This window comes from Aulostomus chinensis, chromosome 11, assembly GCF_037954235.1.
Source record: "Aulostomus chinensis isolate RoL2024-O1b breed Wild chromosome 11, RoL_Achi_v1.0, whole genome shotgun sequence".
In the NCBI taxonomy this organism is placed as follows: Eukaryota; Metazoa; Chordata; class Actinopteri; order Syngnathiformes; family Aulostomidae; genus Aulostomus; species Aulostomus chinensis.
In genome coordinates this window covers 12,948,909-13,086,663 of record NC_141330.1, presented here as the reverse complement: position 1 = coordinate 13,086,663, position 137,755 = coordinate 12,948,909, and the positions used below count along the sequence as shown (strand labels likewise).

The following is a 137,755-nucleotide window of genomic DNA, read 5'->3' as shown; positions in this document are numbered from 1 at the left end:
TCCTGCTACAGGTAGAATTAAATTTTTATCTGTGATCTATTAATGAAGTTTGAATGGTTTTCTTTTAGGTATCCGAGGATGACTCATACATCAGCGACATTAGCGACAACATTTCTATGGACAACTTTAGCAATGAGACAGAAAGTGAGAGGCCAAACTCAGGTAAACGCCAGGAAACAGTTTACTGACATATTTACCAGCTGTTGCTTGAAATATATCTCATATAATCTACTCTCAGGCTCTGTGGAAGAGGGAGTTGTCCTTCATCAGCGTCGATCCTGTCTGTCCTCACCCAGCCCAAGCAACAGCACCGTCAGCCTGTGGAACATCCTCAGGAACAACATAGGCAAAGACCTGTCCAAGGTGGCCATGCCGGTGCAGTTAAATGAGCCTCTCAACACGCTGCAGAGACTGTGTGAGGAGCTGGAGTACAGCGAGCTGCTGGACAGGGCTGCCAACACACAGGACCCGTTCCAGCGTATGGTGAGAGGACAAGTTCACAGCTGTCCATGATCCTGAGAGTGTGTGGGTGAGACTCTCCGGGTCCATCTCCGTAGGCCTGCCCTTGTCACACCTCTACAGATGTTTTGCTATTTGCTAAGTCATGTGCCATAGCTGTGACAGAGTTGTTTTTTTCAGCTAGAAATTAGAAATAAAGAGAACAAACTCCTCTCTTTCTCAATTTTTAGTCAGTTCAGTCTGAGAAGGACACTAAACTGATTTTGGGGCTATAAAGAATTCCCGAATGAAGCCCATTTGTACGGGCACACACTGGCAGCGCTGTAGTGTTACTCACTGCAAGAGCCAAAAAAAAATGATGTGTTTGCATATTTCAGTGGAAAAATGTCACCACTCTCCAGATTCCCCTTTTACTTTGACTGACTTTAGAGCGATGCAGTTTGTCGGCTGAAGTTTGAGGGAAGGAGGCGTAGAGATACAGCCTGTCAAGTCACCTGGATTTAAATGACTATAAAGGTGCAGCATACAATATTACAATAAATGTGAAAGTAGTTGGCTCTGGCCTGTCATTATACCCTGGAAGCTCAGTAATTATTAATGTCTATTTGGCTCAATGTGAGTACTGAAGATGTATTTAGGCAGAAAGTGACTCGGTTCATTTTAGTCGAATGGGAGGGCAATAAGAACTAATGAGAATGAAAATGGGATTTGACACTAACATGAACCAATAATGTCTGATACTCAGAATGTCTGCCAGATAGTTCAAAGATAAGAGAAAGTAATCTCAAGGATTTCTTGTGGATGTTCTTGAGATTGTCACGATCTATGACCTCCTATTTCTCCACCGTAATTATGGTGACGTGAAACTTTTTGTCTTGGAAAAACTGGTTTCTCTCTGTGTAGGTGTACATTGCTACATTTGTAGTATCAGGTTATGCATCCAGCTACTACAGAACTGGAGGAAAACCTTTCAACCCCATCCTGGGAGAGACATATGAGTGTGAGCGGCCAGATAAAGGCTTTCGATTTGTTGCAGAGCAGGTATGAATAAATCCCAGTTCACGTGCTATGAGTGAGTCACTATTCCCACTATAATCTGTCATTGCTGTTTATATTTTCAGGTCAGTCATCACCCGCCAATCTCAGCTTGCCATGCAGAGTCTAAAAACTTCATTTTCTGGCAAGGTAGCGTACCTGGAATAAAAAAATACGCCGTATGCATCCTCTCTGATTCTAACATCTTCCATCGCTTTCCTGGATTGATTCTGTAGACGTGAGATGTAAGAACAAGTTCTGGGGGAAGTCGATGGAGATTGTTCCTGTCGGCACCACACACGTAATTCTGCCAGGGTGAGCCTCTTTAGCTTCAAAGCTAATGTCCACAGGTGTCACATGAAACCGAATGTTTTAATATTTCTCTGCAGGTTTGGAGATCACTACGAGTGGAACAAGGTTACGTCATGCATCCACAACATCCTCAGTGGTCAACGCTGGATAGAGCACTACGGGGAGATCACCATCAGAAACACAAGCAGTGACGTCTGCCTGTGCAAGATCACTTTTGTAAAGGTGAGACGACCAGTACCAAATATTCAAAATAAACAAGTCATTTGTCTTTAAAAGTGAACATTATCTCAACTGGAATGGGACTTTTCACCTGATGCTGCATAAAGCACCTCATCATGAGTTTCAGCTCATGGGTTAGTTAAGATCACTGTTACAGTTCGCTCTCATAGGGAGCTTCTTTTTTCTTTTTCTTTTTCTTTTTTTCACAAAATGTTCTTCAAATACATTGCACACCACGTGTTTGGCACCCAGGCATGCACACCTCATCACCGAAGGAGCCAGCAACCCTCAGATTACTCGACAACCTCTCCACCTGATCCAATTAAAACCATGTTGATTTCTCCGTCAACACACACTGCCGACACATGCGCGTGCGCACACACACACACACACACACACACACACACACGCACAGAAAACCTCCTGTATGCAGCTCAAGTAGCCCACTCTCAGTTGCATTTCTGAAAAGCCCATTAATACAACAACCACTCAACACGCACGCAAGCACGCGCGCACACTCACTCACACACACACACACACACACACACACACACAGAGCTTTCATCCAGTTACAGGAATACGGTGGACCGCATATTCATCTTGTAAAATACTGCAGAAACAGAAAGTGTATTACTCTACTTAAGTCCTTCATTACTCTGTAACCTTTGCACACAGATGGAACCCTCCTGTCAGTAAGAAAACCCTTGATGTTCTCAGGGTTTGATGTAGGGGAGCCTTTACTCTGAGGAGAAGGTTAATTGCTTTACCTGTGCCCATTTTAAAGACCTGAAGCTGTGCAGGAGAGCAAGTCAAAACATGTCAGAACTCATTATGCACCATCCATTAAATGCAGCAGCCAAGATGGAGGCTGATGATGGTTAATGCAACAGCAACATCTGCTGACTGCAAGGTGACATCATCGCATGTCATTTTAAACACGCTCACAAAGTGGGTCTTCCTCACAGGCCAAATACTGGAACTCAAGTGTGAACGAGGTGGAGGGAACGATCACGGATCAGAAAGGAAAAGTCGTCCACAGACTCTTTGGAAAGTGGCATGAGGCAGTTTTCTGCGGAGACCCGCCGTCAGCCACTTGCATCTGGAGAGCAAGTAGGATGACCTGCACTGAAGGAGCATTCTAACGCTCATATGTCAGACAATCTGATGCAGCGGATCTTTTTCATTGTGTGATGTAGATGCGATGCCGCTAAACCATGAGCAGTACTACGGTTTCACCAAGTTTGCTATTGAGCTGAATGAGCTGGACCCGTCCCTGAAACTGCTGCTACCCCCCATCGACACCAGACTACGAATGGACCAAAGGTAAAAGATAAACGTAGTGTTGTTTGAAGTCATTTGGAATACAAAATTCATATAAAAGTCATTTCTAAATAAGGGTGGAAGCATGAGAGAAGCATAGAAAACTATTGCATGTTTCAAACACAGCCCTTCCCAGTGAACACTTTTCAAAATCTGACATCAGGTACTTCAATCATGTGCTCTCGACACCACAACTCCCTCTAGTTGATCAAAATAGCTTAAAAGTAGACACATCATGTTAAAAATAGCAGGTTGAAAGGCTTGACAGCAGGAAGGTGCCACCGAGTAAGAACACAGCTTTAAGCTATTTTTATCTCTCTGTCATTAAGTTTTCTAAATTAAGAAAACACAAAAATACCACGGGTAAAATAAGCATTGAACACGTCACCGTTTTTGTCAGTAAATATATTTTCTGAAGGTGCTATTGTCGTGAAATTTTCACCAGATGTTGTTAACAACCCATGCAACCCACACATGCAAAGAAATCAAACCCTAGACGTCCATAAATCAAGTTATGTGTAATAAAATGGAATGACAGAGGGAAAAAGCATTGAACACGTTTACTTAAATTTACTGAATACTTCGTAAGGTTTGATTTTTTTGTGCAGGACAAAGATGAGTGCTGTTTGAAGAAAGACAGAAAGAAGTCATACCAGTAATGCTAATACCTAATACTTTATTTGCAATTCAACCTACATGTGGTCTTCTTCACGTGACTAAGCAGGTGTAACAGATAGGAGGGGTCATATACAGATAAAAGGTCAATGACATCACTGTTAATCAACCAGTTGGCCTCAATCACATCATAAAATAACATCAGTATCAAACAATTTGGGTCCAGCACCATTTTGAACCAATTACAATGAAAAATAAAACATTTTAAACAAAAAACAAGCAACATTTCATGTTTCGTAATAAGAATATGCAAACAAGGTGTGTCAACAAATAAGAAAAAGAAGAGGGAGAGACCTTAAAGAACAGAGGTCAGTATTTTCAAAATGAAGTAGACAAGAAGCAGAGGGAAAACACAACAGAACTTCAGGGAGCTAGATGAGTAATGAGATGAGGTAATATCACTTAGATAACAGTTAAAATCCACAAAGTGAAGATTGAATGTAGACATTTCTGTGTTTGCATAATGAATACGTCGGGGCTTCTCTGGCAGGCTGCTGGAGGAAGGGAACTTGGAGGCTGCCGAGGAGCAGAAACAGAGGATAGAAGAGCTGCAGCGAGAGAGACGACGAATCCTCCAGGAGAACGGCATGACACATCAACCTAAATTTTTCAGGTAGTTTTATATAAATCATTTTTTTGGGAGTTAAGTATGTCGCTACACGCAGCTTGACTGTCTTATGTTTCCGCTGCCTCGGCAGGAAGTCGAAGGATGACAACTGGGCGAGCAACAACACATACTGGGAGTTGAGGAAGGAGCCTGGCTTTGCCGCCATAGATTTCCCGATGCTGTGGTGACCTGAGGTGCAGCTTAGACGGCTGCTCTCCCTCTACTGTGACCTGCTGATGCCTGTATTCCCGTCTCAACGTTCACATTCACGGCTGCTCTTCTTCATTGTACTTCATCAAAGTTGTTGCCTTAATCGTAAGTGCTTATCTAAGTTGTGTAGACATGTTTATGCAAGAATATCATGAATGTTTTGACCCATCGTTTCACCTCTTCTGCTCTACTGAGAAAGGATAACTGGTGTATACTGGTTTTACTAGTATTGACTAACTGGTCACTTCAGCAGTTGTCTTATCATGGACAGTCTCTACCTCTGAGATGAACTAGCCTTCAGATGCCAGTGATCACGAGTACACATCCTATATTTATTCTGCACATGCCTGATGCCTTATCATTGGTTCTACTCATAGTATTGATTTTATTTTTGTTGCATTTCGATGTTTTAAAAAAGGTATGTTTTATTTTTTTAAAATGATCCTCACTGAACATGATTTTTGTCCAACACTGCTTTTTTGCTATGACCGTGGGAATGATTGTGCAACTACAGTATGAGCAGCAGTAGCAACTCTTCAATTCAGATCATTTTTTCACTCTGTCTGATGCACCTTTGTCTACCTGGATCGTGGGAGTGTAGAGTTGAAACGCTCCGTGAGCTGAAATAAAAACTCTGAGGCTTCCTGCTTGTGCGGTTATTTCTCACCATATGGTCTAAACACGAAATATTCTGTCATTTTCATCCTAGATGCTGACTTATCAGTGTGTTTTTGTTTGTGTGTGTGTGTGGGTGTGTGTGTGTGCGCGCGCGTGTGTGTGCGCGCGTGTGTGTGACAGCGAGAGAGAACAAAATGATCAGTTTCAGATTTTACATGTCAGCGGTGGTGGTTGCTCCGTGCCATCAGAAGTACCGTAGCTCATGTCAATCCAAAAGAAAAAGAAAAGAATTGTTTTTTGGAGCATCTGGTAAAATCTAAGTGATGTTTTGCTCCTGTAACTGTGGAGGCGTTTCAAGATGTGGGACTCGGATGGTTTTGAAAACCACAAATACAGAATGTTGAATAGTCTTTACGCTATCATTATCCGAATTCTCATATTGTAATATTCTAACATAGTAGGCGGTGGCATCTCTCCATAACTCTGATAACAGACTCTGCCAAAAGTAAACAATCTGCTGGAAAGCCGTCACATTTAAAGATTAATTTCTCAGAGAGCACTATTAGTAGTAGCAGTAGTGTGGTGAGTGATTCTGTCACATGCAAATCTGTTAGTGAGTTAATGGCATTACATGTCTTGAAATATTTTTCTTGAAAAATTGATGAAAATGTCAAAACACGCCTTGTGTCACAATGATAAAGAAGATTCTAACAATAATCCTTGTCCCATTCTTCACCGTGCCACTGGGGCTCATGTTTGCATAATCCTGCTGACAGACTGACAGCAGCAAAGCCACACCATAAATCTGTCGCTGTCCGGCTCACATGTACAAAATTTATTCCAGCTGTGTCACGCATGAGTATATTTTACTGTCTTGTGTCATAAATGGAGACACACACAGAATGGATAGTTTTATTCTTGTAGTTTTGCTGACTTCTTATCAGTAGAACTGTATGTTTTAGTGAACTGCCTGGTAATTTACCCAAAGTCCAAAGATAATGGAGCTAATATATAAGGAGTGCAATGATGGCAGGCTAATATTGGTGACTCTGAATGTCAAGTTCATTCAGCATATCCACAGAGAAATGAACCAAATTTGAATTAAAGGATTCTCACTACCAATCAATGGGGGAAATGCGCTGTAACATTCACACAAACCTAACATGTAGTCAAACTTTTACGTTCCGAACCAACGCCCACTGGTGGTTCCATTTCTGTGCTGAGGCTCATCGCAGGGACTCATCAGATGTCAGCTCTCTCCAAAGGCTTTCGCTGTCATGCGCGCTGCGGCGCCCAGGACTATTTGCCGGCCAATCAAAACAGGCCATCTTTTCTTTGCAGCCTTTCCCATGTAGTACTGGGTGCTGCTCTGTGACACCCCAGATCCTCACTCCTACGATTCTCATGCCATGTAACACATCTTCCTTTATAACCCTGTGAATAACACCAACGAGAAGCAGCAAAACATCAATAGTGGAGGTAGTTCATGAAGTTTTCTACTTTGTTTCGTCAGGTCATAGAACTTTAAACCAGAAAGATTGGGGCTGTTGTCAGTCCTCCTTGGCCTTCACCCGTGTGGCTCTACCATCACTGGGCTCATTCATGAAATGTTCTGATGCACAAATTTGTTCTTCCATTCACCACATGACTTAAACCTTCAGTTTAGTCTTACAGACGGGAAGCAAAGCCTGATGGCCATTGTACCCCCCCCCCCCCCACACACTCCTGACATCTACTGTGAGCCTCTTGTAACTTTCAACCACCCAAGTTATCAGAGATTAAACATTTCTTAGAATCGTTAAGAAGAAAAATTTAGTAGGCAGCAGGGTGGTGCAGTGGTCAGCACTGTCACCTCACAGCAAGAACGTTCTGGGTTCGAGCCCCGGCTCAGGTACAGGATCTTTCTGTGTGAGTCTCCATGTTCTCCCCGTGCCTGCGTGGGTTCTCTCTGGTACTCCAGCTTCCTCCCACAGTCCAAAGACATCAAAAGGGGAGAAAATGGATGGATGGAAACACTGAGTAGAAGAAAATTTCATGTTTTCTTGGATAAATTATTTTAATTTAAACATTTTTAGGAGGGGCAGGGGGGGCTTCCCCTTTTACTCTCAACATATACCAGCGGTTTGTTTGGTCTATTGCATGGAGTGTAAACATACATTCATTTTGTTTTACTATTTGGACCTGCATTGATCCAAGATAACAAACTTCTAATCAAAGAAGGTGTGTATGGGAGAGAATCATCAATATGACGAGTTTACTGGTCTTTTCACGTAATTCAGTTTTAAATGAAGGCATGCGTCAGGTCAATATTACAGCAATACAAAAACTGGCAACATGTCACTGTAAAACACAGGGGAAGTGTCTGTAACAGCTGGAGGATTCAACTGCGCTGGGGACATGGACACGCCCACAGCTGGATCTGGGCGGGGCCTCTGTCTATTGTTGATTTCGTCAGTCGAGGAGGGGTCGCTCCGGTGTGTTTTGAAGAGCGACCGCCAAAGAAAGTTACCGAGCTGCTTCTTTACTGAAACTACAACTTCAAGAACCGGTAACGTAATGCATCCTCAGCATTTAATCAGCATTCATCGCTATAACCGTGTGACAAGAAGTTAATTTTAGATAGATGCTACTAGCATGCAGCTACTCTGTTAGCATGTAGATCTTGACGATAAATCAGTTCTTGAAACTGCTACACAAGTGCAGCAAGAGTTAAAGAATATATGAGATGAGCTTTAGAGCTAAGTTGTCTGGAGTCGAGCCAGAGGAGCGCGATCTTTGACTTGACATGGGTTCGATCCTGCAGAGATGTTCGCCACGGCTACCAGGAACTTCGTGGAGGAGGTGGATCGCGGAGGGTCGTTGGTCCCAGTGTCCAGCCTCAACGACACCATCGCTCTCCTGTCAGTGGTGGTGAAACGAAGACCTCAGTGGTTCTGGCAGAAGCCCAAACATCTGCCCACTGATTTCACTCTGAACGACCTCCTGACAGGAGACCCACCCATAACACCAGGTCACGTCACGTCGACCTGGATACACATGTACGCTGATTATTGGGTTTTAAAATAACTACAGTGTTGCAACTTAGACTTAATTCTGTATCCACAGTTTCTGTAGAGACAGACTTCATCAAATACAATGGCATATACGGTGACAACATTCAAGGCTCCATGGAGGCAAGCTTGATCCATTCCAATCTGAACGTGGAGGGTAAAGACTCCTCCAAGCTCCAGTCGTCCTTCGGTAGTCTGAGGAAACAGGAGGTGGATGTGAAGAAGCTGCTGCAGGAGTCCAAAAACAGGTCAGTTCTCCAGCGGTCCTGTCTCAGAGAGAATACTAATAGTGTCCATAATCATTTTTAAAACATAAACGTCATTCTTATTTCATTTTCAGTCTGTTAAAGGTTATCAATCCACAGAGGTGTTCTTTGTCCAGCCATAAATGTGAATACAAATCATAACACTCAGTTGAATATAAACATTCACAAGAAAGTTTTGGGATGTTTGCATGTTAATTTAAAAGTTTACCAGAGACCCTCAGGCCTCCACCCTTCGCTAAGTGCAAACCTGCCCCCGCCAGCACCAGGCATGTGTGGAAGTATAGCACATTTATACAGCAACTAGACTTTAATCAGGACCCAATCGAAACCATCCTGTTCGTTAACAGACTTGATTAGGATTCATTGTTTAATGCATTTGATTTATGCAGCACTTTTCTAAGCTCAATTACAACACGCTTTAAAATTATGACAACAAAACACGTAGTAATAATAATCCTTGCACTTATATCACTTATGCCGGACGGGGGCGGAGGTCAGGGACGGTAGGCAGATCACCTGATTAAAATACAACGTTTGAGGGTTAATTAATTCACTTAGATATATTTAACAATTAAATATTAAGCAAGAAGTTGAGAATGAAAGGAATCTAAGTAGAATTTATCCATAAGGAATAACGGAGTAGATCCCAAACTCAGCAGGTTCTCCTTTGCTTCCACCTCCACTAAGATTCACAAAAATAATCCTGGTAGTTTTGGTTTAATTTTGCTGATGAATTTACTAATTGCAATATAAATGGGACGTCCCCGGTAGAGATCATGAGTCACAGGAACGTCTATTAAACACCTGTCGTGTACTTTGCAGAATCTTCATCTGACTGACTGGAATCAAGTTTACATGTTTGTTGTTTAAAATTGAAATGTTCCAGGGTCCTGGACATGTCGCACTCTCTGATCCAGCAGACCAAGGAGAAGAACAGGAAGGTGTTTGGGATCGTGAAGGAGCGTATCGTGACGAGTCAGCCGTGCTCCGTCATCGAGGAGGTGCAGCAGGGTGGACAGTGGGAGGGAGTCTTGAGTATGTGTGGGCCCAAGAACCCAAAGGTACCACCATTTTTTTAATTGAAGTGAAAGAACTGCATTCTCAGAATATTTTAAATATAAAATGATGTAATTTATGTTTGCTATTTCTAAGTCAGTTTGTGGTACCCTTCTTTTCCCACAAATAGATTCACTTCCTCTCTTGCTCTTATAAGAAGAGAAATTTAACAACGGTCACATGCGCAGTGCTGTCCCTCTGTCTTCAGATTTCGCTGAAAGAGAACGGGAGCCTGAGCAAAGACAGTAATGTTACCATGGAGATTCCCACTCACACCACCCTTGCCTACGCCCTCATCGAGCTGGAGGTCAAGCATGATGGACACTACAGTGAGAATCATTCTTAAGATTAACAGGAGAAACTCTTCCTGGGTGTCCGAACTTGTTTTTCTCCCCAGACCTGTGCCTGATGTCAGACACCACCGGGGGGTTTGAAGTTGACGGACCTGCTGAGAAAAGACTGTTCGGTGTCTCTGGAGGTCCAGCGCATGCTTCTGAAAACAGCTGCCTGACAAAAGGTAAATTATTGTTTCTGCAGTTGTAAAACATGTAACTGCACTGCTGTCTTTACAGCCGATGACATCTGCAGAAAACGTGTCCAAGTCATTAAAGGCCGCTGGAGATTGGAGATGACATCTTATCAGAATAGTCTGATAACCGTTTGTAAACATGCCCTTTGACCTGAATTGAAAGGTCTCGCTACCCAAAAATCACTGCAGTCCCTTCACATTATTCAGCTGCAGTTTGGCGACTGTGTACAAATTCTACTCATCTAACGACAGTTGACATGAGCTTTCTTTTTACTCCATTGTTTTTCGTTCTTTTGTTGTATCCTGTTTGGAGTACAGCAACCAAAGATCTCAGTGTACTCAACGGATATTTGTCTTTTCTTTCAACATTTCTCTCGGTTTTGTTCCCTGAAGTGGGAAAGACCAAAAAAGAAAATGTCATGATGTGCTCCATTTCCTTTTGTAAGCTTGGCCTGTAATAATTCAGTTCCAATCCATTAAGTTCCATCAACATCTCAACCCTTGTCCATATTTGCTTTAATCAGGAAAAATAGAAACAACAACGAGAAGTGGGAAGCCGCACTTTCATGTGCCTCCATATTTGTCTTTACCCGCGATGACATCCACCTACTATCTTTTGGGTTTCTTTATTTATTGGATTTTAATCCTGTTATGTAATTATTCCTGGCAGTGAGGATATATGATGTCTAATAACAGCTATAATTTTAAACCTACTGTTGGCATATTTTTGTCTCTGAGGCTGAGTGATGATGCGTCTTTTTCTCTCTACATCTGTAGAACTGGACCAACTCAAAGCTCATTTCCAGCTGCTTTCATCACTTCCTGCTTCCACAAAGTCCTCTCTGCTGCAGCCAGTCACTAAAGTTATGGAGGACCAAACGGCGCTGAGTGCACTTCAGAATGTGGTGAGTGAGAGCAGACATCGGCGCTCTGTTAGCATTATTAGATAAGCTTAAAAAGTCTGAGCCTCTTCCTCTGTCTCAGCTGGACCAGATGTGCCTGGGTAACAGTCCTGCCCTGGGGGACGTCACCATGGCAGACGCCCAAAAAGAAAACATCCAGACCATCCTGGATCTCTTGGAGGAGTCTGGTGAACGGGGGTCGGCTCAGACAGAGCAGTCCACCTCAGTCCTCCGCTCCCTTCACCTTATTACCAGTGCCTTGGATGGTGAGGCAGAATCGGTTACTTCCCCACCAAAATGACAGAATGATTCGTTCAGGCTGGATCTCGTGATAAATGATGAATGTCAAGGGTTTCTTAAGTAAGACAGAGAGTTGCCCCGTATGCTTGGTCCTGCTGTTTCATAGTTGTCAGCTTCAAGTTGAACAATTCCAATCATTTTGGTCCTCGTGATTCATTATCACCCAGAAAGCATTTGTCATTACAATCATCACTTCTCTTCATTTCAAGTCTGTAGAGACGTTGATGCATTATAAGGGCAGTAGAACCTTGTTTGCTGAATATTCTTAACCTCCATCCTTCTGCTTCACTTTCAGAAATGCCCAGCGATTGTCTGGCTGCGTTCAGAATGTGCTGCAGCCCTGCTGAGTTAGACATCCTGCTGCTACTGGTTAGCCAAATATCTCTCCCCCCTTTTTTTTCTTCTTCTTTTTTAACCCTAACAACATAACAGGTCATGATGTGTTACAGTGCTGTGCTCTCTCTCTCCCTCTCTCTCTCCCTCCCAGGTACAGTGTGTCTCAGGTAGCAGGGAGCTGCCCGCGTGCAACCTGCAGGCCTTTACAGATGATGTGTATGTAAAGGCTGAACATCTGTTTGCGTCCTCTAATGTGTCCCTGAAGAGAGACGGAGACACAGTGAGGACCGAAATCAACCGCCAGCCGGGGAACCTTCCTCTCATCACGTGCATCGCTGTCACTGGCCTTGCCTCACTGGCCCAATGAGTCTGAACTGAAGACGCCTTTATATCACCAGATACTTGAATGACTTTTTACTCTATTTCTTGTGCTGACCTTTAAAACACTCTTTGCATTTTGATGTTGAGTTATAGTGTCAACGTGTGTGTTTAGGGTTTGTCAAATCGATTGGGTGGTTTGACAAAAAAAAGCATTTTAATGTCACTTTAGGGTTATAAACAATGAACTAATTGAACTTGAAACGATTTCATGTTAATGGTTTATTGCAACCCTGTAGCCTGCTGCCTCCCGTATTAATATACATACTCCATTTTCCTGTTAGTCTAAAAACCAAAAGGAATGAAGTGGGCTCATGGACAAACCCCCCTAAGAAGAACCATAAGCCAGCGTTCTAAGCTGTTTATCTGCTGATGGATGTTGTATAGCCATCCAGTCGCTACCCAATACTTCTGAAATAAGCTCACATCTTATTATACGGAGCTCACTATCACTCACCATCAGCAGTCAAAGTGCTTTTACAGTCGCCCTTCAGCTCACCGCCTCGCCACAATGAATCTGGAAAATCTTGAGTGAACCGTGAAACTGTTGCACTATCATCCAAAATATTTCTCTTTTCACTTTTTATGCTCCTCCTCACGGTGAGGCAGTTGAGAAAATTGTTTTCTGAAATGTCTCAGGTTGTATTTATCAAGTGTTTCATACATTTGCTTGTCAGGCAGGACCCTAATGACAAAAGAGTTCTGCTACTTTTTACCCTCGGTCTTTTTGGAAAATAAAACTCTCCACAGATATAAGCGGTTCTTGTCTTTTGTCTCTCCAGTTGGTGAGGCATCCTCTCGTACAGAGCCCCGTCGCTGCCACAGAGAATAAATCGTTATGCAGCTGCAATGATGACACATTGATGAATTCCTGTCGGGAGTTACTGGGCCAGCACGGACAGATGCATGCAAGAGTCTCCGGGGGTGGGGGGAGGTTCATGCACTGGAAACCACTTCTGTCACGGCTGCAAAAATGTTGGATTATTTTTGTCAATGGCCCCAAGCTCACCAAATAATTGTCGAAAGAGAGAGAGAGAGAGAAAAAAAAACACCACCACAAAACCAAACTAGTTAATTAAAAAAACATGTTATTTATTTGACATCTGAAAATACATCTTTTCTGAAATACTGCAAAATATACTTTTTCTTATAAGTAAATATGAACTTTATTTAAAACAGTTAAGTCTTAAGTAATATCACATCAAGAGGGATGGTTCAGTGAGATGCAGCACTCCCGTTCAAGAGTCCTGTGGAAAGTTTTTCTGTCTTCCGAGCACAGCACCATAGTAACTGGTCTAACAGTCGGACACATGATCCAAATGACAACGTAGTTAAGAGTAATGTCTCTTGTGCTTTAGTGTCAGAAAATAATGGGTTAAAACTACAGTATTACTTCCTGTACAACATCAAACTCATCCGTGGTTCCAGGTTTGAGGTTGAGACTCGCGGGACAGAAATGCAGCTGTGAGGACCGAACGTGACACCGTAGGAGAATGAACTCGTTTGTAGTTAGAACACGAGATGATGGACTTGAGGCAAATACACTGTAAACCGAAACACTGAGGTATCATCCTTATCAATGAGCAAGCCCTCAATACCTTTGCAGAATAAATACCTAACTTACATACTGATGTAATATTACAATGATGGGACATGGCAAAATCGGTCTCGCTTTAGCTAAAACCTCCTGACACGAATGCCAGTTAACACTTCCAATCTATTTGACTGGAAATCATTATTTTTAAAAAGTTTGCCAATAAATAAGTACACTTCCTGTGTGTTGCATAGTGCGCTAAAGGGCATCTGACAATTCAGTTCTTGCAGCTTTGTGCAAAACCAAAGTTCCCACCGAGCAGATGTCCAACACTTTGTCTGTGTGTGCAGTGCAGTGTTGAATCCTCTGTCCCTTCAGGTGTCCCCTTTCATCCCAGTCCTAGCAGCTCGGACAGCCCCGTCTGTCCAGTTGAAGGGGGCGGAGTCTCAGTAGACCCAGCTGACCGGGACCCACTGTGGCTCAATGAACAACCGCTCGACGGCCTCCTGCAGCGTGTCAAAGGCCTTGTCCAGATTATTGTTGACAATGGTCAGGTCAAAGTAATGGCTGTACGCTCGACGGATCCTGGCGCTCTCGTCCACAGTCTTCTTCAGATCATTCTCCTGTCAGAGAGAGAGACGTTTCAGATGGACTTCAGGAGGGAACCTGCATTCATAAAAACCTTGACTTCTCACTGAACTTACGGTGAGGAGTTTGGTCGTGAGCCCAGCATCTACTACAGCTTTGTGCATCGCTCTTAACGTGTCCAGCTCAGGAGCAGCAATAAACACCACAAATGGCATGAACTCAGCAGTCTTCAACACTTTCAGAGCCTGGCCAGAAAACACACATCAAACATCGTCAAACATCACCAAAGGCTCTCAAAAACTCTTTGAGACTTGGAGAGTTTGCCTTAAAGCAACCTGAGGGTTGACGTCTAGGATGCACGTGCGGCCTGCGTCCACCACCTCGTGGATGGAGTCGATCTTGGTGCCGTAAAGGTTGCCGTCATACTCGCCGTGCTCCAGGTAGCGGCTCTCCTTGATGTCCTTCTCCATCTGCGTCCGTGTCACAAAACAGTAGTTCTGGCCGTCTCTTTCCTCTTCTCTGGGGCTGCGTGACGTGACTGGAGGAAAGAGGTTGTTAAAGGTGACCTTCCAGTTCAAACACGGATCTCCTCAGCCGTCTATCATGAACACTCACAGGGTACAGTGGTTCCATATCGCAGAGGATTCATGACGATGAGTCTGTTCTTCAGACTTCGCCTCCCAACGCCCTGCGCTCCAATCAGAACGAGAGTTTTCCTCTGAAACGGCGGCATCTTGGCTACCTCCTCATAGATCTGCAGCTCGTAGCGGTCGAATTCTGTTTTCGAGGTGATTCACACGCTGGATGAGTATCACGATGTCATGAATCAACACTTTCCTAACATCTATACACACCTGCATTCTTTGCAGTGAGGTACATCATCTTTTTCTTTTTTTTCTTTGCAGTGAGGTTTCCACAGAGCATTCCTGAGTCATATAGAGAGTGTTAGTCCTCCACAAGGTGGCGCTATAAAACTGATTATCATGCGGACTTAATAAGAGAACATAAATAGCACTGACCTTTACCAGATGCATCCCAGTCTTTCCTTACAAATGCTTTCCTCTTCTCCTCCAAGAACTGACTTGGGATCAGACCAGTGGCTCCACCAACAACCTTACGTGCCTGCAAGTGGATTACTTAAGTCAATATTTTCACCTTGAACTCAATCAGCTGAACAGCTCTTGTCAAAACAGCACCACATTTGACTGCAGCAGAGAAAATTGTGTCAGCTCACTTGCCACCAGTTGGGGTCCTCCTTGTTCACTAAATGAAGGATGTCTCCCTTGGAGAAGGCCAGACCTGCCTCCTTACAGGGGATCAAGTTGTCTGTGGATGGGTCGTAGTTGAAGTGTGGCTTCAGATAAACCTAAGAGAGGTGAACATGACATCTGACTGCTAAATTATTCAGAGCAAAGACAGCAGGAGAGAAAATCTATCAACTCTTAATGTGTCTGACAGCTCACAATGTTACATAACTGGGATGAGTGCACGTGCAGTGTCCCCACCCCCACCACACTGGAAAATACCTCAAATTCAAAACTTCAAAAACTATCTGCTGCCTGTATCTGACAGTTCTACCTTTACTCTCATTTTTGATTCAGAGACAGTTTTTTTCGGTCAGTTTTTATTTTTGACACACGCTTCAACAGTGGGGGTGCAGGCAAGCCTGCGGCTGGCTTGGTTTTGGGTCACTTTTTTGATTTGAATTTTTTCATACATAAAAGTAGAAGAAAAACATATGACACTCTCCCACTGAGCGGAAATGTATAAAAAGTATAATGAACAGATATTTGCTGCTGCTTTTTGTTGTCATTTGTAGTCAATACTGGAGCAGTGCTTGTACACATTCTCAGGGAGGGGGCAGCTAACAAGCCAGCTGTGTGTCTGCACATGCGTGCGTGCGCCTCTGTGCACACGTAACAGACACCTATAACCTAAAATAACCATTTCCTTACGGAACTAAAAAATGTTCATTGAACCTTTGGTCGTAAGCGTTGTGAACAGTTCTGTTTTTCATGGCTGTCACCTCCACATTTCTCACAGGGAACCAGCTTCAGCAGACAGGACCTCTACTACATCTCTTCATAATGACACACGGAAAACAAAAACTAGTCAAATGTCACTTAAATACAACTCGATGACAGTTAGTGAAGTTTCAGCACCTCAGCCGAGTTAAATCCACACACAGAAAACCAAAAAGGAGAATTCGATCATCCAATCCTCCTAAAGCACAAAGGTCAGCGTCTGACATAACCCTACATATTGCACTGCCGCGTCAGCTGTCATGTGTCCCTCTTACAGTATGGAGACAGGGTGCTCCAGTGAATAAGACGTGTGTGTGTGTTCCAGATCGTGTGTGTTGAGTGTTATTAATAGAGCCACCCTGGGCTCAATTTTCAGAAGCCTGGCATTCTAAGATCATGCAGTTCAAGCAACGCTCACCCAGTCCGCTACAGGTACAGTGCTGCTTCCAAACACTCAATACACAACCGTCATCCCTTCACGTCCTCCTTTTGGGAACTCAGACGAGAAAAGCTGAATCGTCCAGTGAGGCAGATTTTCCTCACAAGCGACACTCCTCTATTAAGAAGCCACTGTCTTGTTCTCACCTGTGGAGGTGCTGGTGTCTCTCTGTAGCTGGGCAGAACCTTGAGCGTGATGCTTCCACTACAGTCCTTCAACAACTCCTGGAGCTCATGGGGGTTGCTACCGACCTCGTGACCATTCACTTCACGGATTATATCCCCTGTGTGCAGCATGCCTTGCCTGTCAATGGAGCTGTCGTGCAGGATTCGCGCAATGACCAGCTCGCCCCGCTCCACGCGGAACGTCACCCCCTGAAAGACGGTACGAGGCACTTAGTTCTGTACATCTGCACCTCATAAATCATACAGAGGGTCTCTTTCGTGGAAATCATCTCCGACAAAAGTGGGCCATCCAGCTCACACAACAAAACAGGGGTGTGGAAAGACCTCACAGCCTTTAAGGAGCGACGCCTCTGCGGCTGGTAAAAACACCTGACTGAACTTACCAGCGGTTCCCCAGCCTTCTTCTGGATGCCGATCATCCTGACGGCATCAGCAGGCATGAGAGAACTCGTCAACAAAGCGTTGCTGTTCATGGCAGCGTGAGGCATTTCATAGCACTTGGCAGCCACTTTGTCATGAGCCTCTATCAAAGACTGTAGCAGGAATAAAGAGAACAGTGATTAATACAAACACAAATAAAGACTCAAAATCTGTAACCGTCAGGAAAAACAAACCCTTGCACTGTACAGCATGAAATACAAGTATATTTAAGACACCAATAACTATGCATTCCTTTCACAAGGACCTTCAGAAGACGGCGCCTCCCTAGATTGATCGAAGACAAACTAGACAACAAGAGAAGATAAATCAGACGTCTTCTTACCCCAGCAGCCATGACACTGAGTTCGCATTGGTCAGACTACAAACTGCATCAGCGAATCTTTAGATTTACTGAAACTGTAGGTGACAGAGTGTTCACCCTCTCACTATACCCACATAACTGAGGCTGCCATTGGCCAAAGGAATTACACCCCACCCCCACGCCCCCCTGCCAGAGCTTGTGAGACTATAAGGAGGGTGAGGTGCCTAACGGGCATGGCATTTCAGCAGAAATCAGCCAATAGTTTGTTTAAAGAGCTCTGTCATAATCCGAACCTGACAGGGAGGGAAGCTCGCTCTTCAAGTCTACTCGCTCATGAAACCCAGTGAACACCACAAGAGTAGAGGAGAGAAAAGGCTAGGACTACCTGAAAATGAGGCTCCTGGAGGATTTTGGTGAGCTCGGCAGTGGCAGCGTTTTTCTCTGGCAGGTTGTCAAGGGAATCCAGGATTTCTGTGATGAGCTGAACATTGTTGTCTCGTACGGCTTGTAATTTTACTTCCTCAAGACGCTCATGAGCCTGCGAACACCAAAAACAATCACATCACATCAGATAATTTACTACCTCGCCGATTGTCACAAAACTTGGAGAAACACATTCAATTTTGAGGCAGATCAATTTAACCAAAGCAAAAAAGTGTTAGCATTCCCTATTTTGTTAATTTCAATAGTCATACATAATGCTGTCCTATGTTTTGGAGTCTTAAAACGTTTCACTGCATAAACATATACTACAGTGAAAATACAGAGAACAAGACTTCCTGCCCGCCCATAACAAGTAAGTGGAATTCAGGGAATAGCAAGGGTTTATGTCATGTAAATTCTGTGTGTTTATGGGTGCTGCTATGATATAATGAGATATGTTGATTGTGTGAAATGTCTCAGGCTTTCTTGGGCTAACAAGACGTTTCATGAACTACTGCAATAATCCGGTGTCTAATAATCACACGAAGACAAAATGATTCTATGAAAGATACCTTGTGAAAACATCAAATTTTCTCTTAATCGACAAAAAAACATACAGAACAAATATTTCTTCCATGGTGGCAGCTGCTGCGAGATGATTAATCCTAATGCCCTAATGACAAACATTACTTTTTTAAGCACAGTCGAACTAAATACTTTGACTTTCTCCTACCTTGGGCACCCCATGCACATTCTTAAAATCTATTATCAATATTACACATATGTACTTGCCTATCCAATGTTTAGTAGGTGCACATACACACACTCTTGGCTGTTCATGCAGAATTTACACAAACTGGTATGTTCCACACACACTCTCCCCTCAGAATATTGAGCATGTTTCATCATGCCGTGCATCGTAGTATTTTCCCATGAGAACAAAACAAGCTATTTACCAACCGCCCACTACAGCCAGACAGCAAATGAATCTATTAAACTCTCCTCTGCACTGTGTTGAACTTGAGCGACCATCACTGATGCTGCCAACTCCAAAGGGCAGACTAGTAGGATGGTTATACAGCCTGGACCTCTGATGGTGCGGGTGGGTGATATAATCGAAACATTCTACCACAGATACACGTCATTTTACAGCAATGCACCGATAGTGAAATCCTGGGCCGATACTGGTGTTCAAGTTAACAACTAGGCTGATATGCATTGCACACACCGACGGCTGGTGTGTGTATTTTATCTTTTGTTGTTTGTAATTCCCTTATTTGCCATCGAAACACTGAAATCTTCACAATTTGAAACATTCAACAGAACTGTTTAATGCCTTTCAGCTTCATCACACTTCATTTGAATGAGTGCCATTTCTATTTGAACGAGTCAAACAACTTTACACCTTCTGTCGCATCAACAGACAAACCTCAGCCATTGCTGATAGATCAATGACAGCCAACAAACACACACACATTTATATTGGCAAGAGCATTCAATTATAACAAGTATGTGCGTTATCAAAGCCACATCCCTGTATAGAACAGTGAAATGCTTGTTAGAGGGAGTGAATGGCCCATTGTAATCATAGTTTTATCACAGAGAGGAAAAAAAGAGGAGGACATTTTCCCTCAAATACTTCATGTCAAACAGAGTAAGTGTTGAAGATGTCTTTAAACATGCGTGCAACGTGAAGAGGTAAAACAACTTGCAAGAGTTTGTGTTTTCGAAGAAACATTAAAACCATCCAGCAGGGACAGAATGTAACATCTAAGGCGAGCAGCGCTTTCTTAAAATGAGGACAAGAGCTCGCCTTTGTGGCAGGATTTTTGTCGTTCTATTAATAGACGTGGTAGCTGAACGTGATGACCTCAATCTGCACTGGAGAATTTTTTTTTTCCGGAATATAGTTATGTAAGAACTTTGCTCATCATGCTGTCAGCCTCTTTTAAGCAATGTTTTCTTTCTGCTTGTGCATCATCTTCAACATGTGGGGATGATGAGGATTTTAATTGTTTTGCTGTGAGAAGAGAACGAGTTCTTGCGCCAATCTGATGCTCCTTTTCTCTCTGATGACAAGCAGAGTCAAGGGAGCATTATCAGCATGTAATGTGAATACTGGAGCACTGGGCACATCCCTTGTTCAAAAATCCTGTTGTTTTGTTTTTATGTCCCATTGGTTTTTCCTCTCAGGCCCACACAAAACACATCTCAACCCCTTGATCTGACTGGTGGACTTCAAGGGGACCTATTATAATATGATATTCTGTCTTATATATGTGATCTTTCAACACCAGACGCTTATCTACAATGGGGCGAAGGTTTAAAAAAAAAAAAAAAAAAAAAGGTTAAAGTAACCCTGTAAGCAAACCGGCAATTTCCACTGTTTTCTTTCAGCCACCTGCTATCGACGGTTTAGACAAACACAAGTAGAGGGACGCTGCCCCTCGATAGGCTTCACACACAGGCTAGTTGGAAGAAAGTGGGCTTTTTTTGTGAAGGATGGACTGTTGGAATTACCTTGGCAAGGGAGCGGACAATGGGGCTCTCCATGATCCCTCTGAGGAAGATGAGGTCAATATCTTTGGCTCCTGTGCCTGGCGGCAGGTCTTTCAGGTTGTCCAGTACCTGCTGCATGGCTGAAAGGGACAATAAACACACAGATGAAGCCCTGGGCTGATCAGCTCTCCTCGAACACAGATTAAGAATACAGGCAGAAATGTCTCTACCAAACAAAGTTCACTCCTAGTTGTATAAGGAAATACAATTCTTAACCAATAAAAACAGATAACAAAACAATGTGGCGCCAGTAGGCCCATACAAGGCAAGAAGGAGAAGTGGGGCAGTCAATCAATGGACCAATTCACAAATACTGCCCCTCATTTCCTTTGCAGCAGCAGCGAGCACGCAGGGTCACAAAGAAATTGTTCTGCTAACAGATCTGCCTTGTAGCCTGGGGCTGAGAGCAAACAATAACAAACCCAGACAGAAACCACTGCATGAAAAGCCTGCATGTCCACCTAGTAGGTTGAATGATCAGGCAACATCGCAAGTCAAATCAATCGTTTATTGTCATATTCCTCTATCTTCAACAGTATTTGTAACAATCATGCATTTTAACTTTTAGGAAGAGAATTTAAACAAATGCACCACATCACTTAGTTTTGTAGTAATAAGAACTGGTTTCTTCCAGACTGTTCAAACACTTAAGTGGCCAACAGAAGGAATGCAGTCATTAGGGAGATGTTGCTGCTGCATGAACATAGATTTTAGAATTTTCTGTTTTGTATGCTTATCGTGTTGGAATGAAACAGTAGAACAGCTGACAGCTTACCTGAGCCAGACTTTGCATTCGCCACAGTCATGTTATTTGTTTTCTTCAGTTAAGGATGGTGAAACCCTGTAAACACCGTTAAAAAAGCCACCCAACTGCCCACCTAGAGAAACCAGAGCAACTGGAAGGCTGGGGGGAGAAGGTGGGAAACACGCTTAAGTCATACAATGAATCAATGCTGAATTATTTACTATCATGTGTTGCTGTGCAACTGGAAGTATAACAGAAACAAAAGGCAACATTTGTTAGTCTGGGGTGTTTTATGTGCATGTTGGAACTGGAGAACACTTGAATGAAGGGGATGATAAAGAGAGCCATTGAATGACTAACGATGAGTCTTGACTGGCTAAAGGTTGTACCAGCCACACACACACACACACACACACACACACGCACACACACGCACACACGCACACACACAGCCCTGACGACAAACTCTCCAGAGTAGGGCAAAAGCAGTTCAGTTATATAGGTGAACAAATATTAGCATGGACTTTTTAAGAATAAACAGGTCCTTTTGTGACTTTAACATCCATCTACATGCTGTCAACAACAACAACAAAAGTCAGAGCCAAAAGGATTCTTAAATAGAACTCACCTACACTGAATTCAAATCATCCATGCAGCACTTGGACAAGGAGCCACTTTTTCTCTTTCTTTTTTTTTTTACATTCCTCTGCAACTCCTGGAGTAGAGATAAAAAAAACACATTCCTATTGTAATGGGGTGACAGAGTTCCCGGTATTTAAACACATATAAGACTGAAACCTTTCCTGGGTGCTGACGAAAGCAGCTCGTAGAAAAATATGAACCAACTATGACCCAGGACGGCCCTCGCTGCCCAAAGTTCTTCTGTTCATTCAAAAGTATTTTAAAACATTCTAGAGCACAATTATGGAGAAATACCTATGTGTATGTTATACAAAATTATAGAGAACATTTTCTAAACACTAGAACTCACACCAACGACAATCAAAAGAGACAAAAATGACAGGCACAGCATGAACTGTGAAGACATAATCAGTTAGTGGTAATTCATCTGACTCAAATATATTATACTGGTTGTGTTTACCCCTGAAAATAAATCTAAGAACCTGATTTTTTGGGGGGGGGCATGTATCTGACAGTTATGTGGCAGAGGGGAAAAGACAAGGCTTTACAGTCCAGATGTCAAATTTGTATGAAAGGTCATAGACCATAGAGAACTGTCTATCTGAACTACTCAATTATATCATTTCAGATGATTCACACGCTCATGAATTCAGAGGCAGTCTTATCGAGCGGGACCTCCAGCACAAACTAGTTGTTGAGGTTCCTCCACATCAACATGACGAGCGGCCAGCTGGACGTGAACGCTACTGTCCGTAGTGGCAGAAGACATCATAAATGTGGTGTATTTGGTCATGTGAGCTGTAAATACTCTGAAATCAGCCTCTACAAAAGAAAACACGTTGTATTCTGAGCTGGGTAAATTTTGCAGTACACGCGCATTGGGCACGTGTGACCATCCCCAATGTAAGCTAATTTAGCTGAAGCAACAGCTAGCCACTGGTCGCTAATTAGCGACAGAAAAGGGCCATTTCACCTCTACCCCACAACACCAGGGTGTCATTAAAAACTGTACATACGATAAGCCTTCATTGGCGTTCATTTCAAACAATTGCTATCCTATTCCAGGGGCTAAGTAAGCTCACATATTAGCAATTACCAGCGTGCGCTTCCACGTTGTGTGAAAGTGTATCTTTCTTCATGACAACATCTTGAGAACAGCCCAGTTATGTCAGATAAGCTTAATATGCGTATTCCTTCCAAATAAAATATCAGTGGTAACGGTAAGCACCAGCCGCATCGCGTCCTACATTAGCAAACTTATTAGCTAACATGGCTCGCGCGAGACTGCTAGCTGCTAGCTAGGTTAACAATTAGCTAGTGGTGCGGCCAGTGCCGAGAATCTGAGCAGGTCTCCTCATAGACCGTTGCCGAGGTGTTTGATTAAAAAAGTTACCCAACGCTGTCAGTGCGATCCCGTCAGCCTTTCATGCCTGCTTTCAATACTTGGCAAATTTCTTGTCAGTGCATGTCCAGTGCGTGTTCCTGTCTGCGCCAGTCTGTCCCCAGTTCCTCCTCCAGCCAGACGGTGCTGTGCTGCTGCTGCTGCTGCTGACATCCACTACCGTGTGAGTCCAATGTGGATCATCATAGCTGCATCGTGCCAAATTTGTTATTAGGTTCTTCCCCATTAAATTCAATGTAACTGTCATCTCTTAATGGGAGATGTAAACACACTTCACAGCCTTGAAATAATCTGGTAATTGTACAGTAGCTGATTTGAACTGAGGTGAAATTCACAATCAGTGCCAATTCAGTCATATTTGATATAGGCAGCTTTTTCTGCATTAAAAAAGGAAACAGTGCTTTGAGAGGAAACAGTCGCCTCTGGAGGAAGATGAACTCCATCGTTATTACTGCTACTACCAGTCACCTTTAACTGATAAGGAGAAGTTCTGGTAGAGCCCATCTTGCTATTACTCACACTTATTCCTCTTGACTTTTCCTCTTTCTAATGTCGTCAGAGCCACAGTGGACATTTCCCAAACATAATTTCTTCACACAGCACTTGGAAAAAAGTTCTTCTTGGGCTCAAAAACTTGCTTTATTCAGTCACTGGCTCACACATCGTTTTTTTAAACTTTTTTTTTTTTTGGTTTGTTTTCCGTGACAGGAGGTACCAGGACAAACCAGCAGCTCTCAGCTTGACCCCCGTGTTATTTTTCTGCAGGAGTTTCAGCAGACAAACAAACAAAAAGCCCTTCTTGTTTTAGAAAAGGTCACGCTATCGCCATTTCCATCACAAACAACTATGAAAGGTATCACCACATCCTCCAGGTCTTGACACACTTCACAACCGAAGCGAACAGATAGGAGAAACGTCTATGATAGGAAGAGACCTGTTCCACAGCTTGTCACCCTTTGTATGTGACACTTAACTGCTCACACATTCTGCATCTTTGATCATTGAAATTGCAAGGAAAGTGTATGGAGTCATCACCGTGGCAACCGAACAGACGTCACCCATTAGCCACATCAGAGCTTAAATGGTTGAGATTGGGGCTGGTTTGTCCTTTTCTCCTGTCACTTTTTTTTTTTTATCCGAAATGTTTCTTTGGAAAACTTGCCTTGCTCACTTCTAATTTAAAAAAAACAAACAAACTACACAACGTGCGAAACCCAACAACTTTTAAAAAGGAAACAATTCCTCTTTACTTCTTAAACTTGATACAACGCAGCTGAAGCAAGACTTCAACATCAGTATCGCATCTTATCTCTTGAGTCTAATTGACCTAAAAAAAATGATAAAGTTGTGGGTCATCACACACCAAATGTTCAATTTCAAGTATTTATGTCGTACAACTGAGACATGGATGGTGAGAAAGTCGTGTCCTCTTATTCCTCAGGCATTGTGGTTTCTGGACGAAGGTCCTGCTGCACTGAGCTTCTTTTCGTCAGTCTTGATGTCCAAATCTTGAGCTTGAAACATGGCCCCTCGGGGGGGTCAGTGGCTGGCATGTGTTTTGGGTTTCCTGGGCCCATCTTTGCACTCCCTGGATCTGGCCCTGATCCACATACAATGGCTTTGGCACCCCTCGGCTTCAGTAACTGTGCAGATTGACGGGTCTCTGGCATTTGACAGCACATTGACAAATCCAGGGTTCAGTGTGTGAGTTTTCTGGATTTTCTCTTTTTGCCAGGAGAACTTTTTTTTGCATTTAACAGTGTCTCTGTTCCTCTGACTAATGCAGCTGATGGCCGGGATGTTCTTGTTCCTCTGTTCATCGAGCTCTTTAGTCTTCTCCCTGAGCTCCTTCAGCTCATCCTGGATCATTTGAATTTCCTTGCCAGCCACACACTCCTCTGCCATGGCTGTATTTGTCATTAATTGCAGTTTCTTCTTAGCATAACTTACTGGTGCGTGTAGGAGCTTCTCCCTGTCCTTGATGATGTTCTATGTATCTTCCTCAGTTAAAATGAATTTCAGGGCTTCTTCAGTGGCCTTCTCCTTTTTCTTAATACCTGCTGAGTTTAGACCTGCGTCCCCACCACCATCTGCCTTTTCCCGTTCCTTGAACTCAGTGTGTGTGAACTGCTGATATGTTCTAGCCTGACAGCCTGTGTTTCAACGCCATGCCTCAGTTTCAAAGCTTTATATGTTCTGGTTGAGCCAACTTGGTCAACTTTTTGCTTCTTGACCACACCTGCTACTGCAGTAACCGCTTCACAACTGCTGTTCTTGAGAGTCTCCCTCACAAACCACACCTCGGGTCAAGCTTTTTTCTGGACGGACATATCCTTTTTAAGGTCAGCCGGTAGCATAATTTGGGTGGAGATGTGTCATCATGGGAGCACATTTTGCTCATCTTCACTTTCTTCTGTTCATGTTCAGGTCTACTTTGTCATGGGCCTGGGATCTTTTAAGTTTTTTTATGCGTGGGGCGTCAGTTGGCCCTCTAGTTTATACAAGAGGCACAGACACACGAGGACGCTTCTTAATTGGAGAGCGAGACCAGGAGGAGTTTGTCACGCTGCAGGGAGAGGGCTTCCTCTTTCTCCCACATGTGGTGAATGTCACTGGTCTGGTGTTTTCTGTGAAATGCACAGTAGAGCGCACCTTCTTCCTGATGTCGGCGAACTGAGTTACATCCCCCTCGGTGAACTCCAAATGTCAGTTTTCAATAAAGTTGGGATAGAGAGATGTGATAGGGTAGGAAGCAAATTCTAGCGTATCCAGCTTACCGATTCAGATTCATCTGTTTATGTGTTTCCAGACAGAGTGCAGGTTCATATCAGGTGACTTGATATAACAGGATGAATTAATGTGGATGTGGTTTACTTACTTTTACTCTTCCCCAGTCAGCAAAGAACACATACTGAATTCTAGTACTTGACTTGAGACATCAACATTCATCGATGTTCAGATGCTCACCAGCAGAGGGCGCTAAATGAAAACAAGCAGTTATGTAGTAGGTTTGGGATCAAGCCACGCCAGGCCACTCAGAAAAAGAGGGTGAATGGTTAACCCACATTTACCGACTCAGAGCCAGTTGACTGACACAATATTTATTCCATGCAACACATGATCGTTTCAGGTCAGCAGGAATACACACGGCAGGAACTTTGAATGACAGTCAGCCTGGGTATGTAGGCTCCAGCCGCATCACCACATGGGCAACTCATCATACCTGCAACATGGGAAAGTCAAGTTGGTTTTCATTGTATAGCAGCAAACAACAAACAACACAGGATATCTAATGAAACTTTACGGGTAGAGCGGGTCTAACAACCACACTCAGTGAATGAATTTACTCCCAACAGTTCTCCACGAGGAAGCACATCCTGCAACAGCGGCAAGAGGAAGAACATTCAATGTGCTGTGAGTTGATGCCTGTGATTCCTGTGTGTGGTTTATACAGTTCAAGAAAAGTCAAGGAACTTGAACGTAGCGATTCCAAGGCTTGGAAAAGTTCTTTTAAAAAAACAGATCAATACAAAAACTCTGGAAACTGGAAGTGGCCTCACAAACACTCGCATGTTAGAGTTTATTAGGTTCAGTTAAAATCGACTGAGAAAACTCTTTTCGATTTCCTTCAAAACGTGTTTATATTGTAACAAGCCAAGTATCTTGGCATTCATTTAAATGAAATTAACTTTTCAATGTAAATTTTGACTCAGATTTCTCGGTTTCATTAGCTGCACAGTTTTGTTGCACAAAATCTCAACTTGGCCCACTTCAAATTTTAAAACACAGGAAAGTGCAAGATTTGCTTAAAGCTAATTCTGGGTCCAACTCCTATTTTAAATTAATTATTGTGATGCTGTCTGACTAAATATTATATTTCACTAATGACTGAATGAATGTATTAAATTACTTTTGAATAACCAAATAAAACTTATTAGTTTCATGGAAATCTCTACTAAGATCACACCATTATCAATTGAAAGGCTTTCTTCAATTAAAATGAGAATAATACTGCAAAAATGAACATTCCCTCTAATATCATAAATCATTTTGAATTGTTATATAATTCCAAATAATCACAATTTTTTTTTCTTCAAAATCCTGCAGCCCTGCTGCTGATTTTCATTGTAAACAGGCATGTGGGAAAATGTATGGTCATTTAAGTTTTCCATAAATTCGTAGAAAAATCGTGGAAATATGTGTAAGGTTACATCCATAGAAGTGATATACACAATATATACTATGGTCAAAAACACAGAATTCAACAGACCACAGACGCGCTGATCAAAAATCTGATCATTACCATTCCCAGAATGTATTGGAGGCATGATTGCTGGACGTACCTGTCATAGTTGTCTCCTGGGATGCTCTCCGTGCTGTCCTCCACCAGCACGTCTGAAAACACAGCATCTGGATTGGCTCTTTTCCCATACCTGCGGATCAACAAGCGTCTTGTCATGACATTAAAAAAAATACCCATAAGGCTGTCAAGTTGAAAACTAACCTCTGTCTTGTGATGAGGTTGATGTAGTGTCTTAGTGCTGAGTAGTATTTGGCGAGCTCCTCAGGCGGTGCACCTTCCCGGGGATTGGCAGGCTTGTGTGGATACGCATTTACACCAGAGTGAATATAAGCCAACAGGCAGAGTACCAAAATACTCAGCAACATCCCAGCGCCGGAGCGGATTCTGGAGCACATGAGAAATTCATCATGAAACTTCCCAGCCAACAGTTACTGAAAATCTGCACACACAAAAATGTGAAAAGGAAGCTCTAAATTTGATCCTTTCTCTCATGATTCAACATCACTTCTGTCAATTGAAAGGAGAGAGAAAAATGCGTCTTACATTGTATCACCTGTAAGTGCTGCTTGACTCGGGTTGCCGCGCTGTCCAAGGCTCCTCTGTCACACTCGCTACGCTGCCTGTGTTTTATAGTGTGTCTGGGGGGAGGGAGGGTAATTGCGTTCAATTTTAACATGCTCCTGAGAAATATCCTGTGCCTCATTAGTTGGATCATCCCTCAATGGCAATGAAATAATGGAGGGAAAAAAGATGAAAACTTTGAAAAGAGTCCAAAGGAACTAAAGTGGTGTTTACTAAACTCTTAAATAGCTAAAGGGTCTTATCAGCCATCCAGGTCAAAATTTCTTTCTTTATTCGTGATTCAACCCTCCTGGATACATTAGAACATCAGCATTAAAGTTTCACCTGTTCATGAATTAAATCACCATAAATATGTGTTTATTTAAGACACGAATAAACCCGCACACTCATGTAATTGTTTCATTTTTAAAAATATATTACAGTTAATGGTTCTTAAAAGGTTACGAGAAATAAAGGAATGACAAAAAAAGTGGAATGATTTGTAAGAGTGCCGGCAGGATTCTCGGCAGTAAAACACTCCTTCATTCATTTAAGAAGTAAATCTGAGTGTAACAGACAGTCATTCTAATAAAACCATGAGTAACAAAATGGAAAGAGATGCTAATGGTCTGAATGTTTTGGCATTTAGAGGAAATATGATGCCCCAGGTATTAGAGGAGATGAGGTTCTGGTTTATTGCTTAAAGCAGAGGGAGACAAAGAAAACATTTCAAGTCATATAATTAAGCTAAAATATTGTTTTTACATAAGAGAAGGCAGTCATCATCCTCAGCAACTCAAAAAGGGAGCGTACTAAGGGTATCTCTACATTATCGGGTGTCTGTGGCACTGTTGGCATCGTTGATATTTTTTTAGATTTCCCCCTGTGTATAGATTTTATTCTTGTATTACCTTGTATTTCAATTTGACATATTTTGTACATTTTCCGACCTTGCGCATTGAACGTTTGCTTTTTAATTATATTTTTGATCAGCTATTTTTCACCGCTAACCCAGATATTTTCCTGACATGGGCCTAGTAAATGATTATCTTATTTTACAATCCTACTTCCTAACCCCTGCATATATAACATATTCAAATTTATTATTCATATATGTGCGTCTGTTGTGTTCCACTGCTGACGATCTGTGCCATGTACATACGATGTACAGTCATCGCAGTGACCGCATAACTCACTTTTGTAATACTTTTGACCGACATTTGGTGGTCTCAAGACAATAACAAAACCGATTTTGGCCAAACCAGCACACATTACCCCAAATTACACCAAATCATACAAGAAAGAGCCATAAATCACATGAACCCATAAACTTCCAATTCCGGCTGATAGAGAGCACAAAAAGCTTTCAGCCTCTAAATGGTGAGACCACTTTAATGGTCCACTATTTTCTTTGAGGAGCACTCTGAAATTTGACAGTAGATTGAAGCTGTTGTTTTCTATGACAGCTGTATGAGAAGTCAGAGTTGGTCTTCGCCACGGATGTTCAAAAGAACTTTGAGCAACATCAAACTTCTGGATTTTATATTGAGGGAATGTCACTATGTGATGTACATATATCAAATTGCAACAATAAAAGCATGACAATACTGGTGCGTGATTTGAGAAGCAGTCATTATTTACTTTATTTGCGAAATGGATGGTGTGGATGTCACATTTCCGTACCAGATAAACGAAATATGCTGCCTTCGAATGAAACTCGTATTTACGACATGGGAAGTCGACCTGTGAACTGGTGAACTTGAGGGTTTGAATACCACAAGTTCACACGATTCTCTTGTCGTGAACACAGACCTCATTTGAAGGCAGCATTACTCATACCACCACCCTCTGCTAACAAATGAGAAGCAGGTGGGTCCAGGTCAGAGTCCTTGAGGTGTCAGGTCTGATACAGTGGATGTGGTTTCTCATAAACTCCCTCCGCGGAGAGAAAACCATCAAACAAACCCACCTGTTCGACACAGACGAGCTCAGGAAACACTAAGTAGCCCAACATCATGAATATTCTTTTAGCTTTCCTCTTCCAGATGATTGAAGTTTTGTTAGCAGTCTTTGCTGCAGGGTAAGCACAGCTGTGATTAACAACACAAATTGCAGCCCTGTTCCATTTAGCTGGGACGGAGCTCTGGTGTCGTGCAATCTGCCTCACTGAATGTCGGCAACACACTAAATAGAATGGGAGCATTATTAATTTGATTAATGACACCTGTGGATATGTAACGCTTTCTACTGAGAAAAGAGCCTGTGATTAGCCGATGAGCTTTTTTTGTGCATCACACAATACTTTCTTTCATGCGTCCCTCCGTGTTTCAAGGATGACACACTATACTCTCGCCGGTGTGACTTCATTTTTAATAATTTAAATGTGGAAAGGATGATTTCTGCCGCGTAGTGTACCATGGCAATGCATCAATGAGACTCTACCACTGTGTTTTTCTTCATAATCTCCTCCATCATAGAATATATTTGCATGAAAGTCATTACCAACAGTCAGTAAAGTGACTGTGTGGGTAATGAGAACATTAGCAAAAGTAGCAGCATGAGTCAAAGACAGATCTTTTCCTTTCATTAGGATCAGAGTCCCTGTAGGGTCAGTGTGTGGGGGTTTTTTTAGAAGAAAAATGTATATGTAACACTAAAGATTTAACATTTGATTTTCATGGAATTTAAAAGTAGAGTTATTAATGTATTTTCAGTGTAGTTGAAGGTTTAACCATAGCACTGTCTCATTGCTTGTCCAATCTTTCTACTTCTCTCTCAAGTGATTACGTGACTGTGTCTGTCTCAAAATCCCAATTCATTTAAAACCTTCATTCAGTTCAAACTGTAAGTGCAACTATTGAGGTTTCTACATTCTTTACGTCCGTGTTGAACTTTGTGCTTCAGTTATAACAGTTCATTCTCCGTTCCTCAACAAACTCTCAAACACCGGGTTCTGTCTGGCTCTGTGTAGAAGTGTTTTGCTTCATTACGTTTCTACATCCAGCTAATGTGCTGATCCAGTATGATTAACAACGAGTCAATGAGACGGAATGGTCACTTGCTAAGCAAGACATCATCGAGGCTGGGCTGTAATGTGTGTGTATGTGTGTGTGTGTGTGTGTGTGTGTGTGTGTGTGTTTGTGCTTCTATGTTTAGATCCTCCACAAAAGGTAGTCTGAGGTGTGAGGAGTTTTATTAAAGAAAACTACTTTATCTAATGCTCTTGACAGGAGACCAATATTTCAACTGTGATGTCACAGCTGCACCAATATTTGCATTATTTTTTAGAAATACGTCAAAAATGAAAATCCCAGTATTTTGAAAGTGACCTATAGGTTTTTAATATCTAGATGCCAGTTAGTTACAGAGGATCTATGTCACCAGCTCAATCTGTTTTCAGTGTAGGAAGTGAAAGTGTATTGTTTTTCCGTCCTTTTTGTGATGATCATTGTTTTCCTGAGAGTTGCTCTTTGCAGTCAACTCAATTGCTCGCGTCAGTTGTTCCATAGGACAAATTCCATATTATCTTTGTTGAGAATCTGAAGCTGTTTTATGCCAAACCATCCGTCCATCCATCCATCCATCCATCCATTTTCTTCCTCTTATCCTGTCAAGGGTCCCGGGGGCTGGATCCTATCCCAGCAGCCTTTGGGCGAGAGGCAGGGTTCACTCTGGACAGGTCACCAGTCCATCACAGGACCAACACGTAGAGACAGACAACCATTCACACTCACAGTCACACCTACGGTCAATTTAGAGTATCAATCAGCCTCGTCCCCTCTTGATGTCTTTGGACTGTGGGAGGAAGCTGGAGTACCAGAGAGAACCCACACAGGAACAGGGAGAACATGCAGACTCACACAGAAAGATCCTGTGATGGAGCCGGGGCTTGAACCTGGAACCTTCTTGCTGTGAGGCCACAGTGCTGACCACTGCACCACCGTGCAGCTTTATGCCAAACCATTTTAGTTTACTTTGTCTTGAGACTTCCTGGCAGCTGTCATTGCTAATTATGAGATTTTACCCACCAACACGTAATATAAACTTATACTTTTAACAAAACATTATTAGTCTGAACTCATGGAACCTGAGCCACCAACTCTCAAGTCACCTGAGCACATTTCTCTATTTTAGCAGCATACAAGGGACTTTTCATGATGATTGGTGGTCACGTTATTTTGCACTGCTTGAGTACAAGAACCTTCCATGAGAGACTGAATACATAATTTTATACTTACAAACTTAACCCAAATATCTATGACCATATGCAACTGAAATGGTTTGAGTACGTATGAAGTAGCATGCAAATCTATATCAGTGTTCCCACTCTTTCCCTGAAATTATTTTCCAGGACATTTTCAGCGGCTACAGAGACAAGTTATTACATCATACACTAGTACATTTCTCTGCCCCCTCATACTTTGGAAGTCTTCTTTTCTACAGTTGTAACTTGCATTTACCCAGACTGTTTGACGTGCAGGCTATGGCTATAATTTATGTATGAAAAATAAAGATGATGTCTCTAGGCACTAAATCCTTAATGGCGTCAGGAAAGTCGCTAAATCTAGCAACAAATTAAACTGAAAACACTGGGTTGCAGGACCGCTCTACATGGAAATGCAACTTTGATTGGCTGGTAGTGTCACGTAGGGTGCTGCGCCAGCCAGAGGCAGAGAAGCGCTGTGCCCAGAAAAAGGTGACAACAGACATGCGTGCGCACAACTTTAATCATTTTCCAGGTTTTTATAATCATTTCTTTTTATATAGGAAGCTTCTGCATTTGTACACGGCTGAACAACATGATGCTGGAACGGGATTTTCTTAAAAATTTACTTCTTAAAGAAGATAACAAATTTCAATTGTGAAGACCTCTGTTGAAAATTCTGAAAATATTGATCTGGTTTGAAAACATTTTATTATTTGTTGTACTTATTTAGATGTCAAAGTCAAATGAGGCATGAGAAATGATCGAAAACGGTAACACAACCATGAAAAATATCAAGACTTATTTTAAGAGAGCCATGATTTTGTTTCGTTTTTGTGATGTGCCAATGTACCAACAATTTGAATTTCTTCAACACACGCAAAACTCATCTTTTACAGATCAACATGCAAAATAAAATGTCTGTGTTACAGACAGAACAGCTGTCACCACCATGTTGTTTACGGTTCTGGAAATTTCCAAATAGAAACATCAAAGTCAAGTCTGAACTGTCACTTTGTGTCCTCCAGGTCAAATATAAAGTCTTTCGGTAGCGTCTCAGTGGGGAAGCTCTTCAGTTGTTCATCGTAGGAGCGGAGAGTCCACAGTTTCTCCAATTCATACACTTCTCTGGTCTCTGGCAACATGAAGTGAACAACCATCGCCCCTGAGACACAGACAGATGGACAGTTAACATCAACAACTGTCTGAACTGACCGTCTGTGGAAGAAAGACTTCACATACCAAAGTCAATACACATCCAGTCCTCTGAGTTTTTTCCTTCAATCTTCACGTTGGGATCATGATCTTTCTTCAGGAACTTGTACTGAAGGAAAAGCATCCGTTAGATACGTTTTACAAAGCTCCCAGTTTATAGCTAAAAACATCAGTCTGACTAAGTGAAAACAAAATTCATTTACCACTTTAATGGCGTAAAGAGCCATTGCGCTGAGGTGTCGCTGTGATATGCCGCTGACAACAATTAAGTACTGAGTGTATGTAATGTGTTCTGGCACTTTGATCACACAGATGTCCACCGCGTTCTCCTGACGCAGCAGTGACACCAGCACATCCAGACTGAACGTCAATGAAGATCCTGTAGACAGGAAAATGGGAACATAAGACTTGAAACACTTCAGTTGTAGCTGATGCAGTGAGAGAAGGACGACTTTCGATGAACCAATCGGTCCATTCATAGAGTATCAACTTTGCATGCGTATCAGTCATTCATTTTTCAGTTGACAAATAAGTAATATTTCCAAATTCAAACTTCTGGTTTTGTTGTTTCTTTTATGCTATGTTACAACAAACTATAAAGTGATTGTAAAGAAAACTGTGTGATTAAACATCAAATAAAATAGTTGCAAATCACCTTCACTGATCTTGTTTCGTTTGTGTTGTTGGTTTTTTTTTTTAACCTGAACTTAAATGTAAAACTGAAACTTCAAACAGGTGATTATGTATAATACGAACATCTGTGAGGGGAATTATGAATTCAACAGCAGAGTCAGCTATCAATCAGTGTAATGTGGATGAAAGCGCTATGATCTATGTGACACCCAGCAAACTTAAGAAACTTTCTACTGAGACATAATCCATTTTGTCTCAGCTGTAAACTTGACCGCTCGGTAACTCACGCTGGCTGAGGTCGCTCTCCATCCCGTCTGAGTCCTCCGGAGTGACGCCAGCCGTCTTATTTGAATGACTGCTTTCACTAGACATTTCTGAGAAGTATCGCTTACTGTCAAAGCGACGAGTAGAAAATGTTTTGTGGTGCCAATACTGACATGAAGCTGTATTAGCTGTGAAATACCGAGGCCAAACCGGACAAAGCCTCCGACTTTTGGGCACCGAACAGAATCTCCTGCATGAACCGGTTTGTTCCAGTAATCGTTTACTACTTATTACCAATGCGTTGAAGCGATTCATAATGACAGTATTCATTTTTTTAACTGAGAAACGCTGAAATCACAATATCTGTCATTGCATCCACGAGTCCCGTCAAGGGCTAAAAACAGGAAGTAACTGTAACCCTTGGATTTTGATTGGTTCACCTGACTTCTTCGTTGGCAACTGGACCTGTCATTGTAAAGCGCACCCTCTGTCGACCAAAAATGGTATGATGGTATGACCTCGGTCCTGTTTTCACGACGGTGCCACCTAACCCAGAGCGCAGTAGTATTCCTCATTTATATCCAGTAACTCATAACTTTAAGTGATTCTACTGAGTTACTGTGTATTCTCCAAGTACTTATAGTTTTAAGAATGTGGCATACAATTACCATTTATTGTTCCAAGTGTAGTTCTAATTTTCTTCTTTCAGTTACCGCTTATTCTTTGAGTAATTTTAGTCTTACAAGTGTATCCAACCCACTTACAGTCCAAATACTTCTTTTAAAAATGCATTCCATCAAATACGTGTTTGCTGTCCAAGTACTTATGGTATTAAGAGGTAAACTGCAAGTGCACGGCACTGTAGTGAAAATCCAAGGGTTTAGGACTACCGGTCCAAAACTGCAATTACTATATTTCAGAAATTACCAGGCAACTTTAACCAGCGATGTTTATGATCGAAAGGACAAAGCCTTGATATCAGTTTTATGTATATTCAGTTACATATTTTATAACTGGTTATAATCAAAATAATTAATTATCATCCTTTTGATAATCTGATTTTACAACCATTCCACTTCACCTTATTATCACCACTTCATCCACCTGAGAGAAAAGATAAGATAAAGTAAGATATTCCCTTCATTGGTCCCACAACGGGGAAATCCAAACGGATAACAAGTGTTCGAAATGTTTCATGTGTTTACCAGGAAAAGGCTTTCAGGCTGTGTTTGTCACATCTCGCTGTTTTATGAAATGTCTCGAAACAAAAAATGTCTTTGGAATTGGTCTTACAGTCACTGGATGATAAGGAAATTATGCTCTTTACAACAGAACATTTAGTAAAAGAAAGAGATTAAGAATTCAACATTTCCATTTATTTCTTTAGGAAACATTCGGAATGGAAAAAAAAAATTAAAAATAGATTGTTTTATAAAATCAATATATCTGGCCTGAAGAAGTCTTAATGTGCAAAATTGCATACATTAATAAATCCTATTAATGCCACCTGAGAGATTGGTCAGTACGTCATCAAATTAAGAAATGTAAACAACACATTGTTGTGTTTTGTAGAAAGTAGCAATGTACATTTTCATACATTTCGTTCCCTTTCTCTGGACATGCTGCCTTGTTCACAGGGCACATTCATCAGCACAGACTGAGTCCATTATTACATTCAGTCTCAAGCCCACGGGGATATGGTCCGTAAGGCCAGCCAGCTGCGTTATGAACGACACCTCTTCAACTTCCTGTATGGAGCAAGGGACAGAAACAGAGTTGTTAATGCAACCGAAAGAAGGGGAGCGTCAGTGAAGGCAGAGTAAGATCGGGTGGCTGACACATACTGTTCTGCAGTGCTTTGAGATAGAGGTTTCACGGTACAGGATGTAGTCGATCCGTCGTCCAATCCACGGCTGGCCAGGTTCAGGGTAAACCAAAGGAGAGCCCTCCGCAGGAACCGGAGGGGAGATGTACTTCTTTCTCAGCTCCTCTCTCTCTAAAGTTCTTCACGGAAAAATGGATTTTCAAATAAGTGAATAAGCATGTCTTTTTATGTCAGTTCAGATGTGCTGTGCTGCAGGGCATCTGAACTGAAGAGGAACCTTTTTACCTTTGAAGGTTTTCTGGGGTGTTGACATCATCCTCATACAGAGGTGGCTGCTCCAGGAGAGTACCTTTGGAATCATAAACCAACATTAACGGAATACAGTCAGGTGGAGAATGCTTTTCGATACATTATGATCACATTTATCAAAGCGTTCTTTGTCCATGCAAGTATGTAATGGAGCTGAAATGCTACGCACCAATGACCCAGGGTTTCTCTTTTCCTGGTCCTGCCCTGCAAGGGTCCCTGTATTCCTCAAATAGACAGTGATTCTGCTCCAGAGCGTCATCTAGAAAAACAGGACAGTAAGTTTGTGTAAACCACAGGGCATTTTGGGGCTACAACTACAAGAATCAAAAAAGAAGCTAAATTACCTGGCGAGCAGTTGTCAAAGTTGAAATCACCGCAGAGCACATCAAACACGACTTCCTCATCAGGCTGTCTGTTGGCAGCTTGAAAATCACCGATCCATTTGGTGACCATGTTCAGCTGTTCACAGCGAATTTCTCCTTCACCTGATCACAGAAGACACAGACCAGCAATCAAAGCGTCAGTTTGCTTTGTTTAAAAAAAAAAAAAAAAGTTAATACGAGCAGACGGAGTGACTTGCCCTCTGGTGCGTGAAGGTGTGTACAGTTAAAATAGCCGATCACATTCTTCTGCTTCTGATTCTGCCCAATTAGCACCTGAGAATACCCAAAATAATTACATGTTCACTTTAAGAATGTGAGAAGTATTATAGAAGCAAAACTCATTGTTATGACACAAAGCAACAGAGAGAGGATGCGGTGGTATGGAGTTGAAAAACATGTTATGAAACTGAGCACCTTAGCAGAGAGGAGGCCCTTGGCAGCCAGTGCGTCTTCCCCGCGGCTGTTAGGGAAGCAGTGGTACTGGGCCTCCAGAACTGGGAATCGGCTGGCTAAGAAAAGGCCACTGTTAAAGAACTTGAAAGAGGAACAGCAACAGGGCGATGGCTGGCAGGCATACACGCCAACATCATAGAGTATGTGTCCAAATAAGGGTTTGAGTGTATGGGTGAGTTTTTGAGCAGCCCTCTTATCGAACACCTCCTCCAGGCACAGAATATCCACATTTGCTGGAAATAGTGACGATACTTCCCAGGGAATGTCATCCTGCTGGCGAAGACCCTGGGAGAGCAAAGCTCGGGGGGCGCTCCGGTGACCCATTCTGTTGGAGTTCTGGTTGGAATTGTGGAGGATGGTGGGTGAGTCTGTGGAAGGCTCTTCTGTATCATCACAGGGGACACAAACCACACGACTGCTGGAGTTGTGAACTCCTTCATCCGAATCTTTCTCTGGATGGTGACTCACTGGGGGCTGTGCCTGTCTGTCGATGGCTCCATACATAGATGAGTTCCCAGGGGGGAGGATGCTGTTGGACGGGCTGAGAGTACCACAACTGCTGGGGGAGTCAACAAAAATGCGGATGTTGGGTCGACCTACACCCTGGATAATGCGCTGGCCAATCGCGATAGCCCTCCGCTGGGTGTGTCCCAGGTTGTTGAAGCGAGCCAGGCTGTCAGGTAAAAGACACAAGTTGGCTGATGCAAAGCCAAATGATGCCTTTCCCTGCAGCTCAAAGCCCCTGTGTGTCTCTCTCTCTTGTAAGGATGGTGTCTCATGGTGGTAACAGAATGGTCTGCGGCACGCCTGAAGAGGAGCCCAGAGCAGAAAGCCAAGGAAGGCAAAGGGCGTTGCTACTATGAACAGAATGAAGAAGATGATGGAGCCGAAGAAAACCTTGAGGGGGTGGAGGTAGCATTCGAGTTCCAGCTGCTGAGTCTGCTCCAGGGTGGTTGACTTGCACACAGCAATGAGACGATCCAGAAACCAGAAACAAGGCAGGATGAGCGCCCACCCCACAGCATGAACGCCTGCAGCAAACCTATTAGGGAATGGCGATTCTTGCAGGGCCATGCCTCCGGCCATCCTCTACACAAGTATCAGGATGCACAATATCAGGTCTTCCTGTTCCGGCCTCATTCTGATGCTCTCCTTCACGGGCTGAGACAGAAGAAATCAAATTGTTGTGACATGATTCCATTCTTACACGTTAACATTTACAGTGCGTACTTGAACATAACTCACACTGACTTCATGTCTGAACTTGTAGTTGTGAAGCAACTGAAAGCCATACTGCCATGTTTGCAACAGACAGGGAAGATGGGACCAGCTCACTGCACTCTTATGCAACGCATCACTTTTGGGGAAGGCGAAGAGAAAAACACGGTATTAACATCTTTTAATCCAGCTGTCACCATCTGGTGTGCTGCAAACGGCTGGTCGCAGCAAGCCACGATGCTAAAGCTCGCCACACCTTTGAATGTATTTACATTGCAGCAACATTATGACAATGGGTGTGTGAAGGTGAAATCAGAGCTAATACGCCACAATTTGAATTTAACCCTAAATCAAATTTAAAAGGACCAATGGGTATTTTAGGGTAAAGATCCAAAACTATTCTTCAGTTCGTAAAATCTGTTGATTCAACCTTTTATATTAATGTGTTGCGTTCACTGACTCACTGTACTTCAAGCACTCAGTGACTTTTGAACTACAACTGAGCCAAGTGGGCAGATCTTCAGATAAAACAACCAGGAAGTTCCAAACCCCACAAAACTTTATGTGCTAATATTAGTTCAGGTGAGTCGCAGTAGTTATTTGTCTGGTATGCTAAGCTAACAATGAATTAAAAGCAGAATTTTAGATCCGCATAAACTTGGCGTACATGACCATAAAACACGACTATTCAGTTAAAACACGAGTTACATCGTTTCTCATAGTTGATAAACGTTCTATGCATTCTACACAAATGTTCAATTCACAAAAAAAGCTGCCACCTGCCCGTTTACGTAGCTAGCTTCAAACTCAGCTAACAGCCCGGACGGTCTTACCTCAGCAAGCAAACTGGGACAAGCCGCAATGATGAAGAGGAAGGAGAAGGAGAAGAAGAAGAAGAATCACGGTTCTTTAATGGCTTTTATTCCTCCTCCGCTTGTCACATGCTGAATAGACAACCACAGTTTTAGCTTGAAACCGGCGACTGGATGAGAGAAACAGTCCTCATTTACACGAACCCACCCAGGCTCTTAGCGGCTCATCACACGGGCATTACTGAAGCCAAACCCTGATGACGTAGACACGGAGCTGATCACGTGATCTTACCTATGCAACCTGTGCGGGTGCTATTACTAAAGCGTGGATGTGTAAGGACAGCTTGATATCTGTCAAACCAGAAGAAGAGGAGGATAATTGTGTACTTTTATGCATTAATTTAGTACTTTATTGCTACTACTGCGTGTTTAATTGCACAGACCACGCTGTCATTTTTAACTTTGCAGTACTCGCGTCTTTATCCCCCCAATTTCATTTATTTCATTTGGACTACCTTTTACTCAACACATTAGCGTTACTGCCTTGGATTCCTTCTTACTGTAATGCACAATAAAATGAGTGAACAGAAGATGCAGAGGATATTTTTTTAAATAGTGTCATGTATGTGAAATAGAGATATTATGACAGAAAGAAGTGAAAATGGCACACAAATTTAACATGTCTGCATATATGGTTAAAAACTGCCCATCTAGAAGAAAAAAAAGAGCCCTACTCCCACCCCCACCCCTACATTTTCCACATGATTCTGGAATGGCTCCCACATGAAGTTAATATTCGAACAAAGGGCAAAAGTGCTACTTCTTGTGAGATCCTCGTCCCCTGTGAGTTAATAACACAGTCACACACAGTGTGGGTGGTTAATCTGGATTATATCTAATCATTATGGTTACAAGAGAAAACTCTGGCCAGCATGTAATGTGAAGTAATAACCATCAGGATGTATGTGTTAAGTCCATATAAAACAACTGATTACAGCCCTCCAATTAATTTCAGTTCACCTCCGAGGAGTTTCCTACAGTACATGACGGTTCATGATCGACGGATTAGAGATGCAGGAGAACAATTCTAGTGAACCATCAGCTGCTACATAATGAATGGCATGATTATCTGACCTTAACAGGTCATTTTGTTCCCAGATTTGTGTTTTTCCTCCACTTTTAACTGACATCTAGGTTAAAATAACATGTTGTCTCTGTACACGCATGCTTGTATATTTTATGCCTCATTTGTCAAGTTGCGTATACAAGCAAAGTTAGGAATTTACGATGTCATCATGCCATTTCCTCTGCACGTGAAAAACCATAACCACACAAAATACATTGTCATTTTATTTTGGTAGTGTTTATTTCCAGTAAGCAACTGGGATAGTTTCCAGCCCCCCCCCCCGTGACCCTTAACAGGATATGCAGTAGAAAATGCATGGATGGATTTCCAGTAAGCCTGCTGTCTCATTAGTATCTACCATAGAAGAGGAGCTTTGTCCTTAGACAAATGAGGACACTGGAAGGTCCTCTCCTGCTGTTTTATCATCTTCCTCAGGAGATTGTAGTCGCCCGGTTGCTGAATACAAATTTGTTGAAAGCAGAGCCAAGTGCTGGTTTGTACCCAAGCAGGTTCTGCTTGTGGTTCATCTGCTCCGTGATGTCTGCATACCTCTGAGTGAGATGACGCTGATAGCCTTCATCCACCTGCCCCGTCAGAGGCTGTGTGTTGATCTGCAAGAGGCTTCTGAGGTGCATCACCGTCAGTGCTGATAACAGAACAATTCAGCGTTGGAAACACTGGAGCCTCTATGATCGGGGCTGGTATGTTGAGCAGTGAAACAATAGAGCTTCTTAACTTAAGACCTGGAGCAGGATTCTCCATTCCAGAAGGATGGAGATCTCAGGAGCTCACACTTCCACCGAGGTCCATGACATAGTTCCTGAGAAATTAACAGCATTGTAACTACATATTTGATAATTTCATGAACTTTTCACACCCAAAAAAACAACGTAACAATGTCTGTGTGTTATACGTCGTCAGGATATAGACTGATCCCATCACCCACTCCTGCTCATTACTCCAAGTATAATGAAGCAAAGTGTTTGAAGATGGTTTCCCTCCTGAAAGTCCTGATCTCACTTTATATTGGAGTCTCCTGATAATTGAAGAGTCACATTTATAGATGTGTGAGAATGTGTGGAGCCAGAAAGATGAGTTTACACAGACATTTTGGAGTGGAGTTCAACGCCATCTCCTCCTCTGGGCGTTGAACTCCACTCAGGCCTTTTAACATTCCATCAGAATATTTCTGATCTTGCAATGGTGAATGTATGAAAGTAAAAACTAGTTGGTGTATCTTTGCAGTGAATGAAATCTCCACCCCTCTGCCGAGTAGTTTTGTGTTCTTCTGCAAACGGACAAAAAGCTTTGTCTCTTGCATGAGGAGGAAGTTCAGCGTGGCTCTTTTATCACTCAAGTCAGAGGTTTAGGATGAAGCACAGGAAATCAACTGGGAATGAGTTTTATTATTTGAATTTACTTTGCTTCAGGTCTTTGCTTATTCCACTGCAGACTCCAAATGGTTTCCTTTGCGTAGTTTAGCAGAATAAAGTAAAATCAGATGTTACCCATGGCTTTTAAAAAAAAAAAAAAAAATAATTGTGGCATGTAGATATATTGCTGATACACTGTTGCCTTTGTTAACAGTGGAAAAGCTGTTAATGAATACAAGTGACTAATGTGAACATAATCACAGCAAGAAGTGGCTTGGAACAGTTTTCTTCTCTGCTCCGTGTCGGAAATAAACACGGATCCATTCAAATACTAGCACATCCAACTGCCTGATTAATGTGTTGGATGATGACTCGTGTTGCTGGACATTCCACAAACAGGTAATATTATTAGACACGGGATTCACTTCAACTAAAAACCGTGTATTCTCTCCGCCTCTCACTCCAGCTCTTTAGGGTAAACAGCTGTTTTGACTCTCAGTTCTACTTTCAGGTTACAAGCCGGTTTTAACTCAAGTAGCAGTACTCCTATGAGGTGCCTCCTGACTTCCACCTAGTGGCAAAAATTAACATAAAAAACCCCGTTGATTCCTCCAGTGTATTATTATTATTAAAGTTCCGCATTTTGACTCACTCCGGCTACAGTCTGCTGCCTCCAGGTTTCTGCACGCTTCAGGTAGTTCGGGTTGCGGATTCGTTTTGAGGAGGGGCCCACTTGTGTATGGAATTACATTTTTAAACTGAAAGTACCATCCCTCATAAAACTTTATTAAAGCAAAAAAAAAATTACAATGAAGACCACCTACTTATATACGTTATTAGTATTACCACACAATCTTATTATATAAAAAAATAATTAAGTGAAGCAAACAAAATGTACTTTGTGACCAGTGCACACTACAAGACAAAAGTAAAAGATTATGGAAAGCCACGTCCATACTCAACAAAAACTTATTTTCCTTTGTGATTTTCACTCCTCGCTTTAGTTTCCCCTTGCTTTACCAACGATGGCGAGAATGTAGAGGAAGATGTTGATGATGTCTGTGTACAGGTTAAGAGCCGCAAAGACGTATTCTTCTGGACTCAGGGCCAGTTCCTTGTTGCCGAGGAGCAGCTGTGTGTCCACCGCCAGGAACTGTAACATTGAGAATTGGGGTTTTTTTTTTAAACAAAAACATGCAGTCACAGCAGGGATTTGAATCATACTTGTTTGAAGGATTAGAAAGCTTTTTTGTTTGTACATGTTTCATTATCTACCTCTGACCTTTCAGGGACACCCTTGATTCAATGGATAAGTGAATTCCCTGTTTACAGCTGTAGAGTGGAACATTTCTCCCCACCTTCTACAAGCCACAGTTATTCTAAACAACTGCCAACCTGCTTACGTCAAAGCTCCACAGTAGCCTGAGCTGTTGTTGCTGCTGCAGATGTAAAACAGCAGATACTAATGAGCTTTTACAAAAGGACTTGCTTTAAAGATCAGAATTCGATCCATTTGGTCTGATAACATTTGGAGATTCGAGAGGAGCAACATGGTTCGATTAATTATCAATATTCAAAAGTAGAAGCTGCAATGCTTGCATGGATGCTCAGTACGCATCCTTACTGCAGTGTGAGAATAGAGGGATTTAGCTGGTGGTTGAATGAGCACTGTGGGAACGTTTAAATGAAAATATGACGCGCTACAGCTTTAAACTTTGACTTTGAGTCAGGCTCAAAAGCACCGATGGCCTTTCAATGAATCACAGATGATCACTTTAACAATGAGTAAACCTCTTCTGTTAAATCACATCAGCAGCCCTCCTGATTTACTTTGCAGAAGCATGAGGGACTTTTATGAAGCACGACAGTGACGCGCATCGCTGTCATCATCCTCCAGATCAAAGCTGGAAGCGAGGCTTGGTGTGACGACTTACACAGGTGAAGAGCAGCGCTCCGAGTCCAGCGTACAAGATGTGCAGAATCTGGTCACGGATGAAGATGCAGAGGATGCCAAAGAGGATCAGGACAATTAGACAGACGAAAAGCACGCCGTAACAGGAAGTGAAGTCGTACTTGGTCTGCGGAAGGAAGCCGAGTGAGACCCAAAGATTACATCGTGTCAGGTGTAAGGACAAACATAGGAGAGGCACAGATACACACCTGGAGAGAGAAGATGACCACAGTGAAGCACACCACAGAGGTGATGCCCACCGCCATGACCACTGTGTCAGTGTCGTGGTAGCTGGCGATCATTCCCACCATGTAGGACATACTGAGAGTCAGGACAGACTGGAGACAAGACAAGACATACACAGCGCAGCTTTTAATGAACCTCAAGTAATCTGAACAAATCAGAAGACATGTTACACTTTCACGGTAGGCAAGAAAGGACAAACAATTAGAAAAGTTAATGTATTTCTGTTTAGCTTCCATTGAGGAGCTGAGGACTTCTATGATCAAGAGTCAGGCCGCTCCGATTACAACCCCCGCTGCTTTATTTCCTATAAAATATATATAAACGGAGCAGGCTTACCAGAGCTATCAGGTTCCAAGGATGTCGCCGGCGAACGCTTCCACAGCAGCTGATCACACACACCGATACGAAGAATATACCGTAGGATACGAAGTAGGTCCAGGTGTTCACCATGACAAACAGCTTGACCTCTTCCACAAAGGTGAAAACGGCCACGAAGGCGAAGGTCACAAGCAGCTGAGCGCTTAAGACCAAAAACACCTGGAGGGAACAGTGACACAGCAGACAGGGTTCATGCCAAGGAATCTTTACCTTACAGCTTATTTAGGTGATTTATTGAAGTCATTTTATGGGCAATGTTTAGGAATTAAGTTCAAATTTATCTCAAAAATTTGATTTTTTTTTTTTTTTGCATTGCCTTACATAAGTGAAGAAAAGTTTAAGACTTGTTTTCTTTTACGAGATAATCTTGGCTAATGACAACCACCTTTAGGATCTTTTGAAGCATAGACTAAATCAGCTGAAGTTACAAGCTAACAAACAAACAAACAAAGCTAACGTTTTGCAGTAAACACACTATACCATCATCATCATCATCATCATCTTCAGGGTGATGACATGTCATAGTCAGTAGTCTTGTTTAGCCACTGGTCAGGCAATGGTTTATTCTAAGATGCACAAAAGCCCCAAACTTCTACATTGCTTCACTGACTGAAGAAATTGCTTTATTTTTGTTAAAAAAAGTATCTTGATTATTGCTATTTACATAGTAAAACAGTTATAAATTGATGTGAATTTGGACAAAAAAAAAATACTGCAGGGATGTGTTTTTGTGTTTTTAATGAAAGTTCAATTTTGTCTATTTCAGTTAAGATATTTAAAAAAAAACATTTCAAAATGATCAAAAGTTCATGTGCATTTTTTTTTCTTGATAACCAAGCAAGTAGACTGCTGCTGTGATTTGTTTATTCCACTGCAATAATGTACACTAGAATCCCAATGGGACTTTTTCACCAAACTGAGAGCCACGCAATAAAAAAATCACACCTTAATTATTTAAATATGCTTTTCTATTAAAATGAGATTAATGACACCACCAGAACGAGATTGACTCGGATACTGGGAATCCTATTGTAACGTCAGTGAAAATAATAACTTCTTCCAAAAAAAACCATCAACATTGGGACGCTGGAGAGGTGCATCTGTAATCATCTGTATCATCTTTTCTAATGGACTCAGCTGCACATGAACAGCTCTCGATTCGTCCATGCCTGCAGGTGTCAGAACCTCCGCGTCCGCCTCACTGTCCCCTCACCTTGCGAATGAAGGCTCTTCGGATGCTCTTGTTATCCAATCCATATCCGAAATCCTGGTTATCCTGAAAGGGAGGCGGGTCCTCTTCGTCGTGGTAAGCATCGTCTGATGAGACATGTTAATGACATTAATGACATTGCACCGTCCATCTAATTGGGCGCGATGACCCGCCGCTACTCACTTGTGATGTTGTCTTGGAAGCCGAAGGCAGGTGGAGAATGCGGGGAAGAGGACGGGTTAAAGCCGTAACCTGGACCACCTGGGCTGTTCGTCCCAAAAGCTCCTGGTACCCCCTGTCCGAAAGCAGTCGGAGGTGGGAAAGGGAGCCCCCCGGGCGGGCCCCCGAACATGTTGGGGCCTGGAACGAGAGGAAATGCGGGTTGTCCAGGGATAATAGGTGGCGAGTGTCCCCCCTCCACCGGAGTGTATGCGGTCTTCTCGGTGGTCATCTCAGCAACACGGGAGAGCGGCGGCGAGCTGAGGCTTCACAGGGCGGCAACACCTGACAGAAACCCCGAAGAAGAAGAAGAAGAGGTCATGAGAGGTTAGGAAATGGTTAGAAAGGTAAAATTAACCGACACTAGATGTTCTCTCTGGATGTCGGCACAGAAGAAACGCCCAGACCACTGCGCTCCCGACGTCAGAGAAGTCATGTGACCAAACCCACTTCCGGTACAATTCATTAACTGAATTAAAACAATTAATCCCCTCCCCTCAGGCCGCGAATGGCACTTTGGTCCAGCAAAAGAAAGGAGACTTTAACCGCATGAGTCGCCATCAACCAGCCGCCTGATAGCGGGAACCCCGAGAGAGGAAGAATATTCACGATGTCGCGGCACCTGCTAAAATCCGGTCACGCCGTCTCAACTGCGGAACTGAACTGCGATTACATTAAAAAGTTCCTCACAATGTCCGCAACAACAAAGATGCGATCTCTTCCTCTGTCGTGGTACTTTTTCTTTCCTCAATAGGTTATCGTAGTTCGACGCCGGCGTAGTCGCACGATCTGCCTCCAGGCTGCAGGATGTTCTGTTCCCGTGGTCAGTGCCCTCTGCAAGGCAGAAAAGTCGAAAAGTTTACAGAACAAGTGCGCCCCCCCTCCGCGAGTAGCCGGAGACAGAGACGCGATTATATACGTAGATCACGGACGTCGACACACAGAGGCCGTCAGACAACAGTCACGTCAAGTTTAACATTCACCTCACAACATTTCAAATTAAAATATCGGACGTTTTACTCGATTGCATGAATGCAGAGAAAGATATTGCGAACAAAACGAGAAAAGAAAAAAAAACACGAATATTACATACGGTCAGTGTCGAAACTTCCACCTTCAAGAGGACGCAATCAACTGGAACACACCCTGACAGCTCCGAAGAAAACAAAACGTCATGTGGAATGTTTGTTGTTGTTGTTGTTTTTAATTTTTTATATAACTTTTGATATTGAGGTGAACTTAAAATGTCATAGTTGTCATAAAAGCAGAAATCAGAATGGAGACTTCATTTTACCATCGTGCTTTTCATCTGGCTCTTCCTAGGCAGGTCTGACCCCTACAGGTGTCTTAGGTGTCTCATTCGTGTTCCTGCTCTTCTTTTTTTTTTTATTAAACTTTTGTGTTTTCAGTGCATGAATTAGCTTGAAAACAACTCAATGGCTCCATTTACAGGTGTTATGTCACTTTTTTCATCTTTGAATGAAAATGATATAAAAAGTCCAAAATGTTGGCTGAGTGGGGGTTATTATTTTTTTTATATATAGGTTGAATTTAATTTGATCAACATGAGAAAACCAGCTTTGTTTTCAACTAACGGTTGTAAGATTGGTGAACCCACAGATCCCCGTTACACATCAACGGTGCTTTAATGTACACAGAGGCAAGTTTGACTTTCCAGCTATTGTTCCGAGTGTAATCTGGAAAACGAATACACATTTGTCATTTGGTGAAACAGGTTTATGGCAAAAAGAGAGGTGGATTAAATGAAATGACTGTCTAATAATGACATATCTCCTACTAGCAGGTGAAGGCGGGTCAGTTTTTATGGTGTAAACATGCAGGATGCTCCAGATATACGTACTATTTGATCTAATCATATGACATGATTTCAAACACAAGAGAACGACAGTAAATTTCCTTTTATTTCACAAATATAAATCACCTGCATTATTCTGAGTCATGCATTACAAATTGCAAAGTAAAATAGTTGACATCTTTGCATTTGAAAACACTGAATGCCAGATGACATCAATGTCAACATCAAAAAAAACAAAAAACTTCCACTCCTTTATCAAACCGGTCAAGTATAAAAAGTGACATTTCAGAATTAAGAATCTATTTGAGACGACAATAATACATCTGTAGAACTCATATTTTGTTCTGTAGACAGCCATCATATGCTCTTGATCATCAGCAGCACACGCAAGGACGCGTTCTATAGCAGACCTCATACATGAACAGGCACAGAAAAAAAAGGGTTTATTAATGTAAGTCTCCATAATAAATACATAAATAGCATAATTTAAAAGGCACATTAGGAAACATTTTCTCAAAAAGACAAATTCACATTCAGCAGTGTTTCTCCCCTTCGCTGGACTGCTTCAGGTGCAGCGAAACGGGGAGAAGAGCGAGTGCTTTTTCCAGCTTCAGCCTCGGCGTTTTGTCTCAGCTGCTACGTTTTCGAGGGGAGCTACGGGTGGGGGGGTCTAATCTATCTCACTTCAAACTTATTTTATATATATATTTTTTTTTTTTAAAAAAAGAGAAAAATACGAACAAAACACTGACTTTTCAATAGTTATCTGCATAGCTTTACAAAGTAAACACTGGTCCAAAACGGTGAGTGAGTGAAAACTGCATGACGACTTGCTGTTTTGGTTTTTGGGGAAGATCATAAGACGTGAAAGAACTTGGGAATATATCATTATATATATCTATAGATCTATATATCTATATCTATGTATATAGATATAGATATATATATACACAAATTTCAGCAAAGAGGTTCAGCAAGTGTACTTCAATTAATGTTAAATATTAAATATTCAAGACTGACAAAATACTGATCTCATCTGAATAAAATATACAGCCACTCCTCTTTGACTCCGAAACTCTTCTGATATTCTTTGAGGGAACATTTCTTTCTTTAAAAGCCGGAGTGACAACCATCATACGACCTCTGACCCCTCCCTCCTCTGAGGTGGATTTCATGCTTCTACTGCATGCGATCCGTCTGCAGTTGCTGAGGTTGGTACTGGCTGAAGGCTGCGGCGGCGGCGGCAGCTCCTGGCGTAGCAGCAGTGGCGAGCGGCTGCTGGACGGTGTAGCCATAGCCCGCTGTGGTCATGTAGCCGGTCGGTGCTGGCGAGGCTGCATACGGATACTGCTCATAGGCAGCAGCAGCCGCAGCAGCAGTGGCTGCAGCTGCAGAGTACTGAGCATACGCCGCTCCGGTATAGTCAAGATATGGTGAAGTGGTGGCGGCAGCTGTTGCCGTAGCAGTAGAGGGCTGTACATGAGGGATCACCACACTAGGCTGCACAAAGGCCTGAGGGTAGACGTAGTGGGCAGGAATCCTGAAGAACAAGAAAACACACCAGGTCACAGAAGAGCCACGGTGAGTTATCTGTCCAACGCTGACAGTAAATTCTGGAAAACTGAACAGCAGGCGCCACAAATACGTCAATCCAGTCCTCAGAACACAGCAAATCCAAACCCTAGCAAACCCTACCTAGAAATGAAAAGTTAAGGAGGCAGCAAAAACCACAAGGAAACACAAGCGCAGCTTTTTAAGATTTTTTTTTTTTTTTTTTTTTAAAGCACCTGAATCGGGAACACAGTGTGGCATTAAAGTGAAGACACAACCCAGCGCTGCACCCACAGGAAAAACCGCGCCGGTCAAAATGCGAGCTTGATCGCACAACACATCAAGAAAAGTGGACGTGGTTCTGTCCACGTTCTGTCACGACAACACCACACTTACAGGCATGCCCACACATGTTAGGTCCTGAAACTTCAGTAGATAAACAGATGCAAAACTGAACCCTTCAATGAGAAACCCAAGGTTCAATTTGCACATTTGAACCACGGTGTTCTGGTTCAACAAGGAGATAAAAGTTATATTGAATTGAGAAGTGTACACACTCACACTCACACTCACACACACACACACACACACACACCACTCCGCTCGTCAGCTCTTCCCTCAACGAGGAAGTGCAGAGAGGGAATCAGGGCGATCGCACCAGCAAAATGCAGCATTTCATCGCAATGTGAGACTCTGCATTTTACTGGGGATGATGTTCTCTCCTTAATATACAAAATACCAAAAGAACCTCAATACAAATTGAGCTGCGCTCACTGAACCAGTCGACTAAACTGCTGCTCATAGAACTCTACAGGATCTTATGAAGCACGTGTTTATTTGTGAGAAAGGTGTGTGAGAGCAGCAATAAAGAATCCAGGCCAAGTATAAATGGATGACATCAGGGTATCTGGGTAAATTTGGACCCCCTTTTTATAAACTAGTGTTAAAGTCACCCTTGGTAAATATATAGAGGAGCAGGTGTGAACTGTTATATCTATCCCTCCCACACTTTTGGACACACACACACACACACACACACACACACACACACACACACACACACAAACACACACAGAGTTTGACTGACAGGGAAGGCTGGAAGCGTGCTATTTTTGCTCCTCTTGTCAAAGGACAAGTTGATCTTCTCCTTCAGGAACACATGGCAGGCCACTCGTCCACTGTCTCGATGACCTCCCTCGACGAGGGAACAGGAAAAGTTACAGAACTTTTCCCTTTTTTTTTTAACAGCGAGCAGCAACTTCGAGCCATCTCTCTCGAAGGAGCGATGAACATTTTGTGGTTTGCTAGGGTGGAGGGCTAAATAAAGGTGCTTTGTGAACCGGCAGGACATGTGGGGTAATCCGCAGCACGTACGGGCAACATGGCTCGGCCCCACCTGTTGTCCACAGCCCAGCAGCCCCGTGCGTCTGTGCCATACATTATTAACAGTGCTGCCGAGTGACTCCCATTTTCCATCTGAATTTGAGAGGCCGTGGAGATCAGTGTAGCCAACAGCTGCTGCCTGGGGGGGTGGGGTGAGGGGGTGAACCGGCTTAGGTCGCTGTCTGAAGCCTGACCTTTTTTTTTTGTAATATTTTTTCTTTGTTGACCGCGTGGTGATAAGTTTTCAGCCAGAGAGAAGGGGAGCGAATATGCTTAATTTTGAATTGATACTAAAAAAAAAAAAAAAAAAATTTAAAAAGGGTTATTAAAAACAACAACAAAACAAAACAAAACACAGCATCATGGGTAAGAAATAGAAGAAACTCCCACATGCAAGCCAGTGTTTGTTTTGTTGCAGGGCTTTTAAAAAATGAGAGGTCAATCATCAGTCCTCCCCCTTTTTTTCGTTTTTTGGGTTGGTTTGTAATATACAACAAAACATCATCGACATATTATTAGCTGAAGAATAAACTGCAAGCTACAATCATTAAATAACTCCCTAACAAAGTAATTAATTAAATAAATAAAACTCTCAGTCGGAACAAACACCTCCTCCCCCACTGCAAGTAGAGATGAGCACACAAGTTAAGCTGAACACCACATCAGACTGAAAACAAGGCACACACCAATCTATGTACTATAGAAAACAGGAAAATAATAAATCAAAATCCAAAAAATAAAACAAAAAAAGAGGAAGACTTCCATGCATCTAGTCACCATTTCAGTTCGTTTGTGTATGTATACAGGTAAGACTTTAGTGCTTTGCCCAATGCAGCTATTCCTCAAACCACCATCAGCTATTTTAACCGTTACCGAGCCTGTCAGATCAGAGAGAGATAGACAACATCAAGTCAATCTGGTGGGAAGCGTTCAACAATCAACGCCACGCACGTAGACACACTCATGTCTCCTCACTCAGGAGTGGAATAATAACATTTTAAAAAAATAAACATTATAACATCATAAAACAAGGTAATATTGACTGTATTTGGATAGATTTTATTGAGAGAAAGTGCAGCAGTAACATACCCGTAAGGTCTTTGGATAAATGCTGGATGAATCTGAGGGACACCAAATGCAAATCCTGGAAATAAATGAAGTTATTGTGGATTATTTTAGGAAGTAAAGTCAATCTGAAACATTAAAAGTGTCAACTCCTCATATCTGACAGGGAAACAGTCCCTCACCTGGCTGTATGACCCTTGGCTTGGCCCCCAGGTAGGCCAGGTTCACGTTAGCCTTCCTGCCGTCTATAATAGGGTTGGGGTCCTTGCAGGCTCGGTCAGCTGAGGCCCGGTCCGCCATGGTCACCTGAGGGCCATATTTGAATGATCAGCTGGCATGAACACATTAGTTATGGACCATTAGAGAAGAATCTAACCAGAGACAAGCGAGTCTGAGTGAAAATGTTGATCCAGTACTTCCAGTTTGGCTTGCTCCAACTTCTGCAACGACTTTCTAACCACACGGAGCACGTGTTGAAGAAACTAAGATACTGTTTTTTGTTGTTGTTGTTGTTGTTTTGTTTTTTTGTTACTCACAAATCCATAACCTCTTGACTTCCCCGTCTGCCGGTCCGTGATGACCACCGCCTCCTCGATGTCTCCAAACACCTCGAAGTATTTCCTCAGGCTGGAGTCCGTGGTGTGGTAAGGAAGACCTCCCACGAAGATCTTGGTGAAAGTGGTGTCCTTCTGGGCCGAGTGCATATTTGTTGATGTGTGAAAAGTGAGTTTTTTTCTTGAGAGGGAAGATTAAGTGGAGAACGCGTGGAGCTGAGTTAAGTTTGGGGAGTGTGTGTGTATGTGTGTCGCGGACAGGCAGCCCCCGGTAACACGCCTGTCTGTGGATCTTGACGGAGGAGGAGGAGGACACCTGTTAGTTTGCTGCGGGAGGTTTCACAGTTGTCAGTGTGTGCGTGTGTGTGTGTGTGTGTGCGACACACTAAACTCCACCCACGTACACACCACCGCCTCACAGCTGCCTCAGCAGAGCCAAGCGGACTACAACTCCAGAGAACCAGTGAAAATACACAATTATCTTCATCTCACTTTCTATGTTGAGGAGTCAGGAGGTCGCCTACAGCGCCACATGCTGGACGGGGGACAGAGAGGCCCAAACAATACTGTACCGCCACCATCAGAGGGAGCGTCCATGCAGCGACCCGAAAATCTGGAAAATCCTGTATTTTGTGATCAACGAATCGTCCTATAAATTTATAGTAAGTTCCAATAAAAGACTTCTGTGTCAGTCACAAGTCAGTACCAGCCCTGACAGATATATTCCTATTTTAAAGAATGATATCCATATTTTAAAGTAAATAAGTGTAATTGGGTCACATTACATGGAAGCTGTTTTTAAAAATATACATTTTCCATTAAAATACCCACATAAATAACCAAATCAGGGTGCATCTTCTTTGTGTTGTGGAGTGATGATATCTGCTATAGGTTCGAACATATTCATTATCAAGTCAGGTGATCCGTTGCACTGTTTTAGCAGAAAACAACTGTAATTGTATTTTTCATTAATATGAGCAGCAGTGACTCAGCAACATGGTTTTAAAAACTGGAAAATTACTGCTGAAATGCTGAGTTTACCTGCAGGCCTCTCTTTGATCTCTGCTCTTACTGTCATATTTAAAGAATATCATATTAGTATGTGAGTTAATAATAACAAATCTCAAGGAATTGTGGTTCTAGATTCCGCCCTTAAACATGCAGGTTTTAATCCTCCACATTGCTGTGTACCACCTGAAGTATGAACTGTAATGCCCTCCATGTTTGAGTCATTCATGGCTGTGTTTCACTACAGACATGTTGTCATGTCACATTGGCAGAAGCACACTTACGCACAATAAAACCAGGGGTTCCTCTCACAAACTCAGTGGAACACCAAACCAGCGGCGTTGTGTACTTGTTGTGTAATGACTGCTGGTGGTAATGAACCAGTTGTGTTTCCTTCAGCGACTCCAAAAATGTGGGTAACCTCCATGGAACCCATCACACGCATCAAACGACTTTTTTTTAATTCATGGGGTTGATCTGACCTGACCAACAAAAAAACAAAACAGAGCAAAAAAAAAAAAAAAAAAAATTAGATTCACTTATCAACAAATTATAAACCTGCATAAAAATGTGTGGTTGTGTGTACGAATTGTGTCAACACAAATACCAAGTTTAGGAATCTACCATAACATTTTAAAAAGTACACATTTGGACAGAATGGAGAAACTGAAATGACATTGAGACGACGGGGAACGATTGCATGTCCTTGCCAACGCTGCTCCAGCGAGATGTCATTCAAACTTACGTAAAACTGAGCGTCTTTCCTTCTTCACTGTGGACAGAAAACCTATGCTGAAAAATGAAAACGTGTAAATGTTAAGCCAAGGTAATAAACCCCCCACAGAAATCATATAAAAATGACAAATTTCACGAATGCCAAATAACGGTTCATTATTATTATGGTTGATACTTTTGTCATTAAGAGTCATTTTTCTTACTCATTCATGCGAAGAGCATGATATTGTTGCAGGGATTTTACAGGCCTTCTTTCACAATCAATTCCCTATTTTTCTGCTGAATAATATACTTTCTGAAGTATAAGAGAAGCAATTGACAATAATTACACATCTGCTGTTTTTAAATATTCTCATGATGTACAGCTAAAATGTATTACAATATTCAGCTCCACACGGGATCAGCTACAACAAACCAATTCAACACAAACACATCAACAGCTTGATTGTAAATGTTCTATTCAACATTTTGTACCAATTAAAACAATTCAAGATACATTATAAATACAATTCTGTACATTATAATAGTGTAAATACTATTTTCAAAAACATTTCTATTTACAACTCCTCATCAGGGAGAGCAGCTTTGATTCTTTTTTTTTTTTTAAAGTAAGGTCTTGGGTTTCTTTCATTTACTTGAAAATTGAATATAGAACAATTTTTAGTCCACAGTTAGCCACTTCCATGTTCAACTGTTCTCCATAATGTCTTGTTATTTCTTCATCCAATCCTGCATTATAGAGTACCGCTTAACATGTAGTCAGTCAACAGTTCAAGAGTGTCCAATCAGTCTGGTGGCATTTGCCTCTAGGCATGGTGATATCCATACACAGGTTTCAGGCCCATCATGTTATACGTGGCAAAACTTGTTATGGCGAGCTGTTCATTGAGTCGTCTGGTGTTTGTGTGGCTGCCGTGACAGAAGCAGAGCAATAAGGCATCATTAGATCCAATCCTTGGACAAAGCCTAGCTGCTTCGGTCGGCGTATGAACGTGCAGACGCATCAGTCCCCTCGAGTAGAAGCGCAGAGATCACTTCATCATCAAATCAATATGGAAGACAAAAATCATGAACTCTCCAAGGATCCTTTCCAGTGCAAGCATTCAAACAGCAACAGTCTCATGCTGGATTGAGATTATTTCATCCCCAGTGTTACAGTACTTCAACAGGATAATTTAACATGACACACAACTGCAGTCAAAACACTGAAGGCAGTTCAGGTTTTGCAGATTTGTCCACTGTTCCTAGAGATATGGCACTAAGCTTTACTTGAACGCACACACACACACACACACACACATACGCACACACACCTGCACACACACACACATATATGTACATTCATATAATATTAGTGTACCTCCACATACTGTAGGTTAGGAAAATAACATAATACTCATAACAGCAGATATGGAACTGTAGTTCTTTGGTTACCCCTGACATATCATATTGATGTAAATATCAATGTTTATTAACAGTAGTACATTCTTAATCTTCATATCCCAGATTATTTAACTATGAGCCTCAGGGGATTATGCATCGTTTTACAAAAATATCATATTTCTTATATATATAAACCAATGTAATAAAATGTATGTGGGTAATGTTTCCATATGGACTCCCAGTTCAAAGTTAGGTTCTTTATCAAAAATATCACCATATAGAAAACTCCGATATGTGCATAGAGAATATTCAGTGAACAGTAATTAGGATAGCTTCATTTAGTAAAGCAGACACGCCTGCGGAACACATCAGCTACAAGACTTGAGTGGCAACCGGGAAGGAAAAGAGGGGCCATAGAAAAGGCACCGGACCACCCTCGGAAATCCTATCTGATCAGAGTCTGGGGTTCTACGTCCATGGAGGGCGGCCCTCTCGTGAGACGAGATGGTTTCACGAACACGCCGTGGCCTGGCGGACAACGGAAGTAAACTCTCCCCTGGACAGTCCCGTTGTGCTTGCCTATGAGAGGATGAAGCAGAATTCATTTGATGATGAGTACATCTGTAGAAGTAAAATGTTAATGGTGTAAATAAGATAATATGCTATTTATTTTTATTTAACCTTAACTTAACCAACACACAAGGACAAAAGAGCTTCAAGAAAAGTCGTTATGTTATGTTGGCAGACAACGGTTAAGAATCTCTGAGCCAACAGCATGAACGCGTTGATATCACTACGTGTCGTCACACAGCTCAGGAGCTGACGGGTGGTGGATCAACAGGAGAAAAGGCTGAGAAACGTAAGGGTTCATTCCTTATCCACCTCAAACACTGGCGGACAAACAAAGGAGGAAGACCAGGGTCAATACTGGTTCTGTATTTCTTCGATGTTCTAAGATGTAGGACCAAAATGGGGCTGAAAGCCAGACTGAGGTGGTCACTTTTTTGCTAGACAAGGAAGCTAACATTTGCTAACTGACAATAGAAAGTGCTTCAGTTGGGGACTTTAACCTCTTACATGCTCATGCTGTTATTATTAGTATGTGACAACATCACAAATTGTATCACGACGAGATAGACAAAGTGAATTGTCTGTCTTACGTCTGACCAGGAGGTGTGAAAATTGTCTATTGCACCTTAAAGCATGAATGTATTCTGTACTTGGGCAGCATGCTAGGATGGCCAAAAGCTGAAAGAAATCTTTAGTGTTTGCTTTGCTGCAGTTTTCCATACATAATCATGTATGAGGCCAGACTCACCCACTGCCAGGTCCAGCTTCACACCAACCCAGATGCCCTTGGCAAACTCCACCCCTCCAACATAGTAGACTGTTCCTCTCCTCTTCCCCACCCACACCTGCTCCCCAGGAGCCATCCAATCAGGAAGCTGAGCCACAGGGGTGCTCTCGTCCCCGCTGGAGTCCCCTGAGGGCTCTGCGCTGCTGGGATTTGGACTGGGACAGGGACTTCCATGGGGCAGATCACCTTGTGCTGGCTCCCTGATGGGAGGTTCTCCTCCGCTCAGAGTTGGTGCAGATAGTGGGGCTGTAACTGGAGGTGGAACTGATGCAGAGGAGACTGCTGGGGTTGTAGGTGGAGCAGGGATTGGTGCTCTGACTGAGGTGCAAACAGTTGTGTTAGGGCCCGGTGCAGCTACGCTAATTGAGAGTTTATCATGAGGATATTTGCATATATCATCATTTTCACGATGAGAAGCGTTGATAATCCCAGAGACATCAGAAGAGAGGTTATTACCCCCACATGTTTCCATTCTCTTCGGTTGGTTTGTGGAGAAGTGTAAACCCTCCTGCTCCCATCCCTCTGAGAAATGTGCCAAATCTTCCTCTCCAATAGTGTCATCAGCCCCTTTAAAGTCCGTGAACTCCTGGCTGGTGCTGAGGACACAGTTATGAGGTGGAGGGAATGTTTTCAACTTGTCCATGCAATAAGGAACTCTGACAGGTGAAGAGGCAGGGTGGATGGAAGCATCCTGAGCCCCACCTACTGAGAGAGGTGGCTGATGAGCTTCTGCAGAAACGCTTTTAATTTGGATGTAGCCTCTTCCAGCAGGACAGCTGAGGGAGTCATGGGAATCTCTGGAGGTGCAGCTGAGATGATCAGAGCTTTCACTGGAACTGAAAGGCATGTCCGACAGCGTAGCATTGGAGGCACTGTGTGAAAAGTAACCACTCGTGCAACTGCTGGTAGTGGGGCTTCGAGACACCTCCCTGTCTCCGCCTCCACCTCGACAACGGCTTCCTCTCAAGTCAGAACGGGAGGATAGAAAACCCTCCTGGCTTTCCAGAGTGGCATTGTAGATCTCAAAATTTGCAAAGTCCTCTGGGATGTACGTCTGGAAGCTGGTGTGGTGGTGAGAGCCCTGATCTAAATTCAGAGTCATGTCCACGTCTGTCTCATCTTCCGAGTCCTGCCGATCAAAATCAGAGCAGCAGGACAAACAACAGTGACACAGGACACCATGTTAGATGTATGAAGCGTTAACTTGTACAAATGCTATTCTAATAGGTAATGAAGGCTGTCAAAAATATTGCAGATTGTGAACATGTGGCACAACGGAGATTACTTTCACTTTTACTTGCACCCGATCATTGAATCATAACATTAAAATAAACCACCGCTAACAGTGAAATGACGGAAGGCTACCCGGTACAAGGTACTAGCTGCAAAAGATTTCAAATAGTTCTGAGCATTTGAGCTACCAATCACTTGTTCACAGCCTGAGAAATTCTCTCTGGTCTAACCATACTACTTGGTTTCAGGCCTTCACAAAAAAAAAAAAAAAAAAATACAGGTTGGTGCAATACAATGAATTCTGTACTAGGACACAGACCATAATCAGCTGACCAGGGACACTACACACATCCCTGAACAGACATATTTGGTTACATTCACATAGGTTTTATTCATTCTCTTCCTATGGATTGTTTGCTTACTAAAACAAATGAAATGTAGTACATTTGCTGCGGTTACACCTTGCGCATGTTGCTAGGGAACAAGGGGTTCGATTCACCTCCTCGTGCTGAGACTCACTGAATACTTCATGCGCAACGATGTGAGTGTGTGACACGTCAGTGAGTGATGTATAGCTTACAGGCAACCTCTGAGCAGTGTGTGCTGGTGTGTGTAGCACTTACAGCACTGTATGGCAGTGTGTGGCTGAGTTGTCTGCTGTTGGGAGTGGAGGTGGGGGTGGAGGTGGAGGTGGAAGGCTTGCAGTGGCCCTCGCTGCCTGCCCTGGGTCTGCGCCAGGGGCAGGGAGGGGGGAGCAGTGCACTGCTGTCCACACATGAGCGCATGCTCTGCGGATGGGTCAGAACAACAGCACAAACTTCACACAAACACACACACAGCATGCATGGAGCTGGGCAGGCCAGTTACATAGTTAGTGCCATGCATTTTAGGATTTCACAAAAAAAAAATGTACTTGAAGTGTCCTATTGGTAATTATTGTCTTTTGTGCCTGTCTGTCACTCTACTGCTGCAATTTAGGATTACGTTTTTGGGTTGTCCATCCGTACTTGCATCCCATTCTCTTTCTCGTGATATCTCAGGAAGGCCTTAAGGGATTATCTTCAAATTTGGGGCAAATATCAACTGAGAGACAAGAAAGAATTAAAAGATTTTGCCGGTCAAAGGTCAAGGTCGCTGTAACCTCATATGTACTCATTCTTTCAAGCAATAAGGACGCCTCTGAGGATTTATTCTAATTTGGCACAAACGTCCGCTAGGACTTGAAGATGAACTGCAAAGATTTTGGAATTCAAAGGTGAATGTGCCTCCTTTAGTCCACTTCAAGCACACATGAAGACAAGGATGTAAGGTTAGTTGAAAAAGATGCAACAAATCAAATGATCAAAACAACATCAGACAAGACTTTAAAGCCAGCTCTCTCATGCTGTTGCTTTTCATCACTTGCCAGTGCCTTTGTTTTAGAGTGTGTGTGTGAGTGTATGTGTGTGCTTGTGCAGTCACATGTGAGCAAGCCATTATTGTGAAATCATCAGGCAGGCTTCAGGATGTCTTGACTCTGCCAATATATGTACCACTGTACCATGTTATGGAAATGTATGTATTTGAATGAAATGGGAAATTGTAAAGATGGTGTTTGACGAAGATGAACAATGGCAAATGGGATTGAGGAACGTGGTGTGTGTGTGTGTGTGTGTGTGTGTGTGTGTGTGTGTGTGTGTGTGTGTGTGTGTGTGTGCACGCGCGTGTGTGGTTGGGGGGGCATGGGTTTAACTCCTTCCTCACCTCTTGCCCCAGCAGTGGGCGGGCCTCCAGGACTTTCTTTGCCTTGGTCTCTTCTTTAACAGGCAGCAGAGACTTGAGGAACTTGGGTGGCTGAGGGGAGAGTACCTTGAAGGGACTTGAGTTGAAAAATGTGGGGCTCTCTGGAACCGAGCCTGTGTAGGAACATTTAGAGTTAGAACGCAACAACACATAGACCTCAAATCAAGAAGGCGCATGGTTCTTCAAAAATGTTTACCTGGGTTGTCCTTGTTTTTGATTGGCGTGCTGCAAAGAGAGCTGTCCTGAGGATTGCAGCTGTCAGGGTGGTCACAGTGGTCCTAGACAGCAACACTCAGGTTATTTTAGCCAATATCGTGAGCTTATAGTTTACTTTCAGCTATTCTGCAGAGCAGTGGTTTTCTTCTAGTGATCCATGTCCCTCCTAGTGGTACATTGGTAGTCCCTGACCAAGCATTGAATAATATAATCACCCAGACGTCACATGTGTAACATCAGCTTGTTTTCGAGTCAGAAGGAGGCTCCCTGGAAACCTCTGTTGTATTTTTGACATTTACGTGCTCAGGACCCAAGTCAAGTCAAAATGACAGAAATTATAATCAAGATCATTAAAATGAAGAATTTTCAAAACTGCTCATATTCATTGGTCACCTGAACAAGTTAATTTCTTTTCTTTTTCTACACTCATTGATAATTATGCTCTGGTAGAGGTTTTGTGAGCCTACAAACCTTTGAAAAATTGTCAAAAAATAAATGACCTCAAATCTTACAAAAGAGTTAAAAACGTGTTAAACATGCCTGGCATACCTTACAGTCTTCATCCTCGCAGCCAGTCAGGTCAGTTTTACTACATGAAGACTGGAGAGCAAGAAACATGTAATCAGGGACACAAGCCGCATCATTTTACAGTGAAATAATTATCACCATGAGGGTCAAATTGTTTAAAGGAGTAAATAAAGTGTTCATTACATGCTGTACATTTGGTGTGCTGATACTCCTCCTTAGGTGTCTCCCCTTGGTGGCCAGCGCCTCCTTCACTGTCACAGCCTGCAGAGAGGAAACACGGCAGTTATATTAACTGTTTACTGATTAGCACCTTACAAAAAGTTACAGGGAGCAAAAATACCTGTCGTAGCCTCTCTAGACTGAGGATGTTCTCCACTTGCAGAACTCCACGTGTGTATTTTTCTATGTAAGTTTCTCCATCCTGAGTCTCGTCGCTGTCTCCGCGAGCAGCCATGAGCGCTAATGTCTCCCTCTCCTCCGGCTCCTCTGAGGCCTGACCAGACAGACCGAGCCATATATGTATGAACACATTTGTTAAAGAGGCTTTGTTATATGTAGTTATTGAAAAAGTATTTAAGTGGACAACAAGCTGTACCTTTGGTATGTTGGAAACAATCTCATAGGATACACCACAGGAGTAAAGTGTGTTTTTCAAGGACATTCTTCTCTTGAGACTCTGAGTGAAACTCTATGAAAAATAGTAAAATCATGTTGGTTATTTTCAATAAACCTTTTGTACTTTATGTTAAATCTGATTCTTCTTGTCGCCGATAAACCTGCTTATTGTAGATGTTGACTGCAATCCTCTTGCGGAGCACCAGCTCCATGGACGCAGGGTGGCTGAGCTGCACTGTGGCTTTGATGATCAGGTAGATGCGCTCGTGAGGTGAAGTGATTCGATTGAGGTGCACGGAATCATGGATGGATGAGTCCCAGGAGCACATGGCAGACACCTTGAAAATAAAAGGATTTGTATTTGATTGATGAAGTAAAAAGAATCCCTGTCTCTAAGCAAAAAGAGTCAAGGGTTAAAGTCCATTTAAGAGCATCTCATGACACTTTAGCCCAGTTTAGCCCAGTAAGGGGGTCTGTGATTACAGTTTGGCTAGTGGCACTGCCCAACATCCTTTACCACACAATTACATGACTGTGTAATTGCACAATTATGGACATAATAGTCGGAAAAAAGTTGATGCCCTAAATTGCTCCATCTGGGTGATTATCCAGGGATCTTCAGCTTACATAGGCAAGAAAACTAAAATAGGAACCTTCCAAAATCCAACTACAGGAAAAAGAAGCAAAGGCATCAGTTTACATTTCACCTCAAAGAGGACATCAAGAATGTAGAGAACATCACATAAAGGCTACTTCACCCTACAAAGTTGGCCACACTGTTCTCTTCTTGGACACAAGAGGGCAGTATATTTAAAGTATTTCTCACCTCCTCCTCACTGTGCCTGATGATGGGCAGATAAAAGAACTGGCTGCCGTGCTCCTTGGGTAGGATGGAGTTAACGCCGGCAGCATGTGGGCCTGTCAGCTGCTCGTTTACTGTCAAATTATCCGCTAGAGAAAGAAAAGATAATAAGGTCTTATAAAACCTGAAGGAGACATGTAAAATATAACTTTAAGCCAAGCATGTCTTTGCCTCACCATTTAAATCCAGAAAGAGGACAGGGATGTGAGCCTCCATTCCTGCAGGTGGCGTCCTACAAGTGGTTGAGCATGAGATTAATGGTGGGAAAAAGCAAAGAGCTACAAAGGGAGTGAATCCGACATGGAAGTGTGTGTGTTCACCAGTCTGCAGGAGCTCCAGGGATGCCACTACCAGGCGCAGGTACCAGCACAGCATTTCTCTCCTCTGTCAGGCCAACCCATTGCTCCACCAGCCGAGCTTCACGCTCAATATCTTCTTCAGACTTCTCTGGTTTCACACAAGGGAAATGTGTCGTCACGACAGGAAAAAACAGACACACACACAAACACACACACAGCGGCTACATACGCAGGTTTCAGAGTGTGTTTGGTAACCAAATTCACCGTGCTTGTTGATGATTTTCTTGATTTGTTCGTCAAGGTACTCCCGGCGTTTTATCAGGGCCTCTGACCATCGTTCTCTTACACAATTGAGATCCTCCTCCTGGAAGCAGACAGAGACCAGAATCGATGCCAGTTGACCTGGGTCGGCCTCAAGATACAGCTGAGCTTTAACCGGGGATGGCAAAGGTGCACAGGGCTAACCTGTCTGAGGGGGGACCATATCTGGACCATATCATATCACCCACTGCTAAGATTTCAAAAAGGTCAAGTGAAAGCTAGTTACCACACCAAAGGAGCTTTATTTTATGTTGAAAATGGTCAGATATTTGTACAACACCTCCCCTTAACCCCTTTGCAACAACTAACAGACATCCATCCTCACTTCCACATTGCCATATATGTCGTTGCATGCATCTCCAGCCACCTACAGTCCTACCTGGACGAAGGAAGATCACTTGGAGCAGCTTCCCTCTGCAACTTCCAACCTCAAAAGCCAACCACATTAGGCCTCTGACGTCAGCGCACTTCCACCATGCAAAGTGCTGTAAATCATGCAGCCATGCAATGCCCACGTGATTACATGAGATATATTGTTCCTGTGGCTCTTCGGTAGTGTCAGGCAAACAGTAGCGTTAGTGCGTGTAACTTCAGGGGAAGGCAAGAGAGAGCAGGAGAAGATCTCTTGCTGGGAGCTCAGCCATGGGTGGAACTGTATTTTGCGCACCAGGCTGCCAAAGAATGGTTGGTGTCATTTGTAATTATAGCATCAGAAATCATCCACATGTGCAGCTGGGGTTTAATAAAGCACTCTTTTTAGTCGGGAGAGGCACAGCACTCTGCCTCCCGCCTCACAAACACATGATCAGCTGGTTTCCTTCATGCTGCAGAGTGAACAACAGGGAGGGGGAGAGCAGCAGCGGGATGATACTGAGATGGTACCTGATAACTATCCATATCGTCTTCCACCTCTCTCTGGCAGGAGAGAACACACTCAGTCAGATGTGGGGAGCTGTAAACAGCCCTGACATGACAGCTCGGGCATTTAATCCTCCTCTAACTTTAAAGGACTCCCCCCTTGTCTTGAATTTTTAGTCTTCCACAACTAAAAACTTCTTCAACAAACCATGTTTTTGAGTGCATGAAAGAACAGAAACCTGCCTGGATTTTTTTTTTTTTTAGATGCTGTGACTGTTCAAAATTGATCAGTCCTCACTTTCCGTTGGCATCCATGCAATGATACATATTAACAAGGCAGTTTGGGTCCTCAGACTCACAAACAGCTACCCAGATGTACCAGTCACAACAGACAAAACATACATGAACTAAATTAACATAATATTGGATTTCACTGAGAAGAAATTCCCCAAACACTGTTCTGCATAATTATAATCACCCTATTATTGTCAACATGAAAGCCAAAGTAGAATACGTGTACTCCAAAAAATGTGCGCTTGTGTTTCACAGACCTGGTAGCTGTCGAGGGGCCTCTGTAGTTTGGTGGAGCGAGCTGACACACAGCCAATGGAGACAGACAGCACCGCCTCCACTAGTAGAGGCAGAGTGCCTGAGTTCTGGACTGGCTTTACACAGACCTGCAGCCTCCTAGAGTGACCCTGCTTGGACAAATCCCCATAACATCAGCATGAAGCTTCCAGCACTGTGCTCTCAAAGTATGACACGGATAGAATTATATAATTAGTTACGATCCTCTAAGTATGTTTAGTATAGTCGAGCCAGTCTAGCCTAGAGGGAAATTTCCTCATAGTTTCTCTCTGACCTGTCGCAGTTGGAAGACTCCTCCAGTGCTGATGTCTTTTCCAGGATGCAGCTCCACCGATGAGTATTCTCCCTGCTCGTTCAGCTCTTGGATGGAGATCCATAGCTCGATCCTGCGAGATACCTCACTCCACCTTTATGGGATTTATGCCAAAAATTAATCAAGTGTAGAAGTCTGTCTCAGGGTACAAACCTTTGTGTGCAACAAGAGATTCTATACCTGTCTCTGAGCGTCTGAGTCTTGGCTTCTAATGCATCCAACTCCCACAGCGAACGTCCGTTCCCAGCACAGCAGTGACCCCACACTTCTATTGCCAGCGCTCCATCGGATATAAACTCTAAAAACTCATCTGTTACATGTACAACGTAGTCCTGCAAGAAGACACTGTGTTGTTGTTTCTATTTAACAGAGACATCAAATGTGAAGTGAAGGAGCCAGCAGTTTTTCTTACACTGCAGTGATCAAACTGCACAGTGAACTGGGCATCTGGGCTTCGAGGTGAAGGTCTGTCTGGGCTAACCATTGGAGGAGCCACTGTGGGCTCGCCATGTTCCCAGAAGGTATACTGGCAGAAGACAAAGTTGGACAGGTTGAGGGGGAGTCCTGTGGCCTCCCTGATCCGTACCTGAAGCAAAGACACAATATGAAGCCTGGTTGACCTCAGTCACGTGTTAATGAACTGTGAAAGTCTTCAGCACGTCTCAGACTCAAGTACCCTGCAGGTAAGCCTCTTGGCCATGTGGACCATCTCTCCATTGGTGTCCATGACTTCGAAGCAGCTACTCTCACTGGAGTTCTCTGATGAGTCATCTCCCCCAGACAGGCGCTCTGGTATGACTCCACTGACTCGCATCAGCTCGATGTGCAATCGCCCTGCTAACTGTCCACACAAAGGACAGACAAACATCAGCTCTCCTGTTTCAACAATGTTCCCATTAACATTTTAGGTACTGCATTAGAAAAGGTTGATGGAAATGGAAAATCTGAAGAAAAAAAAAACCTCCTTAATTTTGTAAATAAGATTTGATCAAGGTAGATTTTGTCTTTTCTGAAAAATAAATCAATCACATAATGGGGCATCTTTACATTCAAGTTCAGACCTACTGAGCATTTAACTTCAATTAAAATAGAAATGTGGTTAATATTTAAATGCAAGAACTGCAATCTGTTGAAAGGAAAGCGGGTGTGCACGAAAGTGGTAACTGTCGACCATTTTTCAGTAACAAAATAATTTCTAATCATGACTCTGAGGGTAAACCTCCACTAATCAAGACGCTTTGCTATGAGCTGAATGAAAGAGGAAATGAAACAGCATCTCCAAATATGCACAGAAGTTAGCATTTTATTTTTAGGATTTCCTGAAAAATTTGCACACAAAAAAATCAGTGATACGTTTGAATGGAACCCCATATACAAGTTAAACTGAGTTTGCATATGCGGAAGGAAAAAAAGAACAACAATAACAGTAAGTAGGTGTTATGAGGCAAAAAGCTGTCCCGTGAATCATGTGATCTGTTTCAGTAGGTGTATCCTTACCTCTCCCTGCTGGCTGATGATAGGGACAGCATACTGCAGTTTGACATCATGGAAAAGGCACTCCAAGAAAATGTTGGCAACTCCTATGAGGTTGTGGTTCTCTTGTGCCTCATAGAACGGATCACAGTGTTTACCGTTTGCCTTGTTGTACTGGGAAACACAGGAATAATGCCATTAAAGATATTGATAGGTGCACTGCTTTATTTCTATCTCGTGTTTCTAGTCATCCGTTAATCACCATCTCCTCTGAGCCTTCCTTCCAGTCCCTGTAGTGGTCTCTCATGTCCACCAGTTTGTTCTCCAGTTTCTCAATGGTCCACACCTGAGTGCCCTTCCCTTTCCTGCGCACCTGGATGGCTGGCTCACTCACTATTGTTCCACGCTGTAGGAAAATTCATCAGTAGTTTACATATCCAAAAATGATGCAAAGAAATTCCTGAGATTGACTCCCGATCTCATTTCTGGCATAGGATTTCAAGGAGTTCAGAGGTCTGACCTTGCGGTTGGCGCTAAGGTTGGCGGCAGGAATCTGGAGGGTGACCTGATAATCAGTAAGTTTGTTCATCTCCTCCGCTAGAAAGTTGGCCTCTCGCACCAATGTGTTGGCTTTCACAACTTGCTCCCTGAGCCGAGAAAGACTCTGACGAAAGAGTTCATCCCTGACAAACACACAGGGAGAAACAGATCATTATTATGTTAACGGACAGGAAGACTTTTATCTTTGGGTCCTGGGTATGTCTGCAAGTATTGAGACACTCAGGCAGTTCTCCAGAGGAAGTCGGACAGAATAAATGACACTATTTGGATTTGATGTTGTTTATCTATATATGAAAAACAGAAAATAAAGTGGGAAATAAACAAAACTCAGCTCAGTGTGGTGGGGAAATGTCAAAGGGCCGATTTAAGAATAAGACGTCGAGGCTGAATCTGGATGCTCCAGGGAAGGTTTGCTGGTGTGACTCTGATGTATGTTGGTAAACACTTGTGCGTTGTTTGAATGCCACAGTGCACCACAACACTGACTCTGGGCCATCATGTCCCCTCACTGTAGCTATTTCAAATGGGAAAGAATGTAACTTATCTTTATTTAAAGAAGGCTATACTGTGAATTTTTTCACTCCTTAATCTGAAGTGTGAACTGGAACTTCACATTTGAAGTGTCATGTTCGAATAAACCTGCAGTCACTCTGAATGAGTAACAAATCCCAGTGTTTCAAGAGACTTGTCCCATCCATGTTTAGGGAAAATGAAGAATATTCCAGAAAAGGTTGCTCTGGAAAGCAAAATACTCAAAAAATAGTTCAGAAAAAAAGGATGCAGAACATTTGAAAATGACAACATTGAGACAGACCTCTCTGCTCACGTGTGTGTTTGCGTGCATGTGTGTGTGTGTGTGTGTGTGCCTGCATGCATGCGTGTGTTCCACTAACCGTTCTTCTGTCCAAAGTCGCAGTTTGCTATGTGGTGCGTGTGTGGGGAATGTGAGGCGGTCACTGCTGCTGCGGTGGTGTTGTTGTGTTTTCTCCGGAGACAGTTGTTGCCGTAGAGATTCCAGCTCTCTTTCGTACATCATCCTCTGCTCCTCCAAAGCCGTTCGCTTTTCCTCCAGGTACTGCTTCTCCAGTACCTGCACCACATTCTGCATGGGGTCTACACACACACACACACACACACACACACACACACACACACACACACACACACACACATGCTTGTCAGTTCAAAAAAAAATGAAGATGCGACATTCAATGTGGAGACCAATTTCTTGCTTTATCATTTTTCTAGCATACTTTGCTGCTTTTATTTGTTTTATATGACTGCAAATTAAACTTTGGGTAGTTGACACTCATCTCAATCTCACAATCTAACTTTCACTTTCAACCAAATTCGTGAAACAAAGCTTTACAGTAAAAGTGCTTGTAATGTCCCAGTAGCTTTGACGAGCAACGTTCAGACACAGACCTGAAACTCTATCCATGCAGCAGCACAGACTGCATACAGCTGTGGACTGAAAGCCTAAAGGTTTAAGTAGATTGCAGATTATTCTAATCACCATTGTTCCCAAGAGTCTTCATGATGACCTCCATCTGGGCGAACTCATAGCTATAGTCCTGCTCAGAAGACGCCTCACTGGCTGTTTCCACATCTGCCTCGATGAAACTCTCCCTGGGAGAAGCTCTTTCCAGCTCCTTCAAACGGTCCCGCCGCTTTCGTTTAGGCAGATTAATCCTACAAAACAACAGGGCGTCCAGTCACTGACTTTATATACTCCTATTTGTTTACATTTTTGGGGTCAAACCAGGAGGCTCGTACCTAAAAAAGTGATTGTTGCCCCACAAGATTCGATCTCCGTGCCACAGGTGCACCAGAGAATCCACCATAGTTCCGTTCACACACGTCCTGCAGAAAACAGAGAATTCTACGAATGAATATGTCAGACGGGGTTATAATCTCCATTTGTATACATGGAAAACTAATTGAGAACTCCTTTGTAGTGGGAGGGAAACGTGGTTCTGATACAAAGCGAAGAGCTCAGATCATAGATTCCTCGACAATGAGGTCATGTGAAACACTAAGTTTCAGTCATCCATGAGAGAGTGAGACAACAAAGAGACCCACTGTGGCGTATTGGAAGTAACTTTATGGTAGCTCACCTGGCGTTCCCTATGGGCGTCAAGGTGACATCACCATCTGGGCAAAGCTCCAGTACGCAATGCTGAGGTTGGATGCCGATCCCGAAGAGCTGGATGTCTTGAGATGTGTCAGCACCTACGTGTGTGTGCTCCTGCAGACAGGACAGAGGACAGATTAAGCAAAGAATATTGACAGGCCTGAAACTAGAAGCATGCATCTCTTTATTCCTAACGTATTCAGCCATGAGGAGTAGTATTAGAGAAAAGAACACGCTTTAATTTGAATTGCCATTTCAAGAATAAATCTAAAACAAAACAAAGAGGAAAAAAATGCTCTCATTGCAGAGAGGGCGTTGTTAAACAAACATCCCCTTTTCTAGAGGATGTCCAACCCTGCAGAGAGCTAACCCACTTCACATTACCATAGTCATTCCACACTGATACGCCAGGCCGGCCGGCAGAACCCAGACAAAGGCCTGTTGTTTCATGCACAGGCTGCTGCCTCGCATGCCTCTGCTCTTCCAGGTCCAGCTAGCAGGTTGGTTGTTGTGCTGACCTGCTCTTAACGGACTCCTCTCATAGTGCCATCTGGATCATTGTGTGCTGCGTTTCAGGGCCTCAACTGTAAATGTTTCTGCTGTGGTATGTGGGGTGCCAAGGTAGTGGCTGTGTGTAGTTAACAGTGTCCTGTAACTGGCTGTGTTGTAGCAACAAACCCTCGGAATAATACTCAGCCTTAGAATAATACATTAGCGATTACGAGGTGTTTGTGACTTTGGTGATAGCTATGGGACATTCACGACCCTCAATATACAATACAATATACCGGTAGTACAATTTTCAAGCCAATTTTACTTGAATTTCCACAAATTACAACTCCACAAATTTGCCCTGAATTCCGGTAAAGACTAAATCTGGAATGAATAAATCTAGAAATAAAACATTTAATAACATTTCTGAGTAACGATGTACTTAAAGGCTTATTGTCACTGTCATGGTTACCATTTATTTGTTCTAATATTGATGAGAACAAGGAAGCCAGTTCTCATCCAGCAGAAGGAAACATCAGCCAGAAAGTGAACTTGCTGCAAAATTAGAGAATTTTTCGGGGAGAGCTTTCATCTCTTCACTTTTGGGTTTCGACCTCAGTTTCTAAGCTAAATGAATTGAAACCAATTCTAAACTGTCCACATCACTGGACACTGGGCTCAAGTCCCACCGCCCAGCAAGAGTCGAACAACAAACCACGGAAAACGAGTCAAGTTCACTTTCTTTGTCACTGGCACAGTCTGCCAAGACGGTGTGATGCTCTTCTCAGCTCTTCCCAACAAACTGCCTCACAGACTCTGAATCACTCAGAATGCAGCTGCCTGGATCATCACACGCACCACCTCATCTGACCACATCACACCCCTTCTCTCAACAAACTTGCCCCCGTGTATCTCCTCCACTACCCCCCCCCACACACACACACACACTCCGTTCCCTATGCTCATCCTCAACTGAGCTCTTGTTGAACCAAACCTCACTCCTCATCGCCATGGTGGCGAGGGCTCTCAACTGCACTGCTCCCAGGCTCTGCCCCCGCCCCCACACATTTGACAGTCTGACACAATTACCCTTTTCAAAACCCACCTGTTCCAACTGACCAACACACTGTAATGCTCATCCTGCTGTCTGTTGTCATTTTAGGGTGCATTCACACTTGACATGGTTTGCTTGTACCATGCTGACGCATGACTGCCCCCCTTCTCCACACCCCCACCAGCCTGTGCATGTCTGAGCCCTGTGAGCCTGGTATGTGGTTAGGAGTCTTGCTGGTCAGGATTTTATTACATCACAGGAGCAGGACAGGAGGGATCTTGCAGGATGATGCAGAGGTGACAATCCACTCTGGTGTAAGTCACCTCTGTCACACACTGAATCAAAAAGTTTGTATCCCATAAGGATTGACTGCTTTGCTTTGACTGGTTTCATTTTAGTTCTTAAATTCTTGTGGAGTTTAAGATGGCCTTGAGTGTCTTCGAATACAATGTGTTATTGTTATCATTATTCTAGCACTTCCTTAGTGAGGACACTCCCTTTTGGACCGTATATATTTATTTTTAATCTTGACGACATCCTCCAGATCACGAAACAGTGGGCGTACACAGGATTCACAAAGGAAATGAATTAACATGCCTTCTGATTTCTGCAAGTCCAGTTATCTTTCACTTCTATTGACATAAAAATTAGTCTGACTGCAAATTGAAGCCAACAAGGTGACTCTCAACATCACAATGAACCGCCATACGAACAAGAAGAAGTGAGCATAACTAACACAACTGTATCACCTTTAGGTAGTAAACCAGGAGCTCATTCAAGGCTGGATCCGCATTCAAATTAACCAGGAAACACTTGTCGTCACCCACTTTAATCCCAGATGTTTCCAAGGAGATGCCCATGCTCTCCAGCTGCTTTTGACGCTCCTACAAACAAAGGTAATTAAAACAGTACAACTTTTGGACATAAAAATGCTGAATTACAATGGATCTTTCTACAATAGATGCACTCACAGTGGCAATCTCCTCCGTCTTCCGTAGTTTCTCCTCCCAAGTGACGGTCATCTCCTGAATGAGCTTCTCAGACTCCTGAAGTTTCTCCTTCAGCTCAGGAGCCTTCATGGACTGAAGGGATGAGAGAGTAGATCATGATGTCAGGGAGGTTGAATCAGACATGAATACATGATGTGTCAGTGTTTGGTTGGCCCCCGATCCTTTCCCCTCACCTCAGCCTGAGACAGTTGGACTTTAAGCTTCTCCACCTCCTCTCTGAGCTCTCTGATGATTCGAGCATTGGGGTCTTCATTCACCACTGCGTGGTTGACGATTCTTTTGGCCCGGTCGGCGTAACGTAGGGTGGATAGAGTCTCCTCGTAGTTATCAGCCGCAGGGCTCACCGTGGCTATCATGGCTGTCTTGCTGTTACCGCCGAGGTTGTCCTGAAAACAAACACTCGTGTCATTTGGGGGGGGGGGGGGGGGTAAAGTTGTTGCACCAAACATTCCATCACAGTTTGTTTGTCTCTCAACATGCGTGGGGCGAAGACTGCACGAACTGTGCAAATTTCAGTCAGATTTGTGTGCAAATTGTTACAACAACTAGAACAGCAGGTGGTTACAAATGTACAAAGTTTAAGAGTTCAACCTTGAGCAGCCAGGTGAGGACTGAGTCTCTGTAAGGCACAAATTTGGCCTTCCCCTTTCCTGCAGACTGATCAGCCAGCGCAGAAATCACACACCCTAAAGTGGTAAGAGACCTACAACCAAAAAAAAGTTCAATTTTAAGACGTTCTGTGTTGCCAAATGATTAACTGGGAGTTGCACACATTCATGCAAGACTTAAAAATAGACCCACTTGTTGATATTGCTGCCTTCTTTGAGTCTCTCCCCGGCAGCTCCAGTCTTAGACACTCGCTCGCTTCCCGCCAGGTCAACAAGGCTCATCTTGCTCACCTTCTCTCCTGAATTCTATTAGTCAGTCACAGTGAGAATAGGATAAAGGATTTATATTTTTGCAGAACCTTCCTTAAACAATTAATTGTGAAAGTCTTAAGAAGAAGACTGACCCCAGATTGTAGATCATACAGTGTTTGCGTGACGATAATACTGAAGACGGCATGTGATCGACTGCTCTCCTCATTCATGTTGGTGGCTGCAACTGTGCGAGATTTGTTCCCCTCTGACATCAGCACCTCGATGTCCTGAAATCAAGGAGGGAGTCATTGAGGCAAAGACATAATCTAACAAATGGATCATTTGAACAATAAAAGGCAGCCAGTGTTCACATCTGGCTGAGTGCCATGTGATTTAGCCTGGTCGCAGCAGGAAGTGGGCCGAGGCTCTGGGAAATCCACTGGACTAATATCAGGCAACCAGAACACTGAGGAACAGGGTGGAGATGTTTAAACTTAATTAAGGAAGGCCCTGCCAAGGCTTGGCATATAAACTACACAAAACCCCATGACTACATTCCACACCAGGAATATGTGTCATTAGAGTTTCTGCTCTTGGGAAGACTTAAAACTCAACGGTTATTCTAACTGTAAATCTACTGAGGATATGACATCAACGCATTTATGATCCACACTATAACTCATTTCTATGCATATGTGAAATTTGAGGCACTTTGGTCAATGATACTGGGTGGATTCAGCCTCTCCTGTGGTGTGACGACAGATGGGTGAGAGATGTACCTCAAAGCTGGTAACAGCCAGCTGAGACAGACCATCCACGTATGGACCCAGAACTTTGTGCTCCCGGACCTTCAGGGACTGTCGGCTCCTTGAGAAATAACAAAGGCAGCACGTTTATAGATGAGCAGAAAGAAAGAGAAGTTGAATATTTAATTCCTCCTCTCCTCTCATGCAACACATTGTTGAGGCTCAGCTCAGCTCTTCGCACCCTGAATGTTCGATCGGGATAAAAGAAAACTTGATTCAGTGTTTCAGAGCTCTCGTATTTCTGTTTTACTCTCTTTAACATATGTAATAACTTCCTCGTTGTTTTACATTCCAAAATACATTTGGGAATGTGAACATTTTCTCGAAGGCTTAATCTTTTTATTTTCAAATTCAACAGTTATTAGATCACATTTGAATTTGGACCAATACTGGTATCTGGAATTCATTATCGTACCCAATGGTACTTGTTTTGGTTAAATTCTTTATAACAAAATGAAGCTTCAATTGAAAAGAACTAGTCAAAACTTCTCAATTTCAAGCTTTTAGATATATTTTGCCATCGACCAGGTTTCCCTCAAGTTTCCTCATGTTGCCATGGTTACCCTTGCATTTATGATATTTATATATTTTGTGTCAGGGCTTTGAAAAATGTCACCACACTTGAAACCATGCTCGTCTGTCCCATCCGTGTACGTCTATGGGTTCACCATTGTCCTTCCTGACTGTGTGAGGCTTGAACATTTTGCAGGGGTGACCTCACATGGTCCCTCTCTCTCTCCCTCTGACACACACATAACTCTCTAACCCAGAAAGACTCTCAACATATTGGATCAGTACTTGGTGGTACCAACACAATTCCACCAGTGTCCTTAAATGTAGCCAAACCTATAAACAACCAAACTCATGAAAAGGGCAAAACTATAAAGTTTTAAGCTGCCGCTTGTTTGTGGCAACCGATGCCAGGCGTAGGGTTCTAGAAGATATTTCTAAACTAGAATTACCGCTTCGCAATTGAATGTCTCCCAAAACCAGCCAGGTTGCAGTCAAAGTCAAGTAGCATGGGTTTGAAAATTATACCAGCAATCACTCCAGGCTCAAGATGGTCTCCCGAGATTAGTGTCACCAATTCAGGAACGGACCATATATCTGTCGATGTGTTCAATCAATAACACAACGATTAAAATGTCACTGTGACGATGACATTGTATATTAAAATTCAAATTTTATCATAATTACCATGCCTAATTTTAACCTTTGACCGTCAAATCCTCTGTGAGCGGGACACGCCTCAGTACGGAGGGTACTAACTCCATCACCACTTCCTAACCTGCAGCCTTGCTTGTTTCCACTCCAGTTTCAAGGCCGTTTCTGATAGGATGCAGTGTGGAGTGTCCTGTGTTGTCCAAGCCACTGAGGATCTGTGGTGCATGAGGAACAGAGTGAATCTGTGCTGCGCCAAGCTCAGCGCAGGGTGAGGGTCACACCTGTATCTGTGCAAAAGTTGAAACCGTGTTGTGCTGTACGTCGCTTTGGACAAAAGCATCCACAAAATGAAAATGTAGAATCGTAGAATTGTGGAAACTGTTTTGTACTATCTGAAACAGCCTTTAAACTCCGCCTTCATTTTGATTTTAACACCTGCAAAGTTTCATTACTGTGTAAGCATGGTTGTGACACCTGCCAAAGTACTCAAACCACTTCTTTGGTAGTTCCTGTGTCTCCAGGACCACAGCAGACAGACACAAACTCACAAGAACAAAACCAGCCATACAGTATGCTCGTTACTAGGGGTAGATGAGTGTCGCTCTACATGGTGCCGCCCACCTTCGTTAGGCTGCCTGCCAGGTTTTGAAGAAGAAATCCTGTAGGTCAGAAGTTACTAGATCCCTCTCAGATGCCTAAAGAATGCCTAAAGTTGACCGTTTCCAAGTTTCCTGCCTCAACTTTAGTAACCGCCTTTCTCTGCAGTGAACAATAGGGTTTATTGTCCGCCTACGTAACCCCGCTTGAGCTGTTGATGAGTATTTCCACTACACCCTCACAACATCTCTTACTTTTCCATCTGCAAATGAATTGGATGCTTTTATTGTGAAGAGGCAAATCTGAAGGAAATGCAACGTGTTTGTCACCACGATAGAGGAAATGTGTAACGCAGTTCAACAAACAGGTCTAATCAACCACACATGTACATAGCTGTTTGGACAACAGATCCATTTGGAATATTGACAGCAAGATCAAGCCAGCATGAGGCTTTTTTATGTAAGTCAGAGGAAGTTGCAATCAGAATGGGTCTGGCTGCTCCGTTAAGACATCTGCAGTACACAGAGAACTGCACTGTAGTCCCGCTCTGCGCTCCGTTCACAGGCCGCTCTGAACGCTCTCCTGCTCCAAGTCTCCCTGACAGATGTCCCTGAAACACACTCTTTCACAGCTCGCCCTCCTTTGCAGTCTGTCTGCCAACCCACATCAGACCATGGAGGCGAAGAATGCAGTAGTGTGAGAGGATGATGCTGGCTGCTGCTCTGCAGGAAATGACTGGGTAGAGCTTCCTACTTCATTCTGTCGCTGTCCACGTTAAAGTGAGCAGACACAACAGAGCTATAAACAGAGACGCAAAGTGGGAGCCTGCTAGTTCACAGCTCAGCCAGGGTCCACGAGAGTCAAAACTGTGAGGGACATTACGCCACAGTTTGTGTAACCAGCTGCAACCGTTCGCTCGTCCAGTTCATCAAACAGATACGGGTCACACGTGTGCTTGCTTTGAAGGAGAAGCAAAAGATCACATATCAGACTCACCCTTTCGGATCCAGTAGGTCTCGAACCTTCTCATTGTAGATCTCCATGTAGGACACTTCCACTTTAAAAGTATGTCCCTCGTTCTCTTCTCTGTGGACCCTCTCAAAAAGCGAACAGCAGAGTCGGGGGATCAGACCTGGCTGCTCCCCATTCCCCATCATGGAAAAGGACTTACCGGAACCTGTGTGGACATAGCAGGGTATTTAAAAAAAAAAAAAAAAATATATATATATATATATATATATATATATATATATATATATATATATATATATATATATATATATATATATATATATATATATATATATATATACACACACACACACACACATATATACATACATATACACACACACACACACACACACACACATACACATACACATATATATGTATGTATTGAGCAGGAAAATGACACATACTTGATCAATTCTAAAGGACAAGGAGAAATTTTGATGACTGTAGTTTAAGTCTGAGAAATTTTGAGCCTCTCTGGGTTCCACCATGATTTAAGTTCCAGGTACAACAGACAGAAAACCGATTTGCTCACATTAGAGGACTGACAAGCAACTGAAATATTTCTGCTCTTAACTTCAAGCTGGCGACTAGGTGTGTCTGACCACAGTTTCCCCTTGGAGTGGATGTGGGATATAGGAGACAACTTGTAGAGTTAAGACTGATATGAGTTAAATGATCACGCAGCTTTATTCTTTAAACAGTCTACTGAGAGGCCAGCAGGACCACACACACCTCTATGGTCTAATGGATTTACCAAAATACTGTACAAATAATAAAGACATACATTTTTATAAAGCGTAACTCAGTGAGGATTTCATGTGGATTTGAATTACCTGTTTGTCCGTAGGCAAATATGCAGGCATTGTATCCCTGGAATGCATTTTCAAGTATTCCCTCTCCAAGGCACTTGAACACCACCTCTTGACCTTTCAGACAAAGAATCAGTTACCATGGAGACCACGGTACACACGCAAAGCTATCAGTTTTATGTAGTGTATGGTTTCCAACTCCAAATCAGTGTGGTAACATTAACATAGTGCAATCTATCGACTACCAAACATGGGACAGATCCCGTTGCTCAGCGTTGCACCACTGCTGAACAGGACAGCTGTTTAATAAGCTACAGAGAGACTTGGGTCGGGCCCTTGAGACGGCCCTCCAGCCAACAGATCGCCTTGGCGGTTTAGCACAAAGCTGATATAAGTAAAGGTCATTTCCATCACAAAATGAGAGAGACATGACAAGCAAAACAACAACGACGATTATGGAAATCTGCAGTGCGCTTGCTGTAGCATCTTCTTTTCTATAGGTTTAATGTAAACTCGACCCTTTTTTCTGTGCAGCTCTCAGGAGACCAATACACGTAAGTGAAGAAATGGAATTGAACATGTCAGTGGATGCATGACTTCAGTAAATACTAGAATTTTGTTGCTTCCGTTGTTAGCTACAATAAAATAAAACAACTTCACATTTTAATTTTACCTAAAACAAACCCCACTAAGGAGCATTTCTCATTTCCAAAGGTGTATTACAGTCAATTAAAAGATGAGATAGAAGTGAGATAAGACCTCTGAACGACTGGATTGACGGTTATGAATGTAAGATTAAGGTATTTTTAGAATGTCCACTCTTCCTATTTCAATTAACTTTCATTCAATGAAAATCAATCATTGTTTCTCACTTGAACAATTCAGAATCAGCTGATCCCCCCCCCCCCCCCCCCAGCATTTTTCAGCTGTCGCCACCATCAGGAGATGGCCACATTTGAGTTCTGTTCAAAAGAGGCAATCAAATCAATTTTACATCCAAATCAAGGATTTCTGTTCATCATGATTGTTTCTTTAACCGACTTTTAGTATCAGTATCCTGGGATACGAGTTGGCAGTCTTTCCATAGAAAAACTACACCGGTTTTCTTTGATAATTAACCTGAGAAAAAAACTTTGAAAAGTGCATTTTGGGCGACGACAAGTTAGAGCTTCTGATCTTTAAACCATAATTCCGTCTGTGGTGATATAATTAGGTGTGAAATTTGGACCCCCCCCCCCCCCAAGTACACTGAGGGTCTTTAACTCTAATGATCATAGTGCGATGGCAAAATTAAACATGGCTTCACTGAATATACGAAAGTCATTGTACAAGAAAAAAGATAAATCAGCTGATTGTGGGGGGTGTTGGGATATTTTATAGAATCGCTTGGTTGTACGTGCATACAGTTAGATATATTCACAGCAGGCTTTTGATTTGCCTGATGTGAAAAACAGCACAAAGCTCAGCAGGCTGGTTCTTTTCATGCTCCATGATTTGAAGATCAGTTTCATGACTCACCAGCATATTTGGGAACGTTGGACTCATCCATGGACCAGAAACAGTGGTCAAAGGCGAACACCTGTGGAGCAGACAACACGGGGAGTGTAAACACACACACTTTTCCACACCTGTCCAAGCACGTACAGTACAACACAACCTGATCCTCCTTCTTAGTGATCTCAGGCTTATTGTGCAGCAGTAAATCAGCAGGACTGAGCTTGTCGAAGAGAGTAAGACGCAGTCTAACCGAGTATTGTTCGAGGTAATGCTCGTTAAGACTGCGCCATGACTGTCTGCAAATCCACTGTTAGCGGCCCCGTGTTTTGTCATAGCGGCTGGAGTTAAATGAATTCATAAATCAGGGTCACCGCTCCCCCAAGAAATTCCAGCACCCAGTGACCCTCGTCTCCAAGGAAACTGGGCCGTATGCTGGCTCTTAGCCCTCAGTGCTGGCTTTCACTGCACAGAATTGTGAGAGAGAGAGAGAGAGAGAGAGAGAGAAACCACTTGCTTTGTGTCCACAGGGCACCTGCATGAGCCATGGAGGGATGACACAGAGATGCTTTCTGGGAAAAAGCCTCATCTGCTTCATTCCTCACACATAAAACAGCTCCTGTACATCATGCACTTCAGCCCTTGTGTTACTGTTATATTTTAATGTTAGCGTCCAAACACTTCACTGACAGTTGATTCCACTCCTGTTTATTTAAATATTCATGGCCAGGACACGAACACAAATCAGCCTCAGCAGGAATTTGAAGTAAAGCATTCATTTCAACAAAACAAGGCTGCATGTCACATTCCTCCACATGTGAATGTACTGTATCAGTTTTATTTCAAACTCTCATTCGTCATTCTTAAAATCTGGGTTGAAGCACAACTGTAACATATTGTCAACACACTCCGCAACAAGTACGAGCCAGTCAGAGGCTGAGTACAGGGTCGTCTAGCACCCAAAATGTTACCTAAATTCCTCCAGTATGGATAAATGGTTGAAACCATCTTGCCCCACACCAATGGGAGCAGCAGTGGATGCAGTCCTGATTGTCAAAACCATCTGCTCCGGGGGTCCAAGTTCCATGTCTGGTAGAGCTAGCTTGAATGTAAGTGGTACTAGCTCAGCTACTGGTGGTACTACTATCCTTTGCGGAGGCAGAAGGGGTACACAGCAGGGTGTTGAATGTTTCAGGAGGTAGGAGACTTCAAAAAGTTTGGGAAGCACTGCTCTAGATTTTGATATCACCTGCTTCTCCCACCTTGTGTAGCTGTGACAGGAGCATTGTTTGTCACTACCTCTACTCTGAGACAACTTTGGCTAATACCAAAACTTTGCTGAGGCAGTTTGCTGTGACTTGAATTTGCCTTCAGTCACTGTTAATATAATTTAACGTCTTAGCAGATCCCGTCAGGAAGCTCGGTAGAAGAGAGTTGCCATTTGTCTTAGTGTGGTGACGAGGAGTTAAGTTTAGCATTGCATCTTTGTCTTTAGTGGCTAGTGTCAGCATTGTGATTTATCTTCTAGTTTATTTGGCTCGGGCTTTCCTTGAGGTCAAGCTATGCTGCAAAGTCTAACAATAAAAGAATGAACTCGATCACGCTGACTCCTCAAATCCTTCAACTAGCATCACGTTACTGCCCTGGAACAGTTTGGGGTTGTAACACAGTGAAATATAGTATTAAATATTGTAAAGACTTCATTTGTTGATGGATTAAGGTTCCAGTGGCCACCAAAAGTGAGCAAATATGCTCTTATGCGACTAAATTTATTCAAAGTTGGTGATTTCCAACCTGTAAATCTGTTATTGCACCATTTAGATCATTTCTGGGACAGAAGCTTGTACATAAGATTTCTTCTGACTATCTTATGATCGCATTTCTCTCAAACAAGGCTGCTGTGTGATTTGTGGCATCTTGAGCAGGAGTAGAATTTTGAATGCCACTGCAGCAGCGTTTCAATCCACCAATAAATAATATCAGTATTTACATCTTCTTTCCCCTGCTACTGCAATGTCATCCTGCAGTGCAAGCTCAGCGTTGTTGCACATGTTACTACTGCTGGATTTCAGGGCAGCATTGTCGCTCTGCCAAAGTGCTTCCCTTGACAAAAATACTCCAAAAAAATTGAACTTCTGTCTAATCAAAATACGGGCTATTGGCCAGGGAACTACTAGTTGCACGGTCAGCATGGGAAGCAGTGCTTTGAAAACAAAACCTCCTCTTGTGACTTCAGGCAAGTGAGTTGGTGCCATTCAAAGGAACAAAAGTGCCATCATTCCCAATTAGAGCTGGTTTGGTAACTGGGGCTTCCATCCCTTCTGGCCTGTCTCTCTCCAGCCTGAGGGTGTGACTACAACAACAAATTCCTCTTGAATGGACAATTACTATTAATCAGCAGTTCAAGTCATGATGAAGCTGGGAAACACAATGCCTTTTTTGTCATTTCTGGGATGAAAACTGGTGGAAAGTGATTGGACTGTTTAAGCTTTAGAATGCAGGGAGACTAATTTGAGTATAACTTAGCAGACAGCCACGTGCTTGTCTAGCTGAAGGGTATTACAAGGTAACTCAGGTTCACGGGCCCCAGAGACACGCTAGTGTCCCGCACTCACATTTCCCGTCAGCGGCTGAGCACAAAGCCCGTCCCTGGTGTGTGAAACATCTCTGCGCTTGTCACCAGCATGTTGTCAAAGGGAGAATTGGGGGGTGCAGTCAAACAATACAGCTTTGAATGTGTGCGAGTGCACACACACACACACACACACACACACACACACACACACACACACACACACACACACACACACACTGCCCCTGTGTCTGCACTCATGCCTCCCTCATTGTAGAGCCTTTGTGGGTGTTCACGAGATCTTAGAGCGCTGACACATTCACACGAACATCTATCCGGCTCCTGCTGACCAACCAAACTACTGAAACACTTTCAATCATCGTAGCCTGATAAGAGCAAGACGTTCCTCAGACCCTGAAGGAAATCATATTGCTTGTGCTGCATCCTGCTACTGGATGTGTCTGTGAGGTGAAGGCACGACAACTTAAACAGAGAATAACTGTTTATGCTGACACTACGTCAGCTCTGTTGATGCTAGCCAAAAATTTTGTGTAGCTGCAGAGAATCTTTACATACCTTGGCTTGCTTCCTGTTCCATGAGAAGAGCATCCATCAGTGATTGAACCCAGAGGGAAAAGAGACAAAAAAAATAGTTAGCATTGCTGTCCTTTAACAGAGTATATTCACAGTTTTAGCGTACCCCACTCATTCATTCACTTGTATATAGGGACATTTCCTGGTGCGATGTGCTGCTGTGAGTGGGTTCATAATTGGGCCAGTGGAGCGTAAGGAAGGGAAGAGATTTAGGATTGAATGTCCCACTGACTCTGTTGAGTAAATAGCTCTTATGGCTGTGTGCTTAACTGAGAGGCCAGGTTGGGGAAGCTGCACTCACCAGTACCAGCTGCCGGAACAACAGACCAAAAGATGGTAAATATGGCCTCAAGTTATGTAGGATTACTCTCTTAGTTGGAGAGGGAATTCCCCAAAGAGAGAAACAACCACAGAAGACAAATACTTATAAAAATGTTACTGCCTGAAGAATACGTGAGCGCATTTTAACCTGTCAGGACCATTACACCTGTAATACATATGCATGTTGCAGTGTGACGCAGTGATCACACACTTCTTCACCTCCATTAGTTCTGTCCTTCAAATGCAGGAAGCAACTGCTGGCACAGCGACAGAGGTGGGCATCACCTTGACATGGTAACTAATACAGGACAGGCTGCTTTATTGAGGCTGGAAACACTGCACCTCAGCTGAGTCACTGACAACGGCATGTGAAGAAAAACGATGTGGCAATCAAAATACGCTTCACAACTGTCGTTAGGGTTTTTATGGAGTGAAAAAAAGGAAGGAAACGAGAAAAGATTTGGAACGCAGCCACATTTCAGCTGTGTTTCCATGACATTTGCCTTGTTGACTACTGTCAAGCTATCAGCAAACAACAGCACATTCACTGATGGCAGTCGCCAATGTCTACGTCTTTAGAATAGAATCATAATAATATCTGGATTTTTGCATGACACAGCAGACTGATGTGTGCATTGTGGCGTTAATATCACTTCCTTTGTTCACTGGGTGGCGCTAGAGAACAGACGCATTTACTAAACATTATGTTGCTGAATATCACATGAAGACAACACTGTAATTTTGATGTAAATCAGATGACGTTTGTTACATCAGGTTTACTTCCTGTTACCACTGGGTGGCAGTATAAATTAAATTCAGTTTGTAAATTTCTTCAGGTCAGGACACCCTCTGAACATGGGATGTTTTCAAAAGACTCAACCATGTTGAGTCAGTTACAATAAATTCCTGCTCTACATAAAGCCATTTCCTGTTGCCACCAGGTGGTGCTGTGACTAATTTGCCTCAACATGTAAAAGCCTCTTTCTTCACCCACACTACACCGCTCAAACAAATTTGGCGAGAATCTTCATCATAGTTTTTGTGTAATCTCGCTGACAGAAAAAATCAAACACACAGAAGCCCCCCAAAGCATTACCTCTTTGCTGAAGTCATAAAACAAACATCAGTGATGGTGAGTGTTGGCATCCTATCAGCATCGGCTAAATCATTTTTTTAAACATCAATATCAATGTCACTAACTCCTTTAGGGAAGACCAACTTTGCCCAAGCTCCCTAATGAGACAGAGTGACAGGGGTACTAGGTGTTTAAAAAAGAGGGCCTCTTTTGGCTACAGAAAAAGACTGCAGGGCCCCGTCGTCTCATGTCTACCTCTTCACTGCAGAACAGAGGGGACGACCACGAGGAGCAGACAGATCAGCAGCAGCCAGAGGAGATCTAAGACTTCCTGTTGGTACAGCTGAATATCTGGACCACTGACCAGATCTCTTGCATGTGAGTGACTGACAGAGAAATCAGATTCCTTCAGTGTGAGTGTTGCTGGGATGCTGAAGATGAAAGACATACATTCGAGAGTCTTCTCCAGAGTGAGGAGTGGAAAGAGACAGAGGGCAGACAGATCCCAACGGAGAACAGAAGAACGACAGTTAAAAGACGGCAAAGAGAAAGAGACCCATCTGCAGATTGGCTGGCATATACTGTATGTACAGTATAAACAAGCACATCTGGTATGCCAGGAATGCAGGACAGGACAATGAGGGAATTCTAGCTAACTGCTATATTTAGGGCTCATAGGACTAGTATTTCCTTATTGAAGTCCAAAATATGAACTGAAACAATGCCATACATTCTGTCTTATCTCCTCCCCCTGTCACAGTATTAAGACCCCCCTTCAAGAGTCAAAGTATCTTCAGTTCTCCCACCCGGCCTTGGATATAATCTCTTTAATCTCCCCAGAAATCTGTCTCCTTCTCAATTGTATAGCCGCCTTGTTGAAACTATAAGATGTCCTCTCTGCTATGGATTTTACATCTACATTGATGATTTGCCAGTGTTTGGTGAACCGTTACTGGGGGTTATTAGTCTTTTGAAGATTTTTTATTGCACTTCTGCATCTTTTATCACTATGATGTTCATTATGTGTGAAGTTAAAACATTGCAGGAAATAATTTTGGTGCTATTCTAATCATTTCAATTTGGCTTGCAACCACTAGTGCCACATGAAAACTATGGTGAAATATATCAACACTGCGCTAACAGTGGCATCTGATTCAGCCTCAAATGATTCAAGCATGAAGCCCACAGGCTGATTGATTAATATTCACCATACATGACAAGCAATGGCTTAGTTAGAGGCTACGTTGTGGATGAGCAAGTATGCGACACGCGTGTGGCACAGAAGTGCCAGATAGCATCAGATCCCTTGCAGCTGGTTCTGTGTGCTTGACTGTGTTTGTGTGGTGTGTGTGTGTGTGTGTGTGTGTGTGTGTGTGTGTGTGTGTGAGAGAGAGAGAGAGAGAGAGATCAAGGACAACCTCATGCCTCTAGCTACCTGATGTGAAGACATCCATGAAATATTTCACTGATTCATGATTATCTCCCTCATTCTTACTCCTGTGAAGAGGAGATCTAATCAACCAAATCCTCATTTCTTATCGTCTCCAGTAGGAAACACCTCTTTTAAGTGAGGATCAAATATAGTCAGCTTTGCCCTCAAGCTTAAAGTGGTGCCCAAAAACATGGTATGAAGAATTAGAGAGCAGTAACGGAATCCCCCCTGTGGTTACGGAGCCGGATTAAGGCCACTGGGTTATTATGCCACCGAAAACTGCACTCTTCTAGCCCAGTAGGAAACATACCAGATTATCCAGACATCCACGCATCTAGCTACACTTCTAAAATCCCATTGCATGCCTTTTACACACAAATACATCTGGAAAACACATACTTTGTTTAATCATATCTGATCTGACTCCATGAAACACTTCTTCAAGAGAGCGAAAATGCTGCAAGAAACGATGTAAATGTTGTTATCTAAAAGCAGTCCAGAGATGTGTTTCAAATCATGAAGGAAATAAATCCCAATCTAGAGATTGCGCAAAGAAAATACACACACACATTAATCATTTTGCAGGCTGAGAAAATAATCCTGCTGCTGATAGTGAATATGTAAAATCACACCATTCCTGTAGGCGCACACACACGCGTATACACACACACAGACACACACACACACAGACACACACGGACACAGACACACACACACACACACACACACACACACAGTTTTTCTGCTAGACCCCCCACAGACTCAAATTCCTCTTTTTGATCTGCAGCTAAAACAATGCCTTCCCCCACCCTTTAACCTCCATTTCCTCACGCATGTGACTCTTCCCCCTGTTTGGCTGTCAACATGCTACAGACGATTACAATTCAACAAGCTCCAGAGCCAAATGTTCAACCGTCTCCCTCTCTCTCGCTCTCTCTCTCCCTCTCTGTGTGTGCGAGTGTTGGGTTACAGTGCAATGTGCTTTCGCAGTCTGCAAGCTAACATCACAAATACTCTTCAAGTATGGTTGGAACAGAGCACGCTGGTCACCACCCACTCAAAGAAGGGGTCACCCTGCTGCACAGAGAGACAGGAGAGCTGGGAATGCCAGGCAGAGTAATATGGGGTGGGTCTCTCGTCTGACCAGTTAGCCTCAAGAAGACTAGAAGATCAACCAGCTGTTTATATTAGCACGAGTGATTCATAAGCAAACATGACATGTGGTAGAGGTCAGATGTCTACTTACAGAACATTCTAAAGTATTCCCAAACAGCTGTTAAGGAAGTTGGCTGGCTTAACAGACCTGCAAGATCCATGTCAATGACTCTTGCAATGGCTCCTGGTTAGAACCCCATTTTAGGAACTTCTCCAGCTTTATTACATAACATGTCTGATGTAAATAATGTCTCGGAAACAAATACATCAAGGGATCCTTGTTCTACATGCTAAAATTAGCTCCCAAAGAAAGTATTTGGCTGTCTGCTCTTTACAGCATATCACTTATTAGGTCATCAACATAACTCTACAGTGTCTTAGCAACAGCTGTCGCTAAGCAACCATGGCAAACAAGGACGCAAGACAACTTAGCAGCCTCATGAGTCAAAGTTCCAATACGAACGCCAAGCTAGGAATCTCGAAAACAGCCTTAATGAAGAACACTAAATGCTCAACCAGATTTTTGCATGGGATTCCGAAGTTTCCACAACAAATGCTAACAACACAACATAGGATGCAGGCAAAGGTCTAATCTAATCATCTCTGGCATCTCTGACGCTACTGTGAAAGGCTGGGTCAGCAGGCTGTGAGCCAACACACAACACAGTGAGGGATATTCTCCTCCAAAGCCTCAAATCTTGTTCCTTTCAAAGACAACAAACAAGCTCAAGAGAAGTGAAGTTCATCCATTTCGTCAATATGGTCAGACTTCCTCCCAAAAGCAAATGAAGTGATATTTACTGCCAGGACACACCTCTTTTGACCTCGTCTACTTGCTAGATGTCACTTATTTGAATACTGCTGGTGTGTGGCTGCTAATGAGAACAGGCTACTGAAGTGCACTTTAAAACACGCATAAAAGTCATCAATTAATGATTTACCAACAAACTGCACAGTAAAAACAAAGAGGAATCAAATGGGCAGAGAGAATGTTTCTCTAAAGACCGAAAAAGTGAAAAAAAAGAAAACATATCAAAATAACGTTTTTGCCAAGTTTGTGGACCCACTCCATCTAAATTAGACTAAAAGCCCACAATAAACCTATCCCAGCATCAAACTCAAGTCATGCAAGCAAAAGGGGCCAGCTGAAACTTCAAAAAGGCCTCATCTGAAAGAATCATGCAAAAAGGAAAACCAGAAGCGTTACAGAAAAAAAAAGCCTCTATCACAAACACACTGAGATTGGATTTTTTTAAAGGCTTCCTTCGGAGAATAAGATGCCAAATGTGAAATTAATGAGGCGCAGGCTTGACAAAGAGAGAGGACGCCATCTTTTCTCAATTCCACATCGACATGTAAACAATGTCCCACCCTCTAAACAAACAGGGAACAGACCACGAGGGATTACAATTGTTTTATCAGCGGCACACAACGCTTTCCCCTCCTAGCAAGCCAAAGAAACAAGCTGTTGGATGTGTTTTAGGTCAACTAACTGTGAGAACGTCTTACTAAATGGAAAGTTTGATTAGTGAGACGGAGGCCATATAATGGAAAGACAAAGGGAACATTCCTGAGGGCAGTCATCGGACAACGCGGCGTTGTCATTTAGTAAAGGCTTGTTTTGGAAAGCATGATGACGCTTGGTCATGTGTGACTTGAGCGGAAACATGGCCAACCTCTAAAACTTTAACAACAGCAGAGACTCTCATTTCTGGTCCACACATTGTCCTTGACAAACAAACATTGGAGGCTATTGGTAAAGGCCTCAAGAAACATTTGTTGACCATATTTTGAAATGCAGTTAGTGGATTCAGTGTAGTGGACAAAGCAGGAGCTCAATATTTTGGGAAATGTACATTTTCTTTGTATTTCAATTTTGTATTTATTTATACATGTACAGAATAGAACTTCCAGTTCGAATTTTGATATAACCAAAAACCTAAACGCGTAAATATAGAACATCCATTTTACAGCAGCAATTACAGTAAGGCAAGCAGGCAAGCTACAATTTCATATCATACAATTCAAAACCAATGGGGTGGGGGGGGGGGGGGGGGGGGGGTCCGGGCAGCAGAGGGTCCTCTGTCATAGGAAACAACTACATGCTAACTTAGCAATCATAAAGTATTAGCTGCATTCCAATCCACAGCACTCACTTTTCCCTGCATTCTGTCCTGGAAACGATGGCTAAGGAAAAGTCCCACAACCACACTCCTCCATTTGGAACACTCTGAAACATCACCACCGAACACATCCTTGGTTATGCCAAACAAACCTTAGTTTAGCTTTCTAGAGTGGGTAACTATCTAGCGTTAAAGGAGACACTAACGTTACTACGTTGGAGTGTGAAACTAATCCTATTATCAAAACAATCTACACTGATATATGAACACAATATAAATAATCTTTTTCTTCTATTTAGTTTTTAATATCATGGATATTGTCCAATATGACATATCCTGATACTGCGACTACAGACAGAATTATGTGTTGATCCCAGTCTTTGTCCTAAGCTAAGTTAGCCAGCTGCTAGCAGGTAGCTTAACAGCATACAGCAATATGAATCTTCTCTTCTGTCAGAAATTAAATGTATTTATAGAAAAAAAACACCTTTCCAGTGATGAGAAAACAGTAATAGAGCATCTCACTCATCGTTTATCTCAAAACACGTTGGAAATAAGACATTTTACAGCAAATGTAAAGATACTGAATCAAAGAGAGCTGATAGCACCCAGCAAGTAGATGTCATGTTGACTGAAGTTTCTTCCCTCTGAATTTACAATAAAATATCCAAGTAAGCTTGATAACACAGCTAAGTGGAGATAAACCAAGTTGAGCTTTAGTGGCCATTAGTGATAAGGACGAGATTAGGGTGGAAATTACAAGCTTACTTGCAGACGTTGTCAGATAAAGAGACGTGCTGATCATCTTAACTCGGTTTGAAGAGTGCAACCCTTGGGTGCTGAGAAAATAAATATTTTCATCACTTCAAGAGGTTAATGAAAGTGCATTACTATCCATCCATTTCTATTCCACTAATCTGTTAAGGGTGGAAGGTGGTCTGGAGTCTATCCCAGCTGACACTGGAGGAGAGGCGAGGTTCACCCTGGACGGGTTGCCAGTCCATTGCAGGGACATCAGGACCCCTGGGGCTCGGTATCTTGCTCAAGGACACTTCTACATGGTCACCGGGAGAAGTGAGGATTGAACCGGTGACCCTTTGGTTGCTAGATGGCCACTGTGCCTCTGAGCCGTGGCCCGAGTGCTTAAATACCTCCAATGAAATAAAGAGCTTTTACATAATAATCACTGCATTTTGCATCTTTCTACAGTTAGCTGTTGTTAGCTTTTGCCAAAAGCTTGGGCTGAAATGCTCAAAGATTCTCCAAGACTTAATGACTCGGTATTCAATTGTTGCATGTTGACAGACATGCTGGGGCATGACAGATGTAATATAGCCCCGCTGTGTGAGTCGAAGGGTATTTTCTCATCACGATGCTCCTCCACTCATCCCCGCTCAGACAGACAGCAGCCTCAGGTATTTCTCTGCCTCTCCACCCCCACCGTCATTGTGTCTAACCCCCAGAGGAGAGCAGCTCGGCATGTGAAAACAACACTAGATTCCCATTTCAAAAATGCCACTGGTGCCAGGATAATGGGCAGATGAAAGACAAAGCTGAGAAATATGATTACGAACATAAGGAAACTTAACCTGTTGCCCTGTGGTCACAACCCATGTTTCATTCGCCCGTCGCAGAGATTATCAGTCATTTCTCAGGGAAATAGGAGAGGGAGGTGAGGGTCACGAGGGCTGCTGTAACACAGTGAGGTGCAAAGAATGAGGCTAAGCCATCAAAGTAAATCTCTTGTATTTCTTCAAATGCCTCATGTGGCTCACATGTTTGACTGATGCTGTGTGGTCTTCTGCAAACCATGAGCAAATGATCCAACTTTTAAACTTCTCAAGTTCTCAAGTTGACTCAAATAGATTTTTTTGGGGGGGTTGATAGTCATCTTTTAGTTTTTTAAGAAGCAAAAAAAAAAAAAAAAAAAAAAAATCCAACCCAAAATGTCTCCACAGAAATATCCACCACTGCTGCACTCCTTCCGAGGCAGTGCCTGCTCGTTCCCAGGAGTGAGAAAAAGTTCCCATGATCTTGGCCCCGCGGCCATATTTGGCAGACTAATACTCACTATATTTCCACCACAGAGGAACAGGTGTCTTCAAAACAAGGCGAAGGCTTAGTGAACGATGTATTCTGTAGCTCTGCATGCAGCAGAGAGGAAAATTATATGGTTTGAGAAAACCATGGCAGTCTAAACACAGAGCCCCAAAACACCAACAGCACTGAAATGTTAACAAGTAATTATATGCCTGGACTACCTTATAGAATAAAACTGTTACATAATAAAAACAAATAAGAAACGTTCAAGGATACAGTGCAGCTGCAGAAAATATGACCTAACTGTAAAATATAATGAAAATAGGCTTGGCCGAATAAAATGACCTTGGATGAAACCTGTTTGTGAAAGCGAATCCAGGAGAATTTGAAAACACGTACAAAATACATGAGAGGAGTCCTGATATCTACATGAGATAAGTGGAAACTGAAAATGTGTTTGTGCCGGTCTCAACAAAAGGCCCTCATCCAAAAACAAATCACTGACAATATTTTGCACACGTAGCACATCTCTCACCCCTTACAACCTCTCGTCCTGTTCCACATGCTAGCTTTGACCGTGATTTGTTTAATTGCCTGGAACGCAGCCATTGTGTGGCCATGTCTGTCCTCATAATAGCCTTAAATATAGCTTGATAAGTGGACCCGAGCTCATTATTACCACTTACTGCTGACTGTTGGTCGTGTGTAACAATGGAGAACGTGTTAACAAGCCTGGATGAGGGCCATGAGAAAAGCCGTGACTGTAGCGTGTTTCTGATCTCTGGTCTGACAGCAGACCAAAGAGTTGGGTTTTTTCTACCTTCACCAAGGAGGTCATGTTTTCGGTGGCATTTCCCTGATTGTCAGCCAGATTATGCAAAAAGTATGAGGTATATTTTCACCAAACTAGGTGGAGGGGTGTAGCATGGGCCAAGTAAGAATATAATGAAAATTTTGAGGCAGACAAGTCATAGCGCCACCTGGTGGCAAGAGTAAAATGACATGTCAGAAACACCTTAGGAACTTGGTGATGGCAGCATTCTATATAGAATGTGTGTGTGTGTGTGTGTGTGTGTGTGTTTGTGTGTGTGTGTGTGTGTGTGTGTGTGTGTGTGTGTGTGTGTGTTCTCCAGCATCAGCTTGTGGACACAGGAAGTGATAGTTGCATCATAGCGCATGCATTAGCGTGCACTTTCATGCGAAGTCCCAATACTAATAGGTTTCAACACAATCACTCTCCTGAGCAGCCGACGTGCGCTTTACATCGGTGCAGTTTAGCAACGCAATCACAGTGCCCTATAGTTTGACTTAATCTGAGAGGACATTAATTGAGAAATAAATCAAAGGAAAAAACAAAGAGATTTTTTTTTTGGTCTAAATGAGCGTCCTTTTAGATTATTTTGCGCCAGTGGATAATCAGGACAGCTGCCTAATCATGTGTGTCGCTGACAGCAGAGGAGAGAAGCAAGCCAAGCGCAAAATGATAGGAAATCCAGTCTTCTTGGGTTAAATATGCAGTAACTTCTCTGAGCACCGCTAACAGGCACGACGATTTAATGATCTCACATTATGCTACATGGTGGATCACATCAACTCGGCCTTTCCGCTGACCTTCCGGCAGAGTGTGAAACATTAGAGCTCTCTTTTTGTCGCAGCGATCTATGCACCATTCTTCACTTTTATCCAAATTGTGTGGAGCAACCAGCCATAAAACACACACACACACACAAACACACACACACACACACACACACACACACACACACACACACAAAGACATAAACAGTGATAGCTCCACTTTGATCTGTTTACTTAGTAAATGGGGTTTGACATTTATCAGTAATCTCCTGTCTTTGAAATTCAACATGCAAACGGTGAATTATTCCTGTCACACTGAGGTGATTAGTGTTGGAAAGTTCACATGAATTACATAATGTAGTATCATGTTGCAGGAAGGTGGGAGACATGTCCTCAGCAACAGTTCAGTGCAGTTATTTACTGGTATTTTAACTGAGGCTAAAATGAAGATTTGTCTGACGGGCCCATGTGCTCCCGCTCATCTGTAATATTACAGCCTGGGTGGGATCTTTCTGCTCTCTCACCGCATCCTTGCAGATACTTAAAAACACCCATGATTGCACCAAACGACTGTTTTTGCTCTCTCTCTCGCTCACACACACACACACACACACACACACACACACACACACACACCCAGAGGAGAGATGTCATGTGCACTATATTGCTCCCTACGAGAGTGCATGCGTATTAACAACCCTGGCTCCGCTTTACCTGTTGTCTCCTTTAGCGTTTGAGGGTGGTGGGTGCAGAACTGTTTGGTTGTCCTCCATATCCACGACACATTTTGTATTCAGCTCAATTTCTGCAGAGAGAAAGTTTGTTAGGGGAAAGCGAAGTAGATTGCGGGGGTGTGAAAAGAACAATCCGAGCTACTTGGACTGTTTAAAAAAAAAAAGTTGAGGGGCATAAATCGAGCTGAAAGCAGCGACGGCGATGAAATCAAAAGTTTATGATGATGTAATGTGAATCGCAACGGTCATAAATACTCACCCCTGCGGTTCATGGGCCGAACTCTCACTGCAACTTTTACCTTTGTATCCGACATTTTTTGTCCACTTTTCACTCCCAGCCTGTCTATGCGCCGGGCGATCAATGTATCCGACAAGAAGCCCGATTTCTGCCGCAGCCCAGGCGGCAGAGTCTACTTAAACAAGCCCAAATAAGTCCAGATCTCAAGGAGAAGAGACAGGAATGTGTTCATTATTTTTCCGTTATATCCATCCGGGTTCGCTTCTTGTGCAAAGCAGCACTCCCAGACAGCATCCCCAGCGCCATCTTCCACTGGGAGCACGACTGCGATCCTCTGGCAGACTGGAGACGCTGCTGAGCAGAGAGAGAGAGAGAGAGAGAGAGAGAGAGAGAGAGAGAGAGAGAGAGAGAGAGAGAGAGAGAGAGAGAGAGAGAGAGAGAGATTAACGCAGCGCGCGGCTCATTGGCTGGCGGAAGGCAGCGGACAGAGAGGTTCCACGGTAGAATTTGAATCACGTTCTAGATTCATATTCATTTTTGGAAATCAAATATGAGTGCTAATTTCTCTATCACCCACAGAAACCTACTCTTTCTATTATTTTGTTAAAAATCCCACATACCTAAAAGGGATTTCGCTTTCAAATGAAAGTAAATGACTAATAAATATTAATAATATGCATGAATAAAACAAAAACTGGTTCGGTCGCCATTTACTATTGTCTATATTTTCTGTGTACAGGTGAAAGTAGAAATACCCAGATAAGATAGCAGGCTACCATGCTAACAGATTATTGGAGAAGTACTTGATATTGAGTTTACTTAATTGTGGAAAGTAAAGGTACACATTATACATGATATTTGTATGTTCTGGTGTTTAGTTGTTGTTCAGTCCTCAAACCACTGACCTCTAAGGGTCATGGATCTGACCTCTTGACCTGGAAGGCTTCTAAAGTTCGTCATCTTCATCTTCTTTGACCATGGTTATCTACAAAAATCTTGCTCTTCAAAGTAACATGTAATTGATAGGTTCAGATAAATGTAGTGAAGTAAAAGTACAACATTTTTTTTTCATAATTTAGTGGAGTAAAAGTACAAAGTCTCCTAGAATCTAAATACTCCACATAAGTGCAGCACTTGAATAAAAATACTTTGTTTCTTCCCATTGCTATGTATAACAGCAAGTTTATACAGTAAGACATTCGCATTTTGTGGCGATGAACGCTGTCTATTCGAATAAGTTATGTTTTTCAGGAATTTCAAAACATTTGGAAAAGCCCATTCATCGTGTGTTTACCACGCTGTTTCCTCATCCTGTGATGAACAACAGATGATCAGCAAAGAAGACAAGGAAAATACCCGCCTATTGTTTCTAATCAGATAGTTTTATTTTTTTAAAAAGACCAATATTTGGCATTCCCGATAGAATGCAGATATTATTTTGTATCTTTATTATATAACAGCCTTACAAGTTTGAATCATCAGGATTTTCTTCTCTTAAAAAAAAAAACTTGAATTAACGTTGATTACATATTTTACATTTTCCTCTTCTAATTTTAAACTTACAGTTATATTTGTCAGTTGTATTAAAGTTCAATCGTCCTTTTTTATTCCTCTCAAAATATTTAATGTAATCTGACTTTGCCTGTATTGTCATGACAGTGGTTTCATTGATCTTGTTCTCTAGAGAGGACACGAGGAGGGACTGGTGAGCTCAAGCCAACGGCATTACAAAGATCATTACAAATGCAAGGCGAGAGAGAGCATGAGTGTTTCCTAAGCAAAAACTCTTGAAACTAACCTCTTTACAAAAAAAAACAACAACAGACAAAACTTGACTCCATGTGGCCTTTATTAAGATGTAATCAACTGCTACGGCCGCTCTGATTATTCTTCATTTTCTTGTTTGACCCCACAAATAATCCTCTCCTGGGGAGTTCCTCTCCTCCGGATTTAGAGCCAAATAATACAGTTTTATTTTAGGGAGGGTGAGACAATATAAACACCACAAAAATATTAATTGGATATGATTGCATGACAAAATATTTTGTCTTAAAATGTTAACTTCACATTGATTTTATTATGTGAAAAAAATCTGACATGCAGTCAATTTGAATCACTCCCAGCTCCATCAGCATATAATAACTTCCCTCTCCCTGCTCTTGCAAGGTCTATGTCAATGTTCAGCGTCAGATTTAGAAGAGTAAATCTTCACTGCGTGGTCTCCTCCGTCCAGAATGACCAGGGCGTTCTGCAGTAACACAAGCCCAACTGGGCGGATGAGGTGGTCTGCCAACAGAGGAGTTAGGACCGGTCTGATGTGGACCTTCCCCAAACTCCAAATCATTCCTTGATTAGAGTCGATGACAAGCACATCTCCTTCGCTACCAAATGCCACGCCTGACATGTTGAGCCAGGCTGAGTACTGCAAGGTCAAGCTGAAACTGTCCGTCTGATAAAGAACATGGAAGTCTTTGGTAAACACCCGCAGTCTGGAGTAGCGGTGCCTCCTTGGTGTGTCATCAGTCAGGTGCTCCATCACGGCCGTGTTCCCACTTACCCGGCAGCAGGCTACCGCTTTGGGATGCTGAAGGTCTTTAATGGCTGTCTGCTGTTCCAGAGTGGCGCCATGAGTGTAGTTCACTTTTATGAAGGACAGTGTTCCTGCCTGGACATCGGAGACAAGGATGTGTCCACTGCTGTCTGTATCGACCCCCCAAGGCAGCTGGAAGCCATCCTTGATGGTCAGGACATGGTTCCCCCTGGAGGTGAAAACCTTTACAGCTTTCTCACCGGCATCGGTGAGCACCACATGACCGCAGGGAGTCACCGCCACATCCACAGGGTAACAGACGCTCCCGCTGGCTTGATCTCTTCTTCCAAAACTGTGCAGCCTCCTACCCTGAAGACTGAACACCACCACCCTCTTCTCACCATCGTGTACCACCACTATTGTCCCTGAAGACCCCAAAAGAGCTATCCCTGTTGGGTTGATAAGAGTTCCCCACCCACCAAAAGCTACACGGGGGTGCAGATCTGTGACCCTCAGAGCAGAGGCCAAACCGAGGCCTCCTTTAGCTAAGCTAAGAGGAGCAAGAGAGGTGGGCCTCTGTGACAACAGCAGCTCCTGCAGGTCACAGAGAGCCTGGCAGTGGGAGGTGCTGTCAACACTGCACAGCTGTCGACAGAAGGGGCACTCCAATTTCCTCAGGAGAGGGTGGGACAGAGCTTTGATGCATTCCAGACACAGTACATGGCCACACGACAGGTTATAAGGCCTGCGCTCCTTCTGGTGAATGCTGAACTTCTCGAAGCAGACTTTACACTCCAGCAAGTTGACCTGGATCTCTCTCACAATCCCCACGCTGCTACGACTCTGGGAAACAGGACTCCTGGCCATGACTGGAATATCCCGATGGTCTTAAAAGCCACTGAGGTTGGTCAGTCGATGGATGCAGGCTGCTCAGCAAACCAAAAATAAGTGGAGAGCGCTAGATAAGGAGATAGAGAGAGAGAGCACTGCAGCATTTTGACACCGCTACAATGTCCTGCGCCTGTAGGCCTTGATCACATGACATTTTAAACTAGACTGAGGCTCTCTGCTGCCCCCCTTTGGATATCAAGGAACTTACACGTTGGTAAATAAATGACATTTTGAACACAGCAAACCTCTCCAGCACAGTCAGCACCAGCAAAGCAGATTAGTGAAGAGAGAATTCCTTCGCTCGTTGCATATTATGTTCAATGACAGAAAGAATTTCTGGCAGGGGCAGTGTCACAAGGTGCTTTAATTCCTACTCCCGTTTCTAGTAAGAGAGATTTTCCTAATGCCCTTCATGTTCAGGGCTGAATGACAATCGTTCTTGTTTTCCAAAGGAACAACATTTCCTTCAGATTCATCGCTGTTACAGGGGGCAGCTATTTCAGTCTTAGTTTCATGATGTGCAGACGGAGTGAAATCTGATCTGAGACGGGCAGTGCTTGAGTCAGCCAATCGGTGCTCCTTTGCTGCGGCAGGGTACTCTTTAGAGGTCAGGCAAGGTCATTTGTGATTTCCTATGTTTAAGTACACAAGCAGCCTCCTACTTATATGAAGTAATGATTTATAAAGTGGTTTATTTGACTTACGGCATACTGAAAGCAGGGTAATGGTTACGCTAATTAAAAAAAAACACATTCACAGTTTATGAGGGAGTGTTTTAATATGGTTTTACTATTTCACAGTGAAAACGAACAGCACAAGTAATTTCCAAGAGTTTTTTTTTCCGGCAGATCCAGAGATATCGTAATAATTATAGCATCTAACATACGAGCCTGGTCCATTCCACTGAGGTAAACATCTGATTTGTCAACGATTGACAGGGATGTACAGAACACTTTATTGTCAAGGGATTCAACATGGAATGACCCATTAATATCTGCATGATTTCTAAGTTGAGAGACTAAAAATTATCCGCTCGTGAGTGTCTAAAATATATAGTTTCAAAAGGCTAGATTAAAAATACAGGCCCGAAGATGGATCTCATTGTTCAATTTAGGGTTTCCATTACAACCAATGGCATGAACTCGCCTTTAAAACGACTTGTGAACACTAGAACTTTGACTATGAGCCATGTCTCTTTGCATCATGGGCAGAGCTATTGAAAAACTGATGCTGTATAAAAATGGTCAGAAATCAGGTGGTATAAAAAGCAAAATGGTACTTTCAAACTTTGCCACAGGGGTTGTTAATGGAAATCAGAGTTTCTGCAAAGGCTCAGTCAGTCAAAGACGTTACACCATTTACCTCTACAGTGTGTCCAAGGAAAAAACACACTGTGCTCACCCATTGGGATCAAAGTGCAAGATTAGACTTTGCACAAAGCCGTGATGAATAGCGGGAGCACTTTGGCCAAATCAAACAGAGAAAATTATTGTTGGCCGTCCAGCATGCTTGGCGTGAACCTGCTCAGAAGAGAGGAAGAGGTGTTGAGAGGTGACCTCTCAATGCCTGTGGAAAATGACCGTTTAATTCCCAGGCTCCAAAGGCTTGGCAGAAGAGAAACACACCAGGAGAATGATTCAAGGCATGCACCAAAATCAGGTTCTAATAGAGAAAAAAAAAATACAAGAATGAGTCATCCGTCCTCAATCCAAAACCTGGATTATTTAGGGAAGAATGAAAAAAGAAAAGATATCTGAAGAATGGTCGAACAGCTCCAGAAACATGTTCAATGCTGGTGTTGTCAATGCCGAGGGGAAAGTGCCAGTAAAATGCCAGCGAATGTACAAAATAAAGAAAATGAAAGATTTTAAATGTCAGAGATAAAAGGTGCACTGATTCTTGTTACCATGAGTTAGATCTGTAGGGCCAGTACTTCTAATCTAGTAAATCAAAGGAAGTCCTCTGTACACTGATTCAGTTCAGAATCGTTCAACAAAGAAGTCATAGGTAGTGTACAGCAGCTGAGCTGATACCGACAGTGCAAACGAAAATGAAGAAACCTTTAATAAAGCACTCCAGGACAGAAGAGTTACACAAGAAAAAAAGCCAAAATTTGTTTTAGTACAAACTCAGAAAAGAAAGCAATAAAAAGAACATGCATACAGGCACAAGGGTGAATTAAGATGTTACAACTGTGAATAACAAGTACAACAATACTGCCACCTCGGTGTGTGGTGTAATACAGCCATCTTTTGACTACACTTTCCTTTACTAACACATTGTTTTGACACAACCATGCAAATGCAACATATTCAATAACAAGGACGTTGACAGTAAAACAAAGCCACCTGCCTGTGGACAGGTGGAGCCTGAAAGCACATGCAGGAATTTGAATAATTGCCCTCCGTTATTGTACAGTAAAAAAACAAAACAAAACAAAACAAAACAAAAAAACAATAGCAGCCATAGATGGACAGGGAGAGTAAAATCACTCAAGGTCACAATGATTCACAAAATGCTCAAAACATTACAAATGTACATTATTTCCAAGGGAACATTCTGAAAAGTGCTTCAACTGTGTGCTTTGCTTTGTTCCAGGCCAAAGTCAGTGATTCTGCTGATCTAAAGCTGTAATTCTGCCCACATTCAAGTTAGAAACACGACACGTTGTGGTGAACGTAGTGTACATGATGTAAACAGACAACGGATGACAGATACTAATAAAAAGACTTTAACATTATGTACTTTATATATATATTCATATATGTGTATTTGTGTGTGTGTGTGTGTGTGTGTAAGGAGTCTCAAATGAACATGACTCTACTACCTACTCTACATAATAATGGCTTTTAATAGTGAAATGTCTTCAGCCAACATACTGGCGTAAAAACTGGCGTCGACCAGCCAAATGCACATTAACCAGCAATGATATACTCATTAGATAAATGTTTGTAAATTATACTTCATCAGTTACCATGATCATGCAGTCAAATCTAGAACTGGCAGTTTTTTGTGGCCAACCCTTCATCACCCCCCCCCCCCCCCCGACACACACACACACACACACTTCTATTTCCACGAGCATTTATGACTGCAGCACATATTTCGTGTGCATCCACGTAGTCTGAAGCCTCTGCTCCCTCTTAATGACACTACACGGACCTGTTCATCCACTCCCTCTATTGTAGGGGTGTGTGTGTGTGTGTGTGTGTGTGGGGGGGGGTGCCTTCAAGACTTCAGTTACACCACAAAATGGTCAGGTCTTTACCCCCTTTGATTTTTCCAAACAGGGATCCTTCACACTTGGCTCCTGTCTCCGTCAGCTCAGGAGTGGCTCAACAGCCTCTGGCTCCGAGTCCTACTGGCTCTCCAGGCCGTTAATGGATTTGACCTTCCCTGCTGCTCTCCGTCTGGGTGTAGGACTGTCTCCATCCACCTCCATCTCTTCTGAAATACAAAGATTGCACATGTCTAGGTGTAGGGAAACATTTACTTTAACTTTGCACATTTACAGCTGGAGTACCGGAACAATCCAAACACTAGGGGACAGCACTTTACAGTCGTACAGTTGAGCACTGGATACTTTAATGAGCCGTCTAAATGGTTGATAAATTACAGGGAAGTCACTGTACCTTTAAATCCTTCTGACACATGGTCAACAAAGTCTGTGTAATTGCCGTCATCACATTCTGAGAGGCTCTGTAAGAGGAGAAGAGGTTCACACACGCACGCGCACACACGCACAATTAGCTGGGCTGGGAACACACAGAAGCCAACTGACCTTGTGCAGCTTTCTTAGTAAACAGAATCAGCCGACCTGAAGGAGGTTAATATTAACTGAACTGTAGCCCTTTTGAGGCATGGACCTCATTGCTGGCCTCACCTACATGATCCGTTATTCATATCAGAGCTACTTGAATTATGCAATATTTGGAAACTAATTCATGTGAGGAGGCAGTGGATATGAAGTCATTATTCCACAAGCTGAAAAAAGATTTTGGTGGTGGAGCCTTAATCTAGTCAGCAGATGAGACCCCCCCACCCCCCCCCCCCACCCCACCTCACAGTGACCCCAAAAGAGATCATTCTTGGAAACCGGACAGCCAGTACACAGCAGAATTGGTCTAATGACCTCTAATGACTTCGGTAGCAGCACGTTTCACATCACCCGGTGACACTGGTTGTGATGTGGGCTTGTTGATAGCAGCAGCTCAAACGTTTCATGCAGACGCTATACACACCGGTTACACTGTTGTTAAAGGAACTACTTTCCAACACAATGTGAGTTGCACAAGTGCTCGTGTACTTCACTGCTGCTGGTACGAGGTAGTGAAAACGTTAGCTTGATGCTGTCAGTGTCCGTTTAGATCTGGTTATTTTGTTGTCATTTTGTCAGACACCCACAAAACAAACTCCCTTTCTGGCATTTTGGAGCCAGATAAACATCATCATCATTCTGAAACTTGCTTTGCAGTAGACATACTTCAAAACAGAGTAACTCGGGGGATAAAAACCCTTTATAGCCCACACACATAATACACGCACCAAACCATTAAAATATATTAATATACATTTAATCGTACGATATATTAAGAACGCTACTTCTGCAGTATGCAGTTTTAGTTTAGATATTTAAGATTTGAGTTAAGTCATTTATTTTGCAAACAATATGTCCAAGAATCTTTGGCGGGTTCTACTTTAACTTACTGATGCAGATACACACAAATATGTGAAAAAGAGGAGTACTGCCCCCCCCCCCAATTCAAGCACCACCCATTCGTACGGTGATGTTGAAGGCATCAGGGGCAGTCAGGGGTTCCGAGTCTAAACCTAACCCTGTACTTAGAGCTGAACCATCGGATCATCCAGGAAGCACCTTAGCAGCAGGTGTGAACAGGGCCTGTGCAGACCGGCCTTGCCTGAGGGTCGGCAGCATACTGATTAGGAGTGCACAGCTTCTCAAACAACATCAAGATGCTTAATTTGAGGCCAGAATGAGTTAGTGTGGATCATGAGGACGTCCCTAACAAAGACAAAAGCCACTTATTAAATCTACAACGGTAATAAACATACCTTTTCTCTTGGTCCGTAATTTTCAGCAAACCAAACCATCCCATAAAGACACAGGAATGTAATAAAGGCCTGAAATTAGATCAGTGCAATTTAATGTAAAAAAAAAAAGTGTAAAATTATAAAGCACAAAAAAACAAATGTATTTAATTCAGGTAGTAAATAACATTAGTTCTTTTTCTTACCAAACACAGCAGCCAGAGGATCACATAGAGGATCTGTGTTTTTGAGAACAAATCCTGTCCAAATTTAATACAAGCCAAGGCCTCCAGGAAGGCTATCGCCCTGTGAGTGGAAACCAAAAATACACAAATGAAACCCACCTGTCCTGGACCTCAGTGAGGAACAAAGAAAACAAATACACCAAATATGTAGCTTTTTCCTTGAAAGCAGTTCTGAGTAGTCAGAGCTTTGGCTTCACTTACCCAAACACCCAGCACTGGGTCCCCACTCTCTTACACTGGGTATCTGTGAGGTACGCGTAATACTGCCTAAAGAGAAAAAACAAACACGCGAGTCAGACACTTCAGACAAACAACAGGGGAGCAGAACGTAACAATACTCAGACAAAGACATTTACATCAATAACATTCCTGTTTCTTGCTACCTGACTGTAGGGGCGGTGATGATGCCGACGAACAGGATCCGACACCAGCTGAGAGCGTGGCTGGCTGGAAAGACGAATATATGCTTGAGGAAGAAGGTATTCAACTCTGTTAGCTGGGAACAAAGAGACAGAGGACCAGAATGAATACTTTTTATTAACTACTGAATGACTTCATCATTGTCCTTGCGTTTTGTTGCTGATATTCTCATTTTTTTGTATTTTCTGGAATTGCTACATTATCGATAGAATCACAATGTCACTGATGCACAATGTGCAGTTATACAATTGTAAAAAAAAAAACCCACACAATTATCATTGTAACTCTTAAAAAAAAAGTTGCAATCGTGGCTTTATTTTATAAAAGAACATGTTTTGAGTCTTTGTTACTTATCATTTGGTTAGTATCAGTAATATACATTATTGACATGTAGCCATATAAAACATTGTAGCTGTGTCCGTCTTTGTGGAGGAGCATTGTTGCTGCATCACTGTATAGCTGCGTATGAACATTGTACTACTGACAATCAATTCTTGATGAAGTATTATACAAGAGAGTGAGTAGTAAATACTGCGTATATACACCACAGCAATGTGCCAGCTCAGACCTTGTTGTCGTCTTGCTTGTTATCCAGTATGTATATATAATTAAAAATGTAGGTGACTCCATTATAATGGCGACTACCTACCTAGATGACAACTCCATTTGGCAGACAACGCACCATCTTTCATTGAGAAAAGGCGCACAGGTGTAACAAATAACATTTAATGACAGCCGTGTTCCATTCACATGCACCCTGAGGCCGTGCCAGTGAAACCACGTACACACTCGCTGGATCTTGGAGCAGCTAACAGGATTGTAGCCGTTATTAGTTGCACCTGTTTTCCAAAACTCAAATAGTTTCCAGTGAGTGGGGGTCTACTGTTCCGCCAGTGAGACCCTCTGAACTGACATTTTATTACAGGCAGATGCACTGAAAATCTTTAAACAGCTCCGTTTGAGGGTACTTATGGAGTATTGTAGTATCCAACTCTTACTGAAAATGATGAGAAGTGAGTCAATCAAACAAGAGGAGTTACAAAACAGGGCGACACTTTGTGTGAGTTGCCCTCATTTGCACTGAGAGATAATGAGGGTGTGGGGGAGCTGCTGCTGTGTTATTCACTCATTTGGCCCAGAGCCTGTGTGGTGGAACCCAGTGAGGTTGAGCCATCCCCATCTCCACAACTAATTCTTCAAGAGCAGTAATTACCATTTAAAGCCTCCAGAGAGCTGCGCACACACCGAAAGATGAGGAGAACAGCACTTTTTGTTGCAACGGCAGGCAAATACAGGAAATATAGCTGCCTCTCCAGAGTTCTCCACCCATGGCTTCCACATTAACATTAATTGCTCCCCAGTAATCCAGCCTGTCTTTCACTCTTATGGGATTAACAGTTAATAGGTAGACAGCAGGACACTCATTATATGGATCCATGTGAGACAGGTTTTAGATTTCAACAATGGGGGGGCAATTAGATTAACTCAGACTTAGCACGCCAAGCACACGGGATGATCCCCTGTCGAATAGTCAACACTTAAGATGGCTAAAAGTGGATTTCCGACAGACCCACCTGCCAGATGATCATGAACAGATAGACGCCCATCACTCGCTGTAGGGACGACTTTGGGTCGAGCCAGCGCACGTAGGTCCAGCTAGCTGGGGTGAACTGCAGCACGGCTCGCTTGATCTTCCCCGTGGTGGTGTGGATGTCCCTGGGTGGGAAGTGCAGGAGAAGAGTTACAAAAGACTTGAGGTTAGTTTTACAAGAAGTATCATGTAAGCGTCAGATCCTCGCTAAGGAACATGATGAAGGAGATCTGTAAACAAAAATGTGAGACCCTCTGGAAATTACAGTTACTTGTGACTTTAATTATATCACATGAAACAGAAGCGATGGCCTCTAGAAGCTACTGTTTATGACTAAGATTACAATAAGATAACATGTACCGCCTGGAAGGAAAGAAAGGGGGCCTCAAGCAAACTCAGGGTAAACTCTAAAACCACATAAGTCATACTTAATACTGGCCCAGTGGTAGGTCCTCATCTCCAGAAAACGGCAGACAGTCATGCCAAGCCAGATGCCTCCTCCGTTACAGAGGAGAATATCCAGGATCACCTGATCCCACCAGCACTCAGCAAAGTTAGGCAGGAGATGCATGAAGAACAGCTACAGGGAACAAGCAAGAAAGAAAATGAAACAGAGAACAAATAATGTTGTCAAATTCTTCACAGCTGAAAATCCATCAATATCCACAGAATTAGAACAAATCAGTTCTCTGGTGATGGGTCGAGATGACAACCGTACCTCAGTGAGTTCCCAGGTAATACTGATGGTCCAGCACAGGCCGTAGCTTCTGATGAGCAGGGCTTTCATTCCCCAGCCCCAAAAATGGCTGAATGCAAAAATGTCAAAATGGCTCAAAATTCTCTCCCAAGTGATGACATGGCAGTTGACAGCATATTCCTGAGGAGAGCAGCACAGATGCCCTCAATGACCAACACTCCCCTGCTAGCAACTCATGCATGCAAGTCATTTCAATCACTCACCATAATGTCTGCCTCTCTCTTAGCGTAGCGCAGGTTTGGATCCAGCCAGAACATGAGCTGTTTTACCTGATGCCAGTTCAGGAAGATGATGAAAACCAGGAACAGGAAGTAGAGGACACTCAGACCTTGACAGCAGAAGGACGTGGCATTAAGAGGGGAACTCTTAAGAATTCAAACAAAACCTGTGAACGGTCCTTTTCACTCACCAAAAACTATTCTCCATATTGCTGGGTGTGGTCTGGTGAAGGGACCTGCAGTGACCATGTCAAGCACAAGTTAATCACATGCAAATCAACAAATTAGATTCCTTTTGGTGTTTTGTTTTTTTCACATATACAAACCCTGAGTATTTCCTCATGCCTGAGTTTACATACATGCGGTGAGAACTGTCCCCACTCTGATTCAGCTGTTTCATTCGACTTTAACTTACAACAACCTTTTACGCAGTATTCCAGCAATGAACATTATTTACTTATTTACAGTGAACATCAGCCTGAGTTTGCTTTAGGGCTTCATGAAATATACAAAATAAACATGAGAGCAGATCCGGCGTGGGTTTTTTTTTTTTGCTCACCGTTAGGAAATGCCAAAACACTGATAACCAGGAAGAAGGAGATAACCAGGATGAGCCCCACCCACAGATTACTGTCATGGTTTCCATCATCCCTGCAGAAGTGACAAACACCAATATCCCATTCAACAAATTAATAATATCGGTGATACAGGTTTACATGCTAAAATAAACAAATATATAACCAGTGTGTGCTTCTCCACAACTCTACAGACATGATGTGACTAAGTTCCACAGAAGAAATGTGGATCTGTGGTGTATCTCTAGGAGAGTACGCACTTTATTTGTATGGTTATGGCTTGTATGAAGAGAAGTGTCGCTCATGGTAGATCAGGTCGAAACCGTGTTCGTCTCTGGACTAACGTTGTGTAACTTTCACTATAAGTTCCATGACATTACATTTTTGTTAAACACTATCCCTCAGACGCTGTTTTCATACACGTGTTTGATATAAAAGCCATTAAGGAGTCGCTAAAAGCTGGCTAACCTCCCCGTGTACCTGGCTCAGTCAGAGCATCACTGCTCCTGCTAGCTAGTGCTAGTTAACCTAGGTTAGCTCACTGAGCTAACGTTAGCCGTGTCCCACTTACCTTGTGAAAGCGAAATACATCAAACTGAGCACGGTGCATGTCAGCAGCGTTATAGTGTGCGGTCTGTAGAAAAACTCAATCGTTATATCCTCAACCTGCTGCTCGTTTATCATTCGGAAATGCATCCTGTAATTCACATCATCCTTGCTTAACGTATGGGATCCGCTATAGACGGACGCCATCGCTGGACGCCACCAGAAGCGCAGCAGCAGCAGCAGCAGCCCCTCACAGCAGCAGCAGCATGGGGAGTGATCACTGCCGGCCCGGCCCGTCCGCACACGTAAATATTTACGTTACATACTTCTCAGGCTGCCTACAAGGTTGACAGGTGACACCCGAGCAGCAAAGGGTTAAGATAGGGAACGACAGCGTTTGAGAAAGTGTTCGCCTTTGGTTTTGATTGGTGTGAGTGTTTACAGGGAGTGTCCCGAGGCGGAAGAGTTCATGCCTTCTCCTTTATCACGTGCTGCTGCTGTGGTTTATGTTCTTCACGTGACCTCCTGACCAGGCGAGGACGCCACACCGTGACCTTTGAATCGAATCAATTATCTCGCTCTATAACCAAGTTTTAAAAGAACAGCATGGATGTAGTGTGGTCATTTGAGTGTAAAATGAAATGAGTTTCAGATGCGGTACATCCATCATGAAACGATAGTATTGCTCTGTGTGTGTGTGTGTGTGTGTGTGTGTGTGTGTGTGGCTCCCCCTGGTGGCTAGCATGTCACTAACGTCCACAAGTGGGTGCTTTCACTTTTTTTTTTTAAATTTGTCAAGCGGTGCTAGACCAGGTTTGAGGTTGTGTTGATGGTTTGTGATAATTACGTCTTTTCACAGTCTGAATTCTTGGATTAAGATCTAAATTATGTGCTCAAGGAAATGCGTGAACAAATGTGGTGCAGGTTGTGATGGTTGTATGCTGTGAAAGCCTCCTAATGACATCACCCATCACCACATTACCATTCTTGAGTTTTTCCTGCTCGAAGAGGACAGATCGACAAGCTGACGGCAGTTCATTGGGATCTGAAGAGCCAAGGGATAAGAGACTTACAAAATCTCTGACTTTGATCTTGATAGTTCTGGCTTTGATTTTGACTTTGATCCCATTTCATCTGACATTTTCTGATCTCTTCCAGCCAAGACAAAGTCACAGAGCTTTGATCACAGAGATCAAAGCTGCCAGGCAAAATCCTGATTTATCTTCTCAGTACAGTAAATCATCTCAGACCCTGAACTTACATGCCAGCATGTCTCTGAATGTCAAGTGTGTCACACAAATAGCCAAAAAACACGTGAAATCTGAACCTGACCTCATTAGGAGAAAGCTTGGAATCTGATTCAGATCAGACAGAGGTGTCTCATACTGGACATTCAAATTGGATTTAGGATTCGTTTGTGTACTTGCAACCACTGTCTACAAAATTAGACTGGCAAAAAATTGGCGTCTTATATGCAGGTTGGCAATGTTTGGATTGAACAAATCTGAGCTCATATTCCTCATAATGTGGACAGAACAAAGGTCTTATTTGAGGTAAATGTTGTTGTTTTTTTCTCAGATCAGATTCACTGGCTGTCTGAACCAGGCCTTCCTGCCCGAGGAAGTGGCCTGGAATCATGGTCCTCTAGTCCCCACCCTGACCTCAGCCACTATGGCAAGAACATCCACAGTTTGCAGGGTTTCTGTATCAGTTTTCATACAAAAAGAACAACAACAAAATCAACCTCAAGGCTGCTTTTTGTTTATTCTGTTAAAATGAATTATAAGCAGGAAGGATTTAACAATTGGCAGATATTGTGTAGCGACACAAATGCGGCATAAGACACATGGTATGCTTGCGACAGCTATGTGAGAAGCTGGTTGATCTGCAGTTTGCTGACTCCATCACCATATTCAGTGTCCATATTTAAGCAGAATAACTGGCTGCAAAAAAATAAAAGAAGTTTTCTCATCAGTTGTGTTCCTGTTATGGGACTCTATTTGTAGCTGCTGTATAAAAGAAGTGATATACCAGAGTATTGAAGTGCTGTCTGCAGACAGTTTTATTCAGCCAGAAAACCAAGAATGAGGCAATCAACTCTTCAAAAGCCAACAGGGTGATGATAATTCCTCTGAGTCCTACATGCAGCTGTAAAAAAAACAAAGAAAGAAAGAAAAAAGAATTGTGTGCTTTTTTTATTCGCTGTCTCAGAGGTTATTCAATCGGCTGTTGACGTTGTTTTCTTTTACCTTGGGATGAGATGAGCTGTCTGAAGAATAAGTAAACCCTATGACATAGAGACAAACCACCGCGAACGACCAGAAGAAGCTGATGATGTTCAAACACAATGACATCTTTGACTGGAAGACAAAAGCAAGAAATCAATAATCCAATAATAAGGAAAATCATCAGGAAGCAAAATCTTAAAAATGTATAATTCTTCTTTTTAACAGTACGAAAGAGTACTGTACTACAAAGCTTGGAAAAGCTGAACCAGGATGTGCAATTTTAACACATATTTCCTCCATAACTCAGTCACAACTGTCTTATGATAAATTGAATCAAAATGAAGGTCTAATTTAATAGCAAACACAACTGAAGCATTTTGTCTGGACGTGACATTCTACGTCATCTCTTACTAATAGCGACATCTACTTCTGACAGGACACTTCGACATGGTCACCGGGGGAAGTGGGGATCGAACCGATGACCCTCCGGTTGCGAGACGGCCACTCTACCTCTGATCCATGCCGCCCCTGTCAGCTGACATTCTCCATGCATAAACTTTGAATTTACACCATGAAATTAGGTTGAAGTGAACTGTACAATATTCACGCTGAATCCACATGTCGGTTGGGTTCAACAATTTATCATCAAAGGAATGTATATTTTGTTTATAGGCCATAAAAATACAAGACAATGTATTCAGATAAAAAAAATGATCTGAAACAATGAAACAATACTGCTACTACTCATAATAATGATAATAATAATAATAATGATAATATAATAATAATAATAATAATAATAACAACAACAATAATAATATCATCAATTATATTATTATTATTATTATTATTATTATTATTATTATTATTATTATTACTGTGTGGAGACATTTCCATTTGAAATAAGTTCACCTACCAGGTGCATGTTTGGAAAATGTCCAGCAGCAAACGTCAGAATACCAGTTATCACAAACTTAAAACACACACACACACACACACACACACACACACACACACACACGTGAATTATTTAACACAGTTTCAAGAGGAAATAATAAAGCGTCATAAAGTTAAGTTGCTCTAAATTACATCGCTTTGATATTAAATCAGCACAAATAAAACGACCATGAATGAATCTTTGAAGCTTCAAGTACCAGGAGGCTGAGGGACGCCACGGTTACTTCGATGGCGTCTTTCTGGACAATCAAACCAAGAGTGAAAACAAAAACTCCAGCGATGGCTTGGGCTGCCTTGTTTAATCAAACAAAACATAGAAGAATAATTAAATCGTGCAAATAGCCAAAAAAAAAAAAAAACGTTTATGAAATATAAAAACATTTCCTCTTCTGGAACAGTTCAGCTTACCCCGAAAACATTTGGTCGTCCCCTTCGAACAAAAATCTTGTAGCGGTCTTTGAACACACTGATGAGCTTCTGTGGCATCACTGGACCCTGCTGGGCGTCCACAAGACTCTCGGTGGGTATAGTGATGATCATGGATTCATCACATACGAATGTCTTCCTCATTCTTCTGTGTGATAAACCATGAAAGACGATTTTAAAGCTGCTGATGCCACTGATTTCAGGAACACACCAGGTTCTTAGTCCCTTTGCTTGTGCTTCGTAGAATCTGTATGAAAAGGAAGCAACAATTGTCTGTGTCTCACCACCCTCTGCCTCCTTCCTCTCCCCTTTGCACACGCACGCACACACACGCACACACACACACACACACACACACACACACACACACACACACACACACCAAATAGGTGTGTGCAGGGCCACAGAAGTTTTAAGACTCAGAAAACCTTAAATATTTTCATCTGATCTCATTTACCTTGAATGGGTTTTTGGTAGAAGATCACAAAAGAAGAAGAAATATTACGACATAGAGCCCGAAGCAAAGAGGAGGTGAGGGTGCAACGTGAAAATCTACATTTTCTCATTTACACACACAGATGGTGTAGTGGGGATGACAATGGGGAAGTTGAGCTGACCTCATTCTTTTTTCACTGTATTTGCAGCGACGTGAACATAACACCTCTCGTTCGAGAGAGAAACAGACGAAGATCAAGTCCGTGGTAAGAATCACAAGATATTTTTTGAAAAAAATGTGACAATTCTAATTAATATATGCTTATACGTTAAGATTTGTATCAAATGTTTCATCTAAAGAACAGTAGAACTCGGGTACCGTCAAGTCTCCTGCTGGTTGTTAATGGACGGAGTGACATCGGAGTGTTTCACTGTGACAGGATGTGATTGTGAAAACAGAATTCATTTTATTGAAATATCATCAATAATCATCCTGTTTTTCTAATTAAGACTCAACCTGCTCTTGGTGTGATCATCCAGAAATATCGACATGTTTCATCCGAAAGCACATGATCGTTTTAATCTTCTTCCATGGTAATCTCACTTTATCCAGTTGCAGATCGGGCTCAGGAATATAAAAGACCAAAAGTGACACGAATGGAATGTAAATGAACTCGTAAATAAAGTAAAATGGCATTAAACCCACAGAAACAATTTTAAATGGAGGCACAAGATAATTAAATCTGATCATTTAATCTGAGTATGCAGTTCATCCCTAATAGATAAACACCAACGTTTGCTTGTGAACCTGAATAGAGTGTAAGCTTCATACATGCAGACGGGGAGGGACCCTTAACAGATTAGCAGTGTAGAAATACAGAGCAATGTTATGATATTATTTTCTTTTTTTGGTCTTGTTTTCTATTTGGTAGTTTCATAAAGGAACAACCAGAATAAGATTATGTTACTGAAACCTTCACAGCAAAGTACGAGGTAGTACGAATACTGCATTGCTCTCTGTATGCAATACACTCAGTATCTATGTATCTCTCATCGATACGCTGAATGCATGATTTTGAAAATTCTGCCAAATCGTCCATCTTAATGGCTTTCGTATAGTTGGGTAAAAAAAATAAGAAACTTTTCTTAAAGCCAACCCAACACAACAACTATAGCCTCAAACTTGATCGCGAGGGTGAATCTTCAACTCACGCTGTCATCGGCAATAAATACTGTATTAATTCGTACATAAAGTTTTGGTCTCTTTTGAGACAATTCCAGGGTATATAAACCAGTCAGCCAAAACACTGAACTACGCTGAGTTTTACTGTGACGGTCATATTTTGTCCATTCATATGAATTCATGAGACAAAGTATCAGCTCCCAGTATAAGCCAGTGTAGTTCAACAGTACAAGTTGACCTTAAAATAGATGCAATAAAAATTGGACATTACAGCTCTCATGAAGGAGGATATTATGGGACGTTTGAATTACACTCCTGATCTGATCGCTGAAAAAGGCCTCAGAAGAATGGATCAATTGTAAATCTTGTTGCATTTGAATGACTGTCATCAGGAATCACGAGGAACGCTGGCATCCCTCCAGATCGAAGACACATGGCCTATGCTGATGTTGACATGAACATCCATGGAAACGAGGAGGAGCTGAGCAATTCAGGCCAGAGAAAGCCGGTATTAGCGTACTACAGACCTACTGAGCAGACGCCAAACCCCAAAGGGCATTACCTGCAGCAGAAACAACCTGCTGTGTTGGGGGTAAGAGCGACGGGACACCTCAGCATGTTCGGTCAGATGAACGCAGGTCCAACAAGTCGAACAGAATTATTCAGAAACAAAGGAACCGCATTTTGCTTCATGTTTTCTTTCAGACTCCAGACAACAACAACAAAAAAGGCCAAATAAATGTTTAACTGTTTCATTGAAGTTCAAAAGTTTGCTTTTTTAGTTCAACACTTGGCCTATTTCTGCCTGTAAAAGGAAAAAAAAAACCTAAGACTTGATGATAAAAAAAAATTACAAAAAACTTATGATAAAAAGTGAAAATTATTACTTACTACTGGAATATTTCATTAAGATTTTTTTTTAAATTTTTGTATTTCTTTCTCTAAAAGAAATGCATTTTCATACATTTTACCAGACATCTCATTAAAGGCATTATAAAATACACACTGCAGTGACTGCATTCAGGTATATAACAATATGCTGCACTTTATTTTACGTGTTGTTTTGACAGTATTTGAGCAGGACTCATCAAACTATTAACTTTGTGAGATTGCGTGAGAAAATGTTTTCATATGTTGTAAGAAAACTTTGCATTCAAACCTCCGCCCACAAAACAAGCGCAGACCTAGTGGATAGTAGCCGGAAATCCCTCTTCTTTTTAAATACAGGTTTTTGTGGTCGCACCCTTCTTCCCCTTAAATGTTAAAAGCTGAAGTTTCACATATCCACTTCAGTAGTCCTAAAATTATTACGTCTCAGTTTAGAATTTGAGGATTTTACATTTAATAACTCCAAGTACTGAAGCTACACACGGATACTTGGAATATTTCAGACCAGCTTCCACTGACATAAATTCAAATGTGACTGTATCATCATCATCATCATCATCATCATCACTTAGTCAGGCTGTATGTGTTCTTTTCCTCAAGTAAATCTGGTTGCATTCAAATATGCATCCAAAAATGACAGTTACTCTTAAACCCTTCGTTTGTATTACATCAATTAAATCAAGTATTTTTTTCTATGAATGTATCCAAATTATGGTATCATGTTTATTTTTATACAAACAAAGTCCGGTGAATAATTGAAACTCACAGGGGAAATTCCCACTTTTGTCAACTTTTTTTTTTTTTAACTCATTTTGGAATTGAGAATGATAGTTGTCTGAATCGTTCCAGTATTGAGTGAGAATTCTTGCTGTTCAGCGAGCCGCAAAACAGTGTTAAGACAATCACACAGTGCCTCTAAATGTGCTGTTTTTTGTTTTTTACCTGTTACAGACTCAAATGATAATCAGTATCTGACAATATTGCAAAAAATAACCATGGAGACGATGATTCTTGCTTTTTTTTTGTTGTCTTTGTATCCATAATTTTGCACCCTTTGAAAAATTCAATACAAAATCCAATTTTCCTTCAATACTGTGTAAATTTTTCAGGATAGAGCCTTGTGTCTTTTTTCTTTTTCTCTTCCATCTACTAATCTACTGACTGCTTCTCTACAGGGTGTTCAGATAGTGAGCGGTCTCTTAAGTGTGGCGTTGGGACTGCTTTTTGCAGCCACCCAGAGCATGGAGGAATCTTTATTCACACTGTTCAGAATTTCCCAGTTGACTGGAATACTAGTAAGAATTTGCTGAAGCATCGTACAGTTGAGTGAAGGGACAGAACTCGTATCACGAACGCAATAATGTGATTTTTTTTTGCTGGTAATGTAGTTCATCGCTGCTGGACTTCTATCCTGTCTGCTGATCAAATACCCAAGACTGCTGTCTGTAAGTAAATCCAATAATCCTCTGTCTGTCTGCAGGAAAACATAAAAACTAAACTTCTCTTTTGAGGGGAGTCATGACCTGGAGACATCTACCAGCTGGATTTTAGTTGTTGCACCACCTTGTGGTAACAGGAAATAAGAGCGATGTAACCACCATTTGATTTACATCAAATTGACTCATTATTGTTTCAACATGATGCGCAGCAACATGATACATAGTACGTGTGTACTCTAGTGCCACCTACTGGACACAGGAAGTGTCCACTAGGTTTGCCATTGAGCCACGGTGGAGGTAAATGTATTTTGTGTTAATTAAAATCGCATGTATGGCTTTTCCTCCAGACATCCCTGAAAGCTAACTGTGGAGCTATCATTGCAGCATTAGCCGCAGTTTGTCTGATAGGTGTTGACCTGGCTCACTGGAATCCAGAAAATGACCAGCATTTGAGGGTAATTACAACCATAAAACATATAACATGAAAAACTGCTGCAAGGAGCGCATTAGATCTTGCATATACTGCCACACAAAACTAATGTACACTTGATTATTTTCTTACATTCCTAACAGATGGAGGCGCTGGAACTTTGTATTTTGTGTTTTGAGATATTCCTCTCTGCACTTCTCTGCTTCTGGTTCTACAAGGAGAAAGAAGCCAAGCGACCATGATCCGTTGGAGTTTTCAATCTTTACGTTCCAATTTGTCTTTGTAGGACCAATGGATTGTATATAAATGAAACAATGTCATCAGAGAACTTTTGTAAATCAAACATGGCTCCTTTCTTTTTCTATGCTGTCAGTTGTGTAAGGACCCCACTGCACATCCTGCACTGTGGTTTTGACCTGATGTTTGAGTGCCACTGGCAGCACAAGAACTTCAGTAAAGATAAAAACACCTTCTATCATGGGCAGGAAACACTTGCTGTCCTCCTCAGCCTTGCATGTTTTTGTGGTTCTAAAATTGCTGCTCAAGTCTTTGTTCTCATGTGTGGTTTAATAAATGCGCTTCTTGGAAACACGTTCAACTTGTCTCAACTACTTTCACACACAAAGACACACCGGCGCTCGCACAAGCGCACAAATATTAAGATGGTTTTGCAAAAAAAAAGAATTGCTTTGGGTTATAATTCTGGTAAATTCTTGGAAAATAAATGAGCACACCTCTTTGAGACATTTTAATCATCTGTACAAATATGTAATTACACCTGACTGGACAAGAAACATTACACAATATTTTGTGGATTGATCTGCCAGCTATTTTCATTTTGTAAAATACATAATAAAAAAAACCTCATCTACAATATAAACACTGATCCAAACCTATTTTTTTTTAGAACAAATGTTACAGACCGCTGGCGTACCATCATGACAGTGTATGTTTACCGGATTCCAAATTTACACTATTAAAATGAAATGTCATATCACGGCTGAACTTCAACCATTAAAGTCTTTAGTGCTCCGAAGACGAACTCTTGCCTCTTTGTCACAGATAATAAACTGCTGGTATCAAGTATTAGTCAGGTCCAGGACTTCACAGCTAGGAAGAAAAAGGAAAAACAAGACGGGGAGTTTTAGATGAGAAATATTGCTGTCAATTATACATCAAATGTCTTTGAACGGAGTCAGCATGCAAGCCGAATGACCCACCTAAACACCTTTATGGGATGCAAAACGGCATTAAACAACATGTAATGCAGAGACATTTCATATCATATTCAGTTCATGTTGTTTTAATAGCATCGTATTTAAAACAACTATCTGCCAATCTTTTTTTTTTTTTTAATTTGCTTTCTTTTTCCTTCTGCATGCTCTAATCTGGCTGCATGAAAAACAAGGCAACCCCGCCGCATGCACGTGACCACACGAAGAACTCTCTAGTGCAAAATTTCACCTTTGGATACATAAAAAGAAGAGGGACAGAGACACGAAGGACAGCAATCAGAGATTTATAAAGCAAATCACCCTCTAAAACCCATGGGGACATGCAGTTCACAAACACAAGCGTCAAATCATTTTCACACAGATTAGTAGTCAGGCCATGGCGAGTCGCTCACAGTTGTTAATGAGGCAGCGAAGGAACAACATAGACATCCACTCTCTGGTGACACTGATTACTTACTGAGCTAAAAAAAACCCTCAGCTCTGAGTCAGACCACTGTAGAGAGGCCTACTGCTATATGAGAGGTCTTGCTCTGGCAAAAACAAAACAGCAAAGAAGAAAGAAAAAATAAGGAGGAGAAGGAAAAAAAAAACATTCAAAGAAACCCATCGACTTTGGGACGAGGAAACCAGGTGCTCGACTGTGAAAACTTGTTTCAGAGTATCCAGATTCATTCGCACGCCACTCTGTATATATTTGAGCTCCTCAGTTACATATATAATTAATAAAAAGGTCAAAAATGACATACTTTTTTTCAGATGACAGTCCCTTTTTCACGAGTTCTCATTTATCTGGCCAGATAAATAAATATGTTCAGTATAATCGTTAAAAAAAAAAAAAGAACTGACTGGTTGTAAATAATTTAAAAAAACAAATTGAATATGACAAGATATTATTTGCTGTAATCTCATGACCTTCTTTAACTGAACCTTTACAGTCACTTGCAAGAGTACACACCAAAAATAAATCATACACACTTTTCAACAAGTATGGGTTCATGTCCAGAATAATCTGGCTTTAAGTTTGGAAATAAGAAATAGTGCTAAATATAGAAATAATTTGTACTTATCATATTATCTTTCAAATTTTATTCTGTCTTTTAGATTGATTGGACATACAATCAGAACTGAATTGGAAATACTAACATGCTTCTTATCACTATAGTTGAACTTTAATTAGAGGAAACACTTTGCCAGATTTTATTTTAACTATAAAACAACCATGAGTGTTCTTTATTGCTCCCTAGACAAAAAGATCTACTGATTTAACGAAACAATTAAAAAAAAAACAACAACTAGGATGAATAAACCTACAAGATCACCAGGAAAAAAGTCTGATCTATTAAAAAAATGTCCTTTTTATGAAAGACAAGGCATTCAAATGTTCAGTTCAAGGTGTGGTGTGGAAACGGTAAAATTAAAATTGAATTTTCTCTTTTACTCTGTAAAAAAGATTCAGGGAAATAGAAAAGAAAGCAACTACATTTGATAAAATCATAGATAAAGACATGATAAAAGAACATTCTAGAGTACAGCACGTAGTTCACCTTCCCTGGACTCTCATCATGAAAGGACAGCAGGTCATTTCAGTGTAAGACCATGAGAAGGCAGCTAACGAAACACTCACTGCTGTGATGAACTTGGTGCCCTGGGGCTGGAGGTCTTCATCTTTCTGAAAGATGGAAGTAGAACCCATCGAGGAAGGAGGCGTGGAGGAGCACCGGAAGGAGGACTCGTTGTTGTTGTAGGAGTCCAGGATGATGTTGGCGTGGCCGGGTAAGGTGAGGGTACTCAGGCCGGCGACACTCTCACTGGAGGTGCACTGGGATGACGTCTCTGAGCTCTCTGTGACTGTCCACACACACAAACACACACACACACACGTGTGCACACCATTAAAATTTTGTTGAGGACAACACAAGTAAAACAAAAACCCATTTCATCCTTCCTGAAGTGACGTGTCTTTGTGTACTCTGGTGACTCCTAGTGGTAGCAGCAGAACACGCCTACATCTTACATTCACATACAAATATCTTTACTGTTTACTCTCAATCAGTTGATCTACAGCTGCTCCGCATCAGCTGATCAAATCCCTTGCTTCTGATTGGCCCCTCTCAACTTAAATGTCACCCGGCCTCAACTCCTGCTCTGCTAGCTTCTGGCTGCTGCTCTGCCCACTGTCATCGCTGCTATCTGCTATCTGCTATCTGCTGCTGCTGATGCTGCTGCTATTTGCTGTACAGTTGCTCCTGCTCGCAACTTGCTACCCTCCACCTCCCCAGCTCCACCTTGTCGTGTATACATGGCATAGTTCGTTCCATGTCATGTTGCTGCTCTGTTCACGGGGGTATGTTTGCTCTTCCAGTCTTAAACTGGGAGAACCTTCCCTCACGCTGCTGGTCCCCTGTTTCATGGTGCTCATGAAAAATTATCAGGGGACACCTCTGAACAGAGCCATACCGCCAATTTGTACTATGATAAACAAATCAAGCTCATTATCATCTCTGTGTTTCTTGACGTGAATGGACCTGACATAACTGTTTTCATGTCTGCATCGTACACATAAATGTCTGTTTGAAGCTGAATTCAAATGTGTTCTCCTGTATTATTTGTAGGTGTTCCCCAAAGGGCTACCTCTGTACTTTACTCGAGAAGTTGAATCACTAGCATTTTTTTTTTTACTAGTGTGTCTCTACATGGGAAAATATGAATTTCAATGATAACTTGTGACAGATCATCACCAAAACTGGGATTTCTTGAATGAAACAAATCATTTTAATTTATTTAAAAAAATATTTGAGGGTCCTGAGAGTTGAAAATCTGTTTAAATTCAATAAAGCAACATGACAACAAATTAAACTTAGTGTGTTTATGTTTATACCTATAAAATCTTCTTTTCCTCTATAAAATGTTTCCTATGACACATTCACTGTTTATCTGTTTATTTTTTGGATGAATTCCTCTACAGGAAACAGCCACTCACACATTGAGGGCTGGCTGCACGCGTCCTGCTCCAGCTCGTCTTCTTCTATGCAGTCGTACGGCCACTGACCGAAGGAGGGCACGTTGGCCGTTGAGTACGGGTGTGTGTGTGGGTGAGAGGGTGACGAGTACAGGTGCAGGTTGAGGGATCCCAGCAGTGACGAGGACGACTGGCTGCTGGAGGAGGAGGTGCTACTGTTGGAGATGGTGGAGTGGGGTCTCTTGAATGAAGACGAGTATTCAAACGAGGGGACGGCGATAGAAGCTCGCGTCCTTGACTCTGTCGGTAGAACAAAGTAGAAAATTCGATGAGATATTAAACCACACAGTCCAGGGAGAAAAAAATCTGCACATGGCTAATAGAGTAAAGTGTTGTGTACCATTAGGGGGGAACTTGGGATAACTAACACAGACGGGAAACCAATAAAGCTCACCTGACCCCTTCATGATATAGTCAATGGCTCTGTCACTGATGGCTGCGTCACTGGGCTTTATGTCCATGAACGGTTTGCTTCCAATGCCCATAGACACCATCTCCTGCATACGCAACTCTACAATCCAAAAGATGTTATCACAAGCTTTAATGAATTTGAACGAGTAAAAGGAATACTGTTGGTTAAATTGTAAAATAAAGAAACCCACCCCTGTTTCTGAGTGCCTGCCTCCACAGGATCTTGCCTATGATGGCGGTCCACACAGCTTTGACCTCAGAGGAGCTGGCTTGCAGTATAAAGGTGTCCTGCGACTTCCTCCGACGGAACCAGATCTCAAAACGCAGCCCGCTGTCTCCGACGTTTTCAGTCATACCTATCTCTGCTGTCTACATAGGGAAGAACAACAAACATGACATTTTCTGTCTAGAAAGTGCAAAAGAATCCACTCCTGCTTCAAAACAATAGATTCTTACTTTATAGGACTGTTTGTAGATGTAAAAGTCATATCCTCCCTCGATCTTCTTGGTTTTGCTGAAGAGGATGAGGTCCTCAAACAAGAAGATGTGACGGAGGTACTTCCTCCTTCCACACCAGACAATGAACTCATCCTGGCACCGGAGTTGACCTTGTTCTTTTAGGTTCACCTGGAGAGGAAACACAGCCATTCATATGCGTCACAGAGAACAAAAGAGCTTCTGGTGGGATGCTGACCTCACTCTACTACTGTAAACACAACACCATGACCTGGACTTCAAAAAATAGCTGTAATGGTTGTCATGACTTCTGTCTTGTTATAAGTGACGTATGACATTAAGATATTAGTCCCGTCAGTGCACGGCTCCACAACTGTTTTTCCCAACTTACATCACAGCCCCGAATGGCATCCATAGCTAGCAGGTCGTTGCCATGGCGAAGCTGAAACTTGACCATCTCCTCAGCGGTGCGGAGGTCCCTCAGCTCCTGAGCCTGGGACTGGCTGCACTCCTTGATGAGGTCTTTGAGCAGCAGGGCATATTTACTCATCCTCTGGATGGGCTTCAGCAAGTAAGACGCCAGGTCCATCTTGTCCCCGAGATCAAGCTGTTTATTCTGGATGGAGACACACCAAGAACACCATGGTGGGGGGGGGGTGTTCTACTCTGAGGAAACTGGGTTCTGTTTACATTTGCTTGTTAAGCTAGAGACGATGAGCCTTAGAGGTCGCTGGCTTACTGATGTTCACCCCATGTTGACCTTTTAAGAAGTGTTAGTTTGACTAACAGGATTTTTTTTCTTTTAATGTTTTTGTACTTTGGTTTTCAGCATGATGACGATGTTTCCTCTGTAATCGGCAGTCTTGTTTAACCACTTGCTGGCAACTCCCTCTTTAAATAGCTACAAACCTGACAGGTGCGGTATTAACAGATGTATTTCATGCTGTGGATCAACGACTGTGTGAACCACTGAATTTATTTCAGTTTTTTTTTCACAAAATCTATTAAAAAAACAACAAACCCATGAGGTTTAAGACAAGGAAACCAGCGGGTTGAGAATGCTAACTTATTTCTGATGCATTCCTGTGCCACTCTATACACTATCATGGTTCTGTGTTGACCTTGTCACCCTGAGAGGAATGTAACCAGAGTTTCCAGACGCACCTTAAAGTATTCGTTCCCATGGCTGCAGAGCAGAGCATCCGACTGGGGCTTATTCTTGCTGTACAGAGCATACATTCCAAACTGATCCTCCTGCACACAAGATTAACAAGTTACAACAGTAAAAAGTATGCTGACATTTCTGCATGCTCCACAAAACACTGTGAATGACTCAAGTCACAAGACACTGTAAAAGTAATTGTATGGGTTCTGCGATCAATTATATTCATTATGTGAATAAAGTATTTGGACATGCACTTTCATGACTGACCACGTTGCCGGAAACACTGAGAAAGTCGGTAACCACGGGTCAAGACGTCATTACAGGAACAGCTGATGGGAGACCTTAATGCTGTCAGTGTGCAGCTGCGTGTGTGGACTTACATGTCTGAGAAAACAGCTACTGACAGATAGCGGGGAGTGGACGCACGACTCCAGATCCTTCAGGAAGTACTGGCTGTGAAAGTCCCACAGTTTCTCCAAATTCCCAAAAATAATAGTGCGCTTCCCCCGCAGGTCCTGGGGCAAGTCCAGGCGCTCCATCTCAGGGAAATAGTGCTCGATGATGTAGCTGAGAGAGCGGACGTACTCCCTCTCTGTGGAAATCATCTCATCCATGATGTGTCGCACTTTACTGGGGAAAAGAAAGACATGAGTATTTATGATGATACACACCAGAGGTGAGCATGCTGATATCAGACAGTTAAATCAGTTGAATGAATCATGACGATTGGAGGCTTTGTCTTTTTTCCCTGTATGACTAGTTAGTGGCATAGTTAGCATGTTTGTTTGAAAACTACTTCCTGTTGTATCCCTTAAACATCCTGTTCATCTTCACAAATCAAACACATGCTGTCTTTGAAACAACACTTGTGACATAATATTTAGGTGTGCACTTACAGTTAAAAACCACACTATTCAGAGTCAACGTTTCTGTTTTTGAGGCGTTCATCCAAACTGGGGTTTGGTCCTAACAACTAAGGTAACTAGTCTGTTATTTGAGTGTGCAAAAATACCTCCATGTTTAGAAGCAGTACGGCCTCATTGTCATTACTTCACATGAAGCTGCCTTATAGTTAGGGTGATGTTTTGTTTTCCTTTGGAATCTTTGGAGCTGGATTAAGATAGTGGATGATTCCAGCTCTGGACCATCATGATACCAGACAACGTCAGCTCTACAAATGAACTCAGCTAATCATTGATGTAATATAATTTCTCAAGGAAAACTGCCAAACACTTGCTGCCAACCTCTCTAATATGGATTTCTGTTTATTATGATGAGAAATTCATTTTTTTTTCAAGTGGTTGATTTTTATATTTGCACTCAATTCTAGCTTGCTCACCTGCTCTGTTTCTTGCCGTCTCCTTCTCCGTGCCTGTTATGGACCCTGGAAGGTGTCGACATGCTGCGGCTGCGTCCTAACGCAGGACTCGTCACATCAGGCCTCTGCAGCTTTTTTTCTGCAGACACATTATTGGCCACCTCCAGACCCTTGATGTACACGCCTGTGTAGCCGTGGATGTGGCTGGCGTCTGAGTGGCCGCTGTCCCTGGGGGTCAGCTCATAGCTCATGGTCTTTTTCATGATCTTCTTCATTGGCTGTTTGCGGACTCGAGAGGCCCCTGAGTAGATGGGCTCCGAGTGGCAGGAGATGGTGGAGTCAACAGTGCAGTCACTGTCCGTGTCATCGAACATGGAGGGGCTCTGCCTCAGACTACTGTCGGGGGAAAACGTGAAATGTGAGGAGGAAGTGATGGAACTGGAGGGGCTTTTCGAGAGTGGTCCTTCAGACTGAGGCTTCAGATCCTCAAAAGTCAGAGGTGTAGCTGCCCTGCTGGTGTAAGACGGCACCTCAGGTAAAAGCACACATCCATTAGTTCCTTGCTCTGGTGTGGCAATCTGGCTGTCAGCAGATGCCGCCGGATCAACAGGGGTAGAATTTGAAGTTGCTGTCATGGCTCGGGCTAAAGTCTCCTCCAGCTGCTGCTTGGTCTGCTGACATTTATTCCACACTGTGTTCCACTGCTGCAGCTGCTGAGGACTCTCCAGGGACAGCACCATACCATTCAGGGTTGTGAAGTTGTCCATGGAGAACTTGGATGCCTCGTTGCAGTAATCCTGCAGATTCTGAACTGCAGCACCTGGAAGTCTGTCACCTGAACTGTCCAAGCTCAGGTGACAGATGTAGTCCCGGCAGTGCTCCGTCCACTGATTCACCTGTAGACCAGAGACATGCGGTATTGTACAACTCATCCATGGATCAGAGTTCATTCATGTAGATATCATATTGTTATTATTCCAACTAGCAGCAGCCTTTGACAGTTGGAGTCAAACTAACTGTTAGACCCTGTTGGAGCTATGTGTGTGTTGAGAGATCTGAAAGAACTGCGATGTAATCTGATGACTGATGTATACAATATTTGTTTGTTTTAAAAAAAATTCTGATGCAGGAAGTTGTTAAAAATATGCTATTTTGATTTTTACAGCAGAACAAAACCCTTCATCTCCATTAATAACAAATCAGCAACACTAACTAGCTACTCCTATGAAAGGTTTGCCTCATTTACAACTCAACATAGCACTTTTGATGAATGCATATGCTTCTCAAGCAACAGTAAGTTTAACAAAGCACACAATACTCACAGAGTCATAGAACTCATAGAGGTTGGTGAGGATGTCTAGCTGGGCCTTCCTCTTCTCCACTCGGCCCAGTATGGAACCCAGATGCTGCTTGAAATCAAGCAAAACCGAACCGGGAAGCGACTCTGGAGAGTCTTTGACTAGCTGCAGGGCATGTCTCTGCTGGTGCTGTCGAGATACAGCACCTGATCAGATTGTTGTTTGACGAAGCAGATAACGCTGTGATGTTTAAATGTTACTCAAAGTGTCAGTTAATATCGAAGCATTTACCACTGACTCCTCCAGAAACTGATCCAAACTCTCCTTCATCTCCTTTATTTTGGACACAGACAAAGTGAGGGTCTCCAAAGGTGTTAGATGTTTTTCTCCCTCAACACTGAACCATAGTTTGACCTGAAATGAGACACCGATTGTTGCAGACCTGCAGCACAGACTCCACCACCAGGGTCAAACAGTGGAAACTCACCTGTTGTGTTTGCTCCTCAAACCTGCGCACATCCAGTAGGCTCTCTAACTGCTTCTGGGACTTGTTGGAGAGGATCACAAGCTTGTGGACCTCCTCATCTACTTGGTTGTACAGTGCATTCAACATGTCTACAGCATCCCTGAATAATCAAACAGAAGAGGGCAAAACAGGTTAATACCTTTTTCCTTTTCTGGAGTTGACTCTGTGGCCTCAGTGGTTGTGCAGTACCTGTAGCTCTCATTCTCGCAGGCCTCTTCCTTCCTGATGCGGGCCAGCACGGTGCCTCCCTCCAGTCGCAGTCTGTTTAGATGGGTGTCATCAAGGACGCGCTTCATGAGTCGCTTCTGCTGCTCTATCATCTCAGACACCTCCTGCAAGTAAAATTAAGCATAAAAAACATCATCAACCGTCTAGTTTAGACGAAAGGAGCCAACGTTGTTATTATGGAAAGCCATAAATCAGAAAGCCAGACAAGCCTGCAGGGTGTGTGTATGTGTGTGTGTGTGTGTGTGTGTGTGTGTGTGTGTGTGTGTGTGTGTGTGGTGGTGGGGTTTCTGACCTTTGACGTCTTCAGGTTACCGCTGTTGCTTAATGTGCTGATTGACTCCTGAAGAGACGAGATGGCTGTGCTACAACTACAGGCGAAGGGTTCTATTTTCTGTCAGGGTGAGAGAAGAAGAGGAAGAGAGGGAGGACGATGATTTAGAGTGTTGAAACATCATCGGTACACTGAGGACAAACAAAACATTTCCAACAACACAGCCAGTATGAACAGAACAGTACCCGTTAGGACAGATGGGTGTTCATTGCCTCACCAAAGAGGTAACGTGATCAGAGTGTGTGTGTGTGTTTTTTTTAGCAGGATATCTCCGAAAAAACAGATGGGCTTTGATCAACAATGCATAACACAAGGAATGTGTTTTGAGTCAGTGTTTTGAGGCTGGATCCTGAAGACTTGCATCAAATACGTATTAGCAATATTTCTCATACATCAACCAACAGCTTAACCCGTTTTAGGGTTTTGTGTGTGTGTGTGTGTGTGTGTGTGGGGGGGGGGCTGTCCAAGTTGTCATCAGGCAAGGGAAGGGCCACATCCTGGACATGTCACCATCACCGTACAGACGGACAGTCATTAATGCCAATTTAGAAACTCCAAATAAGCTAACAAGCGGATGCAAACCCAGAACCTACTTGGAGTGAGGAAATAGTGCTAACAACTCTACCACTGTGCTGCCACTATGTCTAATGAAAATCTAGCAAGGGGAAAAAAAATCAATTTCAACAGTTACCACCTCCCATGCTCTTAAATAAAGTTACAAACATGTTATAATATCAGTGACACCCACCACCCACCTGTCTGAAGTGGATCCAGTGGTTGTGGTCATAATGGAAGGTGCCCTCCAGCTCCCGTGTAAGCTGGCTCTGGTCAATGTGTTTCAGCAAGGCCTTCAATGATGACAGTGTCTCGGTCTGAGGCAGGAGAAACACTAGGTTACAAATGGCTGACTCCTAAAAACATAGAACACATGAGTTTGCATTTGAGTCTTGGCTCACCTGTACATTGATGTCTCTCTCAGGCTTGACGGCTCCTTCCTTGTCCACCAAGAACACAACTGAGTAAAGTGCATTTGGTACCAGTGCCTGAAAACACACAATTTTTATTGACATTTTTAAGGGCAGAAATTACAACACATGCAGATATTACAAGGAGCTTTTGAGGTATGTGATGTGGTTTCTCGAATCATCCTCTTTACATCAGTAACCAACTCATCACCCTAGTAGCATGATGATATGCCTCGTGTAAGTCGACTGCAGCCAGCCCACTCCTGGAGTGTGGTTAAAAACAGACAAGTAAGCGCAGGCTTCCCCACACAAGCCCCGAGGCCAGCCTTTCTCAGAAAAATGTCTTGCTCCTGCATTCACTACCAAATTAAGGTGTGTCTGCTTTAAGGAAACAAACAGTGTCAGAGAACGAGAGGCGGGAACAAAAAGAAATGTGTCAGGAATGCCACAGGGTGTTAATGATTCTGAGAGACAGGTAGCATTACAGCCCAGAAGAAGAAGAAGAAGAAGAAGAAGAAGAAGAAGAAGAAGAGGTGTAGCCCAGCCTGAAATATCTTTGGGTGTGTTGGGCAGTAATTACATATTTTCCCGCTCACCTGCAGTTCAGACAGAGACGACAACAGAGCCGGAACAGGCGGCTGCCTCCTGCTGTCTATAACAACGGTCAGACCTTGATCACGTCTTTCTGTCCTGAAACCAAAGAGTTGCAGAGTTTATTTTCTGTGATGGACAGCTGATGGCGTAAGACAGCAACTATCTATTTATAGGCCAAAACAGCAATACTGGCAAAAAAATAAAATAAATAAATTTGGAGGATTGAAAAATAAAAGCAGCTTCTAAAAATCATTATGTTCTAAAACCATTTGTGCAATTCATGTGAAATGTAATGGAGAGTTTGCAGTGAACACGGTTAGCGGTTCATGATAGGAAAAATCTAACTATGGAGTGTGTGATTAACTCACCGCAGCGTGGAGTAGTAGTAGCCCAGCAAACAGGTGAGGTCACTGACTGTGCAGCTCTCACCTGCCCACACCTGAGCCCTCGTGCACACCTGCAACACCGTCCTCCCACCTCGATCTCTGCTTCCTGGAAAAGACCCGCAAGGAGGTCAACACACTCGTGCATCACTTTATCATGTCGATGGAATTCACGTTCGCCTAATAAAGAAATACCCAGCAGACACTCGAGTAAAGAGGATAGTAGAAGAAAAAAGGGAAGAAGAAAGAACTAATGACAGGGAAAACATGAAGGGAGTTATGGATAATGGCACTTTTGTTGAGCCCTGCTGCTATTTCCCAGCTGTGGGAGGAAAGCGTTTGTCTTATATATGTGGCTTATTATGATTAAGCACATTATAAAGACTTATAAAGGAAACAAATCTTACATGACAGGAGTGTGTATTTGTTGACAAGAGATGGAAATGTGTTCATTGTTCAGAGCTGATTCGGAAAAGGACTGAAATGTACCTAAATGTAAATCAGGAAGACAAAGTTTGTATCGATGATGTGAGTTTTCAGCACATAAATAAATTAAATTACAATTAATTTAAAAAAGATTTTTGAAGCCACGCAAGCACAAATCCCTTGAGTCTACCTGTTAAGATCACAGCACCCGATGCAAGCAGCTCCTGATTGACCTCTGACACCAGTTTGGGGAGGGACAAGTTGCTGTCATGGGAAGAGCTTGATGTTGACACCATCCTGATGGCCGTCCCATTCACAGCTTTAGGACTGTGTGACTCTTCTCCCCCGTATTTGTGCCGCCTGCTGTCACCGCTGATGCTGTCATTATGCTGTCCTGTAGAGATCATTAGTTATATTTAGTGAACTATAAAAAAAAGAAAAGAAATAAGAGATAATAATAATAATAATACGTCCAGTCAAAAACAATAAAAGTTTCCTTTCCCTTCAGTGCGTGATGTGTAATTGGAATACTGCATGCGTTTATCAGGGGTGTGCTCTGGTAGTGAGCTCACACTGACTCATCCTGGAGACCAGGTGTTTAGTCAGCCTGAATCATGGGTAACTGCTGGTGTCAGACTTGAATATCCCTCCAGGTCTTGTTTATATGAACACCACTCCCAAGTGGTACCACACACTTGATCCTGCTCGTGAGCCACTGAAGGAGCACGCCAAGAGTAGAATCTCTGAATGCACCACTAAATACTTCACTGGATACTTCACGGTGCCATGGATAAGGCAGTACTGCAAAATATGAATATAAAAAAAGCATGATGTCTAGAATTACAACAGAAACAACTGTCCTCGGGGTCTTGAAGTGAATCACAACTGTACTCTCATGTATATAAGACCCAAATGTAGAAGTTGGTCCAGTAAGATACCACTGAGGTTTTCACTGATTTTGCAAAGACAACATCCATACCAAGACCTTCATTCATATACAGTCAATACAACCAAAGGTACCTTAATGAACTGTGGCTAACTTGACCTATTTATTTATAATACAATCTTAAACCAACCGCCAAGTTACAGTCACAAAGCTTGAACTCCGAAGAACCAAGTCCAAACTTGGTGTATTCTGTAGATCAAACACCTTTAAACCTACATTATCAGTTGCTTCTTTACACATCCAGCAGTTATGGAGCAACACTGTCCTTCTTTATTTATCTGTTTTTTTTTTTATTTTGGGTGCCAAGTGAATGTAAATCAAACATTCCCTCTGTCTTTTAAGTCCCTAATAACCCCGATGGCAATATTTGGCTCAAACTGATAAATGAATGCAGTGTTTGTTAGCTAGCAGCCAATTGTGTCGGACTGATGTTGCCTTGGATGTCTGAAGGGAACTACGTAGTGTGGGAGGCCTGGATTAATTCCTTTGAATAGTCGATCTGGCCATTGAGGCCAGTTTAACATGGTTTGGCCACCATAAACTGGCCTCAATGGCTGCTGCTCTTCCTGTATCCGGCTCTTATTATACATTCATGGCTGCTGCTACGCCGGTAGCACACTCTGTTTTATCCTTATTATCATTATGTTGTTGTTGCTTTCTGCCTGCTGCAGCTGAATATGAAATGAGTGAACCAAATCTGTAAAAAAGAAAATAGCTGAACCTTATAAAGCTTTGTAAAGTAGCAAGAAACTGCTGAGTTTGGTGATAGTTTCATTCCTTTTTATCTTCACTACTATTAGTGACCGGATTGAAATGGATTGAGACATTTTCAAAGTCAGCTCTAGAACCAGGTCATGGCTGACAAAGCTCCACAGACACAAAGTCCAAGTCCTCAAAGAATTAATAGCCTTGAAAATGAAACATGGAGCTGGAAAGGCTGTTGTTAAGCCAACTCTATAGATGGATCCATGATGGTGGATTTGTCTGATGGACACCTGCTGTCTTTTTAAACAGTCTGAGGCCTCTTGTATTGTCCTGCTCTGTCCTGTGACAGTAAACCCTCCCAGCTCAGCCTCTATTGTCTTCTAACAGTCGGTGCATTTCCTGTGTGACCGTGTGGCCAGGCTTGTGTTTGCTGCATGTTTCCTAAATTGCTTTGTTTTCAGAGGAAGTGGAAAACGTAGAGTAAAGCCTCCCGAGTATTGTCCGTTGGGAAAGTCTGTTTTTTCTTTTGTCTTTGTGTGGACACATTTAAGCTGTCAAAGAGGCTAAATCTGCGTCGGTTGCTGGTGCTTTGACTTGCTGATCTGTCGGAGAGGTTGAATTCTGATCGTTTCCTGGTTCAAACGGTCTGGAGGACTCTGTCAGAGAAGTGTGGGTCCATGAAAGTTAGGTCTTGTGTTTCTGGACTGAATGGACTCTCCAAAGACAGGAGCATAGTTTGAAAGACTTTTTCTTGCAGACCCTCAGTGGTTGATTGATTCACAAAGGACACTTTTGTAAATGAGGCAACCAATCTGGGACCAGTGGAGCCCCCACCCCCGATACCACTGTAGGGCCATCTCATTGTAGGATGCCGGGGTCCCTCTGCTTGGTTTACAGGCTTTACACAATCTTTTGTTGTCTTTGAAACGTTGTTGTGGGAAACCTGCTTTGAAACAGCTGAAATATTATCCGCTCTGAGGTCACCTCAGGAACGCAGCATGTGATTTAACTATTGTAGTTTTGCTGAGTGTCTGAATCCTCCTAATACTTCAAATACACACTTCACTTACATACTGGCAAACTTAAAGCGATACTTAACCCGAAATGTCATTTGTATTTCAAGAGTAGGTATCTCGAGCTCACGGAGACCCATCACTTCTTTATGGCTCCAGAAAGTATCCAACATAAACATTTAGCTTGAAGCTGATGGCAACTGACAGCTAACAAGAGCAAAATTTGCAAAAAACATCAGTTTGCAATCTCTCATGCACATAATCCAGAATAATTCACAGCTTAATCCAGCCAGGTGTTCAGTATTTCTCACACTTTGATTTGAGCTAAAACAAACTCCAACACTTTCGGGTCAGTGGCACTGGTTCAACTGAATCTGCCTGTTCATGATAGAAGCGTGGAGCGCTGTTGAAGAGATTGAGCTCAAATCAAAGTATCTGTGGATTACTGAGCATAAAACTGGATAAAGAATACATAAATCAGGCAACTGATGCTTTTAAGAGTTTGTAAACTGAAGCTTGAGTTTAAAAACAGCATGAATCCTGAGTTGGTACCCTCTCAATATCCTGAGTTAGACAACACACACACACACACACACACACACACACACACACACACACACACACACACACACACAACAGACACACAGCAGTAAAAGAAAACATACATTAGTGACTAAAGTTCATTTTCCAGGGTAGGGCCATACCTGGGCCCAGAACCTGCCAAAGAACACATAGTAGGCTATGAAAAGCAATCTGTCACCAGTGACAGCATAAATGTTGCAGGGTGCTGAGCTGTCTCCTCTCCAAGTGCAGCCGCCTGATGCACTGTTGTGACAAGTGTTGCTGCGGGGTACGATTACACACCCTTCCCCAAAAAACACTGTTATCTTCTCATTACGAATGAAACTTGCTTGTTTTTTACAGCCTCAGGTTGTAGTATTCTATGTATAATATGACCTAAAGGATGAGCCAGGGTGCATCATCATGACTCATGACCCCGCTTGTCCATATCTATCAAGTTGAAGGTCTTTTTAATATTACAGTTGTTAAGCAGGTATTATTCCGATTTTTGATTGCGCAACAACGCTGTAAAAAAAATAAAATGATGGAAAGAAGTGGTTGTCTTTTTCTTTCTGGATGTGAATATGAACTGTTCACACCAAACACAGTCATTCCTATGGAGGATGTACATATTTAAAAACAGGTGAATCTATAGAATTAGCAAACCCTTTCATAATCTGTATGGCAGCCATTCCTAAACCTAAGACTGTTTGATGAATGTTTGGTAAAGGAAAAACAACCTGTAGCAGGGCTAAAGTTACACGGCTTTGTTTTATCATTTCTGATTCCTTTTTTTTCCAATGTATTTAACCTTTTTTATGTATTTAATCATAAATGTTTTACAGTCATTTCAAACTCAATTCAGAACATAAAATTAAAACTATTTTGGACTGGCTGCTATTACTGACCCTCATCAGCCACAGGGTCATACGATGGATCACTGCTTTAAGTTATACATGCATAGTAGTGCTAAAAATAATGAAAGATTGAAGAAGTCCTTCAGTAAAATTCACTTCATTTTTCTGACCTTGTTGTGTTTCCATTCAGTCTAAACTGATACTGTGTCATCTTCTGGTTGAATAGCAGTACATACCTGACTCCTCTTTGCTGCTCCTCCTCTCAGAACCAAGAAACGCTGCCTCTACATCCAGCTTCCCAAAGCGAAGAGCGTAACCATTCATCAGCTTTTTTGGGGAAATGCTAACCGAGCCACCAGAGGAAGATCTCTCCCGGTGACCTTTAACCTGGCCTGCCTTGTTAGTCCTCTCTAGTGACTTGGAACGCCGCTCTGCCCGTCTCTCTGCACTCCGCAACCCCCTCTGTAAGTAGAGCAAAGGTGTGCTGGGCCTGGAGTCATCACTGCTGAGCCAGCCTCGACTTCCCAGCCTCCGAGATAAGTGTTCTCTGGAGGAGGTCCGGGTCTCTGGGCTGCTGCCCGGTGTCACTCTCCCCTCTCTTAAGCTGGAACTGTGCTCCGGACTTTCCTCCAGGATTGACTCAGAGCTGGACCCCAGGCTCATGGGATTTTGCAGGGCTTCCATGTAGGACTTCCTGAAAAGTCTTCTGCTCTCAAAGGCCACAGAGTCCCTTGGGAGACGTCTGCGAGGGCCTGGGTTACTAAGGTCTGTGCTGAAAGACAGCATCTTGGATGCTGGTCCTCTTTCTCTCTCACTACTGTCGTCGCCTCCTTGTCCCATCCCACACTCTTCGCTGGGACTGATCTTGATGACTGGAGTGGTGACATCTGCCGCACTGATGCTATGGCTGTCACCTCTGGCATCAGTGTGGTTTCTGCTGGGTGAGGTGGGCTCTGAGAACGTGGAGTCAGCTCCCTGAGATTGCAGGGACTCTCTGGAGCTGCGATGACTGTCCAGAGTCCCAGTGGATCCGCTGGTGCTGCAGGTGCTGAGATGGCCGCGGAAGCCACCTCTGCTGCAGCGCGCTTGCATGATGGCGTCTGCCGTGCTGCTGACAAACAGAGGGTTGACCACGTTCTTCCACGGCGTCCTGTACACGGTCGTACCAGTCGTGAGCAGGCAGTTCTGTAGTGGGTGAAGGTTTCGGTCAGCAGTTACATTCTGCAAGAACTCAGCCGTGAAAACGTTGCCATACATGCTCTCGGCAATGGGGATTTCTGCGATCGCCTGCCCGCTGGACGACAAGCATTTTATCACAAGCTTGGCAGTCTTACGGCCTAAAGGAACGATCTGTAAGTAGAAGTCTCCTTGCTTTAACCGCACTTTGTGCAGAGGTGAAAGCTGCAGGACAACTTTCTCATGGATACAGAGGGGCCATCCTTCATGATAGAACAGCAGTCCTCGGAACTTTACCTGAGAGAAAAAAACAGAGGTTAGTCATCTAAGTCATCGCTCAGCTGTGGCGTAACTGGCATCAGTTCATCTTGTGTTACAACACATGTTTAAATCGAATGCAGAGGCAACATGTTTTCATGGGACACACTGGATGACTCACTAAGGAGGAAGGACCTGTCTGATCAGGCCTGGTTTCTCAGCAACCACAACACAAATCTACACTGTGACGGAATACAAAAACAGAGCACCTATGACATTGCGCTCAAGGGTTGGCTTTTTCATCTTTTATGGCAGATGATGCGATCTGCTTCTGAAGCCTCTCATATTGCCTGCAGTACAAAGACTCTCGTGTAAAGCAGGCTGCTCTCGGGGGTTAGGTGAAACTATTGCTCTGCGGCTATCGTCACAGTGTAACCACCGGAGAGATGAATACAGAAGAATAAAGTTTCAGCGCCTTGGTCATAGAACCCAAAGCTTGTGAGGGAGAATATTGGGTTTCCTTTTGGATCCAAGAGTCCATGGCAGCCTCTCAGACAGACCACAGTTGCCCTATTCAAAGGGGGATGGCTGGTTTTCAGCTTGTTTTCTGAACAACAATCCGCTCTGTCTCAGTCTGATGCCCCCCTTCCTTTCCAGCCAAGATACTCACACTCAGCTGCACAATCACATTCCTTTGTCTTATCAAGTCACTTGTTTATCTTTCAAGGTGTGTATTACTCCAAGTCTGACATGTCAAGGGAATCACCTGTTTCATTCTTGATTTGACTCTCTAACAGCACTGCAGGATAAATCTTGTAAAAAGAATTCTGGATTAAGTAACAGAGAGCATTCTTGGATTTAAACCTCAGGCGTAACATCCATCAACCACTCACACAGGCTTCTTGTTGGATAATCTGAAGGATCCTCTTGGCAGGAAGCAGGAAGTCAATGAGGCAGCGAAGACCGTCTCCTCGGTATTGCCTTTCCACCACACTGAACAGCTGCCACAGGACGGTGGCAGCAGTGGCGCTGAAGGGGCGGTACAGGGCCGACAAGGTGCTCTGAATGCAGTTGTCCAAAGACTCAGCGTCCTGCGTAAATAAAGACATATTTAATTAGGTGTAAGACATAGAAGCATAGCTAGTTTAAAAGACTGGACTAGGCTATTTACTACTCCAAGATAAAGTAAAACATTAGAAGACAATAGTAACAGACATTTTTCACCAGACTTGACCAATTTAACATGGCAAAAATAAGTAGATATTCTTGAAAACAGGCACCCGTCTGACAGCAAAAAGCCTTGGTGGAGGTGTTCACTCTCCAACTGCCCTCTAGTTTGCTGATCGGCAGATTGCAGTCAAGAGGTAGAATATTGGCTGATAAATTGGTGCATCTCTAGTTTATTTGGCTTGTAATCTCTGAACTCCAGCAACGTTTACTTGTGACACCTTAATGTGGACAAAGCAAAGTTTGGCATAAGGCAAAGAGTGATTTATAACAAAAAAATATTGAGATGATGTATTTTTGTGAATTTTCCTCATGATGGTCTAAAGATTAAATTGTAGAACTACCAGTGAAACTCCGGGTTAAAGTGCTTATTTACAGACTGAGCCAGGTCGCACTTTGTCAGACAGTCAGGAAGTTTGAACGTGATAGGAAATGTCAGCCGTGATGGTCTTTCCATCAGAGAGAGGGGAAACACCTGGAGGGAGTGATGTCAAACAGCAGAAATGGAAAGTCCAGAATGGAGTCCAGTGGAACACTACCCCTCTAATAACAAGCATGTCAACACTGACCATTATCTGACCCATACACCACACACACACACACACACACCACCTAGCCAGTTAGCTTAGCAGGTGAGAGCGTGGGTTCAGTCCCTGTGTAGGCCAAGCAGTTGTTTGATCCAACTCTGTGATCGGTTGCTCAGTCTGACAACTCGTTCTCAAGCAGAACCAACACTGGTTAAAACTTCTCCATGAACAAAACAGGACATTTGGGAATAGATAGATAGTTCCAGTATGATCTCTCTCCCAGCTGCCAGCGCCAAGGCCAAACATCCCTCAGCTATCTGTCCTTCCAGACTGGAACACAACAGTGAGACATCTGCCTCCAATGATAACCAGATAGATGGTAGTGCCAGGGAAAATCCCACAGTCCTGTCTCATATTGCTCAATAGATCCCATCATGTTAGCAAATACATTTAATAAGCATTTAAACACAAAGGAGGGAAAAAAAGATCTAAGACTGTTAGCTTCTCATTATTATCTCTAAGAAGCATTAGTCCAAAAATGCATTTTTTAAAATGTATATAACTTTGGCTTTTTGTTTTTGTCTTGTTAATTTTGCTTGCAATTGAAATTCCAGCTTTTAAGTTACCTTGCTTTTTTGGCTTACATTTTAGCTTTTACTTCTTAACAACTGACACTCAGCAACATCGCACAGTAAATATGTTTATAGTTTTCAGCATCGCTTTTCTACCTTAGCTGTTGCTTTTTACTAGTTACTCTATTTTTTGCCAATTCATTAGAAATATGGAATGTGATTAATCACTTATTCCACAGCATATTCACTGGGGATCAACAGCAACAACAACAACAAAAACTAGATGATATCTCTAATTACTGGAACACTGTATTTCAAGGTCAGATCTAGTGATGCTATGTTGGAATTCACGTGTTTAAAATGCTGGTGAAAAGCTTCACAGTCACAAATAAATCTATTTCGGTGAAGAAACACGAGAAGAACTATAGAACCCCTGAGTGACAGAAGCCCTACATTAGCCTACAATGTATGTGCAAAAAAAAAAAGAAAAGAAAAGAAAAGAAAAAAGATTCCTGGTAATCAAGGCATCGCATGTGCTTCAGTAAATCTAGTCAGACAGCCCATGTTTCACCCTTTGTAGGACTTGTCTTGTTGATCTAAGCAGCTCAGCACCATCAATTAGAGGAGAATGAGTACAGTTCAGTGCATCGGTACACATGCCATGACTCTACTACAAGGCGCTCATTGTGAACTCCGCCTCTCTAAGTGGTATGTGCAGTACAGTGTTGGTGCCCTGAAACAAAACACCCACCTCCATTAGCAGTCAGCCTGCTTTCAGTGAGACAAAAATGTCTCTTGGCCTTCGTCACTGTTGCACCCGAGAGGAGAGGAATAACATGGTGTTTTATTGGAGGGAAGCTAACAATGGGAGGAAAGCCCTCAATACATAGTAAAGACAGAGCAGCAAGTTTCTCCTAAGGTTCCCAGGGCAGGAAAAAAAAGTGTAGTTGTAACAGAAGTAGTGTTTTAGGAACAATTACTCAACAGTGCAGGGACTTGAGCTGAATGATAAATCAGACGCTGTTCAACCTGCTGCTCAGGAGTGGCTGATCATTCTGGTAATATGAAAACAATAGCTGGTTAAACAAGGTTTTAATAGATTCCTCCCATTGCTAATGTCTTCTATAGGGTTAAACGTGGTGTATCTATTTGTGGAGAGGGATTTAAAAACTTTTCAGAAAGTGTCACCTGGCTTGTGGACATATTTGCATGTCTCAGCAGAATGACTGAGTTTAGCCACCAGAGCCGAGCTTCCCATCCGCTCTGAGGCACAGAGGAATGCAGTGTGTACGGTTGTGTATGTCTAGCCTCAGACTCTCAGCCACGACAGGAACAGATTGGGAAGTCCCACCCTTTTTTTTTTTTTTTGGTTGATGCCAGGTCTTTGTAAGCCCGTGTGATGGAGGACGGTGGTGCTAATGAATGGCTTCAAGCTCCAGGTGGGATGCTTTTGTCTTTGTCTTCAGTAAACCAGCTGTTCAAGAGGTGAGCACAGCAAGTAAGTGGCTTAAGCAACGGGGATTTTGTCACCCTGTGATGGGAATGATTCCACATGATATGATTGAGTTGGAGTTAGGAAAAATGCAATGCGCGTGCATGTGCGTGTGTGTGCGTGTGTGTGTGTGTGTGTCACAGTGAAAAAGGTGGTGGTGGGGGAATCTGAGGGAGAAAAAGAAGAAGTGCATGGCAGACACAGACAGAGAGAGAGTGATCAAGAGGTGGTCACTGACACATTTAGTGGGTCACGGACACAAAAGGCACTGCCTACCAGGCCTCCAGTGGAGCATGAAGCCACCAGGGGAGTGTAACAGGAGAGCCCTGGAGCCTCCATACAGGCTAACCAACCTGCTAACAGCCTCAAAGGCCGCAGGTTGCTCAGATCTCTTCTGCTGCCAGGGGCCAGGACACCAACAAAGGAGGCTGCATCATCGAAGCTGCAGTTTGATTCCACTTTTGATCTGAACTGATAGAAATATGAGAGGAGGAGAGGCTGGGACAAAGGCTGAGCAGGGCGAGCTGTATGATAAAAACAAAATTTTACATTACGTGCACCATCCTGTGCACCATTGTAACTTCAAACAATGTGTGTGTATGGTCACACACTCCTTATTAGAGAGCACAGTATTTTCCTGGCTTTGTAAAGTGACACTTTAGTAAAGGTTATCTCTGCAGATAAACTTTAACCTTAGAGGTGCACACTGACTAAGTGACACACAGCAAGACCAGCAATAGTGGAAGTCTGAGGGTGAAAAAACTGACAACACATGCCTTTGCATTTCCATTCCTGGAGCTTGCCAGTGATGTAGCAACTGAGAGAACCTGAGAGAGAGACTTCTTCAAAATCATCTGGTTGTATTGTTCATATGTCAAACTGCAACATTAAAAACAAAGGATGCCAGCTAAACTTGCCTTTTTAAATGGGACTAAAGGTGTTGCTGTTGCTGTTGCTGTTGTACAGGTTCCCACACTGGTTATCAAACAGAGTTGGCAACTAATGACCTACAGGATGTAAACAACATGGACGGGATATTGTTCTTTAGCAGCGCTGACGGACCTCTGTGACCCTATAGACTGATGTTCTACTGCAACACAACACACACGCACGTGCGCACACACACACACACACACACATGCACTCCCATATTATGCCTTTGCATAAAAGGGAAGCTCTCTAAGAAGAGTGAATGGGCATCCTTCAGTCAATCAGAGCCATGATGAACAGTGACAAAGGAGATCAACAAAGTGTGTTGATACCTCTGCAGGTTAAATATAGAACGGCTGCATACCAGAACAAGTGGAGGGTTGATAAAGGAAAGTCACTTAGAGAGGATGGGAAGCTGCGTACTTCAGCGATGGCAACAAACGTTCAAATCTGGCTCCACCATCGTGGATGATAGCTTCAATCTATATTTACCCCCAAACCTGCATGCTAGTTATTGGTTAGTTAGCTCATCAAGCTATACACACCTGATCAGTGGAGCTTCCCTTTTATTCATTTAAGGAAAAGCACAATCAGCTCGTGTCCTTCAAAGTGAACATAGAGTACTTCGTACAGGCAAGATAGCAGATTTACACACATGTGAGGCCTGTTTTCTTAAAATTTTAAAATTTTGAACTGAATTGAATTGAAGTATTTGTGTATACAATGCTAGAGCAGCAGCATACTTCCTCATTTTTGGAAAAAAAAAAGAAAAAACCTGACATGTTTTGGCTACAGAGCATGAAGCCAAAATATCAGCTGAGAGTGGTGACATTGAATACATCTTCTGAATGTACACAATACCACACACACACACACACACACACACACACACACACACACACACACACACACACACACACACCATGCAACTCCTTGAAACACCACTTCTGAAGGTTCCAAAGAAGCTGGTTTACACTCGATAAACACACACACACACACGCAAATAAAAAAAAGCACGAGCTAAAAACAGCTAAATGATACTTGGAAGTTATTAGTGACATTAGAGAGGAGAATAAAAAGCACGCTTCACGTTCACCAGTACCTTAATACTCAGGTAGTTCTCACAGCTCCGGGACTTCACTCTCGAGTGCATTTTACCCAGTGACAACATTTAGGCTCCAGATGAAATCCAAAACAAATCTTCAATAAATAATCATAAACTCCAAATAGAATCCAGTTGATGATCAACACTGGAAGTCATGGCTGTCACATCAGCAGGGCCATTCCTCCCCTGTGTGCTGTGGTGGCGGCAGCTGGAGCAGACTAAACTCCTGCTGGAGCGTGAGAGAGGCAGTGCGCTGGCTTCCCCGTCACTCAACCTCCCTCCCTCCCTCCCTCTCTCACCGCTCCCTCCAACATATCCTCCCCCAGCCCTGCTGCTCCAGCTGGATAAATGCATACTGCTGCAACTTCAGGCTCATCATTCAGAAAAAAAAACCCCAACAACACACACTACCTGACCTGCTGCATACACACACACACACACACACACACACACACACACACACACACACACACTGCCTCAAGCCCCAAACACTCCACCCAGCAGGGGTCGGACTAGCTCCTCTCTGCCCCCTCTGACCCCTGTACCCCTACCTCCACAAGCAGCTCCCTACACCCCCCCCTGCCACAATGGTCTCCCTTTGTCCTGACAATACAAATGGACTAGGGTTTCAGCTTATTCTGCTGCTTTTCAAAAGAAAAAAGAAAGGAAGACATCAGCACAGGATTGGTGGTTCAGGTCACTCGCTACAATGAGGGGAATACCCAATCCTTTAACTGGCCCTTAAAAACTTTTGACATATGTGGGACATCCTCCTGCTGCTGAGGATAAATATGACATCTTTCAAACAGATTGACTCTTAAAAAACAAACAAACATAAATTACACTTAAGAATTTGTTGTCTATGAGTTAAACACCTTAAAAAAAAAACCTTATTAAATCATAAGTTAACATTCCTTGACAATGACGTCACAAAAAACACAACTCACAAGTTCATCCAAATTAGTCGCTCCATCCCATCTCTTCAAATCAATCTCCAACCTAAACACAGGAAATGCTTGTTCACGACAACTTGCTGCCTGCGTGAGAACGCTGTGAAGGCAGGATGAGTTAACAGAGACAAGGAGATGTAATTAGATTGGCTTATATTTAGAGAAAAGGCCAGACGTGATTAGAGTGAGACTCACAACACACGTGGAGTCGCACAAACACGCTCTAGTTACTGTC

At 42.7% G+C, this 137,755-nt stretch overlaps 14 protein-coding genes across 29 annotated transcripts in view; 3 read left to right on the top strand and 11 right to left on the bottom strand.

Moving 5' to 3' along the window:
* The window catches only part of osbpl3b (oxysterol binding protein-like 3b), a 28,729-nt gene extending 23,249 nt beyond the window's left edge, over positions 1-5,480 (top strand). For both annotated transcript variants that reach the window (XM_086218637.1, XM_086218636.1), the window contains 10 exons: positions 69-162; positions 239-483; positions 1,363-1,500; positions 1,581-1,644; positions 1,731-1,809; positions 1,884-2,028; positions 2,991-3,135; positions 3,222-3,348; positions 4,511-4,633; positions 4,719-5,480. In XM_086218637.1, coding sequence (XP_086074763.1) covers positions 69-162; positions 239-483; positions 1,363-1,500; positions 1,581-1,644; positions 1,731-1,809; positions 1,884-2,028; positions 2,991-3,135; positions 3,222-3,348; positions 4,511-4,633; positions 4,719-4,815 — 1,257 coding nt within the window. In that variant the 3' untranslated portion in view covers positions 4,816-5,480. The remainder of the gene's footprint in view (positions 1-68; positions 163-238; positions 484-1,362; positions 1,501-1,580; positions 1,645-1,730; positions 1,810-1,883; positions 2,029-2,990; positions 3,136-3,221; positions 3,349-4,510; positions 4,634-4,718) is intronic.
* A 2,402-nt stretch (positions 5,481-7,882) lies between these two features.
* Positions 7,883-13,020, top strand: gsdmeb (gasdermin Eb). The gene is made up of 10 exons (XM_086217249.1): positions 7,883-8,003; positions 8,259-8,465; positions 8,561-8,753; positions 9,658-9,832; positions 10,036-10,156; positions 10,225-10,344; positions 11,134-11,261; positions 11,341-11,524; positions 11,854-11,927; positions 12,046-13,020. Exons 2-10 carry the CDS (start codon positions 8,261-8,263, stop codon positions 12,259-12,261), a joined length of 1,416 nt encoding a protein of 471 aa, XP_086073375.1. The 5' UTR covers positions 7,883-8,003; positions 8,259-8,260; the 3' UTR covers positions 12,262-13,020.
* A 335-nt stretch (positions 13,021-13,355) lies between these two features.
* Positions 13,356-23,703, bottom strand: pals2a (protein associated with LIN7 2, MAGUK p55 family member a). Of its 4 annotated transcripts, none has more exons than XM_086218632.1 (14): positions 23,547-23,703; positions 22,140-22,226; positions 21,542-21,670; positions 20,728-20,846; positions 18,170-18,322; positions 17,426-17,575; positions 17,004-17,231; positions 15,629-15,760; positions 15,414-15,516; positions 15,249-15,320; positions 15,010-15,171; positions 14,730-14,932; positions 14,511-14,639; positions 13,356-14,429 (listed from the first exon to the last, which is right to left on the bottom strand). In XM_086218632.1, the coding sequence occupies exons 3-14, from the start codon at positions 21,570-21,572 to the stop codon at positions 14,253-14,255; spliced, it is 1,659 nt and encodes a 552-aa protein (XP_086074758.1). In that variant the 5' UTR covers positions 21,573-21,670; positions 22,140-22,226; positions 23,547-23,703; the 3' UTR covers positions 13,356-14,252. The 4 variants fall into 4 exon arrangements, with proteins under 4 accessions (XP_086074758.1, XP_086074760.1, XP_086074759.1 ...); XM_086218634.1 differs by having other exon boundaries at positions 22,144-22,226; XM_086218633.1 differs by lacking the exon at positions 23,547-23,703 and adding an exon at positions 23,250-23,491.
* Positions 23,704-26,557: 2,854 nt separating this feature from the next.
* On the bottom strand, positions 26,558-28,465 carry LOC147253451 (peptide YY-like). Of its 2 annotated transcripts, none has more exons than XM_086217248.1 (4): positions 28,412-28,465; positions 28,060-28,242; positions 27,899-27,988; positions 26,558-26,778 (listed from the first exon to the last, which is right to left on the bottom strand). In XM_086217248.1, the coding sequence occupies exons 2-4, from the start codon at positions 28,221-28,223 to the stop codon at positions 26,754-26,756; spliced, it is 279 nt and encodes a 92-aa protein (XP_086073374.1). In that variant the 5' UTR covers positions 28,224-28,242; positions 28,412-28,465; the 3' UTR covers positions 26,558-26,753. The 2 variants fall into 2 exon arrangements, with proteins under 2 accessions (XP_086073374.1, XP_086073373.1); XM_086217247.1 differs by having other exon boundaries at positions 28,402-28,445.
* A 4,670-nt stretch (positions 28,466-33,135) lies between these two features.
* malsu1 (mitochondrial assembly of ribosomal large subunit 1) lies at positions 33,136-35,168 on the bottom strand. Its single transcript, XM_086217246.1, has 4 exons — positions 34,759-35,168; positions 34,042-34,217; positions 33,866-33,947; positions 33,136-33,788 (listed from the first exon to the last, which is right to left on the bottom strand). The coding sequence occupies exons 1-4, from the start codon at positions 35,063-35,065 to the stop codon at positions 33,634-33,636; spliced, it is 720 nt and encodes a 239-aa protein (XP_086073372.1). The 5' UTR covers positions 35,066-35,168; the 3' UTR covers positions 33,136-33,633.
* Positions 35,169-36,016: 848 nt separating this feature from the next.
* smpd5 (sphingomyelin phosphodiesterase 5) lies at positions 36,017-39,986 on the bottom strand. 3 transcript variants are annotated; one of them, XM_086217243.1, is made up of 9 exons: positions 39,757-39,986; positions 38,951-39,062; positions 37,667-38,866; positions 37,450-37,525; positions 37,214-37,354; positions 37,039-37,128; positions 36,846-36,909; positions 36,580-36,739; positions 36,017-36,483 (listed from the first exon to the last, which is right to left on the bottom strand). In XM_086217243.1, exons 3-9 carry the CDS (start codon positions 38,789-38,791, stop codon positions 36,367-36,369), a joined length of 1,773 nt encoding a protein of 590 aa, XP_086073369.1. In that variant the 5' UTR covers positions 38,792-38,866; positions 38,951-39,062; positions 39,757-39,986; the 3' UTR covers positions 36,017-36,366. The 3 variants fall into 3 exon arrangements, with proteins under 3 accessions (XP_086073369.1, XP_086073370.1, XP_086073371.1); XM_086217244.1 differs by having other exon boundaries at positions 38,957-39,062; XM_086217245.1 differs by lacking the exon at positions 38,951-39,062.
* A 3,013-nt stretch (positions 39,987-42,999) lies between these two features.
* On the bottom strand, positions 43,000-47,155 carry grinab (glutamate receptor, ionotropic, N-methyl D-aspartate-associated protein 1b (glutamate binding)). 2 transcript variants are annotated; one of them, XM_086218631.1, is made up of 7 exons: positions 46,929-47,155; positions 46,203-46,379; positions 46,023-46,126; positions 44,768-44,968; positions 44,395-44,523; positions 44,169-44,312; positions 43,000-43,387 (listed from the first exon to the last, which is right to left on the bottom strand). In XM_086218631.1, the coding sequence occupies exons 2-7, from the start codon at positions 46,369-46,371 to the stop codon at positions 43,235-43,237; spliced, it is 900 nt and encodes a 299-aa protein (XP_086074757.1). In that variant the 5' UTR covers positions 46,372-46,379; positions 46,929-47,155; the 3' UTR covers positions 43,000-43,234. The 2 variants fall into 2 exon arrangements, with proteins under 2 accessions (XP_086074757.1, XP_086074756.1); XM_086218630.1 differs by having other exon boundaries at positions 46,203-46,523; positions 46,929-47,154.
* Positions 47,156-48,142: 987 nt separating this feature from the next.
* Positions 48,143-53,046, bottom strand: rbm24b (RNA binding motif protein 24b). The gene is made up of 4 exons (XM_086217242.1): positions 52,590-53,046; positions 52,236-52,359; positions 52,078-52,132; positions 48,143-49,594 (listed from the first exon to the last, which is right to left on the bottom strand). The coding sequence occupies exons 1-4, from the start codon at positions 52,755-52,757 to the stop codon at positions 49,234-49,236; spliced, it is 708 nt and encodes a 235-aa protein (XP_086073368.1). The 5' UTR covers positions 52,758-53,046; the 3' UTR covers positions 48,143-49,233.
* A 1,261-nt stretch (positions 53,047-54,307) lies between these two features.
* kif13a (kinesin family member 13A) lies at positions 54,308-92,364 on the bottom strand. Of its 4 annotated transcripts, none has more exons than XM_086218626.1 (40): positions 92,060-92,364; positions 91,781-91,871; positions 81,325-81,337; positions 78,201-78,261; positions 76,707-76,799; positions 75,853-76,033; positions 73,069-73,156; positions 72,442-72,576; positions 72,231-72,343; positions 72,021-72,132; positions 71,603-71,815; positions 71,391-71,501; positions 71,169-71,303; positions 68,857-68,987; positions 68,516-68,602; positions 68,256-68,431; positions 67,633-67,852; positions 66,699-66,861; positions 66,441-66,584; positions 66,203-66,352; positions 65,382-65,546; positions 65,118-65,291; positions 64,886-65,037; positions 64,667-64,799; positions 64,356-64,502; positions 63,829-63,861; positions 62,890-62,989; positions 62,647-62,773; positions 62,503-62,558; positions 62,291-62,415; positions 61,626-61,802; positions 61,445-61,537; positions 61,190-61,342; positions 61,033-61,110; positions 60,871-60,921; positions 60,302-60,383; positions 60,067-60,218; positions 58,947-59,111; positions 57,052-58,219; positions 54,308-56,312 (listed from the first exon to the last, which is right to left on the bottom strand). In XM_086218626.1, the coding sequence occupies exons 1-40, from the start codon at positions 92,112-92,114 to the stop codon at positions 56,179-56,181; spliced, it is 5,937 nt and encodes a 1,978-aa protein (XP_086074752.1). In that variant the 5' UTR covers positions 92,115-92,364; the 3' UTR covers positions 54,308-56,178. The 4 variants fall into 4 exon arrangements, with proteins under 4 accessions (XP_086074752.1, XP_086074755.1, XP_086074754.1 ...); XM_086218629.1 differs by having other exon boundaries at positions 57,547-58,219; XM_086218628.1 differs by lacking the exon at positions 58,947-59,111.
* Positions 92,365-93,707: 1,343 nt separating this feature from the next.
* On the bottom strand, positions 93,708-95,602 carry LOC147253445 (E3 ubiquitin-protein ligase NHLRC1-like). Its single transcript, XM_086217241.1, has one exon. The coding sequence runs from the start codon at positions 95,433-95,435 to the stop codon at positions 94,212-94,214; it is 1,224 nt and encodes a 407-aa protein (XP_086073367.1). The 5' UTR covers positions 95,436-95,602; the 3' UTR covers positions 93,708-94,211.
* Positions 95,603-97,493: 1,891 nt separating this feature from the next.
* On the bottom strand, positions 97,494-105,326 carry ptdss1a (phosphatidylserine synthase 1a). Of its 2 annotated transcripts, none has more exons than XM_086218621.1 (13): positions 104,886-105,326; positions 104,299-104,390; positions 103,931-103,975; positions 103,725-103,849; positions 103,483-103,641; positions 103,193-103,344; positions 102,748-102,889; positions 101,137-101,249; positions 100,955-101,020; positions 100,715-100,814; positions 100,533-100,601; positions 99,092-99,158; positions 97,494-98,906 (listed from the first exon to the last, which is right to left on the bottom strand). In XM_086218621.1, the coding sequence occupies exons 1-13, from the start codon at positions 105,065-105,067 to the stop codon at positions 98,818-98,820; spliced, it is 1,401 nt and encodes a 466-aa protein (XP_086074747.1). In that variant the 5' UTR covers positions 105,068-105,326; the 3' UTR covers positions 97,494-98,817. The 2 variants fall into 2 exon arrangements, with proteins under 2 accessions (XP_086074747.1, XP_086074748.1); XM_086218622.1 differs by having other exon boundaries at positions 97,494-98,903.
* Positions 104,860-113,407, top strand: LOC147253442 (uncharacterized). Of its 2 annotated transcripts, XM_086218625.1 has the most exons (8): positions 104,860-105,165; positions 107,525-109,002; positions 109,116-109,172; positions 110,482-110,681; positions 112,153-112,272; positions 112,366-112,422; positions 112,764-112,871; positions 112,990-113,407. In XM_086218625.1, the coding sequence occupies exons 4-8, from the start codon at positions 110,523-110,525 to the stop codon at positions 113,086-113,088; spliced, it is 543 nt and encodes a 180-aa protein (XP_086074751.1). In that variant the 5' UTR covers positions 104,860-105,165; positions 107,525-109,002; positions 109,116-109,172; positions 110,482-110,522; the 3' UTR covers positions 113,089-113,407. The 2 variants fall into 2 exon arrangements, 1 of the variants encoding a protein (XP_086074751.1); XR_015118549.1 differs by lacking the exons at positions 104,860-105,165; positions 107,525-109,002; positions 109,116-109,172; positions 112,990-113,407 and having other exon boundaries at positions 110,543-112,639.
* LOC147253443 (uncharacterized) lies at positions 106,431-108,774 on the bottom strand. Of its 2 annotated transcripts, XM_086218623.1 has the most exons (6): positions 108,454-108,753; positions 108,243-108,338; positions 108,005-108,061; positions 107,110-107,220; positions 106,892-107,008; positions 106,431-106,803 (listed from the first exon to the last, which is right to left on the bottom strand). In XM_086218623.1, exons 1-6 carry the CDS (start codon positions 108,613-108,615, stop codon positions 106,774-106,776), a joined length of 573 nt encoding a protein of 190 aa, XP_086074749.1. In that variant the 5' UTR covers positions 108,616-108,753; the 3' UTR covers positions 106,431-106,773. The 2 variants fall into 2 exon arrangements, with proteins under 2 accessions (XP_086074749.1, XP_086074750.1); XM_086218624.1 differs by having other exon boundaries at positions 106,673-107,008; positions 108,454-108,774.
* Positions 113,408-113,554: 147 nt separating the features above from the next.
* Positions 113,555-136,762, bottom strand: plekhg4b (pleckstrin homology domain containing, family G (with RhoGef domain) member 4B). Of its 2 annotated transcripts, XM_086218619.1 has the most exons (24): positions 136,568-136,762; positions 131,611-131,808; positions 129,520-130,756; positions 125,392-125,595; positions 124,761-124,884; positions 124,395-124,488; positions 123,790-123,876; positions 123,589-123,705; positions 122,795-122,893; positions 122,464-122,606; positions 122,236-122,374; positions 122,040-122,162; positions 121,773-121,937; positions 120,472-121,346; positions 119,513-119,762; positions 119,132-119,221; positions 118,359-118,583; positions 117,968-118,138; positions 117,703-117,880; positions 117,495-117,611; positions 117,062-117,340; positions 115,706-115,929; positions 114,539-114,611; positions 113,555-113,956 (listed from the first exon to the last, which is right to left on the bottom strand). In XM_086218619.1, the coding sequence occupies exons 1-23, from the start codon at positions 136,634-136,636 to the stop codon at positions 114,567-114,569; spliced, it is 5,253 nt and encodes a 1,750-aa protein (XP_086074745.1). In that variant the 5' UTR covers positions 136,637-136,762; the 3' UTR covers positions 113,555-113,956; positions 114,539-114,566. The 2 variants fall into 2 exon arrangements, with proteins under 2 accessions (XP_086074745.1, XP_086074746.1); XM_086218620.1 differs by lacking the exon at positions 114,539-114,611 and having other exon boundaries at positions 113,558-113,956.
* Positions 136,763-137,755: the final 993 nt, after the last annotated feature.

Bases quoted from the DNA above. Each gene is read 5' to 3' on its own strand.
- grinab (XM_086218630.1), bottom strand. From the start codon at position 46,470: ATGACCACCGAGAAGACCGCATACACTCCGGTGGAGGGGGGACACTCG. The intron at 46,127-46,202 runs GTGAGTAGCGGC...ATGTCTCATCAG, and splicing joins CTTCCAAGACAACATCACAA to ACGATGCTTACCACGACGAA. The intron at 44,969-46,022 runs GTGAGGGGACAG...TGTTCCCTCCAG, and splicing joins GAAGAGCCTTCATTCGCAAG to GTGTTTTTGGTCTTAAGCGC.
- LOC147253445 (XM_086217241.1), bottom strand. From the start codon at position 95,435: ATGGCCAGGAGTCCTGTTTCCCAGAGTCGTAGCAGCGTGGGGATTGTG.
- malsu1 (XM_086217246.1), bottom strand. From the start codon at position 35,065: ATGAATACTGTCATTATGAATCGCTTCAACGCATTGGTAATAAGTAGT. The intron at 34,218-34,758 runs GTGAGTTACCGA...TCCTGTCTACAG, and splicing joins GGAGAGCGACCTCAGCCAGC to GATCTTCATTGACGTTCAGT. The intron at 33,789-33,865 runs GTATGTGAAGTC...TCTGTGTCTCAG, and splicing joins CTGGATGTGTATTGACTTTG to GGGCGATGGTTGTTCACTTC.
- LOC147253451 (XM_086217248.1), bottom strand. From the start codon at position 28,223: ATGTTGCTGAGTATTTTGGTACTCTGCCTGTTGGCTTATATTCACTCT. The intron at 27,989-28,059 runs GTTAGTTTTCAA...GTTGATCCGCAG, and splicing joins AACCTCATCACAAGACAGAG to GTATGGGAAAAGAGCCAATC. The intron at 26,779-27,898 runs GTACGTCCAGCA...CCCATGTTGCAG, and splicing joins CCAGGAGACAACTATGACAG to GTATGATGAGTTGCCCATGT.
- plekhg4b (XM_086218619.1), bottom strand. From the start codon at position 136,636: ATGTTGTCACTGGGTAAAATGCACTCGAGAGTGAAGTCCCGGAGCTGT. The intron at 121,938-122,039 runs GTAAATGCTTCG...GTATCTCGACAG, and splicing joins AGTTTCTGGAGGAGTCAGTG to CACCAGCAGAGACATGCCCT. The intron at 117,341-117,494 runs GTGAGCTTTATT...TTCTACCGACAG, and splicing joins CTATATCATGAAGGGGTCAG to AGTCAAGGACGCGAGCTTCT.
- smpd5 (XM_086217243.1), bottom strand. From the start codon at position 38,791: ATGGCCGGAGGCATGGCCCTGCAAGAATCGCCATTCCCTAATAGGTTT. The intron at 37,526-37,666 runs GTGCTCAGTTTC...GGGTATTCTCAG, and splicing joins AGGGCCTCCTCTCTGCTAAG to GTGCTAATTGGGCAGAATCA. The intron at 36,484-36,579 runs GTATGTGTCAGC...TGCTCCATACAG, and splicing joins TCTCAAAGCACTGCAGAACA to GAAGTTGAAGAGGTGTCGTT.
- ptdss1a (XM_086218621.1), bottom strand. From the start codon at position 105,067: ATGGCGTCCGTCTATAGCGGATCCCATACGTTAAGCAAGGATGATGTG. The intron at 103,345-103,482 runs GTACGGTTGTCA...TGTTCCCTGTAG, and splicing joins TTACCTGGGAACTCACTGAG to CTGTTCTTCATGCATCTCCT. The intron at 101,021-101,136 runs GTAGCAAGAAAC...TTTTCTCTTTAG, and splicing joins ATCACCGCCCCTACAGTCAG to GCAGTATTACGCGTACCTCA.
- pals2a (XM_086218632.1), bottom strand. From the start codon at position 21,572: ATGACTGTGGCGAATGCAAAGTCTGGCTCAG. The intron at 17,232-17,425 runs GTAAGTTCAGTC...ACCGTCTTTCAG, and splicing joins AGAAGGCTGGGGAACCGCTG to GGGGTGACGTTCCGCGTGGA. The intron at 15,172-15,248 runs GTGTGTATAGAT...CCTCGAAAACAG, and splicing joins CCTCACTGCAAAGAATGCAG to AATTCGACCGCTACGAGCTG.
- kif13a (XM_086218626.1), bottom strand. From the start codon at position 92,114: ATGTCGGATACAAAGGTAAAAGTTGCAGTGAGAGTTCGGCCCATGAAC. The intron at 76,800-78,200 runs GTGAGTCATGAA...TTTGTCTGAAAG, and splicing joins CAACGTTCCCAAATATGCTG to GTCAAGAGGTGGTGTTCAAG. The intron at 60,384-60,870 runs GTATGCCAGGCA...GTTGCTGTCTAG, and splicing joins GCGAGGATGAAGACTGTAAG to GACCACTGTGACCACCCTGA.
- LOC147253442 (XM_086218625.1), top strand. From the start codon at position 110,523: ATGGCCTATGCTGATGTTGACATGAACATCCATGGAAACGAGGAGGAG. The intron at 112,273-112,365 runs GTAAGAATTTGC...CTGGTAATGTAG, and splicing joins CCCAGTTGACTGGAATACTA to TTCATCGCTGCTGGACTTCT. The intron at 112,872-112,989 runs GTAATTACAACC...CATTCCTAACAG, and splicing joins AAAATGACCAGCATTTGAGG to ATGGAGGCGCTGGAACTTTG.
- LOC147253443 (XM_086218624.1), bottom strand. From the start codon at position 108,615: ATGAGGAAGACATTCGTATGTGATGAATCCATGATCATCACTATACCC. The intron at 107,221-108,004 runs GTAGGTGAACTT...TTTGTCTTCCAG, and splicing joins ATTTTCCAAACATGCACCTG to TCAAAGATGTCATTGTGTTT. The intron at 107,009-107,109 runs GTAAAAGAAAAC...TTTTTTTTACAG, and splicing joins ACAGCTCATCTCATCCCAAG to CTGCATGTAGGACTCAGAGG.
- rbm24b (XM_086217242.1), bottom strand. From the start codon at position 52,757: ATGCACTCGGCCCAGAAGGACACCACTTTCACCAAGATCTTCGTGGGA. The intron at 52,360-52,589 runs GTGAGTAACAAA...TATGGCCCTCAG, and splicing joins AGTCAAGAGGTTATGGATTT to GTGACCATGGCGGACCGGGC. The intron at 52,133-52,235 runs GTGAGGGACTGT...ATTTATTTCCAG, and splicing joins GCCAAGGGTCATACAGCCAG to GATTTGCATTTGGTGTCCCT.
- gsdmeb (XM_086217249.1), top strand. From the start codon at position 8,261: ATGTTCGCCACGGCTACCAGGAACTTCGTGGAGGAGGTGGATCGCGGA. The intron at 8,466-8,560 runs GTCACGTCACGT...CTGTATCCACAG, and splicing joins AGACCCACCCATAACACCAG to TTTCTGTAGAGACAGACTTC. The intron at 11,928-12,045 runs GTTAGCCAAATA...TCTCCCTCCCAG, and splicing joins TAGACATCCTGCTGCTACTG to GTACAGTGTGTCTCAGGTAG.